At 43.9% G+C, this 144,179-nt stretch overlaps 2 protein-coding genes and 1 pseudogene across 5 annotated transcripts; 1 reads left to right on the top strand and 2 right to left on the bottom strand.

Annotated features, from left to right (window-relative positions):
* Positions 1 to 19,880: 19,880 nt before the first annotated feature.
* LOC132898640 (putative nuclease HARBI1) lies at positions 19,881 to 21,674 on the bottom strand (annotated as a pseudogene).
* An 18,580-nt stretch (positions 21,675 to 40,254) lies between these two features.
* LOC132897861 (zinc finger protein 271-like) lies at positions 40,255 to 141,443 on the bottom strand. 4 transcript variants are annotated; one of them, XM_060939105.1, is made up of 6 exons: positions 141,340 to 141,443; positions 89,767 to 89,938; positions 86,848 to 87,116; positions 51,032 to 51,099; positions 50,682 to 50,860; positions 40,255 to 42,281 (listed from the first exon to the last, which is right to left on the bottom strand). In XM_060939105.1, exons 2-6 carry the CDS (start codon positions 89,924 to 89,926, stop codon positions 40,342 to 40,344), a joined length of 2,616 nt encoding a protein of 871 aa, XP_060795088.1. In that variant the 5' UTR covers positions 89,927 to 89,938; positions 141,340 to 141,443; the 3' UTR covers positions 40,255 to 40,341. The 4 variants fall into 4 exon arrangements, with proteins under 4 accessions (XP_060795088.1, XP_060795089.1, XP_060795090.1 ...); XM_060939106.1 differs by having other exon boundaries at positions 40,255 to 42,278; XM_060939107.1 differs by lacking the exons at positions 86,848 to 87,116; positions 141,340 to 141,443 and having other exon boundaries at positions 89,767 to 89,932.
* On the top strand, positions 117,854 to 120,589 carry LOC132898639 (E3 SUMO-protein ligase ZBED1-like). Its single transcript, XM_060940361.1, has 3 exons — positions 117,854 to 118,700; positions 119,411 to 120,049; positions 120,195 to 120,589. The coding sequence occupies exons 1-3, from the start codon at positions 117,854 to 117,856 to the stop codon at positions 120,587 to 120,589; spliced, it is 1,881 nt and encodes a 626-aa protein (XP_060796344.1).
* Positions 141,444 to 144,179: the final 2,736 nt, after the last annotated feature.

Here is a 144,179-nt window from a genome sequence, read left to right as displayed (position 1 = left end):
ACCCTGGATTCCTTCGTGAATGCCTTCCCTTCGGGCCCGAAGGAGACAAGGAGACGAATCGCTCAGAAACAGACAGGAGAACACGTGTGGGTTGTTCACATGCCAGTTTATTCGCTCGCTTCGTCTGAATGAAAACATTTGTGGGAATGTCTTATAGTGTTGCTGTGTTTATGTTTTGTCTTCGTGTGTGTGTGTGTGTCTATGTGTGTGTGTCTATGTAGAAGTGTGTAATGATCTTGAATCAATCATAATAATATAATAACATTTTTGCTGACAATAAGGTACAGATAGATGTTATGTCTGATTCTTCGTGGAATAGTTTGGAATGTATAAACATAGATAATGTTTAATGTTTGCCTACGAAGAAGGTCAAAAAACACTAGTTTGCACAGAAAGGATCGTACTAATTCTTAATGATTAACATGAATAATTCTTAACACATGAATGTGTGGTCAGTCAGTAATAATCTTGATTATCTTGATTCCATCAACATAAGTAATTAACAAATAACAATCAGCTCTTAATAATGAATGTTATAAGAGAATAAACATAAAAAAAAGAACAACTTAACCACAAGTACAATGAGAATATGTCTGAAAGAGAGAGAACAATTAAACCACTAACAGGATTAAACTTATAACTAAATTAGGTTAATGCTCTTAAACTAAAAATCCTTAGAATCATGAGATCTTAATTATAATTATAATGTCATTATGAAACTAATCTAGAACTATGAAACTAACATTAATCACGGAATGTATTCATTAATTACGGGATCTATAAAACTAATATTAATCATTACCATAGTATATTTCAATATATTTCAGTGTATTTCATAGCCTTTATGAAGCCATGACCTAAGATTCAACTGAATGAATAAGCATAATCATGAACTTTAATTCTACTATTTCTGAGTGTGGTATGAGTCGATCTGACACTAAAACAGACCTTCAGACACGTCTCTGTTCAAAAATACACATTCATAAACAAAATGTTCCCAAACAATGTCCAGCCGGACCTAAGGTCATTTCAAACTAAATCTTAACACAGAATAAGCTAAGAATCACTATTTCACTAAACTTACATATACACCTACATATATCCTGATTTAACCTACTGATTCTGATTCATATTCTGATCATAATCTACATATAATAATTTTTGACCCAACAATCCCCCCCTTTAATACTAATCACAGTATTAACTTTAGATTTTTTAAGTAAATATGTAAGTAAGTAAGATTATGATTAAGATTAGTGTTACACGCTAGCAGGACGATAATATACATTATTCTCTCTATGCAGAGGTTTGCGGGTAAGACTATAAATCATCTTATGCATTCTGTCCATCAAGCATCTCAGAATGCAAGGTCCCAGAAAAATAAACAAAAGAACAATCACCACTACAGGAATACACATAGAAAAAATAGCAGACCAACTAGACAAATTACCAAACAGTCTAGAAAACCACACCCACCCTGCCGTATCCCCATGTTCATCATGTTCTAATTGTTGAGCAATCTGTCTCATTTGATGTACGGCTGCACCTATTTCACCATCCGGGTTATCATTAGTGGGAATAAAAGTGCAACAGCTGTCTCCAATCATAGCACAAACACCCCCCTTTTCTGCTAACAAAATATCAAGGGCCATACGATTTTGAGTAGTCATTAGACGCAGGGAGGTTAATTCAGTCTTAATACCATCGACAGCTTTAATGGTTTCATTAACAAAGCTGGCCAAGCGATAATGTGTTAATTCTACATTCTTCCATAGATCAGCTACACCAAAATGAGGAAACATTGATGTCCAAAACCTGTGCCACCGAGTAGTAAGATGATGTTCCAGGGGTGGAAAATTATGAATAACATCTCGTTTTGGGCGATGAGCAGAGAGAGGATGGATAGCAGTGATAGCGTTTTTGAGTTGTATGGGAGCGCAAATGCCTGACCACTTAGTGGGAAATGAAACAAGGAGATTACTATTACCGCAGTACCAATACCAGTTTAATGCCAATTTAACACCAGGATAATTATTAGGGTGTGGTGGAACGCAATTAGGATGAGCTTTACATGTATTTTGGATATATCCGATACTGTTGAGTGTACAATCAGTTAGCGGAGGTTTACATCGGCATGAATTTGGGATCCAGCGAGGACATGGAGAGGTGACGGAATTCTGATCATATATCTGCTTACATTGAGACTTAGGAATGTGTCCTAAATAAATATTACTTTTTTGAGAGTAATTCATTCTAAAACAATGAGGGAAAGTGAAATTAGAAGGCATATCTACTTTCAGAGTAGTGAGAATAGAATCTTGTAATATAATGTCGGGGGTATTTGTGCCATGTACTGAAGAAGTCTGGTTTAACTTTGCTACCACAGAAGGGTGAGGAGAGTAATTACAGAAAGGGCCCCAAAATTTAGAAGGTTGGCCTTTTGGCCCCCAAGCATAATATAAAGCTTCAGAGCATAATGGCAAAGGTGGGCGTGTAATAATAGTGGAGGATGGCATCAAATGACATACATAACAACTTTCATTTGTGTGAGCCCGTGCAGTCCAGTTAGCAAATTGCCAGAAGATGTTGTCCCGAGGTCCAGCTCCAGCGGGTAACCCTGCTCCGAGCAATAGGAAAATGGTCACGAAGGCTCGGGCGGGTAACCCTGCCCCGAGCAGAGATGCAGCAGCCACGAAGGCTCGGGCGGGTAACCCTGCCCCGAGCAGAGAGGAAGCGGACACGAATGCTCGGGCGGGTAACCCTGCCCCGAGCAAGGAAGTGATCCTGAAGGCTCGGGCGGGTAGCCCTGCCCCGAGCAGTGATGTCATGAGACCCGCGATGTGGACCATCATGGATTGTAGTGAGGTGGTTCGGTTCCACGGTTCCAAATCTGGACTGGGCGCAAGATCTCTTCCCCTCTTTGTTCACAACGTCTCACGGGCAGTAACGGATTCTCAGTCAGCCGGGCTGCACAACTCAGTCAGCGTTTGCACACAGGTCAATTCTATAGCACAGAGAAAGGGAGAGAGAAAGAGAGAGAGAGAGAAAGAGACTAGATAGGGACACAAAAAGCGTTAATAGCAACTGATTGTAACACAACTTTATTACGGAGCCTTCTTCAGTCGGGTGGCATGAATCCACTGTGGAAAAAGGTCAGTTAAAACAGCAGTACGAGTAATGGCGACTATTTCTGCAGGCTCACTATATCGAGGTTTTCCCAATTGTCCAAATCGTTTAAAAAATTGCACCAGCACCTTATCTCCCACTTGGAAGGGGTGTGTGTTTGCCGATGGTGGAAGTGATATTGTACTATTGACCTTATTACAAATTTCATGCAATTTATCGATAAGGGCTGCAGAATACTCATCCATATGTGTCTTCAAATCAGAGGTACCCAGAGCCGGAGTCCCTTTTCTCCAGGGGACAGGGAACGGTCGCCCAAAAATGATCTCGTAGGGGGAATAGCCGCCGAGACTAGGCTTCGATGTCATGCGAATTTCGGCCAGTGTGGCTGGCAATAGGTCTACCCAATTTCTGGAACCCGTGGTCTGCATAGCCTTAGTTAGTTTGTCTTTCAATGTTCGATTAGTACGCTCTACGATACCAGAAGATTGAGGATGGTATGGAATGTGAAAGCGCCAGTTTAGTGAAAGATACTTACACAGATCTTGTGTGACCTTTGAGGCGAAAGGGGTACCTTTGTCTGAGTCTATGGCAATAGGAACCCCATAACGAGGTATTATTTCTTTTGCCAACGTACGAGTCACTACCTTTGCATTCTCTCTAGAACACGGAAAGGCTTCTACCCATTTAGAAAATTTGTCCACAATCACCAAGAGATATTTAAACGGCCCACAGGGAGGCATGTGTGTGAAGTCAATTTGCCATTCTGAGAATGGAGATGTCGGTATGGGTAAACACTCGTGTTTCGCGACTGCTTTGGAGTGATTGTTCTGTGCGCAGATGAGGCATCTCTCGAGAATTGAATCCACCAAACTGTTTAGATTAGCTATACAGAAAAGTTTGTTCATGTCCCCCTTTACTCCCCTTCGTGCACGGTGTGTTACGCCATGAAATTCATGCACAAGGAAAGGAAGGCAGTGTGATGGAAGGCAAAGACGGCCATCTTGGCTGTACCATAGGCCATCAGAGGCGACATAAGCATCTTGTAGCTGCCAAAAGGCAGAATCATTTGGAGAAGCTGAAGCCTGTAAAGAGATAAGGTCTAAATCTGGGATCAAACTACTAGCAAGACAAGATGTATTACATGATGAAGAGTCTAGACCAGGAGACATGACACCAGAAGCAGCAGCAAATTTCGCCATACGATCAGCAAGAGAGTTACCCATGCGTTCAGGGGTGTTTCCCGAAGCATGCGCTTTAGTCTTGACTATAGCGAGTGACCTAGGGAGATGACAAGAATCAATAAGATTTTGTACTAAGGTTGAGTGTGAAATGGGCTTCCCATCTGCTGCGTGGAAGCCCCGTGACTGCCAAATCTTCCTAAAATCATGAGCCACCCCAAAGGCATAACGAGAGTCTGTGTAGATAGTGACGTCCTTGCCCTGAAACAAAATACAGGCACGCATTAGTGCATACAATTCGGCTGCCTGAGCGGAAGAGAACGGGAGAGCATAGGCCTCGTGTACAATGTCAGGCAGGGAACACACAGAATAGCCACAGAGGAAAACATTATCTGAAGGTTTAGAACAAGAGCCATCAACAAAGATTACTTCCCCAGTCTCCAGAGGGCTGGAGGAAAGATCAGGCCTGATACTGGTAGTATGCAAGATTTCAGATAGACAGTCATGATCAGTGTCCTCTAAGGTGTCGTCCTGAGAGTTAAGAAGGCGTGCGAGAGCGTGACCTACAGTATTAGAGGATGCGGTTCGAATTTCGAGATTATCAGTAGAAAGGAGAATGGTTTCATATCCGGAGCGTCGCTGTGCAGTCATATGTTGAGTCTGCAAATTTTGCAATACCTGTTTAACTTGATGTGACGAGTGCAAGATCAGTGGGTGAGACAAAACCAATTTCTCTGCATCTGAAACCATCATAGCACAGGCGGCGACAGCTCTTAGACACGCAGGCAAGCCTTGAGCAACAGTGTCTAATGTTTTAGATAAGAACGCACACGGACGAATCCCCCCTCCATGCTCCTGAGCCAAAACACCAGACGCCGTACCTTGTTGTTCACAGGAGTAGAGATGAAAGGGCTTGGAGTAGTCAGGTAAACCCAGAGCTGGGGCGGAGCAGAGAGCGCTTTTGAGGGAGTGATAAGCGTTAATCATAGTGTCAGTCCAGGTCAAAGGATGTCGCTGTGGGTCTTGAGGAGAGATTGCAGCACGGAGAATCTTGTCATAGGAGGAGCAGTCAGGGATCCATTGTCTGCAGTAATTGATAAGACCCAGAAAAGACATGAGGGCATGCTTAGTGGCAGGGCGTTTCGTGTCTAGAATCGCCTGCACCCGATCAGCTGACAGCTTACGACAACCTTGTGAAAGTTCAAAGCCCAGATACTTAACAGTGTCTTTGCAGAACTGGAGCTTGGTTCTGGAAACCTTGAAACCCTTTTTTGCCAGATGTTGGAGCAGGTGCAATGATGCGGCTTGGCAGATTTCTGGGGACTCAGCGGATATCAGAAGATCATCGGCGTAGGTCAGGATCACAGAGCCCTGGGGGAGGGAGAGGTCACAAAGTGCGTTACGAATTACAGCTGAAAACACAGCTGGAGAATCAATAAAACCTTGTGGTAGGCGTGTCCAAGTATACTGCTTCCGTCTGTGCGTGAACGCAAACAAAGGCTGTGTGTTTTCTCCAACCGGAACGCTGAAAAAAGCAGAGCAGAGATCAATGACGGAGAAACAGCAATGATCAGCAGGAACTTGTGATATTACAGAGGAAACGTCAGGTACAATAGGTGCTACAGGAACAATTAGTTCATTAATCTTACGCAAGTCCTGCGTAAAACGCCAGGTACCGTCTGGCTTGGGCACGGGGTTGACAGGTGTATTGTACGGGCTGATACACTCTCTCACCACGCCTTGTTCAAGGAGAGACCGGAGGATGACATCAATCCCTTTGACTTTATCCTCAGAGAGAGGATACTGGTTAACATAAACAGGGAGCAGATGTTTCAGCTTAGCTTCATAAGGAACACAATTAACCAGGCCTACCTCATCCTTCTGTTCAGCCCAAAGAGAGGAGGGAATTTCAGCCAAAGCCGTAGAAGGGTCAGCAGAGGGAATAACAGAGTTTACAGAAGTCATGCAAACAGCAGAGATATTTGGCACAGTCACATGTGAAGAAAGATAAGATAAAGCAGGAGGCAGCGAGTCAGGAGTGCAAATTGTCATCTTGGATCCCTGAAACGAAATGGATAAATGTAACAGGCTCATTAGATCCCGTCCCATTAAGTTAAAAGGACACTGTGACATCAACACAAAAGAGTGATGTTTACGAAGTGCTGGGTCAGCGGGACAGGTTACCAGTAACGGAGGAGTGCAAGGGGAAGGAAAAGGGACCCCATCAATTCCCACAGAGCGAACGGTTTTGTTAGACATCGGACCCTCATATGACTTTCCCACCGAGGACATTGTAGCACCAGTGTCAATTAAGAAAGGGAGCACCTTTCCATCCACAACCAATTCTACAACAGGCAAATCACTAGCTAGATAAGAGTCGAAAGAACAATGTAACATCATGGGGTCACAGCTCTGTAGGCAGCTCTATGCTCGATATGGGCCTACGCTTGCAGTAGGCAAAGCAGGAGAAGGAGGGGGAGGAGAAGGAAAAGACACACCACGCTGAAGATTAGAAGAAGAAGCAGAAGCAGCTCTTTGACGTGCCCTATCCTCATCTATCCATTTCTTTCTACACTCGCGCTTCCAATGTCCTTCTTTACCACAATAATAGCACAATCTATCACTGGGGAATCCCTTATTCCCCGCCCGTCCTTGTGGATCACCCCAATTCTGTTGTGAGTAACCACTAGCAACGGAAAGACAAGCCACCTGTTTAGTATCCAAAAGATCATCTCCCTCCAAAATTCTAATCTTTTCCCCTAGAGCTCTCACTATCATATTACTCCGGTCACTCAAATGATGTTTCAACACCTTCTGCACATCAGGACGACAATTATTCAGAAATGTCGAGATAAAGAGAGGATTGCTTTGCTGCTGGTTCAGTGGCATATTTCCCAAACAAGTCCATGTCTCGCTAAAGCGTGTCAAAAACTTGGAAGTGAGTTCAGCCTTCTCCTGTTTACAATTAGTAACCTGTGAAAGATCACGGCTAGCCTGTCTTCGTGAGAGCAGATAACGCGTCAATTGTTCCCTTAATTCTCTCATAGCTCTATCAATATCTTTCCAGTAAAACCTCATTACCTGTTTGGTCGTGGTCTGACCGTCTTCTTCTTCTTTAACCTCCGTAACAGCATAATCGTCATTCTCCGGTTTTAGACAAGGGACGGCTGCTAACAATGCATCTTCATCATATTTATCACCGAGAACAGCATGCATGAGAAGGCGATAATCTGCACCAACCATTTGTTTGTGCCTGCACATTCTTACGAGCATGTCTACGAAATTGACTGGGTTGTTTATCGAAGGCAATAGCTTGATAATGTCTTTTAATTCTGATGCTGAAGGCGGATAGATCTTAAATCCCTTTCCTCTTCACGCCCACACACAAGCTGTGTTTATTTCATCGTCAGAATCCGTATGAGATTCGTTTGTCTCGTTTCTTCTGCTCATTACAGTTTTCCTTCTAGCGCCTGTGTTATGAGATACGCTAGGAACGTTATCAGCGGGACATGAAGCGTTCGCCGGTGTATCTACAGGAATGTTTGGAATGTTTCTTGTTTCCTCGATCAGCGGAGGAGCAGAGGCTAGGGATCGAAATAAAGCAGGTTGCACCTCTGCATTGCGCTTGGGATGTGGTATTGAATTCTTTTGTTCTTTCGTCTCTTTAATTTTCTGAAAATGATCCCAAATTGGCTTCATTCTAATCCACTCTAAATAACCTTTGGTCATGTAATCATAATCCCATTCTGGGTTGCCAAATCCTTCATATATCTGTTTGTGTGCCGAAATTAGATACTCTGGTCTAAAAGTCCCTGCACGAGGATAAATTAACCGAGACTGAAATTGTTTCGTAGACCAATTGGCTAGAAGGTCCAGCCAAGGAGCAGTATAGAATCCCAAATCACATCGATTCATCCAATCCCGTGGAGTGTCTTCAGAATCGGGTCTGAGTACCTCTTTACTACCACAACTACCCCCCATGGCCGCACGAAGGAATCAAAGATTAAAAGCGCGCTCTTCTCGTGACAGTTCTCCCCCTTGAAGTGTCTTCACGAGGCTTACCGTCCCGTAAACAAATATTACGAGGTTTACCAGCCCAATCCCGTGGCTCTACTAGCCCCGTCTCGTCCCGTAAACAAGAGTCTAAAATAAATAAAGGTCTAATCTAATCTTCAATAGTCTACGAGGGTCCTTACGTCCCGTGCCTCCACACGAGGTTTACCTGAATTTACTGGGTCTCTATTTTTGAAATTACTACCAACCAGGCGGTCAACCAATCAATAACCAATCAAATTATAAATTAAAATTAAATTTACTCACCTGGTTGGCAGTATCCCACTTCTGACACCAAATTGTTGGGTTCACCCAGAAAGAGACCCTGGATTCCTTCGTGAATGCCTTCCCTTCGGGCCCGAAGGAGACAAGGAGACAAGGAGACGAATCGCTCAGAAACAGACAGGAGAACACGTGTGGGTTGTTCACATGCCAGTTTATTCGCTCGCTTCGTCTGAATGAAAACATTTGTGGGAATGTCTTATAGTGTTGCTGTGTTTATGTTTTGTCTTCGTGTGTGTGTGTGTGTCTATGTGTGTGTGTCTATGTAGAAGTGTGTAATGATCTTGAATCAATCATAATAATATAATAACATATTTTTGCTGACAATAAGGTACAGATAGATGTTATGTCTGATTCTTCGTGGAATAGTTTGGAATGTATAAACACAGATAATGTTTAATGTTTGCCTACGAAGAAGGTCAAAAAACACTAGTTTGCACAGAAAGGATCGTACTAATTCTTAATGATTAACATGAATAATTCTTAACACATGAATGTGTGGTCAGTCAGTAATAATCTTGATTATCTTGATTCCATCAACATAAGTAATTAACAAATAACAATCAGCTCTTAATAATGAATGTTATAAGAGAATAAACATAAAAAAAAGAACAACTTAACCACAAGTACAATGAGAATATGTCTGAAAGAGAGAGAACAATTAAACCACTAACAGGATTAAACTTATAACTAAATTAGGTTAATGCTCTTAAACTAAAAATCCTTAGAATCATGAGATCTTAATTATAATTATAATGTCATTATGAAACTAATCTAGAACTATGAAACTAACATTAATCACGGAATGTATTCATTAATTACGGGATCTATAAAACTAATATTAATCATTACCATAGTATATTTCAATATATTTCAGTGTATTTCATAGCCTTTATGAAGCCATGACCTAAGATTCAACTGAATGAATAAGCATAATCATGAACTTTAATTCTACTATTTCTGAGTGTGGTATGAGTCGATCTGACACTAAAACAGACCTTCAGACACGTCTCTGTTCAAAAATACACATTCATAAACAAAATGTTCCCAAACAATGTCCAGCCGGACCTAAGGTCATTTCAAACTAAATCTTAACACAGAATAAGCTAAGAATCACTATTTCACTAAACTTACATATACACCTACATATATCCTGATTTAACCTACTGATTCTGATTCATATTCTGATCATAATCTACATATAATAATTTTTGACCCAACAGAGGGGTAGTCCCAGGGAGCAAGTCGATGGCACAGTCGTAGGCACGGTGCGGAGGGAGAACAGCGGGCCTGCTCTTACTGAAAACTTCCTTGAGATCCCAGTACTCTGTGGGAACTTGAGATAACTCGGTGAGATCAGGAAGCTTGGCAGGAGACACAGGAGAGCTAGAGAGCAGACAAGATGCATGGCATGCAGGGCCCCATTCCACAACCTGGCTTGTTACCCAGTCTATGCGAGGGTTGTGGCGGGTAAGCCAAAGAAGACCTAGAATAACTGGGAACTCAGGTGAAGGAATCAGGTGCAGGGATATTTCTTCCTTGTGACCTTGAGACTGGAGGAAGACTGGAGAAGTAACTTGGGTGACTCTTCCATCACCTAACGCTTGGCCATCGAGGGCAGACACAGACAGTGGGACTTCAAGAGGCGCAGTCCTAATTGTCCTGGGAACGTCAGGAGACGCTCCTAGAGGGGGGGTCCTGTTAGGACTGGGACTGTTTTGGCCTCTAGAGGTCGCTGTTATTTCCTTTTCTGGTCATGTTTGTTTTGGCCTCTAGAGGTCACCACTGTGTTCTGTGTTTTGTTTTTGTCTTATTGCCTGTTTCCTGCCCCACCCTGTCCTTAATTAGTTTGTGTATTTATACCCCTGAGTTCAGTCCTCTTGTCACGGAGTCTTTGTGCTGTTATGTTTAGCTCCAGTTTCCTCTGTACCGTGTTCCTTGCCTTTGTCTTTTTGGTTTTGCACTTTGCTTTTCTTTTTGGACTTTTTGGACCTAGTATTTACTGTTTTTTGGATCTTCTGAGTGTTGGTATTTTTGCCTTTTCTTTTCTTTTCTTTTCTGTTTTTTTGGCTTTTGTTTTGACTTTTGTACTTTGGATATTTCTTATTTTTCCCTTCATCTTCTGAGCATTTTGGATTATTTCTTTTGGACTGTATATATTGTAAATAAACCTTTTGATACTTTTTCTACTTCCGCCTCACGCCTCTGCATTTGAGTCATCCCCCTGGTGGCCTAGTGGGGGTTTGCTGGATTATCACACCAGCGAATCAGGTTAGAATCCCAGCAAAACTCTAACACAATGACCCTAAACATACAGCCAGAGCTACAATGGAATGGTTTAGGTCAAAGAATATTCATGTGTTAGAATGGCCCAGTCAAAGTCCAGACCTAAATCCCATTGAGCATCTGTGGCAAGACTTGAAAATTGCTGTTCACAGACACTCTCCATCGAATCTGGCTGAGCTTGAGCTATTTTGCAAAGAAGAATGGGCAAAAATGTCAGTGTCTAGATGTGCAAAGCTGGTAGAGACATACCACAAAAGACTTGCAGCTGTAATTGCAGCAAAAGGTGGCTCTACAAAGTATTGACACGGGGGGCTGAATATTAATGCACACCACATTTTTTCAGATTTTTATTTGTTTAAAATCTTGAAGACCATTTATCATTTTCGTTTCACTTCACAATTATGTGCTACTCTGTGTGGTCTAGCACATAAAATCTCAATAAAAAACTTTTAAGTTCGTGGTTGTAAGGTGGAAAAATGTGGAAAAAGTTCAAGGGGTATGAATACTTTTTCAAGGCACTGTAAATAGCTATATATAATAGGGTGGTGGATGGTAGCTGGAACAATGATTTTTACTATTATTATTACTTTATATATATATATATATATATATAATCTCCCTCTCCCTTTTTTTGTTTAAATTTATTTATTTATTTCCCTCTCCTTTCCTCCCTTCTCTTTCTCTCTGCCTCTCTCTACTTCACTCATCCCTGTTCTGCCTGGGCCCCATGGGTGGCTCGGGTGGCCTGGTCCTGTCGGGTTGCCATGTGGGACCGGTGTTGGTCGGTGCTGTGGGGTATTCATGGCTTCTGGGCCCCGCCGCGCACTCGCCCTTTGCGCACACATATATACCTCTTCCCGGCAATATGCAACACGCCTTATTCTCTTTTAAATGCACTACACATTAGATTGCATACATCATGCATCTACCAATAACAAGAACAACAAATAGACTAGGGCAAGCGAGGCATGCATGCAGATGCCTCTGCAGGTGTTTCACTGCACGCCTCGCTTCTTTTAATGCTAACACAATTTAGAGGAGGCATATATCTATGAGTACACAGGGTTGTTGCAGCATGCAGGGGGAAATCTGGGCAGAGACTCACCCTGCACGCACACTTCTTTTAATGCAATACATTAGAGAAAGCCCACAATATAGCCATTTACATTCTTACATAGGACAAATATGGCATGTTGCATGATGGAATTCTGGATTCGAGGTGTGGTGGGTTGTGGGGGGGTGGGGTGCTGGGGGCCCTGGGCCCTGGGCTGGTTAGCACGCAGGGCCTTCCCTCTGCCATCTCATTGTGGTATATCTTGTGCGGGAGCGGGATGACACCATGGTCATACTTGGGTGCCCAGGCAATCTGTATAATCAGTCAGTTAATCAAATTATTCCTATTCTTATCCCTATTCTTATTTCTCTTATTATTATCCTACATAAAGATAATAATACTCATTTCCTTTGAAACCATCCTTCTCTGCGATCTAGCCTCCATCTCCCCAGTCCAACAGTAAGTCAGTACTACTCCTTATATATACTCACACACACGGACATCTCCATATACACGTTATTCCTCACTGTTAATTTTGGTTTTTCACTCAATTTTAAATTCGGTGTTGTGTTTGAATTCTGTTTTTTTGTGTAGTTGTATTGTGATTTGTCTCGTCTCGTCTCGTCTCGTCTTCTTCCGCTTTATCCGGGACCGGGTCACGGAGGCAGCAGTCTAAGCATGGAAGCCCAAACTTCCCTTTCCCCAGACACCTCGGCCAGCTCCTCGGGAAGAACACTGAGGCGTTCCCAGGCCAGCTGAGAGACATAGTCCCTCCAGTGTGTCCTGGGTCTTCCCCGGGGCCTCCTCCCGGGGGGACATGCCTGGAACACCTCCCCAGGGAGGCATCCAGGAGGCATCCGAAAAAGATGCCCGAGCCACCTCAGCTGATTCCTCTCGATGTGGAGGAGCAGCGGCTCTACTCCGAGCTCCTCCCGAGTGACTGTGCTTCTCACCCTATCTCTAAGGGAGCGCTCAGCCACCCTGCGAAGAAAACTCATTTCGGCCGCTTGTATCCATGATCTTGTTCTTTCGGTCATTACCCAAAGCTCATGGCCATAGGTAAGAGTCGGAATGTAGATCGACCAGTAAATTGAGAGCTTCGCCTTTTGGCTCAGCTCCTTCTTCACCACGAAGGACCGGTAAAGCGATCGCAACACTGCGGAGGTTGCACCAATCCGTCTGTCGATCTCACGCTCCATCCTTCCCTCACTCGTGAACAAGATTCCGAGATACTTAAACTCCTCCACTTGAGGCAGGACTTCTCCACCAACCTGAAGAGGGCAAGCCACCCTTTTCCGGTCGAGAACCATGGCCTCGGACTTGGAGGTGCTGATTCTCATCCCAGCCGCTTCACACTCGACTGCAAACCGCCCCAGTGCATGCTGGAGGTCCTGGTTTGAAGAAGCCAACAGGACAACATCATCCACAAAAAGCAGATATGAAATCCTGTGGTTCCCAAACAGGATTCCTTCCGGCCCCTGGCTGCGCCTAGAAATTCTGTCCATAAAAATTATGAACAGAACCGGTGACAAAGGGCAGCCCTGCCGGAGTCCAACATGCACCGGGAACAGGTCTGACTTACTGCCGGCAATGTGAACCAGACTCTTGCTCCGTTCATACAGGGACCGGACAGCCCTTAGCAAAGGGCCCTGAACCCCATACTCCCGAAGCACCCCCCACAGAATACCATGGGGGACACGGTCGAATGCCTTCTCCAGATCCACAAAGCACATGTGGACTGGTTGGGCAAACTCCCATGAACCCTCGAGCACCCTATGAAGGGTATAGAGCTGGTCCAGTGTTCCGCGACTAGGACGAAAACTGCATTGTTCCTCCTGGATCCGAGGTTCGACTATCGGTCGAATTCTCCTCTCCAGTACCCTGGAGTAAACCTTCCCTGGGAGGCTGAGAAGTGTGATTCCCCTATAATTGGAGCACACTCTCTGGTCCCCTTTCTTAAAAAGAGGGACCACCACCCCAGTCTGCCACTCCATAGGCACTGTCCCCAAATGCCACGCGATGTTGCAGAGGCGTGTCAACCAAGACAGCCCCACAACATCCAGAGACTTGAGATACTCAGGGTGGATCTCATCCACCCCCAGTGCCTTGCCACCGAGGAGCTTGCAAACAACCTCAGTGGCTTCGGCTTGGGTAATGGACAAGTCCACCTCTGAGTCATCAACCTCAGTCTCCTCAATGGAAGACATGATGGTGGGATTGAGGAGATCCTCAAAGTATTCCTTCCACCGCCCGACAATGTCTCCAGTCGAGGTCAACAGCTCCCCCCCCCGCACTGTAAACAGTGTTGGCAGAGTACTGCTTCCCCCTCCTGATGCACCGGACAGTTTGCCAGAATTTCTTCGAGGCTGACCGATAGTCCTTCTCCATGGCCTCCCCGAACTCCTCCCAGTTCTGAGTTTTTGCCTCCGCAACTGCCCGAGCTGCAGCACGCCTGGCCTGCCGATACCCGTCAGCTGCCTCAGGAGTCCTGGAGGTCAACATGGCCTGCTAGGACTCCTTCTTCAGCTTGACGGCATCCCTTACTTCTGGTGTCCACCACCGGGTTCGGGGATTGCCGCCACGACAGGCACCGGAGACCTTGCGGCCACAGCTCCAAACAGCCGCGTCCACAATGGAGGTAGAGAACATGGTCCACTCAGACTCAATGTCCCCCATCTCCCCTGGAAGCTGGGAAAAGCTCTCCCGGAGGTGGGAGTTAAAGACCTCCCCAACAGGGTGCTCGGCCAGACGTTCCCAGCAGACCCTCACCATACGTTTGGGCCTGCCAGGTCTGTCCAGCTTCCGCCTCCGCCAGCGGATCCAACTCACCACCAGGTGGTGATCAGTTGACAGATCAGCCCCTCTCTTCACCCGAGTGTCCAAGACATAGGGCCATAGATCAGATGAAATGACAACAAAGTCTATCATCGACCTCCGACCTAAGGTGTCCTGGTGCCACGTGCACTTATGGACACCCCTATGCTCAAACATGGTGTTTGTTATGGACAAACCATGACTAGCACAGAAGTCCAATAACAAAACACCACTCGGGTTCAGATCGGGGAGGCCATTCCTCCTAACCACGCCCCTCCAGGTGTCATTGTCGTCACCCACGTGAGCATTGAAGTCCCCCAGTAGCACAATGGAGTCCCCAGTCTGAGCACCCCTCAGTACCTCTCCCAGGGACTCCAAGAAGGCCGGATACTCTACACTGCTATTCGGCCCGTAGGCACAAACAACAGCAAGAGCCCTCTCCCCAATCCGAAGGCACAGAGAGGCGACCCTCTCGTTCCCTGGGGTAAACTCCAACACATGGCGGCTGAGCTGGGGAGCTATAAGCAAGCCCACACCAGCCCGCCGCTGCTCACCATGGGCAACTCCAGAGAAGTGGAGAGTCCAGCCCCTCTCAAGGAGCTGGGTTCCAGAGCCCAAGCTGTGCGTGGAGGTGAGCCCAACTATCTCTAGCCGGTACCTCTCAACCTCCCGCACAAGCTCAAGCTCTTTCCCCTCAGCGAAGTGACATTCCATGTCCCAACAGCTAGCTGCTGTGTCCGGGGATCAGGTTGTCGAGGCCCCTGCCTTCGACTGCCACCCAGCCCCTTACTGCTACCTCTGTGGGTGGTGAACCCACAGGAGGTTGGGCCCACGTCACCTCTTCGGGCTGAGCCCGGCCGGGCCCCATGGGCAAAGGCCCGGCCACCAAGCGCTCGCATGCGAGCCCCAACCCCGGGCTTGGCTCCAGGGTGGGGCCCCGGCTGCGCCATACCGGGCGACGTCTCGGTCATTGGTTGTTGCTGCATTCGGGGTTTTGGTGAACTGCTCTTGGTCTGGCCTGTCACCTAGGACCTGCCTGCCTTGGGAAACCCTTACAGGGGCATAATGCCCCCGACAACATAGCTCCTAGGATCATCCAAGCACACAAACCCCTCCACCACAATAACGGGGCAGTTCTAGGAGGAGTATATTGTGATTGTTTTGTATAATTGTATTGTCTACGAATTAAAAAAAAATAAATAAAAAATAAAATAAAAAAATAAAAGGAGCGAGAGAGCAGGAAAAGGGAGCTCTCCCCCAACCAGAACACTTGTGTGTGTGCGCACATGTTTGCCTGGGAGAGTGAATGTAAAAGCTGAAAAGCTACAATAAAAGAGGGTTTTGAGAACTCAAAAAAAAGAAATCAGAGAAATTTCTCAGTCCTTCAGCATCCTTTGACTGGATTTTGGGCCAGTTGGATAACTTTTCTCTGAAGGCCTTTTGGATGATAAACGGCTACCCATACCTCTGATTGAGCTTGTTCCAAGCATCACTGTATGCTTCACTGTCATTGTGATAGAAAGTCCCTTCTAAACACTTGAGAGCAGAGCCACCTACATATCATTTGAGGTAGTGCAGCTTATCAGCAGTGGAGATGTTCTTTCTATCTATGAGTGACATAAATGAAGCTTTCCACTCAACAAAGTCAATTGGATTGCCATTAAACACAGTGGGCTCCGGCATTGGAAGCCTATTAATAGCGATGCTGTCATGAACGGCTTGTGCTAGGCAAGTGATGTCGATGGGAGGAGATGGAGCGTTGGCTGTCTGAAGAGGTGTTGTGGCCGGACGAGGAATGTAGCTGTGTGGCACAGGGTCATGCAAGGACTGAAAAGACTGGTTATCAGACTCCTCTTTTACTTCTCTGTTGTAGGCTTCAAGTCTGGCCTGAGCAGCCTTTAGGTCTCTTTGAACTTGCATACATTTTAATTCAGCTTTGTATTTTTCCCATTCCCTCCTTTGTTCCTCCTCTAGGGCTCTTATCTTCTTCTGTTGTTTCTTTTTCTCCAGTAACGCCTTATACTCAACCTCCTTTTCAGCTACATCTGTGGCCGCTTCTGCTCACTTGGCTGCAACACTGGAGTGCTTGGAGTGACAACTAGAGTTCAATTTTGAAGCAGAACCATAAATGGACCGGGAGTAGTCAGGCTCCAGCAGCTCATGCAAGTGCCTTCCTTCATGTTCTGCATCATTTACATCAGTCAGTCTTTCATACAGAATTTTAACAATGTCACTCGTTACAGCAGTGCAAGCATCAACTTTGCACTTTAGCTGGTGTGCCTTGTGCTCTCAGTTCATCATAAACTTTCATAATGTCCGTTTTGCTTTTTTCCAGTTCGTCAGCAAGGAATGCCAGGTGCTTTTCTGTCAGCTCAGATTTTAGTTCTTGCCATGTTTTATGAGCTTGAGCTTTCCATTGTTCATAAAGGCTAACAAGTTTCTTTTCCCTTTTGCTCTGTTCTTCTCTACGATATGCTAGCATTTTTTCAGTGGGAATTCGCGTGTGCTCGGAGCACCTAGCTAAATTTGTAGCATCTTGTTCATCATTTAACAGTTCAGCAAGAAGTTTTTGCTTGGTTTGTAAAGTCTCTTTCAGATCATGTCTGACAGCACCTTGTTTTCTTTCCTTTTCAAGCATTTCCTTGCATTCTTCTATTACCTTTTGAAGGATGGCGATCTGCTCCTCCTTATCCTTGCTGGGCAGATTAGCATCGTTTCCCTCCATTTTTGTTATCCTTTGTCCTTTTGTCCTTTAATCCATGTCACTCCTTTTACCACCACACCATCTTCAACTGACCACTGTTCTTGTCCTTTTCATCCGGAGAAATAGTCCTTTCCTCCACTGAAGTGTTCGATGCAGCAGGTTAGCTGGAGAGGTGAAGCTCTTACTGTACGGATCCCATAAGTATGTGATGGCAATGATCTTGACTGCTGGTGAAGTTCATGGTTTATTTTCTTCTTAACACAGTACACTTTCAATAAACTTGGCGAACAATAACCACCATAAGAGCTTGTGCCTCCTTGGGTCTGTAAATTAGATTAGATAGAACTTTGTAAAACTGTTCAACTTTATGCATCTGTCTCTGATGAGTGCCATAACCTTACTGAGTATTCCATAGCAAGTAAAAGGAAAGTAAACAAAATGATGTTGACCCTTATCAAAATAAAAGCCTGCTTTTCACATTAATCCATAGGGTGGCTTAAGGCCTCTGTACTCTGAGAAATCTTAACTAATGAGCAATCCTTTATGCAAATATCAAAAAATAATCATCTCAGAAATATTGCACAGGTAATCAACTTGAAATAATAAATCTTTCAGGGGGTTATTTACACAGACTGTGGAAACTTCACACTGGCCTTCAAACACATTGGTGTCACAGTCTGGTCCAGTCCATCCATGCCTGAGTTTGTGGGACTTCCACGCCGGCTCCAGGCTGGATCTGGGACAGGAATTCAGTCCTGCCTTGCTGAAGGCCACTTTCCTGAAGCGGCACTCCCACACCTGCTACCACTCCTCTCCCATCAGCCAGAGCCTTTTTAAGAACTGTTTGGAGCTACTCCAGGGCCCTATACTACGAACGGAGGTTAACCTACCCAGAAGTAACCCAGGGTTCGCCCGCTAAACCGGGGTTGACAAAACCTGGGTATCTTGTTTGGGGTTAAACAGTACTACGACGCCAGTTATGAAGTTGATTTGTTGAACCTGTGTTAACCTAATCAGGGTTAATGCGCGTTCACATTAAAGGGAAGGTTATCAGCGCAAATCCCCACTGTTCACAATGGCACGGTCACCGTACTTCACGGAGGAAGAATGTGCCGTCATAATGGAAAGCTACGAGGAGTTCAAAACAACATTTAGAACCAAATCGAACACAGCGGCTGCCAATAAGGAGCGGCAAGCATGTTGGCAACGAATTGCCGATCGGGTAAATGCGTAAGTACATTCTCCCTTCTACATGTTCCAGAACAGAAGTATAGGATGAGAGAAAGCTTCATGATCAATCACAAGTCACAGAAAATGGTCCTTCGACGTGGCGCCAGTCATATATAGCTTGTTTAATGTCCGAAAAATCCTGAATAAAATTTGGTATGGTAAATTCATGGAGTAGCCTACTTAAGCTGATCTGTGCACATGAGTCACATGAATTAGGATGACTGACTGTTCAGTCCCTTTGACTAAGTTGGTGTATGTCCTGTGAACATTTCAGAGGCAACAGCAGTGCCAAACGCACCTGGCAACAGGTGAAAATGAAGTATAAAAACATCATTCGTAATGGTAAGTGTGTGTGTGTGTGTGTGTGTGTGTGTGTGTGTGTGTGTGTGTGTGTGTGAGGCATATATAATGAAAAGATGCTTGTCTTTCACAGCTAACAAGAAAAAGGTGGCCGCCAGGTGCACGGGAGGAGGGAGGGCACCAGAAGCCCTTACCGTGGCCGAGGAGTTGGCACTCGCCAACAATAGCGGTAGGCCAATCATGGAGGGGGTAGAAGGAGGCCTACAATCCACCCCTGGTGCTGTGGAAATGTCCACCCTCTACGTGCGGGGTAATATGGCATTCAAGTTCCATGTAAGAAGTGTGTTTTCTCGTTCATCAGTGGCATGTCTTATGTGTACAGTTGAATGAAGCAATCTGGAGACCATCCAGCCACCACAGCCCATACCCGGCTCCAGTGAGCCTCCGGCCGAGGTACCTGTAATAGCTAACATTGCATGCATTATGTCGTGTTCATAAATTATGTAGGTGCAGCCTATGATTTATGTATGTTCTCTCAGGAGGAAGATGAGGAGACCCTCACGGCCAAATCCGACACCCACATGCAGGTTGAAAGACTCTACCACTGCTACTATATGCTGTGTCAATATTCTAGGAGGGTGCCCCATTACTCTTCAGCAGTACTGCATTTGAAGTGTGACTTGTATCAATGATGCAATCAGTCTGTGTGCTTGTGTTCCTTTGTAGGAGGAGTTGGAGCTGCCCCTGTCCCCTCCTGAGGCTTCCCTGCCAGGGACGTCACAATGTCACAAAGTACAGTTTCTTCCTCTTCGGTCCATCATTGCCGACTGTTATGCATACTAGGCTAATATGTTCATTCTGGGGTGGGGGTTCTGTAGGCCAGAGTGGACAATGTGCGCAGCCTGTATAAGAAAATGTTACAGCTAGACTGCAAAAAAAAGAGGCTGCAAATTCGGAAGCTCAAACTAGAAATTGAAAAGTTGGAGCATGAGAAGAAGGTATTATTACATTGTGTGTGTGTGTGTGTGTGTGTGTGTGTGCAAGCATTCATTTGGCTTTTCTGTCTTTTCTTTTCAGGAACGGGAAAACTTAAATAAATAAATACAGTAGGAATGAGTGGTGATTTTGGTTTTTCTTTATTTTGTGTTACTGGCTGAAAAATTGGTTTGTGATGGCCTCTCTCACTGAACGGCCTGTGGGATGGTCCAGGGTCATGGGGTCAACAACATCGGGGGGTGAGGGAACATAATTGGGAACCCTTTCTTTTCTGATGGTGGCTATGTTATGCAGTACCACACATGCCGCTGTTATTCGACAGGCCTTCTCTGGCCTCACACGCAGGCCTTTTAGGCAGGCAAACCGAGCCTTCAATATGCCGAACGTTATCTCAATTCGTGCTCTTGTAACACTGTGGGCATGATTGAAGGCTCTCTGGGCCCTTGTTTGAGGGTCTGTGAATGGTGTCAGGAGGTGTTTCAAGCATGGGTATCCACGGTCCCCAAGCAGGATACCATCAAATCGCCCTTGTATGAAATGGAGAGAAATGTAGTTAGTGTCAAACAACTGTAAGATGCTCACTATTCTTTACTTAAGGAATACCATGAAGTTTGAGTAGGGACGTCTGTGGTATTTTAGCTCTTTTCTGTATTGTCCTGATATCTTTTTGATGCAGGATGATTTGTGTTTTAAGGATTAGATGTAGGATTATCTTACCTTCCTCGAATCCCGCAGCTAGTGAGGATTCTCTAAATATGCGGGAATCGTGGACAGACCCTGGCCATCTTGCATCCAGGCTGGTTATCATCGACTGGTGGTCACATGTCATCTAAGAACATCAAACATTTGTGCAAGGACAGGGGATATGACTGAGGTACAAGCACACTGTTACCCCTGCAAATGAGGAACAACACCAACCCATGTGGAGGACAAAACATCACCTAACGCAAAATGGGACCAGTACTGACAGGTTGATTTGAGGTATGGACATGACCTATTTGAATGTGGGCCTATATGAAGTAGACCTTTTACCTGTACATTGATGCTATGGAAGGATTTTCTATTCACATAATCCGCCTCATGCTCTCCCAGGGGTGCACTGATGCGGATGTGAGTGCAGTCAATGGCTCCTATTACTTTTGGGAAACCTGTATATTTTGTTAGTCATATCAATTGTCAGTCACAATTGTCTCTATGAGAGTAGGCAAACAGACACAATTTGATATTAGTAATTACCTGCGATTGCATAAAACCCTTCTTTGATCTGAAGTGCGGTTAAATGCCCAGGGAACATGACAAATGCATTCATCAGTTTGTTTAGGGCAAGTACCACTTTGCGAATCATACGACAGACTGTGTTCTTACTGAGGTTTTCAGCATCACTGACGGAATAAATATATTGTCCACTGGCAAAGTAACGCAATGACAAGCACATAATTTGCTCGATTGTGAGGGCCTGGCTTCGGCGGGTTACATTGCAGACTTCTGCCTCGATCAGCTGGCAAAGGTAACGAATTCCCTCAGCTGAAAATCTATATCGTTCATAAAGCACATCGTCCGGGTATGCCAGCGGATTCTGGCGGTCTCTAAATACCCTCGCCCTCCGGAGAGAGCCCCTCACAATCTGCGCTCCGATATCGCACGGGTTATCCAGGTACGCTGGCATTGTCTCTAGAGGAAATGTCAGTGGAGAGGTGGTGTTTAAAAAAGGTGTGGTTAATCGGAAACCTCGGGTTAACCAAGAACATAACCTGAGACGAGTAGGTTTGAGATGCAGCGTAAGTTGCCATGGCAGCATACCTCGGTTTGAACATAGCCAACTTTCGTAGTATGGGTTAATTGGGAAGTTACGCTGCACGTGATCAAGTTACTCTCGAAGTTACCCTGGTAAGCCAGAAAACCCGCTTCGTAGTACAGGGTCCAGTTGTCAGACTGTGTTTAGTAGACTTCAACTTGTTGGTATTGTGTCTCTTGAGGTCCCCTACCTGTATTGTTCCTTGGGTTTTTTTTTTGGTCTAGTTTTCCGTCCAGTTGTTTGCCCCTGTTTTACTTGCCTGTTCTTTTGGATTGTGTTTTGCTTCCTCTGCCTGGATTTCCCTTATCCCTGTGTTCATCAGTTTTGGTGAAGATTTTTCTGTCCTGTTTTTGTCCCTGACTGTGCCTACCTGCTCCTCTGTGTTTTTGATCTCCTGGCCTGTTCTTTGACTGCTGACTTTTGCCTGAGCCCTACTGTACCTCTGCCCTGGACTTCATTAAAGAAGGGTGTCTCTTCTCCCGTACACTGCCTGTCTTGAGTCTGCTTTTGGGTCCTCACTTCACTTCAGCTTGCCATTTCTGACACATTGGATTCTTTGCCTATTCTCTCTTTCTCCAGACTCTAGGGCCTTGATTTCCAAATGAAATAGAAAATTTACTTTCATCTGAAAAAAGGACTTAGGCGGCACGGTGGTGTAGTGGTTAGCGCTGTCGCCTCACAGCAAGAAGGTCCTGGGTTCGAGCCCCGGGGCCGGCGAGGGCCTTTCTGTGTGGAGTTTGCATGTTCTCCCCGTGTCCGCGTGGGTTTCCTCCGGGTGCTCCGGTTTCCCCCACAGTCCAAAGACATGCAGGTTAGGTTAACTGGTGACTCTAAAATTGACCGTAGTGTGAGTGTGAATGGTTGTCTGTGTCTATGTGTCAGCCCTGTGATGACCTGGCGACTTGTCCAGGGTGTACCCCGCCTTTCGCCCGTAGTCAGCTGAGATAGGCTCCAGCTTGCCTGCGACCCTGTAGAAGGATAAAGCGGCTAGAGATAATGAATGAATGAATGAATGAATGAAAAAAGGACTTTGGACCACTGAGCAACAGTCCAGTTCTTTCTCTCCTTAGCCCAGGTTACACACTTCTGACATCATCTCTGGTTCAGGAGTGGCTTGACATTAGGAATGTGACCATTGTAGCCTCTTTCCTGAAGACATCTGTGCATGATGGCTCTTGATGCACTGACACCAGCCTCAGTCCACTCCTTGTGAAGCTCTTCCAAGTTCTTGAATCAACTTTTCTTGACAATCCTCTCAAGGCTGTGGTCATCCCTCTTGCTTGTATAGCTTTTCCAGCCAGCCTTTTCAACAGTGACCTCCTGTGGATTACCCTCCTTGTAGAGGTAGGGGTGATTGTCTTCTGGAAAACTGTTAACTCGGCAGTCTTCTCCATGTTTGTGGTTGCATGTACTGAACGAGACTGAGAGATACAGTATTTATACTGTTTTACTCAAATGTGTACAGTATAAGAATTGTATGGTTTTGAGCTCAAAGCCTCTGATCCTTAGAGAGTGTGAACTGTATCTAACAACTAGCTTTGGCAGCAATGAAACCTATTACTTTAACTCAAGGCTAAAGGCCCAACTCACAATGCTCTGTATCCTGTTTTTGCGCTGGTTTTATTCTTAAAGTTGTGAGCAGAAATGATTTGGTGCCATTTTCACCCCCAGTGTGATAAGCGGGTGCGTGACCAGCGCCTTCATGGCTGCAGGAGCGGATGGCTGCTTGCTTGCGCTGGATTACCTCTACCTCCTCCCCCTCAAGTCCTGTGTTTTAAAGTGTACTTGTGTTATTGTGTGCTTATGTGCAGAGGTTTTTAAATGTTCCCACACTATACTCCTGACAGGAGCATTGTGTGTGTGTGTGGGGGGGGGGGTTTCTTTTTTTTCCCTCATCTCTCCTCATGTTATTATTGTGTTTCCTTTTCTTTTATCCCTGTCTTCCTGTCCTGTTCCCCTTCTGTAAAGACAGGTTGATAGTCAATTTCACTGGCAACAGTGATAATAAAGGGTTCATTCATTCATATTTGTATCTCCACTGCTTTGATGCTTCTTTCAGGATGTTGGGCTGCTTGCTGCTATTCTTCATCTGCCATTCTGTCTTCTCTTTACAAAATAAATGACACCTCCTAAGATGTGTAGATCCTCCACTGAGGGTCACCCTATATGTGTCATAACTGATCATGTTTTATCTTGGCTCATGTGGAAAAGGAAATATTGGAAAGTGTTGCTATTACCTCTGCCAAGGAGGTTGTGTTTTTGGTGCAGTTTTTTTGTTGTTTTTTTTCCAATAAATTGACTTGATTTGCATGATGCTTTTAACAATAGGCCTTGTCACAAATCAGCTTGACAGAAAAATACAGATTTTTAAATCAATTAATGAATAAATATATCCCTAATGAGCAAGCCTGAGGCAATGGTGGCAAGGAAAAACTCCCTGAAACAACAAAAAGAAACCCATCCTTATTTGGGTGATGACACTGCATGACTATAAATAACTCACTTCTATAAGTGTGTCCTATATGGTAAAAAATGCAATTGTATAACCAGGAAATTCATTAGCATTTTAACATGAAGTCTATTTTGTTGACATTATCAACTGTTCATTGACGGAGACTTGAGTGCAAAACTTTTCATGACAACTGCAGTCCTAAAGTGTATATTTAGATTGTCCATATGGGGCCATCCTCCACAGGAGAGAAGTGATGAGAACCTCAGCTAGAAATAGGGCATCAGGATGGATCAGGGGCTGTACATCTAGGGCCATCCTAACATGGGCGAAGTGATGAGAACTCCAGCTAGAAGTATGGCAGCAGGATGGATCAGGCAGGTCCAAAGAGCAGAAGAGGTCAGCATCACTGGTATATCAAGGAGTGACATGTAACTTGACAGAGAGAGAGAGAGAAATGGAGATTGTTACATTTGCCCATTGTCACCTATAGTTAAGAAAACGTTGTGTTCCAAGTGCAAGCAACGACTCCAGCAAGATTAACAATAACAGCATAACTGAAATGGAGAGCCAGAAAGTAACACAGACATGAGGGAGCCCTGGAACATAAAGCAGCAGCTATTCCAATGTCAACAAACCCAAGTGAGAGTGGGGGGGGATGACAGCATCCATACATCCCAGTTTACCAAAACACTGTATGCCTGAGGACCCTCCAGATGTACTCCTTTAACTAATAAAAACTATTAGCAAAAAGCTTGATGAAAAAGATATGTTTTCAGCATTAAACACTGAGACTGTCTGTCTGAGTCCTGAACACTACTTGGAAGGCTGTTCCATAACTGTGGGGATTTGTAAGAAAAGGCTCTGCCCCCTGATGTAGTCTTTATTATATGAGGTACCAACAGGTAGCCTGCACCTTTTGATCCAAGTTGGCATTGTGGGTCCAGAAGGACCAGAATTTCATTCATGTACTGTGGTGCGAGACCATTCAGTGCTTTAAAAGTCAATAGTAGTATTTTATAATCAAATGTGAAATTTGATTGGGAGCCAATACAATGTGGATAAGATAGGGGTGATGTGGTCATGTCTTCTAGTAAGGCCTCTTGCTGCTGCATTTTGAACTAACTGGAGCTTGTTTATGCACTTATTTATGCACTTATTGGGCGGCACAGTGGTGTACTGGTTAGCACAGTTGCCTCACAGCAAGAAAGTTCCAGGTTCAAACCCAGTGGCCGGCGAGGGCCTTTCTCTGTGGAGTTTGCATATTCTCCCTGTGTCTGCGTGGGTTTCCTCAGGGTGTTCCAGTTTCCCCCACAATCCAAAGACATGCAGTTAGGTTGACGTGGGGTGGCCTTGGGCTGACGTGGGGCGGCCTTGGGCTGAGGTGCCCTTGAACAAGGTACCTAACCCCTGACTGCTCTCTGGGTGCTCTGGTGTGGCTGCCCACTGCTCTGAGTGTGTGCGTGTGTTCACTGCTTCAGATGGATTAAATGCAGAGGATGAATTTCACTCTGCTTGAAGTGTGCATGTGACGAATAAAGGTTTCTTCTTATTATTGGATGTGGCAGCGGGGGTGTGGCCAAGCGTCGATCTATGAATGGAGGGTGGAGTCAGGGAAGGTAAGTGGCAGAATCACTGCACCTGATGTGAGTTAACCTGTGCTTGTGTGTCTTCCCCAGTGACCGCGCCATATAAAAGGAGAGAGAGAGAGCAGAGAAAGGGAGCTCTCTCCCGACCCGAATGCATGTGTGTGCGAGAGTGAATGAGCTGAAAAGCCACCTATAAAACGGAAAATAAAAAGTTTCTGAGAACTCAGTTCTGGCCTGCCGTGCTTCTGTGCTCCACCCACTTGGTCTGGTTCTACAGTGGTGCTGAAACCCGGGACGGAGCGCAGAAGGAGACAGCCCCATGGAGTCCTCCCCCTTCAAGGACCTGGTCTATGCCCTCGCCTCAGCCCAACAGAGCCAGCACCAGGCACTGGTCGCCCTCCAGAAGGAGCAAGAACAACAGTTCGAAGCCCTGGTGCAGGCACAGCAGGAAGATCACCAGGCATTCCGGCACCTGCTCACGTTGGCTGGGTCCACCACCACCGCGGACCCTCCCCACCTCACCCTCACCTCACCTCACCTCACGAAGATGGGTCTGCACAATGACCCTGACGCCTTCCTCGCTCTTTTTGAGCAGGCAGCAGAGGCATGGGGTTGGCCAGTGGAACAGCGCATGGCGCGCCTCCTCCCCCTGCTAACGGGCGAGGTGCAGCTGGCCGCACTACAGCTCCCCACCGACAGCCGGCTGGTCTACGCCGACCTCCACAGGGCCATCCTCCAATGTGTGGGGCGCACCTCGGAGCAGCAACGGCAGTGCTTCTGCACGCTGCGCCTGGAGGAGGTTGGCCAGCCGTTCACGTTTGGCCAGCAACTCCGGGACGCCTGTCGGCCAACAACCGCGACGCCGAGGGAATTACTGACCTGGTGGTGCTGGAACAATTCACCGCCCGACTTCCGGAAGGAAGAGCGGAGTGGGTCCAGTGCCATTGCCCGGCGTCACTGGATCAGGCCATCAAGCTGGCAGAGGACCATTTGGCGGCTGTTCCGACGGCAGGACAGCGTGTCTCCTCTTCTCCCCTCTCTTCTCTCTCTCTCTCTCCCCTTCTGTTTCTCGTCCTCACCCCATTCCCCCACTGCGGAGGTGGGGGCCGGCTCCACCCCAGCCGGCCCACAGCACCCGCGGTGCCCTACCAGTTCTTACTTCCATGTCTGTCTTCCCCCCCCTCAGGTGAGTGAGCTCCGAAACACCAGTGCAGAGGGACAGCCTGGGCAGTTATGCTTGCGCTGCGGGGAGCCGGGGGCACCTCCAGCATCAGTGCTCGGCGATGGAGGTGGGCGCGGTGGTCCGGATCCCTGACACGCCAGGGACCACCCTTGATCGGGCCAGAGCGTATCGCATACCGGTGAGTATCCAAGGGGATACGTATCAGGCTTTGGTGGACTCCGGCTGTAATCAGACCTCAATCCACCAAAGCCTGGAGCAAGACAAGGCATTGGGGAGAGCACAATTGGTGAAGGTGTTGTGTGTGCACAGGGATGTTCACAACTACCCTTTAGTGTCGGTCCACATTCTATTTCAAGGGGAGAAATTTAGAGTAAAGGTGGTGGTTAATCCTCACCTTACCCACTCGATAATTTTAGGGACTGATTGGCCAGGATTTAGGGAATTAATGGCACATTTAGTGAGGAGTGGGGCCTGCCATAATTTAGCAGTGGGAGGTCCCGGTGTGGCATTGGTGGAAGCAGCTGTCACAGAGCCGTCTACGTCATCACCACATCAGAGTGAGGAGCAGCAGGCTCCTCCTCCCTCTCTTGGGGAATCCCTCGTGGATTTCCCGTTAGCGCAGTCGTGAGACGAGAATCTGCGGCATGCGTTTGACCAAGTGAGAGTAATCGATGGTCAAACGCTCCAGCCAAACACCACCCCATCCTTCCCCTATTTTTCCATTATTAAGGATAGGTTATACTGAGTGATGCAGGACACTTAGACGAAGGAACTGATAACACAGCTTTTGATCCCAAAGAGCCACCGGGAATTTATATTCCAGGCAGCTCACTTTAATCCCATGGCCGGACACTTAGGGCAGGATAAGACACTAGCCCAAATAATGGCCCGGTTCTACTGGCCAGGGATTCGCGGTAATGTCCGTAGGTGGCGTGCCGCGTATGCCAGTTAGTAAATCCAGCGGCCATTTAAAAAGCGCCTTTGCGCCCTCTGCCATTAATTGAGACCCCGTTCGAAAGAATTGGGATGGATCTCGTCGGGCCATTAGATCGGTGTGGCAGCGGGGGCGTGGTCAAGCGCCGGTCTGTGACAGGAGGGCGGAGTCAGGGAAGGTAAGTGGCAGAATCACTTCACCTGAGAACAATTAACCTGTGTTTGTGTGTCTTCCCAGTGACTGCGCCCTATATGAGGAGGGAGAGCGAGAGCAGAAGGAGCTCTCCCTGGAACCGACACTCGTTGTGTGTGTATGTGTGTGTCTGAGTAAAGTTTTATACTGCAAAGTGTAAAAATAAATACTCAATTGGAACCTGATCTCTGTCCTGCCATCCTCTGTGCTCCACCCACCTGCTCTGAACTGCCACAGTGGTGCTGAAACCCAGGATCTGGAGCACAGCAGCCTCACAGCCCCATGGAGTCATCCCCGTTTGCTGAACTGGTCCATGCCCTTGCCACGGCCCAGCAAAGCCAGCACCAGGCGCTACTCACCCTCCGAAAGGAGCAAGAAGAGCGGTTCGAGGCCCTGGTTTTGGCCCAACAAGAAGATCGACAGGCGTTCCGGCACCTCCTCGCGTCGGCGGGGTCCACCAGCGCTCCTACCACGGGCCCGTCCCCCCTCACTGTCACCAAGATGGGCCCTCAGGATGACCCCGAGGCGTTCATCACGCTCTTTGAGCAAGTCGCCGAAGCCTCGGGGTGGCCGATGGAGCAGCACGCGGCGCGCCTCCTCCCCCTGCTCACGGGAGAAGCACAGCTGGCCGCGCTACAGCTCCCCGCCGACCGCCGGCTGGCCTACGCGGACCTCCGCCGGGCCGTCCGCCAGCGCATGGGGCGCACTCCAGAACAGCAGCGCCAGCGCTTCCGCGCGCTGCACTTGGAGGAAGTCGGCCGGCCGTTCGCGTTTGGCCAGCAGCTCCGGGATGCCTGCTGGCGGTGGCTGAGGGCCAACAACCGCGACGCCGAAGGAATCCTCGACCAGGTGGCGCTGGAACAGTTCGTCGCTCGCTTGCCAGCAGGAACTGCGGAGTGGGTCCAGTGCCACCGCCCGGCGTCGCTGGATCAGGCAGTCGAGCTGGCGGAGGACCATTTGGCGGCTGTCCCGGTGGCAGGACAGCAGATGGCATCTTCTCTTCTCTCCTCTTCTCTCTCTCTCCCTCCTCCTGTGTCCCGTCCTCGCCCCTTTCCCCCACCGCGGAGGCGAGGGCCGGCCCCACCCCAGCCGGCCCGCCGCACCCGCGGTGCCCTCCCGTTTCTCCCTTCTGTGTCTGTCTCTCCCCCACCTCAGGTGAGTGAACCCCAGATCACCGGTGCAGAGGGAAAGCCCGGGCCGGTTGGCTGGTGCTGCGGGGAGCCGGGCCACCTTCAACAGCAGTGCACGACAATGGAAGTGGGCGCGGTGGTTCGGATCCCCGACGCGCCAGAGGCCACCCTCGATCGGGCCGGAGCGTATCGCATACCGGTGAGTATCCAATGGGCTACATATCAGGCGTTGGTGGATTCTGGTTGTAATCAGACCTCAATTCGCCAAAGCCTGGTTCAAAACGAGGCATTGGGGGGAGCACAAGGGGTGAGGGTGTTGTGTGTGCACGGGGATGTTCACCGCTACCCTTTGGTGCCGGTCCACATTATTTTCAGAGGGGAAAAATTTATAGTGAAGGCGGCGGTTAATCCTCGCCTTACCCACTCTTTAATTTTGGGGACTGATTGGCCAGGATTTTGGGGTTTAATGACGTGCCTAGTAGTGAGTGGGTCCTGCCAGTTGACAGGGGGAGGTCCCGGTGTCGCTTTGGCAGGAGCAGCTGTCACAGAGCCGTCTACGTCATCTCCGCGTCAGAGTGAGGAGCCGCTGGCTCCTCCTCTCTCTATTGGGGAATCCCTCGCGGATTTCCCATTAGAGCAGTCGCGAGACGAGACTCTGCGGCATGCGTTTGACCAAGTGAGAATAATCGATGGTCAAACGCTCCCGCCGAACGCCACCCCGTCCTTCCCCTACTTCGCGATTATGAAGGATAGATTATACCGAGTGACGCAGGACACTCAAACTAAAGAGCGAGTCACGCAGCTTTTGATTCCAAAGAGCCGCCGGGAATTGGTATTCCAGGCGGCTCACTTTAATCCCATGGCTGGACACTTGGGGCAGGATAAAACACTAGCCCGAATAATGGCCCAATTCTATTGGCCGGGGATTCACGGCGATGTCCGTAGGTGGTGTACGGCATGCCGCGAATGCCAATTAGTAAATCCAGCGGCCATTCCAAAAGCGCCTTTGCGCCCTCTACCATTAATCGAGACCCCGTTTGAGAGAATTGGGATGGATCTCGTCGGGCCATTAGATCAGTCAGCACGAGGGTACCGCTTTATATTAGTTCTGGTGGACTATGCAACGCGATACCCGGAAGCAGTGCCCCTGCGCAATATCTCAGCACGCAGTATTGCAGAGGCACTCTTCCGCGTCATCTCCCGAGTTGGAATCCCGAAAGAGATTCTGACTGACCAAGGCACTACGTTTATGTCACAAACACTGCGCGAACTGTATGGGTTATTGGGGATTAAGCCGATCCGCACCAGCGTATATCACCCACAAACGGACGGTTTAGTGGAACGGTTCAACCGCACCCTCAAAAATATTATTAAGAAATCCGTAAGTGAGGACGCACGTAATTGGGATAAGTGGCTCGAACCCTTGCTGTTCTCAGTGCGAGAGGTCCCCCAAGCCTCCACGGGGTTCTCCCCGTTCGAATTATTATATGGGCGTAAGCCGCGCGGCATCCTGGATGTGCTGCGGGAAAATTGGGAGGAGGGGCCTTCACAAAGTAAGAACGAAATTCAGTACGTTATGGACCTGCGCGCAAAACTCCACACGCTCACCCACCTAACTCAGGAGAATTTGCGGCAGGCCCAGGAACGGCAAGCCCGCCTGTACAACAAGGGTACGCGCCTTAGAGAGTTCACACCGGGAGATAAAGTACTCGTACTGTTGCCCACGTCGAGCTCCAAATTGATCGCCAAGTGGCAAGGGCCCTTTGAGGTCACACGGTGAGTCGGGGACGTCGACTATGAGGTGAGACGAACAGACAGGGGTGGGGCGCTACAGATCTACCATCTCAATCTGCTGAAACTCTGGAATGAGGAGGTCCCTGTGGCGTTGGTGTCAGTAGTTCCGGAGAAGGCGGAGCTGGGGCCGGAGGTTCAAAAAGGGACATTGGCATCACGTACCTCTCCGGTCCCCTGTGGAGACCACCTCTCCCCGACCCAACTCATGGAGGTCGCCCAGTTGCAGGCCAAGTTTTCAGATGTGTTCTCACCCCTGCCCAGTCGCACTAACCTCATAGAACACCACATAGAGACGCCCCCAGGGGTGGTAGAGCGGAGCCGCCCTTACAGGCTACCCGAACACAAAAAAAAGGTGGTTCGGGAAGAACTTCAGGCCATGCTCGAAATGGGCATAGTCGAGGAGTCCCACAGTGACCGGAGCAGCCCGGTGGTCTTGGTTCCCAAGGCCGACGGCTCGGTCCGGTTCTGTGTGGACTATAGAAAAGTCAACGCGGTGTCTAAATTTGACGCGTACCCAATGCCTCATATTGATGAGCTGCTCGATCGACTAGGCACGGCTCGCTTTTACTCGACACTGGATTTGACGAAGGGATATTGGCAGATCCCCTTGACTCCATTATCCCGGGAGAAAATGGCCTTTTCCACACTGTTCGGCTTACACCAGTTCGTCACACTTCCTTTTGGGCTGTTTGGGGCGCCCGCTACATTTCAGCGGCTGATGGACAGGGTCCTCCGGCCCCACGCTACCTATGCAGCCGCGTATTTAGATGATATTATCATTTATAGTAATGACTGGCAGCGGCACCTGCAACACCTGAGGGCCGTCCTTAGGTCGCTGAGGTGGGCGGGACTCACTGCCAACCCAAAGAAGTGTGCGATTGGGTGGGTGGAAGTACGGTATCTGGGCTTCCACTTGGGCAACGGGCAGGTGCGTCCCCAAATTAATAAGACAACAGTGATTGCGGCCTGCCCTAGGCCCAAGACCAAAAAGGGGGTGAGACAGTTCCTGGGGCTGGCTGGCTACTATCATAGGTTTATACCTAATTATTCGGACGTCACCAGCCCGCTGACTGACCTCACTAAAAAGGGGGCGCCAGATCCGGTCCAGTGGACGGAGCAGTGTCAGCGGGCTTTCTCTGAGGTAAAGGCTGCACTGTGTGGGGGGCCACTTTTACACTCCCCTGACTTCTCTCTCCCTTTTATGTTACAGACGGATGCGTCAGACAGAGGGCTGGGGGCCGTTTTGTCCCAGCAGGTGGAGGGGGAGGACCACCCGGTCCTTTACATCAGTCGGAAGCTGTCAGTGCGTGAGGGGCACTACAGCACGATTGAAAAGGAGTGCCTGGCGATCAAGTGGGCGGTCCTCGCCCTCCGGTACTACCTGCTGGGGCGCCCTTTCACCCTCTGTTTGGACCACGTGCCCCTCCAGTGGCTCCACCGCATGAAGGATGCCAACGCGTGGATCACCCGTTGGTATCTGGCACTCCAACCCTTCAACTTCAAGGTGGTCCACAGGCCGGGGGCGCAGATGGTTGTGGCGGACTTCCTCTCCCGTCAAGGGGGGGGGGGAGTCGGCTGCAGGCCAGACGGGCTCCCGGCCTGAGTCGGGCGGTGGGGGTATGTGGCAGCGGGGGCGTGGTCAAGCGCCGGTCTGTGACAGGAGGGCGGAGTCAGGGAAGGTAAGTGGCAGAATCACTTCACCTGAGAGCAATTAACCTGTGTTTGTGTGTCTTCCCAGTGACTGCGCCCTATATGAGGAGGGAGAGCGAGAGCAGAAGGAGCTCTCCCTGGAACCGACACTCGTTGTGTGTGTATGTGTGTGTCTGAGTAAAGTTTTATACTGCAAAGTGTAAAAATAAATACTCAATTGGAACCTGATCTCTGTCCTGCCGTCCTCTGTGCTCCACCCACCTGCTCTGAACTGCCACAATCGATCAACACAAGGATATCGCTTTATTTTAGTTCTGGTGGACTATGCAACGTGATATCCGGAAGCATTGCCCCTTCGCAATATCTCAGCAGGCAGTATTGCGGAAGCACTCTGCCGCATCTTCTCCTGAGTCGGAATCCCCAAAGAGATTCTGACTGATCAAGGCACTACGTTTATGTCACGCACACTGCGCGAATTGTATGGGTTACTGGGAATTAAGCCTATCCGCACCAGCATTTATCACCCACAAACGGATGGCTTAGTCCAACAGTTCAACTGCACCCTCAAGAACATTATTCGAAAATTTGTAAGCGAGGACGCACGCAGCTGGGATAAATGGCTCGAGCCCCTGTTATTCACAGTGCGAGAGGTCCCACAAGCTTCCACGGGGTTCTCCCCGTTCGAATTATTATACGGGTGTAAGCCGCGTGACATTTTAGATGTGCTGTGTGAAAATTGGGAGGAGGGACCTTCAACAAGCAAAAATGAAATTCAATACATTATGGACCTGCGCACCAAACTCCACACCCTCACGCACCTAACCCAGGAGAATTTGCGGCAGGCCCAAGAACGTCAAGTCCGTCTGTACAACAGACTTACAATGCCTTAGGGAATTCACACCAGGAGATAAAGTACTCGTGTTGTTGCCCACGTCAAGCTCCAAATTGATCACCACGTGGCAAGGACCCTTTGAGGTCACATGGCGAGTTAGGGATGTCGATTATGAGGTGCGGTGAATGGACAGGGGTGGGGCGTTACAGATTTACCACCTCAATCTGTTAAAACTTTGGAACGAGGAGGTCCCCGTGGCGTTGGTGTCGGTGGTTCTATAGAAGGCGGAGCTGGGGCCGGAGGTTCAAAAAGTACAATTGACATCACCCACCACTCCGGTCCCCTGTGGAGACCACCTCTCTCCGACCCAACTCACGGAGGTCGCCCAGTTGCAGATGGAATTTTCTGACATATTCTCGCCCCTGCCTGGCCGCACCCACCTCATAGAACACCACATTGAGACGCCCCCGGGGGTGGTAGTGCACAGCCACCCTTACAGACTGCCCAAACACAAAAAAAGGTGGTTCGGGAAGAACTCGAGGCCATGCTCGAAATGGGCATCGTCAAGGAGTCCCACAGTGACTGGAGCAGCCAGTCATCGGTCCAGTTCTGTGTGGACTATAGAAAAGTCAACGTGGTGTCTAAATTCGATGCGTACCCAATGCCTTGTATTGACGAGTTGCTTGATCAACTAGGCACGGCTCGTTTTTATTCAACACTGGATTTGACAAAGGGATATTGGCAGATCCCCTTGACTCTGTTATCCCGAGAGAAAATGGCCTCCACACCATTTGGCTTACACCAGTTCATCACACTTCCTTTTGGGCTGTTTGGGGCACCTGCTACATTCCAGCGGCTTATGGATAGGGTCCTCCGTCCCCACGCCACCTATGCGGCCGCATACTTGGACGACATCATTATTTATAGTAATGACTGGCCGCGACACCTAGAACACCTAAGGGCCATCCTTAGGTCGCTGAGGCGAGTGGGTCTCACAGCCAACCCGAAGAAGTGTGCGATTGGGCGGGTGGAAGTACGGTATCTGGTCTTCCACTTGGGCAATGGGCAGGTGTGTCCCCAAATTAATAAGACAGCAGCGATTGCGGCCTGCCCGAGGCCCAAGACCAAAAAGGGGGTGAGACAGTTCCTGGGGCTGACTGGTTACTATCGTAGGTTTATACCTAATTATTCGGACGTCACCAGCCTGCTGACTGATCTCACTAAAAAGGGGGCACCAGATCCGGTCCAGTGGACGGAGCAATGCCAGCGGGCTTTCTCTGAGGTAAAGGCTGCACTGTGTGGGGGGCCACTGTTACACTCCCCTGACTTTTCTCTCCCCTTTGTTTTGCAGACGGATGCGTCAGACAGAGGGCTGGGGGCTGTTCTGTCCCAGGAGGTGGAGGATCATCCAGTGTTGTACATCAGCCGGAAGCTGTCGGTGCATGAGGGCCGGTACAGCACCATAGAAAAGGAGTGCCTCGCCAAGTGGGCGGTCCTCGCCCTCCGCTACTACCTACTGGGATTTCCTCTCCCGTCAAAGGGGGGGGTCAGCTGCAGGCCGGACGGCTCCCCGGCCTGAGTCGGGCGGTGGGGATATGTGGCAACAGGGGCGTGGTCAAGCAGCGGTCTGTGAATGGAGGGCGGAGTCAGGGAAGGTAAGTGGCAGAATCACTGCACCTGATGTGAGTTAACCTGTGTTTGTGTGTCTTCCCCAGTGACCACGCCCTATAAAAGGAGAGAGAGAGTAGAGAAAGCGTGCTCTCTCCCGACCCAAACGCATGTGTGTGCAAGAGTGAATGAGCTGAAAAGCCACCTATAAAACAGAAAATAAAAAGTTTCTGAAAACTTAGTTCTGGCCTGCCGTGCTTCTGTGCTCCACCCACTTGCTCTGGTTCTACATTGGAATATCCAGACAGTCAGGTATTACAATAATCCAACTTAGAGTTAACAAAAGCATGAACTAGTTTTTCTGCATCATGTAGTGACATTATATTTCTTAACTTAGCAATATTTAAGAAGAAGAAGCTATTATTTCTCACATGCACAATCAAGCACAGTGAAAATTCATCCTCTACATTTAATCCATCTGAAGCAGTGAACACACACACACAGATCAGTGGGCAGCCATACTACAGCACCTGGGGAGCAGCTAGGGGTTTGGTACCTTGCTCAAGGGCACTTTAGCCCAAGGCCACCCCATGTGAACCTAACTGCATGTCTTTGAACTGTGGGGGAAACTGGAGCACCCGGAAGAAACCCACACAGACATGGGGAGAACATGCAAACTCCACATAGAATGGCCCCCCGTCAGCCACTGGGCTTGAACCCAAAACCTTCTTGCTGTGAGGTGAGAGTGCTAACCACTACACCATTGTGCCACCCTATATTTCTGAGATGAAAGAAAGCTACCCCGGCTAATGTTATCAATATGAGTTTCAAACCAAAGATTGGAGTTAATGATCACCCCGAGGTCTTTTACTGCTCCTCATGAAGAAACTGAAAGGCCATCCACAGTTATTATGTAATCCTACTTCTAGCTGCATGTGGTCCTAATACAGGTACTTCTGTCTTGTCAGAGTTAAGTAAGATGCCCTGAGACCGAGATGCTGATCTCTTCTGCTGCTCAGACCTGCCTGATCCATCCTGATGCCCTATGTCTGGGTGGAGTCTCATCACATCGCTCCTGTGGAGGACAGCCCCATAAGGACAGTTGAAAGTCACACTTGGAAGATGTTCTGGACACTTACAGTAATGCTTTTATGGCTGAGGACTACAGTTGACTTGCTAACTTTAGGACTGCAGTTGTCATGAACAGGTTTGCACTCAAGTTTTCATCAGTGAAGTGTTTATAACATCAACGAAACTGACTTCATGTTAAATCTGTTAAAATGTTATAATCACATTGTCTGTTATCACCCAAATGAAGATGGGTTCCCTTTTGAGTCTGGTTCCTCTCAAGATTTCTTCCTCATGTCATCTGAGGGAGTTTTTCCTTGCCACTGTCACCACAGGCGTGCTCATTGGGGATAGATTAGGGATACAATTAGCTCATGTTTGAAGTCATTAAAATTCTGTAAAGCTGCTTTGCGACAATGTCTATTGTTAAAAGTGCTATAAAAATAAACTTGACACATTCCTCAGTTTTATTAAACTGGTGTCTCTCATCTGGCTTTGCAGAAACATACAACTGTGTGTCATCAGTATAACAGTGGAAACTAATACCATGCTTACAAATAATATTACCCAAAGGTAACATATAGAAAGAAAAAAGCAATGGGCCTAAGACGGAACCATGTGGAACACCAAACTTTACCTTAGTATGCAAAGGAAAATTGCCATTTACATCAACAAACTGACAGTGATCAAATAAATAAGAGCTGAGCCAGGAGAGGGCTGTTCCCTTAACTCCCACATTTTCTAGTCTATCCAGGAGAATGGAACGATCAATGGTGTCAAAGGCTGCACTAAGGTCAAGCAATACAAGCAGCAAGACACAGCCCTGATCAGATGCCAACAGTAGGCTGTTTACTACTTTAACCAGAGCTGTCTCTGTGCTATGATGCTGTCTAAATCCTGACTGATACATTTCATGGATGTTATTCCTATGTAAATATGAGCATAACTGCTGTGCGACAGCTTTTTCTAGGATCTCAGAGATAAAGCAGATGTTTAGTATTGGCCTATAATTGGACAGCTGACAGGGGTCGAGGTCAGTTTTTTTTTTAATCAAGGGTTTGATAACTGCTAGTTTAAAGGATTTGGGTACATTGCCACTGCTAAAAGAATAATTTTTTAAGGAGAGTTTTGATTGCTTCTAGTGTTCTGTTTGAAGAATCATGTAGGTAAGAGATCTAGTACACAAGTTGAAGATTTTGATGAGGAAATAAGTGAAATTATTTCAGACTCTCAAAGGGGAGTAAAAGATGAATCATTGCTCTGATGTGGTTATAGTGTTCTCTCCACGGATACTTATCAAATTGGCTGGCTTTAAATTGATATTTTTGCCTGATATTTTCAATTTTATTCTGGGGGGGGGGGAATCATGATCATTGCTACTACATATTGAAGGTGTGCATGTGTCTGTGGTGGTCTTATTCCTAGTTCATATTGCCAAAGTATAAGGATCTAGGATTATTTTTGTTATATTCTATTAGAGAGAAAAACACTGATCTACTGCATTAAGAGCTTGTCTATATAGTTCAAGAGGCTCTCCCTCCATGCTAATTGGAATACTATCAACTTTGTTTGACACCATTTTCTAACTTTGTTTTAAGCTGCATGTGTGATCATTATACCAGGGTGCGATTTTTTTTCTCTTGAATTATTTTCTTTTAAGCGGAGCGACATCATCTAAAGTATCGCAGAATATTGACTCAAAGCTGATAAAAGTTCTGTGGAGTTTGATGGTGATCCAAACAAGTTGATAACTAGGGGAAACTTCTGATAAATCTTCATGCAGTAGTTGGTGTAAATGTAATTTTGATGCGATGTTGTGGCAAGCTGCATACAGAATATTATTGCTCAGACATATTTTGAATCAGATGAGAGTCTGACGCTACTTCAGATGATGTGGAAGTCAGACTATATTTTCTATATTTAATACAAGTATTAGATCAAGAGTGTGACCACCATTATGGGTCAGTTCTATGATGTTCTGATTAAACCCTAATGAATCTAAAATGGACACGAACACTGTTTTCAGAGGGTCTTCAGGGTTATTGAAGTGAATATTAAAGTCGACAATAGTTAATTTTTTGTCCAAAGAAACAAGCAGTTTGAGATGAAATCCGCAAATTCAGAAAGAAATTCAGAACACAGACCACAGATCTGTAAATAATAATTAGCTGAATTGACTGGGTAGACTTATTTTTTTGCCATGTATGTTAATATAAAGAACTTCAATCATATTGAAATTTTGTTCAGGTTTTTGTATGATGTCTAGGTTATCATAACAAATAACTATGATGCCTTGTCCACTACCAGTTAGACGAAGCTGATACATATGGACCCTTTTCACGTGACGTCACGACAAACGCGGCCGCCATTTTGGACATGTACTACCAGTAGTTTACCACAGCCAACATTGAGGAACGGCAACAAAAAAAGTGTTTATTTTCAGCAAGACTTCCATCATGCCACTATATTGTTGTGCACCTGGATGTAGTAACCATCAACAAACAAGGCAAGGGTTATCATTTTATCAGATCCCGACGGAGAAGATGGATAGCGGCCATTAACAGATTGGCAGCCCTCGGCATACCAGCGCTTGTGTAGTGACCACTTTTTTGGAGGTAAGACGAATAAAATTAGCCAGAAAAGGCATTACATTGCTGTTAACATTCTGTGGCGGCGAGTGTGTAACCAAATAGGCTAAAATAACCCATTGTAACCGCTTTGTTCTTCTGTAGTAGCTATTAGCTAACGACATTAGCTAGCGTTGTGTTCCTTTGCTGTTGGTAGACTGTAGGACAGATCAGAGGCAGTGTCCTACAAACAGCGCTTCATTTGAGGGGGAGCAAGCCGGAGCGCGCTCCGGAACCTCGGGCGTTGGCTCCGGCAGCTATTTACACTGGATCCGGTGATCCGACACCTCTTTTGACTATGTAACAAAAAAAAAACAACCCAAATAATTAAATAAAAAAATGCAAGTTTATTTAGTGTTAATGTCTGATTTTGATATCTGCCTTGTTGGTGATTTCTCTCATGAAACGACATCCACAAAATATCTGCAGATGAACTTAATTTGCAGTGTTATTACAAAACATGCCTAGAAGCGCAGCGCAGCGCCCCGCCCCCTTTTTTTCCGCACCGGAGCCGCTCATCCTCTGCGCTCCGGGACCTCCCACTTTACAAATTAAGCACTGTCTACAAATAAGTGTTCAAAACAATAGGAGCATGTATTTGTCTCTTAAATCCAGGCCGTTCCCTGTAATCTGTAACACTGGGTTGGAGAAAGTAATGGCAAATAGCGAGTGCACAAACCATAGAAGGTAAACTGTACACAGCGCCAGGGCAGTGTGATGGTATGTCTACTTTTAGATTGTGTTAGCTTATCAATGAACACACTCGTCACTCGACGAGTTTCACGTCTTTACGACGGATACTTAAATGTGTGTTCGGTATTATTGTTGCAGTCTAAGCAGTCATTGTAGCAGCTAGATGAGCGAGAACCGAAAGGGTCTGTGCCATAAACCGTTATTTCTGTACGGCGTTGCTAATGTGTCGTTACTGTTGTTATTTCTCCCTCTGCTCGCCCTGTAAATGCCCTACGTCGCTGGATAGCGAAGGTGTTTTCTGCATCTCGCTCCTTTTTCTTGTATGTTCTCCGTTTGTCGCCTTCCTCGCATTCAAACCAATTCGAGCCGAAGTCCGCTACATGTCCAAAATGGTGGTCGCGTTTACGAAGGTCACGTGACTGAAAAGGGTCTATAGCTGAGGATGAAGCATATAGCCTCATTTAAATGTGACATATTCATTTGGTTTAACCCACATTTCCATTAAACATAGTACATTAAACTCCTGCTCCGTAATAATTCTATGAAGAATTAGTCTCATGCTACAGTACTACACTGATAATAGTGTTACAGTTGAATCATTATTTATATGGTGGTAATTAATGACTACTTAATAACTACATAAGATCAAAAGAAAACATTAATAGTCTTGTTTAAAAATCACTAAGATTGTTTTAAAATATGTAGTCCTTTAATATGAACAATTGGGATCAAAGTACAGGACATTTTCAGCAAAAGCATGAATAAAAAACAAATTTAATTTGACAACTTTAAATCATGCAGTGTCTCGGAGTTATTGCACTTGTGGGTTTTAAATGTAACTGAATAAGTAAAACTCTTCCCACACTGTGAGCAGTGATACGGCTTCTGTCCTGTGTGAATGCGCTGGTGTTGTTGGAGATTACTCTGCTGAGTAAAACTCTTTCCACACTGTGAGCAGTGATGCGGCTTCTCTCCTGTGTGAATACGCTGGTGTCGTCGGAGAGCACTCTGATGAGTAAAACTCTTCCCACACTGTGAGCAGTGATGCGGCTTCTCTCCTGTGTGAATGCTCTGGTGTGTTTGGAGAGTACTTCGATGAGTAAAACTCTTCCCACACTGTGAGCAGTGATACGGCTTCTCTCCTGTGTGAATGCGCTGGTGTTGTTGGAGATTACTCTGCTGAGTAAAACTCTTCCCACACTGTGAGCAGTGATACGGCTTCTCTCCTGTGTGAATGCTCTGGTGTTGTTGGAGATTACTCCGATAAGTAAAACTCTTCCCACACTGTGAGCAGCGATACGGCTTCTCTCCTGTGTGAATGCTCTGGTGTTGCTGGAGATTACTCCGATGAGTAAAACTCTTCCCACACTGTGAGCAGAGATACGGCTTCTCTCCTGTGTGAATGCGCTGGTGTGTTTGGAGATGACTCTGCTGAGTAAAACTCTTCCCACACTGTGAGCAGAGATATGGCTTCACTCCTGTGTGAATGCGCTGGTGTCGTTGGAGAGCACTCTGACGAGTAAAACTCTTTCCACACTGTGAGCAGTGATACGGCTTCTCCCCTGTGTGAATGCGCTGGTGTTGTTGGAGAGCACTCTGCTGAGTAAAACTCTTTCCACACTGTGAGCAGTGATACGGCTTCTCTCCTGTGTGAATGCTCTGGTGTGTTTGGAGATGACTCTGACAAGTAAAACTCTTTCCACACTGTGAGCAGTGATACGGCTTCTCTCCTGTGTGAATGTGCTGGTGTATTTGGAGAGCACTCTGACGAGTAAAACTCTTCCTACACTGTGAGCAGTGATACGGCTTCTCTCCTGTGTGAATGCGCTGGTGTTGTTGGAGATGACTCTGACGAGTAAAACTCTTCCCACACTGTGAGCAGTGATACGGCTTCTCTCCTGTGTGAATGCGCTGGTGTCGTTGGAGAGCACTCTGTTCAGTAAAACTCTTTCCACACTGTGAGCAGTGATACGGCTTCTCTCCTGTGTGAATGTGCTGGTGTATTTGGAGAGCACTCTGACGAGTAAAACTCTTCCTACACTGTGAGCAGTGATACGGCTTCTCTCCTGTGTGAATGCGCTGGTGTTGTTGGAGATGACTCTGACGAGTAAAACTCTTCCCACACTGTGAGCAGTGATACGGCTTCTCTCCTGTGTGAATGCGCTGGTGTCGTTGGAGAGCACTCTGTTCAGTAAAACTCTTCCCACACTGTGAGCAGTGATACGGCTTCTCTCCTGTGTGAATGCGCTGGTGTTGTTGGAGATGACTCTGACGAGTAAAACTCTTCCCACACTGTGAGCAGTGATACGGCTTCTCTCCTGTGTGAATGCGCTGGTGTCGTTGGAGAGCACTCTGTTCAGTAAAACTCTTCCCACACTGTGAGTAGTCATGTGGCTTTACTCCTTTGTGACTGCACTGGTTCCATTTGAGTGCATTCTGATGACCAAAACTTTTTCCACAGTCTGAGCTGTGGTGAATTTCCTTCTCTACATCATTATGAGAAGTGTCAGAACTGAAAGTATCAGTTGATGTTGGCTGACTACTGGAGCATTTGGAGGGGATCTGAAGTTCATATTTAATCTCTCTTGATTCCTGAAGTCTCACAGACTCTTCATCGTGGCATCTCTGGATGTGCTGGTCAAGGTCAATTTGAGATGCACAGGAACGAGGACATGTGGAGCAGGAAAAGACTTGCAGCAAAGTGTTCTTTACTTCTGGGGAAGTGAAAGGACAAAAGTATCAGAAATTTTACATGAAATGCAACAAGATTATAAAATCTAACCACAGTAACCTAATGTAAGGGAGCATTTTTACTGAACCTCAAACTTTCAAGATCCTACATGAAGACTGAGGAGGAAAAAAAAAGTATCTTTGAGGACAAAGATACAGCAGCCTCTAGCTAGGAATACTTGTAGATTCAATAAGGTGCTGGTACAACAGCTAGGCACAGCACTGGTCATAGCCCCGTGGGTCAGACTGACTAAGGGGGAGTAGTTGGTTTCTGTTTGATATAATGTTTAGTCTAGGTAATGGCAAGCCTAGCCTTATTTACATCTCGTCCAGGATTAATAAGGAGACTCAGCCCTAGCATTCAAGGTTCTGAAACATATACAACAACGGGCCTTATTTATCAATCTGGTTATGAATAGATTTATCTAGAAGCATTTACACAAGAAGGTCTTTATTTTTACATATGGATTGTCATATTTAAAATGCTTATTCATTTCAATTAAACACACAGTTAATGAAATTCAATTTTGTGGGATTTTGTGAAACCCACTTGATTCATATTAATGTAAATGGTGAAAGAAAGAAAGCCAGCATCCATAAATTAAGACATAAGAATGGCCATACAGAATTGCAGGCATATAAAAAAAGGGACACACTGCAACAGTTCAAATGGCATTCAATTCAGTCTGCAGCAGTATAGAGGTTTTGCACCATCACATGACCCCCATAGCAATGGTAACTACACCGCCATGACAGTAAGCATGCTTGTAGTGGTTCATTCAGATGAGTTAGTTGTTATTGATCAGTATGGGAAGGTTTTGCTGTGTTTTTGTATGTGCAAATTGTTCTGAATGAAACAGACATCAAATGTTTTAATTTACCAAAAGTAATTTTTCATCGGGGGAAACAAAATAGAGAGATTTCTACGTAGAGATGAAAGTGGAGCAAAGGAAAAACCCTGAGATGGGGGGGGCTACGTCCCCCGAAAATATTTTAATAACAACATGCAAAACCCTGCATTCTAGTGCATTTTAGTACTTATTTTCACTAAAACAAGTTATAACTTTTAAGCCTTTTTCTTTCATGTACATTGATTAACATGTCAAAAATATCAAATTTAATTCCCCTAGTTAATGAGTAATTTTCAGGAGTGCATTTAGAAAACGCGGTGATTTTCCTGCTACACAGTTCATTACTTTGAAAAAAAAAAAATCAGACAGTTGAAGGTAAACTCAGCAAAATCCCAAAACGCTACTGTTAAAAAGTAAAGGTCTGTTAGAGCAGCGGTCCGCAACCACCGGTCCGCGGACCGGTACCGGTCCACGAGACATTCCGAACCGGGTCGTGACATTGGGGGGAAATGCCAAAAAAAGGGGGGGATTTTTTATATATAAAAGAGAGAGAGAGGTGTAAATAAAACATGGGTTCATTTCACGTTAGATAAGTATGCGTGGACGCTGCATAGCCTATTGCATTCGGAGGCCGATAGCACATTTTATTTTTTTCAATCATGATGACTGTCTGACCCGCCCTCAACACGTAGGCTATTTTCCCACAGCGCTGCCTCAGATCAGCTCAGTTCTCACGGTCAGCGACAGTGTATATTAGCTACAATGAGCAAGAAGCAGCAAACGTCCTTAGAAAGTTTCTTTGGTTTGGGTAAGGGTGAAAAGAGGTCCAGCATCGATGACAATAATGATCCCGGAAGCAACCCAAAGAAAAAGAAGGGATCTTTCAATAGGAGATATGATGATTCCTACCTAAAATTCGTCTTTACACAGACCGGTGACTCGCATGCTCCTAATCCGTTGTGTGTGGTGTGCGGGGACAAGCTGTCGAATGAGTCTATGAAGCCATCAAAGCTCATTCGACACCTTGAAACTAAACACCCCACACTTAAAAATAAACCTCTTGAATTCTTTGAGCGCAAAAAGCAAGAGCAAGATTCACAAAAACTCATGCTAAAGACAACTACTTCTGTGAACGTGGCTTTGCTAAGAGCCTCGTACAGAGTGGCGTGTCAAATAGCTAAGTCAAAGAAACCATTCACTATTGGAGAAGAGCTAATTCTGCCTTCTGCCCAAGACATGTGCGACGAAGTGCTTGGGGAGGCAGCAGCCAAAAAGATAGGCTCGGTACCTCTTTCTGCCAGTACTGTGCAGAGGCGCATTAATGATATAGCGGAGGATATTGAGGCACAGTTGTTGCAGAGGCTAAAAGGGTCGCCGTGGTTTGCAATTCAGGTAGACGAGTCCACTGATGTGGAAAACAGGGCAATACTTCTCGTTTTCGTGCGGTACATTTTTGAGGAGGATCTGTTGTGTGTGCTCTCCCTTCCAACAAACACCACAGGTGCAGAGTTGTTTCGGGCGTTGGATGGTTACGTGTCAGGGAAATTAGACTGGTCCTTCTGCATCGGTGTATGTAGCCTACTGATGGGGCTGCGGCGATGACTGGGCGGCTGTCTGGTTTCACTGCGAGGCTGAGCGAGGTTGCACCTGACTGCGAACACACACACTGTGTCATTCACAGAGAAATGCTGGCCAGCCGTAAATTGTCACCGGAGTTGAATGCTGTATTGAACGATGTCGTTAAAATGGTCAACTTCATCAAAGCACACGCACTCAACACCCGGTTGTTTGAGCAGCTCTGCGAAGAAATGAATGCAGAGCACAAACGCCTTCTCTTGCACGCAGAGGTCAGGTGGCTGTCGAGGGGGAAGTCACTGGCCAGAGTGTTCGAGTTGAGAGAGCCTCTGCAGGCATTTCTGGCAGGAAAACAGTCTGATCTGGCTGCGCATTTCAGTGATGAACACTGGGTGTCAAAACTCGCCTACCTCTGTGACATTTTTGCTTTGCTTAATGAGCTCAACCTGACACTTCAGGGGAGAATGACGACTGTCTTTAAAGTAGCAGACAAAGTCGCTGCATTTAAAGCAAAGCTGGATCAGTGGGGGCGTCGCGTAGACAAGGGTGTATTTGACATGTTTCATTTATTAGTGGGGCTATTGGGGGAAACGGAGCCAGCGCCAGCTCTATCACAGTTGGTTCGTGACCATCTCGTTGGGCTGTCGAAAGAATTCGACCGCTACTTCCCAGCCTCCCGAGATCCGCGTGATAAGAATGAATGGATCCGCAATCCATTTGCAAGAATTCCTGACCACCTGTCCGTTCAGGAGGAAGCGCAGCTGATCGAGCTGGCAAATGACGGTCTTAAGACTAAATTTGACCAAACAAACTCTCTGCCTGCGTTCTGGGTAAACGCCAAACGGGAATATCCGGAAATAGCCGTAAAAGCGCTCAAAACGTTGCTGCCCTTCCCAACTACTTATCTTTGCGAGGCCGGGTTTTCCGCAATGACAGTGACCAAAACAAAACTGAGAAACCGATTGGATATTTCAAATACATTAAGAGTGTCACTGTCCAACATCACCCCCAGATGGGATATTCTAGCTGCAGGGAAACAAGCACAGGGCTTACATTAAAATTTAATTGGTTTATGCCATAATAAAATTAGGCCTTTAATTTGTTTCAGCACCTATTCCTATTATGTTGTGCATGTTGTTTTCATGTTCCTAGTTCAATTTTGTCGTTCAAGTTTATGTTCCTGATTCAGTTTTACTTACTGTTCATAGCTGAAGTTCGCTACTTTTAACGCATGCACAACACCAGATATGGAACCAAAACGATCACCAAAATTGTCCTCCAATTCAAATAATCAATTATTCTAATTTGTAAAAGCGTCAGCTAAATGCATTCTCCCAGTGTCTGCTAAACGTAGACACCCCGCCCCCCAGCTCGCGCGTGTGAGACCACGCCCCCCCCACACACACACACACCGGGCCGCAGCAAAACAATGCTGAACCAAACCGGTCCCTAGTGCTGAAAAGGTTGGGGAACCCTGTGTTAGAGTTTCTAAAGCTTTCAGGTTTCAATGTTGGGGACATTGAGCCTCGTTTATCAATTTTTTAGTAGAGTTGTTCATTTGCAGAAGCTAAAGTGAACTAAAAATTTCCAATTCATATTTATGTGAGTTGAAGCCAATTGTTTACATTAGTTCATATTGTCTGTAAATTTAAACACACCAATGAATACCAAATTTCTCATATAAATCGGGGCGTAGGGTGTGTGTGTGTGTGTCAGTCACACACTGACTGGCAGCCTGAGTACATTATGTAACAAAACAGTTACCATTGCTAGTTTTAGGCAGCTTAGAAACAGGTTCTTCCATTATTGGGCAATTCCATGTCAACCTCACCATGCAAAAATAAAGCAACATGTAATACATCAAAACCACTCCCAGAGATATCACCTAGGCCTGTATTTTACAGATGTGAATAAGTTGAACCAATTTGTAACCAACCTAATGTGTCACTGTCAGTCTTTCTTTCTTATAATGTAAAACCCAAGCTAAAATCAACTTTGATCATGTACAATTCTATATTATTGCCACAAGCCACAGAAATGTATGCTAAAATCCACAAAACAGCAAAACAATAGCCATCCTAAATATTATTTAAGAACTTTGATAGTTTTAGCTGATATTTAGAGAGTTTTTCAAAGGGTTATGGTGGTTAAATTGCTGATTTTCTAAACATATGCCATGTCTATTTCAGACGCGTCACATCCATAACGGAATTTCGTCACATCCATAACGCTGACTTTTCCTTCCGAAACTCTGCATGAAATATAAAATATTTTAAACAAAGATTTTTTAATATTCACCTTGGACCCCTCAATCAAACGGATATCTCCATTTCGACATTAGGTTTACAATTTCACAGAGTTTGATAAAAATGTACAGTCACCCAAGAAAAGTGATACTTTTTCTGTCACATCCATAACGCATCTTTTATTGGCATTTTCTGGCATGCCCGAGACGTACTATGGGAATTGTTCTTGTTCTATCACTTCTCCAGTATGGTACAGCCTTAAAATATGCAACACCTGTTTAAATACTGGGAGACAATAAAACATGCACTGGGTCATTTGTTGCCATTTTGAGTTCAAGTGTCACGTCCATAACGCTGGAATTGCTCTATTGCTGTTTCTTCCATGTTTTCTTGATGTTGCGTTCTAGAAACGGCACTAAAACTTGGCTTCCAAACCACAAAATGCAACTTTTGCTTGTTTTGACATGCCGATTTATTAACACAAGAGAAAATACTCGTAATTCGCAACTAAAAAGACTGCAGCTACACTGGCAGCTTGAACATGCTTTCTAGTGCGAGTGTGTTGCGCTTGCGCAGAACGGTGTCAGTCCTGAAGGTGCGCGCGCGCCTAACGAGCTCCGGCATGTGCGCCGTTAACAAAGAACACCTGTCTTTAATCAATGAACTATGTTTGGGCTATTTAAGGACTGCGCCCATGCAAGGACAATGCGAAGTATTACGCCGCGTCTAGGAACGCGAAAAATCAGAAAAATAAATTTCTCCATTCGGAAAACCGGAGATTTAAGAGTTTTGTCAAATATCTGGATTTCCGGGTCATTAGCAGAAAAAATCCGGCGGAAAATCTAAAAACCCGGAATTCCGGGAAATTCCGTAACACTTTCATGACCAGGGTTGTAAATGTAAAAGGGAAAAATGGTGCACAAACATTGGGCGGAACTCTGTCGAACGGAGAGGTCAAAAATACGATCATATGCTCACTTCATTTCCACAAAGGTAAGAATTCCAAAAATAAAAAAAATTAATTTCAAAACTGCAGCAAGGTGCTCATTCTTATACAGTGAAGTGAACATGAGCGTCAACACAGCAGCTTGTCATTGCCTAACTTTCACTGAGACTTTAAAAGTGCATTTACATTCAGGGGTCCTTCGGAGCACGTTGTGCGCACACTTGGGACCTTGTCATTATGGGAAATGCCCGATGCTGATTTGACTGCAATCAGCATGCGCATATAAGGATGCTGTTTTCACAGAGACTTTGCAAGTATGCGGTGGTAGACAGATCTAAGTGCAGGAATAGTGTTTATTAGCAAGCGTGATATTTGCAAAAATATAACACAAGCAAAACCAAAAGCTGAATCATAAACGTGGCTCGAATCATGACAGTGATTTAAAAAAAAAACATTCAAAAAGACTGTGTTCTTATATGGGTGTGCCGATTGTTCTCAAACCAGCATCAGGTGTTTCCCATAACGACTGGGGCCTGTGAGCAAGCGCGGCTGCTTGAGCGCGTGTAGGCGTGACAGTCAAGAGTTCGCCTGCTGTGTGACCACAACTTTTAGTTTGCCTGTATATCGCCAAGCATCATCACCAAAACACCTATTTTTCATTGATAACCCATCGCAAAGCATTGCGAGTTGTAGTGTAACTGTAGCTTTACGCCCATGTTCACTGTATAAGAATAAGCACCTTGCTAGACTTTGTCTCTTATGCTCAACTCTCTGTATAAGATTGAGCGCCTCACTGCACTTCATATGTTTACGAGCCATTTTTCCCTTCTACGTTTTCAAATCTTTCTTGTTTTTTCCCCCCAATAATGAATTACTTTTGGTAAATTAAAAAATCTGATGTCTTTTGTTTCATTCAGAATGATTTACACATCCCAAAACACAGCAAAATCTTCCCATACTGATCAATAACAACTAACTCGTCTGAATGAAGCACTACAAGCATGCCTCCTGTCATGGCGGTATAGTTACCATTGCTATGGGGGTCATGTGATGGTGCAAAGCCTCTACAGGAATTTCCTTACTGTATTATGCAAAGAATGCCACGGTGTGGTTTGTAGTAATAAAGCAACCGCTTACTTGTCCCTGAATATGTTGAAATTTTCGAGCTGAAAGAGTTTGAGTTAAAAATAAACATAATTAAAGATTCTTTCTGTATGGCATGACTCGTGGAATTATTGAATTTAATACTAAAAATAATGTTATTGCTTATTAAATTGGTTGATAATATAAATACTGTATCACGTGCTCCTGAAATAAAGCAAATGTGTTCTAATTGATTTGTATAATGCTTGATGGGTTTGATGGACAACTGCATTAGCCAATTAACAACTTTGCTTGGTTCAGGCATGCTGCATGTGCGTGTTCAACTAACTTCTATCCAGCCAGCTGGTTATATTGCACTGAAGCTATTATAAAATGTTTTTTTTTGTCCCTCCCTCCTGTGTGTTTCTGTAATATGGGGAGGTCTGAAAGCATTGTCCTATATTTTGTGTTTGTTGTGATAGGGCATGTGTTTATTTACCCTGATTTTCTCCGTAATTTAGCCATGGCCAATTCCCACCCATCAGGCTACTCTTCCGTATCACACAACAACCCCCAACCAGGGAGGGCTAAGGCTACCATGTGCTTCCTCCGAGGCAAGTAACACCAGTTGACCGCATCTTTTACTCATACAATGTCAGTGGGTGGCATAACACACTCAGAGGAAAGCCCAATCCACTCACTTCCATATGAATGTGCATGAGCTCACAGACACCCGTGACTCACTGGTGTAATTAACAGAGGAGAGAGAGAGAGCATGTCACCCCTCCCTCCCAGAGAGCCTAGCCAATTTTTCTCTCTTGAGCTCCCGACCACAGATGACTGTGGCATTATCAGGATTAGAATGTGGCAATCTCCCGAAAATAGGGAAGATGATGGGGAGGATATTTTTCTGCTGCGCCACTCAGAATCCACAGGGCATGCATTTTATGCTACTTCTGGTTAAATTGTGCATAATGAATAAAAATACAGCAGTATTTTGTGGTTTACTATATATTCAGTTTCAAACAAGTAACCCTAGAAATGGGTTATGATTTTCAAATAGTCATTAAAACATTTAAAAAAAAATCAATTAGTTTATACGACAATCCTTTTTTTCTTGCTTTGAAAAAAAGAAGTTTCCCCTGTGTTCGCTTGGTGCCCACTATCATGACCTTTTTGTTCCATTTGAGTTTTGCGAATTTTGGTTAAAGGCAGAACATGATCCTCATCAGGAAATGGCTCGAAACACAAATACAATCAACGGTATTTCAGAATAACTAGCACTGAGTTTATTCAGTATGTTGAATGGAAGATGTTTGATTATTTTTCTTCTGTCATCAGTATTAAGTTGCACTCATGAGAAATGTCGATTAATTAGCACTCTTATGGAGAAAAGCCAGACTTTACAAAGGATTCGCAATAGCAAGAGATGTAGTGGGCTGACTTCACGTGTCTCAGAGGAAGCCGACAGACTTCACCCTCTCTGGTTGGTCATTGTCATATGATAGAGAAGTCCTACCTGGTTGGTGGAACTGGCCAAAATGAGTTCTCTGGGGGAGTGCTCTGGTTATTGTAGACTCCATTGTACAACAGTATTCATCCCAGAAACAATATTAGGCTAAGAAATAGGTTACTAGATGATGCAGAAAATAACCTCTATAATCTCTTAGACTATATTAACACCTTTCTGTCTGGTTGTTCCTGTAGGTGCAGGACTGAGTTCTTTGGTGCCCTCCTCTTCATACCACACCAAGAGCTCCTGTCCTGGGTTAATGGGTCGACAGCAACGATACAGAATTCCCCCTCGATACTGAAATGCCACAAGATTCTGTTCTTTATTATTATGGGCACAATTCACATACCTAAAAGAATGAGGCAAGATTCCAGAAAAGGTAAAAATCAGATCAGCATTACAAACTTAGAGAAAGCATGGCAGAGATACCAGTGACAGCAAGAAGATAAAGTTCTTCCAACAAATTATGAGCTGTAAAATCAAATCACTAAAAAGATCCAACAACTGGTGTATTTCTCACCTCATCCAATTCACATGCATCTCTCTTTTGGTGTCGATGTATTTTTCACACTGCATGCTCCTGTATATCTGTAGAAAAATACCACATTTACATTTTCTTCACTAAATCAATCAATCAATATCTTTAAATGAGGGATACAGAAATGAGAACGATGGCTCGTGCCAATATTACATTAAGGCTTATGAAGGTTGAATGAAAGGTTCTTGACTGTATCTTTAGATTCACAAAACAGCTGACAAGCTCGGAGATGAATTTAGTAACTACAGGAAAATGCAGGCAAGGCTTTTCATCAGAATTTAGGCAAAGGAGAGGTTTCTCATAAAAGGCTTTACATCTGACATGGCAAAGCTGCGCTGTGAATCAGACCTCTCTGATAAATATCTGTCCATTGTGTTTTGGTCTCTAAACAGACAGCTTAAAAAAAACCAACAACAACAAAACCCGCACACAACTATAAAGTCAGTTCTGCCACTAAATTGGTTTTATAGAAAATATTTTGGATTTGTACAAGTAATTGTGGGCGGCACGGTGGTGTAGTGGTTAGCGCTGTCGCCTCACAGCAAGAAGGTCCTGGGTTCGAGCCCCGGGGTCGGCGAGGGCCTTTCTGTGTGGAGTTTGCATGTTCTCCCCGTGTCCACGTGGGTTTCCTCCGGGTGCTCCGGTTTCCCCCACAGTCCAAAGACATGCAGGTTAGGTTAACTGGTGACTCTAAATTGACCGTAGGTGTGAATGTGAGTGTGAATGGTTGTCTGTGTCTATGTGTCAGCTCTGTGATGACCTGGCGACTTGTCCAGGGTGAACCCCGCCTTTCGCCCGTAGTCAGCTGGGATAGGATCCAGCTCGCCTGCGACCCTGTAGAAGGATAAAGTGGCTACAGATAATGAGATGAGATGAGACAAGTAATTGTTATTTGCCATAAATGTTCAGTAGGTAATGTTGTTTTAGTTCAGTATTGCAGTGTTAATTTTGAATTTAAAGAATTTTAAATTGAGACTTCGTCTTGTACTGAAAATTGTAGTTTCATTTTAGTCTTTTTATTTTATTTATTAATTTTTTTGTTTCATTTTCATCAAGATTTAAGAAGTGGAACTCAATTTTCATTTTAGTCTAATTCTAGTCAAAGTTTTAGTCATAATTTTCTCACACAGTTGCATGGTACTTGTAAAATGTTTTAAGAGGGGCTGTTGCAGGAGGGGTATTGTGGGATGACCCCCCAGTATATGTGTTTGTTTTTTTTTTTTTGCTATGCAGGTTATGTGGAGTTAGCCACGACTGTAATAGTGATGACCGCCATTTTCATATGAAGATGTTACTTTGTTCAGACCAATGCCATGTGTATCTGTGTCCTGATGCATATATCTGTTAGAATCTAGGAGCATTATGAAAGCCATGCGAGTAGGTGAGTGAGCCTACCAAACCAGATTCGCTTCTTCCTAACTATGGTCAGGAACCTGAAAAAGAGGGAAGCCAACATACTGGAATGGATTTTGCTAAAGGATATTTCTCCAGGGTGGAAAATTCCCTCAAGAAATACGTTAGGATGTCTGTATGGACAGACCAGCTATTTTGGCTCATCTTTATTTGCCAGGGCATAATGACCAGAGATTTTGCTTTGCTGTCTTTTTACTGGCCCTCTCTGTGGGCTGGTCATTTCGGGTTCACATGACAGCATGCTGTGGGCATGTTCTCACTGGTCAAATCACAACCATGTTAGCTAATGCACATTAACATTCTAAACTAATGCAAAAGCAGTGCGCAGCAATGAAACAAAAGCCATGGACAAAAAAAGGTCAAAAATTAAAGGAGGGGCCAAACAAATTTAGGAAAAAAGCAGGTATTAGGAGGCATAGGCTTTCAAATGTAAATAAGAGTGCTCTGAGAGCACAATGTCCCCCACTGGCAACTATGTCATAACTCTGGTAAAATGTGATGGAATTGAATGAAATTGCAATATGCATATTACCGACATATACAAAGAATCCTGTCAAGTTCTGTGAAATTCCTCCAAAAATTGAGAGAGGAGTTGATTTCAGAAGGTGAGTATCCTTCCCAGATGGAAGGATGGACATTGCCATGACATAATCCCCCTTCAGGCATTTCGGACAGTGGGAGATTTATTTAAAAAAAAATAAAATAAATATATCAACATACTGTTAGGGCATCAGCATTTTCCTCCAGGTGCTCTGGTCCCCCCCCCCCCACAGTTCAAAGACATGCAGATTAGGTAAAATATCCAGCCACTGGGGTTGCACAAGCTAGTACATACTTAGTGCTGGTCCCAAGCCTGGCTAGTTTGGTGAGGGTTGTGTCAAGAAGGGCATCCGGTGTAAAACCTATGCCAAATCAAATATGCGGAACAGATCTGCTGTGGCCACCTCTAATGGGAGCGGCTGAAAGAAAAAAGTAGTTTGGGCACTAGCATCCTTAACTGACCGCAATGCTATTTTCGAGGAGCAGAATGAAGAGCTCAATATGGACATTAAAACATAGCTATAGGCTAGGCTGCATGTTCATTTAAAACTGCTGTAATTTGCCCAACCATAACTGACTCTCATATGTACCAGAGGTTTTCAAGCTTGTTGGGGCTGAGGCACACCAAATTAAGGTTGATTATTGATTATGAAGAATGTCACACACATTATGATAGGCTTTAAGGTCATTAGCAAGATTTGACCCACAGAGTACTACAGCAGACTGTCATAATTATTAAACAGACAGGCCATTGTATAATTTATTAAAAACATGAGGCAACGCTCATTACAGTGTTTCCCATTAGTTACAGTTGTGGTCAGAAGTTTACATACAGTGACAAATGTCATGATATGAATGATATGAGTGATATGAATGTCATAGCAATATTTGGGCTTTCAATGATTTCTCTGAACTGTTCTTATTCTGTGGCAGAATGATACAGCATACATCTTAAAGAAGAAAAAAAGGCAGAGAATTCAGTGCACAATTTTCTTTGGGTTTTCTGAAATCAACACAGGGTCAAAAGTATACATACAGGGTCAAAATTTTTACATACAGCACACCTAATATTTGTTTCTTTGCAAGATTGACTTTGACCAAACATTTTTTGTTTACCATGAACAAGCTTCTGGCATAATTCTGGTTGGATATTTCACGACTCTTCATGGTAGAATTGGTAGAGTTCAGTTCATTTTTTTTCCCCCCTTGGCATGGACTTGACTTTTAAGCACGGGCCATATATTTTCAATAGGGTTGAAGTCAGGGCTTGTTTTAAGCTTAATGTTAGCCTGCTTTATCCTCCACAACCAGCTCTGATGCATGTTTGGGTTCATTGTCCTGTTGTGACTCCCAATCATGTTCAAGTTTCCAATGGTTTGAGGTTATGCTGAAGAATTCTAAGGTAATCCTCCTTCATTATTCCATCCACTTTGTACAATGAACCAGTTCCACTGGCAGTAAAACAAAGTTTGTGTTGAAAGTTTGTGAACCCTTAGAATTTTCTACATTTCTGCATAAACATGACCGAAAACATCATATTCTCACACAAGTAGGGATGTCCCGATCAGGTTTTTTTGCCCTCCGATCCGATACCGATCATTTGATTTTGAGTATCTGCCGATACCGAGTCCCGATCCGATACTTCTTATAATCCATAAAAAATAATAAAGACGAGGAAAGAAACGGATCCAGGATGTTCCTCATTTTTTATTTAACACCTTATTTTAACATCCAACAACTCCGTTAGCAAACAGAGCACTTACGTGAGGCAGTTTGAACAATAAATAACAAATTTAAAAAAATAACCTTAAAATACCTGGCAGGAATGTAAACAAAAAAAATAAAGTGCCACAGTGCCGGTAATTTGCTTTTAAGAACGCATCTCTCAGTGGTGTACAGTAATTTCAACTAGACCGGACAATTCCCCGGGGGAAATTGTGAGAGGATGCAGTGCGCGAAGCAATTCGCTCACGCATGTTCGCTGGCCGTGAACGTGTGACCTGCAATGACGTTTCAATGCAATGATTGTGTGTGTGCTTGAGACAGCAGCCATCATGAAGAAGAGCTATTCAACAGTATGAACAAAGTGACTACAGGCGGAAATTAGCATGTACTGCTTTAACCTGGGACAGACATCTGTCCTTACCACAAGGATAATGTTTAATTTGTGCACTGTCCCTTTTAAAAATAAAATAAACTCTAAGAAGAGTGTTTGTAGTTTGTATGTACGAACAGAAGTGTTCCTAATAAAGTGGGCGGCTAAGGTGAGGCTGACACACAAGGGCTGGAGTTTTCTACTGTTTTTTTTATGAAGGACCAGGCCTCGAACAATGACAAATAACTCGACAACGGAAGCAGCTATTCACAAAATTCTTTCACAGTGAGCGCTAGAAGGGTCTCCTGAATAAAATGATGTATTTTTTTTGTTTGTATTGTTAAAAATGAGGACGCTACAGGGAGTTAAAAACGAGTGACTTTTCAGCAACGTTTATACTGGGAGTCAATGAGTCCGCTCACCTGTGCTCTCCTCACTTTGAGGCTTGTCATTCAAAAACCGTAAATCCTATCGTTTAGGTAGACACATTGTGTGAATCAGGACAAGTTTTCCTACTACTTTTGAGAAAATCAGGTCTGTAGAGTGAAATTTGTGGCTGAAAACACGGTTTAAGCGAGAAAGTTTGAGCTTTTTTTTGAAGCCGCCTACACTCTAAGCTTAAAGACCCTCACTGGTGTGTAACGCAATAGACACCCATTCAAAAGCCGGACTTTCTCCCAGAAACCACATGGCGTTTGAACCGGGACTGATCCGAAAGTGTAAAACCTAGCAGAAAAGTTGAATGCCAGATCCACAGAGGAGAAGTTTTCCTACGTTTTAGAGTTTGAATCATGTCTCTAGGTGAAAGCATGCCAGAGCAACGGATGTTTGAAAAACGTTGAAAAAGTGCTTTTTTTTCAATTAATTCCATAGAAATGAATGGGGTTTTTTGGGGCGATTTTTTCACGACTACGTCGCGAAAAAATCGTATTCTATAGAGAAAAGTAATGTACTGTTTGTTTGCATGTACTGCTATAACCTGGGACAGACATCTGTCCTTAACACAAGGATAATGTTTAATTTGTGCACTGTCCCTTTTAAAAATAAAATAAACTCTAAACTCTAAGAAGAGTGTTTGTAGTTTGTATGTACGAACAGAAGTGTTCCTAATAAAGTGGGCGGCTAAGGTGAGGCTGACACACAAGGGCTGGAGTTTTCTACTGTTTTTTTTATGAAGGACCAGGCCTCGAACAATGACAAATAACTCGACAACGGAAGCAGCTATTCACAAAATTCTTTCACATTGAGCGCTAGAAGGGTCTCCTGAATAAAATGATGTATTTTTTTTGTTTGTATTGTTAAAAATGAGGACGCTACAGGGAGTTAAAAACGAGTGACTTTTCAGCAACGTTTATACTGGGAGTCAATGAGGCCGCTCACCTGTGCTCTCCTCACTTTGAGGCTTGTCATTCAAAAACCGTAAATCCTATCATTTAGGTAGACACATTGAGTGAATCAGGACAAGTTTTCCTACTACTTTTGAGAAAATCATGTCTGTAGAGTGAAATTTGTGGCTGAAAACACGGTTTAAAAATAAAATAAACTCTAAACACTAAGAAGAGTGTTTGTAGTTTGTATGTACGAACAGAAGTGTTCCTAATAAAGTGGGCGGCTAAGGTGAGGCTGACACACAAGGGCTGGAGTTTTCTACTGTTTTTTTATGAAGGACCAGGCCTCGAACAATAACAAATAACTCGACAACGGAAGCAGCTATTCACAAAATTCTTTCACAGTGAGCGCTAGAAGGGTCTCCTGAATAAAATGATGTATTTTTTTGTTTGTATTGTTAAAAATGAGGACGCTACAGGGAGTTAAAAACGAGTGACTTTTCAGCAACGTTTATACTGGGAGTCAATGAGGCCGCTCACCTGTGCTCTCCTCACTTTGAGGCTTGTCATTCAAAAACCGTAAATCCTACCGTTTAGGTAGACACATTGTGTGAATCAGGACAAGTTTTCCTACTACTTTTGAGAAAATCATGTCTGTAGAGTGAAATTTGTGGATGAAAACACAGTTTAAGTGAGAAATTTTGAGCTTTTTTTTGAAGCCGCCTACACTCTGAGTTAATGAGGCGCACTGGTGTGTAACGCAATAGACACCCATTCAAAAGCCGGATTTTCTCCCAGAAACCACATGGCGTTTGAACCGGGCCTGATCCGAAAGTGTAAAACCTAGCAGAAAAGTTGAATGCCAGATCCACAGAGGAGAAGTTTTCCTACGTTTTAGAGTTTGAATCATGTCTCTAGGTGAAAGCATGCCAGAGCAGTGGATGTTTGAAAAACATTGAAAAAGTGCTTTTTTTTCAATTAATTCCATAGAAATGAATGGGGTTTTTTGGGGCGATTTTTTCGCGACTACGTCGCGAAAAAATCGTATTCTACAGAGAAAAGTAATAGCATAGCGAGTCCGATCGAGCCGCACGTTTTGATATATTGTTTGTCTGTGTGCGACGTATGGTTCTTGAGTTATTCGAAATCAAAATTTGCGTAGGAGGAAGAAGAAGAAGAAGAAGAAATACGTAGAAGAACAATAGTTGCAGTGCTTTGCACTGCAACCTATGGGCTCCCCTAGGGGAGCCCATAGGTTGCTGTGCTGCAGCACTGCATCCTAATTAAGGAAATGAACGTTTTTCTTGATGAAAACAAGCATTTCTACCCTTTCAGGTTTGAGCCCGTTTCTTTTGTCATCCAACAACAACAAAAAAAAGATCTCATGCTTTGCTTTCCGCTTCGAACTGCTTCCGTGTTCAACTTTGCCGGCAACAGGCAGCCAATAACCAATAGCGTCTCCACTACAAAGTGATGTCATGCCGCACGCGTTGATGTTGCTGTGTTGAGACAAGAGGTCTGGTCTCACTCTGTGCCAACGCATAGCTATTGATGTGTTAAAAATGAGAATATATTATATAGATATATATCCGATCCCTGATCGGGAGGCAATGCCCGATTCCGATCGAGTCTGAAACCATGTGATCGGGCCCGATTTCCGATCACGTGATCGGATCGGGACATCCCTAGACACAAGTCCTAAAAGTAGATAAAGAGAACCCAGTTAAACAAATGAGACAAAAATATTATACTTGGTCATTTATTTATTGAGGAAAATGATCCAATATTACACATCTGTGAGTGGCAAAAGTATGTGAACCTCTAGGATTAGCAGTTAATTTGAAGGTGAAATTAGAGTCAGGTGTTTTCAATAAATGGGGTGACAATCAGGTGTGAGTGGGCATGTGATAGGTTGATTTTGATCCAGCTAAAAGAATTCATTTCTTAAAAACATGAACAAAAGAGAATTCATTAATTCATTTAGTAAATAAATAAGTTATGATTCATAACTATATACACAGTTTTTATGTAAACATTCCGGTCCTGTAAAAGAGGTTAAAAGGATGAACAAAGATGAAAAGGATCAGTGATTCTGCAATCTACTAATTCAGTCCTGCCATCTGGACACAAGCTGGGGTCTGATCAGCCCCGGCTGGGTCATCTGGATGAGGGTGTATGATGTTGAAAGACCCGAAACACCCAATGATTCCAGGAACATCACTGACGATGTGTCCAGTTGCATCAGTAGATGTGTTTCCACAGCTGGTGTCGGAGATCGATTGGTCGAGTCTACAGGGGAAGAAGGGGGCTTTTGCGCGCACTTTGCTCCATTCTCAATGAAGCTAACAGAGAAGAAGCACTGTGTCCAGCATCTTTATTGAGATTCCCCCTTTTTCAGGTATAAAACGAGTATTTCTGCCCTTACATGACTGTATGTGTTGTTAAACTGTTTTGTGTCCAGTTTGAGTAACTTTGACCGAACTTTGAGTGATTTAGAGCATTATTTTGATTGGCACATTATTCACTGGTTCATTGCACAATACAACAGGTAGCTATTATGGCGTGGTGTGCATTCTGATTGTGTTTAGCACGTTAGCAGATACACGTAGCGGATAACGTTGTTAATGTGTGTTGTTGAGTTATATGCGTTTGAGGTAATTCTTTAAGTAGCTATTTATGATTGGGATCAAACGCTATCAGAGAGAAAGATAAAATGGTTAATTGTGTTTACAATGGTTTAATTTATTTCAAATGCACTTTATTTTAGTTTAAGGTTATGTTGAATTATTAAGATTTGTACACACCTCTATGTTTACCTGTAGCATTTTTCCTGTAAGAAAGGGAAAGAAAAAATGTGAATATACTTACCTGAGTACTCACCTGATTGAAATCAACCTATAAGACAATTTAATAAATAACAATATACTTACCTGATTAAATGTGACCTGTAGCAAAAAAGGAGAAACGTTATGATACTTACCAGTGTGTTTACCTGTGAAAAGAAAAAAAGGCTAATATTCAAATGAAACAAAATTGTGATGTAAATATTTTCATTCCGTATTCTCAGTGAAGCTAACAGAGAAGAAGCACTGTGTCCAGCATCTTTATTGAGATTCCCCTTTTTTCAGGGTGTAACAGGCACCCTGTTTTATTTAAAGAACAGGGATCTATCAAAGTCTGATCTTCACAACATGTTTGTGGAAGTGTATCATGGCACGAACAAAGGAAATTTCTGAGGACCTCAGAAAAAGCATTGTTGATGCTCATCAGGCTGGAAAAGGTTACAAAACCATCACTAAAGAGTTTGGACTCCATCAATCCACAGTCAGACAGATTGTGTACAAATGGAGGAAATTCAAGACCATTGTTACCCTCCCCAGGAGTGGTCGGCCAACAAAGATCACTCCAAGAGCAAAGCGTGTAATAATCGGCGAGGTCACAAAGGACCCCAGAGTAACTTCTAAGCAACTGAAGGCCTCTCTCACATTGGCTAATGTTCATGAGTCCACCATCAGGAGAACACTGAACAACAAATGGTGTGCATGGCAGGGTTGCAAGGAGAAAGCCACTGCTCTCCAAAAAGAACATTGCTGCTCATCTGCAGTTTGCTGAAGATCATGTGGACAAGCCAGAAGGCTATTGGGAAAAATTATTTGTGGATGGATGAGACCAAAATAGAACTTTCTGGTTTCAATGAGAATCGTTATGTTTGGAGAAAGGAAAACACTGCATTCCAGCATAAGAACCTGATCCCATCTGTGCAACATGGTGGTGGCAGTATCATGGTTTGGGCCTGTTTTGCTGCATCTGGACCAGGACGGCTTGCCATCGTTGATGGAACAATGAATGCTGAATTATACTAGTGAATTCTAAAGGAAAATGTCAGGACATCTGTCCATGAACTGAATCTCAAGAGAAGGTGGGTCATGCAGCAAGACAACGACCCTAAGCACACAAGTCATTCTACCAAAGAATGGTTAAAGAAGAATAAAGTTAATGTTTTGGAATGGCCAAGTCAAAGTCCTGACCTTAATCCAATCGAAATGTTGTGGAAGGACCTGAAGCAAGCAGTTCATGTGAGGAAACCCACCAACATCCCAGAGTTGAATCTGTTCTGTATGGAGGAATGGGCTAAAATTTCTCCAAGCTGGTGTGCAGGACTGATCAACAGTTACCGGAAACATTTAGTTGCAGTTATTGCTGCACAAAGGGGGTCACACCAGATACTGAAAGCAAAGGGTCACATACTTTTGCCACTCACAGATATGTAATATTGGATCATTTTCCTCAATAAATAAATGACAAGTATAATATTTTTCATCTCATTTCTTTAATTGGGTTCTCTTTATCTACTTTTAGGACTTGTGTGAAAATCTGATGTTGTTTTAGGTCATATTTATGCAGAAATATAGAAAATTCTCAAGGGTTCACAAACTTTCAAGCACTACTGTAATAGGCCTTGGCAAGATAAGAGACAGTACGGAAGTCTCAGCAGCTCCTAATTTATAACCTAAGTGAGTGTATGTAAATATTGGACCCTGTGTTGATTTCAGAAAACCCAAAAGAAATTAAAACTTCTGCACCAAATTAATGCTTTTTTTTTCCTATTAAAGAAATATGTTGTACAATCATTTCACCACAGAAAACAAAAGTTCAGAGAAATCACTGAAAGCCCAATATTGCCATGACATTCATATCCAAGATGACATTCATGTCACTGTATGTAAACTTCTGACCACAACTGTACCTAGACTGTGGTGGCTGAAACATTTTCAGAACACAACACCATGTGATTTGATACTGATAACATTAATTTTACAGTATCCACTACAGTCATGCATTAGTCCAAGCACAATTTTCTTCTTTTGGCTGCTCCCAATTAGGGGTCGCCACAGCGGATCTTTCTTCTCCATTGCTCGCTGTCTTCCACATCCTTCTCTACCACACCTGCCACTTTCATGTCCTCTCTACCACATCCATGTATCTCCTCTTTGGCCTTCCTCGTTTTCGTTTGCCTGGCAGCTCCATCCTCAACATTCTCCTTCCAACATGCTCTGCATCTCTTCTCAGGATGTGCCCATACCACCTCAGTCTCATCTCTCTTAGCTTAATTCCCAAGCTCTCCACATGTGCTGTCCCTCAGACGTGCTCGTTCCTTATCCTGTCCAACCTTGTGACTCCCATCGCAAACCTTAACGTCCTCAACTCCGCCACCTCCAACTTTGCCTCCTGTCTCTTCATTAAGGGTACTGTCTCCAATCCATACATCACAGCTGATCTCACTACTGTCTTATCAGGGCTCGAAATTCGTGGTGGTCCGGACGCCCGAGGTGACTTAATTTGTCATTTGGCGGGTAATTCCTGTCACTCGCCAGCCCGGCTGGCTAGTTGAAAATAAAAAATATATATGAAGTGAAGATTCAGACTAGGGCTATACGATATATCGAATATACTCGATATATCTCCGAAAATTTTATGTATCTCACACAGAATTATTATATTGTAACTATCGAGTATTTTATGGTCATCTGCCGACTTGCGTTTGTTTCGTGTTTGTTTAAAACCTTTTCCAGTGGTTTTCTCCTTGTCCCTCAGGCAGTAACGTGAGAGGCTGCCTAAGGGTAAAAAAAAAACAATAACGTCACACACTCGCCAACCAGTCCCGGGCGACATCTAGGTGCTGAAAGGAACTTGCGGGAAGATTTTCTAGTTTCGGTTTACAGCGCTGACTCAGTTCGTGCAATCGCTGGTGTTGCATAGGCTACCGTGTAAGGCTGCTGGGCCATAGAAGGTTCACGCTGCACGCTGCACGCTACACGTTCACGTGAAGAACCGGACCCTGGGCCATTAAACTTCATGCTTGGATGTTCACGTGTTGCGTCTGTTCTACTTTGACCGAGTAACCAACAATATGGACTCTTCGGATGACGACGATTGCCTCATTCTGCTTTTACTGAGACAGAGGAAGAGAAAAAGGAACAGAATTTGGAGCCGAGAACACTTCCTTCTGAGAGAAACCCGTGGTGAATTTCACCGAACATTCTATAATCTGCTTGACAATCCCGATGAAGAACTATTTTTCAATTATACCATTCAATTATATTTTTTCTGAAGTTTTCCCCTGAAAGCATAGAGTTATCTCCCTAGACCCGTTCTGATTGGCTGGCGCGGCGGTGACCGCATGCATTGACTGGAATTTCCATCTTCACGCCTAGAAAAAAGTGTGCATGTTCATTTCACGCTTCACGCGTGAAGTGTGCAGCATGCAGCGTGCAACGTGAACGCCGTTCTATGGCCCAGAGCAAGTCATGCTACGTTTGTCCACTTTTCTTTACACGCGTGTAGCGTGTAGTGTGCAGCATGCAGCGTGAACCTTCTGTGGCCCAGCAGCCTAAGCTCTGTCAATTTCAGCGACAAATTAAAAATGGAACTAGTAAGGGGTCAGTCATCTGGCATTTTTTTGGATATCGCGAGGAGGATGTGGAACAGCAAATGGCGATTTGTAAAGTGTGCAAAAAAAAAAAACCCTGTCATCATGAAAGGCAGCAGCACTACAAAACATGTTGGACATATTTTGGGTGCTATAGTCATGATAGTAAGTATATTTGTTTTCAATACTCATACACCAAGTTGCCAAGTTTTCCAATATATTATTATTTGTTGATATTATATTATGGTGCTCTATGTTGTTCTCATTTATATATTTAACAACAGTATCAAAATACTCGGGTCTTGAAATAAATGCACATTAGTCATGAACAATGGTAACTCCTCTTTTGCGTTATTTTTGACAGAAGTAAAATTCATACATGAACAAATTTTGGCTAGTTGATTTTCTGTTTGGCGAGTTACTTTGGAAGGTAACTAGTCCGGCTGGCTGGTGAAAAAATATATGAATTTCGAGCCCTGGTTATACATCTTACCCTTCACTTTTGCTGGGACTTTCCTATCACAAATGACTCCCAAAATCCTTCTCCAACTGCTCCACCCTGCCTGCACTCTCTTTCTCACCTCACTATCGCAGCCCACATTTTCCTGCACAGTTGACCCCAGGAAATTGAATTCACCAACTTTCTTTACATCTTCTCCTTGAATCTTCACTCCACTCTCATCCCCATTCTCATTGATGTACATATATTCTGTTTCATAGTCAAAACACAATTTTATGGTTTTCAATTTAAGACAGCAAACAGAAAACGTCAATGCAGAAGTTAACATTGATAATTAGCATTCATCAAACTTTAGCTTAGTTAGGGAATGTTAACATCAACGTATCTGAATCTCATGTCATTTTAAAACAACACACTTGAATTTCTAGAGTTTTAGTTTGTTTCTAAGTCAGAAAACTGCTAACATGTCCGGTAGCATATATTTGTCATTCAAAATACAAGTGCATGTGTGGCAGCAAGGGTGTGGTCGAATGTCGGCTGTGAAGGGTGAGGAGTCAGTTTGAACCAGCAGGTAACATGTCATGAGTGACACCTGTGTCTCATTACTGGCTATTTATTAACATTTGTCTGTGCGTCTTTCAGATGGCCAGTAACGAATATGAGAGAGAGAGAGAGAGAGAGAGAGTGCGCCATGTTCCCCAACGTGTGTGTGTTCACAGCTTAGTAGTCACTGAAAAGTGACAATAATAAAAGTGCACCTGGAATTGTAGTGCCTGTCTCCAGTTTCTCATTGTCCAGAAGTAAAGAGTTCTTACAGCATGCTCTAACCAAAGTTCAAAATAGGTATATTTTTGGCTAAAATTAAATTGTGTGTTCTCTAGTCAATATTTTATATTTTCTAAAAAATAAACATCAACTAGTGGAACGCAAGTAACCACTTCTGCTTCATTTCTTTGAGGGCTGAAATGCATGCTCCAGTTTTTTTTTGTTTTGTTTTTTGACTGTTTATGAACTGTTAAACTCCTTTATCATGCTTTGTGGGTGTGACCTTTCTAGTATGTGTTACGTGTGGCTCAAAGACGTAACACCAAGAAAAATACTCAAAAACCAAATTCAAAATACCATGGGTCTTTTACTAAAGCACTTGCAAGTTCACAATCACAGAAAACCAAACACACACAACAAGTGGCCAACGTGAAGCCTAATGCTCACGGGCGACTAACAACTGAGGGAAGTCCAATAAATAAGGGCGCAGATGAGCTCATCCCGCCAGGTGGCAATCAGGCAATCAGCACAGCCGTGCCCAGGAGCACTCGCAGTCGTCACCATAGACTGTATGGTCGTCACACGCCCCCCCTTTTTCAAAAAACACAGAGCCCTCTGGATCGTAGTTTTTTTTTTTTTTTTCCACAGTTTCCTAAGACAAAAAAAAAAACAATGGTCATCTTCTCCCCCCTCCAATCCCATGAGTAGAAGAGACAGAGAGAGAGACAGAGAGAGAGACAGCAAAAACAACAGTAGATCATGCATGGGATAACGCATCGGCCACAATGTTTTCAGACCCTTTGATATGCCTTATGTCCAAGCAGTATGACTGTAAAAACAGAGACCACCGCACTAAACGCTGATTTAGACACTTCAGTGAACTTAAAAAGATTAGAGGGTTATGATCTGAATAAACGGTCAAAGCTACTGCGGAATTGATGTAAACGGAAAAATGTTGCAAAGCCCATATTAGCGCCAGTGTCTCTTTCTCAACCACAGAATAGTGAAGCTGGTAGGAACAAAATTTTTTGGAAAAGAAACACACAGGATGGTAAATGCCATGCTCATCAACCTGCATCAAAACAGTGCCTGCTCCGACGTTGCTGGCATCAACCTGTAATGCAAAAGGCTTATCAAAACGTGGGGCAGACAGAATAGGAGCAGAACACAGAATTGACTCGACGTTTTCAAAAGCCATTTGACAACCAGAAGTCCACACACATTTTTCTCCATCCCTCAAAAGATTAGTCAATGGTGCTACCACGGTGGCAAAATTCTTACAAAAACATCTGTAAAACCCCACTAAGCCCAAAAATCTCTGCAAATCTTTTTTTGTAGTTGGGGGTGGGTACTGTTGAATAGCCATAATTTTAGCATCAATAGGGCGCACTTCACCCTTGCCAACAACTTTGCCGAGGTAAGTCACGGTCCCTCTAGCAAATTCACATTTGGATAGGTTCACCGTCAACTGCGCCTCGATCAAGCGATCAAACACCGATTTGAGCCTCTGCAGATGTGATTCCCAAGTGTCACTGACCAAAATTAAATCGTCCAAATAAACGGCACAGCCGTCTAACCCCGAAATTACCCGATTCATAAGCCGCTGAAACGTGGCGGGCGCATTTCTCAGACCGAAGCTCATAACGGTGTAAGAATATAATCCAAACGGGGTGATAAAGGATATTTCCCTGGCCCTTGGTGTTAACGGCACCTGCCAATATCCCTTCAAGAGATCAAGTTTCGTTACAAACCTGGCAGAGCCCACCGAATCCACACAATCTTCAATACGAGGCAAAGGAAAACTCTCCCCTTTGGTGACACTATTCGCTTTTCTAAAGTCTGTGCAGAATCTAACCGTTTTGTCAGGCTTCTCTACCAGGATGCACGGAGACGCCCACTCCGAAAAGGAAGGTACAGCAAGGTTATTATCAATCAGGTATTTAATTTCAGTTTCCAAGACTTTGCGTTTTTCTGGTGACACTCTGTAAAAGCGTTGTCTAATAGGGGCAGAATCAGTAACATCAATATCATGCTCTATCCAGGTGGTTCAAGACAGAGTGTCTCCAAACAGGTCGGGATATTTACGTATCAGATGGATTAACTTCCCCCGTTGGGGTTCAGGTATGCAAATATCCCCTCCAACTGTGACAAGCACTCAGAATTCTTCAAACGCCCACGAAGAATGCCATCTTTTGGATCGACAATTTCATCACCAGTTTCTCCAGCAAAAACAGGAGCAAAGGTTAAGACTGGCTTGGTGCACATAGACTCATAATAGGGCTTCATCAAATTTACATGATACAACATAGATTTTTTTCTACAAAATGGGGTGGACACCAAATAATTCTCGTCAGAAACCTTACGAATAACCGAATATGGACCATCAAATTTAGACTCAAATGGTGACCCCACTAACTGACGAAGCACCAGCACTTGATCCCCAGCTTCAAAAGAGCGACGCTCTACGGCTCGATCATACAAGCTTTTCATTTTCTTTTGTGTGCTCTCCAGATTTGTTCTTGCTATATCCCGAGCCCTGGACAACCTGTCCTTAAACCCAAGCACATAACCGTCAACATTGGTGGGTGGTACAACAGGTTTACCCACATCCCCCAAAACTGACAAAAGTCCCCGCACCTTTATGACCGAACACCAAATCATTCGGGCTGAACCCAGTACTCTCCTGCACAACTTCGCGAGCAGCCAGCATGAGCCACAGTAGTGACTCCTCCCAGTCTGCATCCAGCTGCACGCAGTAGGCACGGAGGAGAGATTTCATAGACTGATGGAATCTTTCAACGGAACCCTGCGACTGTGCATGATATGCCGTGGATGTCAGGTGTTCTATGTGCAGTTGTTTTAGGACATCAGCAAACACACGGGAGGTAAAATTAGACCCGCGGTCGCTTTGCACAAATCTTGGAATGCCAAAAACAGACAAACTGAATTAAAGCCCGTAGTACCGCTTTCGTGGAGATAGTGCGCAAAGGAAAAGCGAAAGGATAACGAGTGTTCAAGCACATTAGCGTAAAAATATAATTACTACCATTCTTTGACCTAGGCAGTGGGCCTACACAATCAATAACAATGTGCTCAAAAGGTTCCCCAACAGCTACAATTGGGCGCAAAGGCATGGGTTTGAGCGTTTGATTTGGCTTACTAGTGACCTGACAGGTATGGCATGTCTTTATATACGCGGACACATCCCTTTTTACACGCGGCCAAAAAAAAGTTCTAAGAACTCGATCATACGTCTTCTTCATGCCCCCATGACCGCACTGGTCATGCGCAACCTGCAATACAGAATTTCGGAATTGAGCAGGAACTACCACCTGGACATAGGCATCCCCCACAAACACCTCCCCTTGCGGTACCCACTTACGGAAGAGAACCCCATTATCCAGGAAGTACCCCCTCGCTGCTCCCAATGCATCTGTGGGGGACAAAACATTCTTAAACAAAATCAGCCAACCCTGGATCACCAGCCTGTGCATTGTGCAACTCCTCCCCTGACAACGGAAAGGGCAGGTTAGACAAATCAGGAACACCCAACACAGACCCCAAACTTTCCCTATGCACAGCAGTCAGCACCACATGATGATCAGTGCTGCTCATCGACCTTGTCACTGCACAGGCTGGGCTCTCCCCCTCATTACTGGGAGCACAACCAGGTGTAGCAGGGGAATCAAACACAATGGGTGAAGGAGTGTCACCCCAAACACGGTGCCCCGCAATTGCATTGCCTAAAATAATATGGACTCCATCTACAGGGAGGGCCGGACGAACCCTGAGGACAATTTCCCCCTGCACAAAATCAGACTGGATATTAATTCTGTGAAGGGGAACAGAAACCGTATTCAAACCAATTCCACGAATTAAAACATTATCACCAGTGTATGAATGCTCAGAGAAAGGTAGCACAGACTGTAAAATAAACGAATCTACAGCGCCTGTGTCCTGCAGAATTTTCACCGGAACACTGTTCTGACCTGGGAAAGAAACACAGCCATCAGTAATAAAGGGCAAATAGGACATTGAACAATCTTTTGCAAAATCGCTGTCACCCCCCAAGCTCTGTGCACACGACTCAATAGAATGCAAAGACCTGGCTAGTGCATTTGGTTTAACGTACTTATAAGTCGAGCGCGGTGGTCTATTTTTTAAGGCGGGGCAATCCACCTTCCAGTGCCCAATTTTGCGACAGTAATTGCATACTAAGTCCGTGGCCTGACTTGGCAATGACGTCAAGGGCCCCGGCAATGGTCTACTCGCTCCCTGGGCTGCATTTAACCCAGGTTTACCAACATCATGAGAACTACTTTTATGCATTAATGTAAATTCATCAGCCAGTTCCGCCGCCTTTTCAGGAGTTTTAGCTTTATGCTCAGAGATGAAGGTAGCTACATGTTCAGGCAGAGAAGATTTAAACTGTTCAACTATCATCAAATCAGACAAATCATCAAACGTTTTAATGTCACCGGCAGAGCACCATCGAGTGAAATGCTTGCGCAAATCTCTCGCAAACTCCAGATGCGTTTGTCCTACTTCTTTCCTTGCTTGCCGAAATCTCAGGCGATACGCCTCAGGCACAAGCTCGTATGCCCGCAAAACAGCAGCTTTAACCTTAGAGTAGTCTCTTGCATCCTCCGAGGACAAAGAGGAGTAAGCCTCCTGTGCTTTCCCCTGTAACACACACACTGTAGCAACAAACACCTGTGCTCATTGGACCACTTCCTGGTGTCCACAACACGTTCAAACAAAGTAAAGAATACATCAGGGTCCTTATCATTAAACTGAGGAACCAACCGCAAACTAGATGACACCTCCTTTGAACCCTCTACACCCAATTTACCATCCTTAATTAAATCAAGCTTTCAATATTCCAGGTCTAACTTCGCCTTTTCTAAAGCAATACGGTTAGTTTCTGAAGCTTGTCTCAATTTTTCCTGTTCTATCTCCAACAACAGCAATTCTTTCCTCTGCTCGAACGTCAATATTTCACCTCCAGGTGGCGTCCCCGGAGTGGACTTTGGGCCAGGTTCCTGAAGCAAAATTCCCTTGTCAAGCAAGGCCCCTTTCAGCGACAGCTTAATGCTATCTTTTAATTTACGGTCCGTGTCTGAAATAGGAATCTTGTAACGGGAGGCAATTTGCAACAGTGTTTCTTTAGTGCAACTGTCCAAATACGACTCATACGGAGTCTCAACAAATGTACTGACATCCATGTTGGAGAAAGTAAAAGCGTAAACAAGCACAAATAAAAGTGATCACCCCAACTAACTACAACCCAAAACCCTACTTACACTATACCTAGTCTTCATGCGGTTACAAGCGAGGGGTACTTATGCACTATTACCAGCAGAACGCCGGCCGCGACTGACAATCAGCAACAGCCTGCGATTCCACGGAAGTGCTCCCGAGCAATGCTCTACTCGCCTTCACCACAACACTATTATAAAAACAACCCGACGTGCCTCAAAATGAAACACGCTGCTAGACCTACCCAGGGTTAAATCACATTCATTTGAGCACTGCTTACTTACCTGATAAGACTGAATCTCCAATGGACTGTACTCACTATCCTCCACACTGACTAAACCAAATGCAAAACAACCAATTCAACCAATCGCAAATAGACGAGCCCCCATGTGTTACGTGCAGCTCAAAGACGTAACACCAAGAAAAATACTCAAAAACCGAATTCAAAATACCATGGGTCTTTTACTAAAGCACTTGCAAGTTCACAATCACAGAAAACCAAACACACACAACAAGTGGCCAACGTGAAGCCTAATGCTCATGGGCGACTAACAACTGAGGGAAGTCCAATAAATAAGGGCGCAGGTGAGCTCATCCCGCCAGGTGGCAATCAGACAATCAGCGCAGCCGCGCCCAGGAGCACTCACAGTCGTCACCATAGACCGTATGGTCGTCACAGTATGGCATCATTATTCATACCTATGCAATTAGGGTGTTTATGTTTAAATTACTCCTGCACAAAATTATTTCAAGCAAGTTCTTCATAAATCTAAACTTTTAATTTTGCCCTCAAAGTGCACCAGTTTGATACATGTAACTTATCACGGGTAAATTCAGGAGCAAGATCAATGTAATTCTCCTATTTTATATTAAACTTTGGTCAAATATCTGTAACATTCTGCATTCTCCGCAAATTTTTTACCTTGCACGATACCAGAAAAATTCAGTTGAAATCAAGCCATTTGAGGCGAATTCATCCGCCTCTGAAAAAACTTGGCACTTGCATTTCCTGGCAAACATTGATTTTCATGACGTCACGTGCAGGACGCCTCCTACATCAGTGCTGGTTTGTTTATGAGAAAACGACCTGGTGGTTTTCTGCAAATTTCTTCAATGTTATCACGTAATTATTAAAATGGTTAACAGATGTATCATAGGAGGGTGTAGCAACACCAATCTTGATGGGATTAGTACTCATCATTTTCCGAAAGACTGGAGAATGAGAGAGAAATGGGAGTGCTTCGTGCGAGGCACCCAGAAAAAGCCGAGGACCAAGCAGAGCCGAGAAAAAGACCAAGAAAATCGGCAATTCACATGTTGACTGTTGCCAGGGTAAGAAATAATTCTGACATCTCATTATATTCTTCATCCAAAGGTGAAGTAACGTTGCGCTCAGGTGGCGATTCCATATTTCAATGCAAAATCGCTAGCTACTAAACTTGGTCTACACAGGCTGTGCACTAAAACCGTGCAAGCTCTCGCAGCCTGCTGGCGCTTCTGCAGGTAACGTCACGAAACTGGCTCCAGACTCCCTTGGGATTTTTCCAGACGCGTTTTGTTATTTTATTTTTTTCTGCTGTAGACAGATGGTCTTGTGCAAAATTACCCTTCTGGATGGGTGTGTAAAGGGACATACATTCATAAAAAAAAAAAAAAAGAAATTGGTCCAGGATATGCACTTTAAAATGTACAAAATTTTCTTACAGGGGAGCCTGCCCCCAGACCCTGCAGAGTGAGGTTCACTGACCATAGTTTCACAAAATCCTGTGGGAAACACTATTATTCTGCCTGTGCAGTTTTTTATTTATTTATTAACTGCTACTGGAACATCTCCCTGTTCTTTTGCAGGTTAGGGTGGCTGTGGAAGAACTCACTCTCTCAACTCAAAACGTAAAAGTAGGTGACCGTGATTATGCAACATACCCGAGCAAGGATGGTGATGGGTAGTGATCTAATGTGGCGAGTGTGTTGCGAGACAAAGATCTCAGCTTCCCATGTAAGATTTTGTAGTCTGTACATCTCATGGATTGAAGTCCATGAAGTCATTTTATTTTACTACAAGATGCATGCCTATCAAAATTTTGGCCAGAAGTGATCAATTACGGCAGGATTCTCTGTCATGGTGGGTCATTGCTCTTTAGTCCCTAATGCTCTCCAGCCCCTAATCCTCTCCAAGCTTAAACATTAACAGTCCTGTGGTAAGATGATTGGCAGATGAGTCACTGACTACGTTTACATGCACGTCCAAATCGAGCTGCTGTTGGTAATCGAGCAAAGGGTCCCAGCAGGGGTGCCAGAGAAATCCAATCCTATATGCACAAGTGAAATCGGGCTATTGTGCAAGGTGCATTGTGCACCCGAGCCACACGTGGCGCTACACGCCCCATTGTGTTGGTACACTTCCGGTTGTCGTCATGAAGAAGAGCTATAGTGTTGCCAGATACTGCTGACATTTTCCAGCCCAAAACATGTTCAAATCCGCTAAAATGCACTTAAAACCCCCAATCTGGCAACACTAGCAGTTCCGTGTTCAAGCTGTTAGGCTTGCTCTAACAGACTATGGCTACAAACTGTCCGGCGCAGACCACTGTTTTGTAAGACAACTTATTTTGCACAATAATATTTTTCTAAAGTCCATTTTTTGCTTACAAAAATTTTTTTTTTTTTTTGCTTACAATTTAACTTGTGTCTTAATAAACACAAAAAGTTCAATTGTTTTGTTTTTATTGACATTCTTCAGATGTTAGACATATACACACACAAATACAATGACTTGTTTATGTACACAATTCACAGCTATGCAACAGCTGTACAGATGTATTTGGTGATACAGTAAGTGAGCTAAATTTTAACAGTGCAAACAATGCCACAAAAAGAAAAGATTCATGCCGTTGTCATGATTCGTTGTCATGCCGACCGAGGCTGTTGTGTTTCCCGCTTGTGGTCTCGTCACTCGTCACTTCCGGAAGTAGCTCGACAACTAGCTCGATAGGGTATACATGCACAAAGTAGCTCGGCAGAAATCGCATAAACTAGGTCGTGTAGCTCGATTCCGAGAAATCAAGTTCGGTTCAATTTCAGCCGAATTAAGGTGTATACATGGCATTTTGAACTTCGATTTCAGTCGAGCAACGGCAGAAATTTGATTCTCTCTATGTGCATGTAAACGTAGTGAATGAAAGAGGCAGAAACCGTTTTCCAATAAAAGTGCACCTTTTTTTAACTGTCTTTTTTAAATAATTTTTCTTGAAAAGGTGCAAATATAAACAGTGCAATAACAAAAAAATGTCAGGAAAAAAAGGCAAAATAAAAACAATACAAAACAAAAATAGCCATAAAGTTGCTAGGCTATGCTGCTAAAGAACCTTGCACAAACTTTTCACCACCTTACAGACATACCTTACTGAGGCTATGAGGCTTAATACAGCCTAAAGCTAGCTGTAACCCCTCCAAACTGGCTTACACCATTCACAATAATCAATGAACTCAATGTCAACAAAATTCTCACAAAATAATGACTCAAATAAGAAAACAAAATAAACAAGAAAATCATTTTCATTCATTCAAAACATTTCTGTACAGTTACAAAAATGGCTGTAATATGCTAAATATTGTAATGGCTGTAAATATGTAAAATATGGCTATTTTTTAGAAGGGGAAAATACCCCTTCTAAAAATGGACCCTTCCCTCAGTTCCCCACCAAACATGCCTATTTACAGTGAATGTTATGGTCCTTCGGTTTCCCCCCGGAACCAGGAAGTGGATGCTGGAATGAACATGAATGAACTGTGTAGAACTTTGTGCGGGTGGGTGGAGCACAGAAGTATGGCAGGCCAGAACTGAGTTTTCAAAAACTCTTTATTATACCACTTTTCAGCGTATTCACTCTCCCAGACGCTCAGACACACGCGCACACACATCAGCCGTCTGGTTGGGGAGAGAGCTCTCTTCCTCTGCTCTCCTTATATAGGGCATGGTCGTTGGGAAGACACACAAACACAGGTTAATTAACATCAGGTGTAGTGATTCTGCCACTTACCTTCCCTGACTCCGCCCTCCGGTCACAGACCGATGCTTGACCACGCCCCCGCTGCCACATACCCCCACCGCCCGACTCAGGCCGGGCAGCTGTCCGGCCTGCAGCCGACTACTCCCCCCCCTTGACGGGAGAGGAAGTCCGCCACGACCATCTGCGCCCCCAGCCTGTGGATCACCTTGAAGTTAAAGGGCTGGAGTACCAGATACCAATGGGTGATCCGCGCATTGGCATCCTTCATGCGGTGGAGCCACTGGAGGGGCGCGTGGTCCGAACAGAGGGTGAAAGGGTGTCCAAGCAGGTAGTAGCGGAGGGCAAGGACCGCCCACTTGATGGCTAGGCACTCCTTGATTGTGCTGTACCGACCCTCACGCACTGACAGCTTCCTGCTGATATACAGCACGGGGCAATCCTCCCCCTGCACCTCCTGGGACAAAACCGCCCCAGCCCTCTGTCCGACGCGTCCGTCTGCAACATAAAGGGAAGAGAAAAGTCAGGGGAGTGTAACAGTGGCCCCCCACACAGTGCAGCCTTCACCTCAGAGAAAGCCCGCTGGCATTGCTCCGTCCACTGGACCGGATCTGGTGCCCCCTTTTTAGTGAGATCAGTCAGCGGGCTGGTGACGTCCGAATAATTAGGTATAAACCTACGATAGTAGCCAGCCAGCCCCAGGAACTGTCTCACCCCCTTTTTGGTCTTGGGCCTCGGGCAGACCGCAATCACCGTGGTCTCATTAATTTGGGGACGCACCTGCCTATTGCCCAAGTGGAAGTCCAGATACAAGTACTTCCACCTGCCCAATCGCACACTTCTTCGGGTTGGCCGTGAGACCTGCTCGCTTCAGCGACCTAAGGACGGCCCTCAGATGTTGCAAATGCCGCTGCCAGTCATTACTATAGATTATAATGTCATCCAAGTATGCGGTTGCATAGGTGGCATGGGGGTGGAGGACCCTATCCATAAGCCGCTGGAACGTAGCGGGCAACCCAAACAGCCCAAAAGGAAGTGTGACAAATTGGTGTAAGCCAAATGGTGTGGAAAACGCCGTTTTTTCTCAGGATAATGGAGTCAAGGGGATCTGCCAATAACCCTCTGTCAGATCCAGTATCGAATAAAAGCGAGCCGTGCCTAGTTGATCCAGCCATGGGATTAAAGTGAGCCGCCTGGAATACCAATTCCCGGCGGCTCTTTGGAATCAAAAGCTGTGAGACCGTCTCCTTAGTTTGAGTGTCCTGCATCACTCGGTATAATCTCTCTCTCATAATGGAGAAATAGGGGAAGGACGGGGTGGCGTTTGGCTGGAGCGTTTGACCATCAATTACTCTCACTTGGTCAAACGCATGCCGCAGAGTCTCGTCTCGCGACTGTTCTAACGGGAAATCCATGAGGGATTCCCCGAGAGAGGGAGGAGGAGCCTGCTGCTCCTCGCTCTGATGCGGAGATGACGTAGACGGCTCTGTGACAGCTGCTCCCGCCAATGCCACACCGGGACCTCCCCTGCTGAACTACGGCAGGACCCACTCTTCACTAAATGAGTCATTAATTCCCGAAATCCCGACCAATCAGTCCCCAAAATTATCGAGTGGGTAAGGCGAGGATTAACCGCCGACTTTACACGAAATTTCTCCCCTCGAATATTGCTGGAGCGCAACTCTGCCTTTAGATCTGAAAACAACAATCTCTACAGCACTGCCAGGATGGTGCACTCTCAAGAGAGCAATCAGGAGGGCCAAGGCAGACTACAGGCAGAGGATAGAGGGATACTTCAGTGGTGGAGACCCACAGCAGACATGGAGAGGTTCTGAATGCCTTTCTAAGTACAAAGGCAGAGATGATATAACAACAAGCAGCAGTGATTCTCTTGAAGAGGAGCTGAATCATTTCTTTGCTCGATTTGAGGTGGGTGATGCAGAGACTAGGAAGAAGCTGATACCAACAGCGGTCAGCCGGACACTGAATGTCAACACTGATGATGTCAGGAGAGTGCTCCGTGGTGTGAACACCAGGAAAGCTGCTGGTCCCGACAGTATACTAGGGAGAGCACTCAGAGACTGCACAGACCAACTGGCAGAGGTATTATGTAAAATCTTTAATCTCTCCCTGTCTCTATGCACTGTCCCAAAATGTCTGAAGTCTCCCACTATTGTGCCCATACCTAATTAGACATATACTGTATTAGCAGCCTAAATGACTTCAGACCAGCTGCTCTTACCCCCACTGTTATGAAGTGTTTTGAGAAGCTGGTCTTGAGTTACATCAAAGCAGCTCTCCCACCCACCCTGGACAAGCACCAGTTCGCATATAGAGCAAACAGGTCAACAGAAGATGCCATTAGTACAGCATTACATACCAATCTGTTCCATCTGGAACACCCTAAAACATATGCGAGGATGCAGTTTCTGGACTTTAGCTCAGCATTTAACATGATCCTTTTTTCACTGTTATACAAGCGAGATGGCGGCACGCACAGACACTGCGGCTCTCAGCTCTCCATCAATGTGTAATGCACTAGTATTGTTTGTATGTGTAGTGTGCTTTAGAACATGGTGTCATGCCACACACGTCTACAGTCGCACAGAACTCCTGAACATTGGACTACGATGCCAGATTGCAGTCACGAGTGACTTCCAGCGGACCTACAATATTCTGCTGGACATAGCAAGAGCTCCAGCATCTCCGTGGATTGTTGTCGGCCCCTACAAGTGGCGCAAGCAGCGGAGGGAGCGCAAGCAGAAGCGGAGTTGCCGAGCAGGCCTGCTAACCAGGCTAAGGAAGTAGCCATTCAAACCCCCATTACCCAGCATCTTTTTGACCAATGCAAGATCCTTCATTTACAAGATCGACGAGCTGGAATTATATCTTGCAGTAAACCCCTCTGTTCATGATTGTTGTGTGCTGATCATCATGGAGACCTGGCTACATCAACTGATCCCGGATACTACAGTACAGCTAGCGGGCCGTACCGCTCATCGCTACAACAGAAACGGAGACTCCGGTAAGAGCAGAGGAGGGGGACTGTGTGTATATGTTCACAATGACTGGTGTACAAACAGTAAGATCACACACACACCCATTGCTCTCTTGACATAGAAGCAGTGAGAGTCATTTGCAGACCTTTTTATCTGCCCAGAGCGCTGACAGTGGTACTCATTACTGCTGTTTATATTCCACCAAATGCTAACGTTAGCATAGCTCTCGCCCACCTACATGACATTGTTAATAGACAGCAGCAAGTTCATCCTGAGGGAGTACAAATCATTTGCTGGGGAGTTTAATCAAGCATGCTTAAAGAAAGACTGTCCTTCCCAAATTTGTACAGTATGTACAGTGCTCCACCAGAGGGATTAACACACTGGACCATGTCTATTCTAATCTGAAGCATGCTTACAGAGCAGTCCCCCTCCCACATCTGGGTCTGTCTGACCATCTCTCACTGCTCCTCATCCCTGCATACAGTCCCCTCAGGAAGAAAACTAAGCCAGTCATAAAGACTGTAAAAACCTGGCCGGAGGGTGCACTCTCCAAGCTGGAAGACTGCTTCGCTGTCACAGAATGGGATACCCTTGAACAACAGGACTTACAGGGCTTTACTGACACTGTTCTGTCTTACATCAAGTTTTGTATGGATAATGTCACGGTGGACAAGCACATTCGTGTTTATCCAAACAGAAAACCCTGGATGACAAGCGAAGTTCAGTCACTCCTGAGGGCCCGTAACTCTGCCTTCAGGACAGGTGACAAGGCCCTGTACAGCACGGCGAGAGCAGATTTAAGGAAGAGCATTAAAAGTGCAAAGGAGGCCTACAAAAGGAAGGTGGAGGACCATCTGTCAAACAACAACCCATGTCAAGTGTGGCAGGGACTAAAACACCTTACAAACTATAAAGACAACACCTCTGTGACCATCAGTGCCAACGCCTCACTGGCAGAGGAATTAAACCATTTCTTTGCCCGCTTTGAGGCAATGAGGCCTCACACAGTCACACACCCCTCACAGGCCGCAAGCTCACACACACACTCCAGGAACATCAAGTGAGGCATGTGTTCAGATCTGTGAACACAAGGAAAGCTGATGGACCAGATGGAGTACCTGGTGAAGTACTCAAATTCTGTACTTACCAGCTCTCAGCAGTCTTCACTAAGATCTTTAATCTCTCCCTGACACACGCCACTGTCCCACCTTGTCTCAAGTCAGCTACTATAATCCCCATACCCAAAAACTCAACCACCAGCAATCTCAGTGATTACAGACCCATTGCCTTGACACCAGTAGTCGCTAAATGCTTTGACTGACTAAAGTCACATCACATTAAAGACTGCCTCCCTCCTTACTTTGATCCATATCAATTTCACATACACAGCAAACCAATCTACTGATGATGCCATTTCCACAGCCCTCCACACTGCTCTGAGCCACCTGGAACAGCCGGGGACCACCGTAAGGATGCTCTTCGTCGATTACAGCTCGGCTTTTAATACCATCATCCCTGACATCCTTGTAAACAAGCTGGCTGCCCTGGACTTTCCCCCAGCCACTTGTGCCTGGATCAAAGACTTTCTTACAAACCGCCCACAGACTGTCAAGATTGGTACCCACAGCTCCTCCACCCTCATGCTTAGCACTGACTCTCCACAAGGCTGTGTGCTGAGCCCTCTTCTGTATACCATCTACACCCATGACTGTTGTAGCAGTTCCTGATGTGGGTGGAGCACAGAAGCACGGCAGGCGAGAGTTGATGTTCACACACAAATACTTTATTGAGCTTTTCAGCTTTCACTCACTCAACACGCACACATGCGTTGTGGTTGGGAGGGAGCCCCTTTTCTCTGCTCTCTCTCTCCTTTTATACTCTATCCCTGTAACAAACACACACACACACACACACACATATTAATTGACAGCAGGTGGAATGACTTAGCCACTTACCTTCCCTGACCCCGCCCTCCATTCACAGACTGCTGCTTGGCCACGCCCCCGCTGCCACATACCCACACCGCCCAACTCAGGCCGGGAAACTGTCCGGCCTGAAGTTGACTCCCCCTCCGACGGGACAGGAAGTCCGCCACCACCATCTGTGCCCCCGGCCTGTGGATCACCTCAAACTTAAATGGCTGGAGGGCGAGATACCAATGGGTGATCCGCGCATTGGCTGCATGATTTGCTAATCGGCATTCACAGCACACCGCACACACCCGACGGACATCCCTGCGAATCCCTGGCCAATAGAACCGGGCCATTATTCGGGCTAGTGTTTTATCTTGCCCCAAGTGTCCAGCCATGGGATTAAAGTGAGCCACATGGAATAGGAGTTCCCTACGGCTCTTTGGGATTAACAACTGGGTCACTTGTTCACTAGTTTGAGTGTCCTGCGTCACTTGGTACAATCTATCTTAAATAACAGTAAAATAAGGGAAGGTCGATGCCGCACTTGGCTGAAGAGTTTGACCATCAATTACTCTCACTTGGTCAAATGCATGCCGCAGAGTCTTGTCTCGCGACTGCTCTAATGGGAAACCGAGAGAGGGAGGAGGAGCTGGCTGCTCCTCACTCTGATGCGGCGTTGACATAGACGGCTCTGTGACAGCTTCTCCAGTCAACGCCACACCGGGATCTTCCCATGACCTACTAGTGCAGGACCCACTACATGTTAAATATTCCATCAGTTTTTAAACCCTGGCTAATCAGTACCCAAAATCAACGAGTGGGTGAGATGAGGACTAACCGCTGCCTTTATGCATTTGGCCCCGGAATAGAATACGGACAGACACTAAGGGATAATTGTGAACATCCCCGTGCACACACAACACCTTCACCACTTGTACTATCCACCAGTGCCTCACCTTGCACCAGGCGTTGGTGAAATGAGGCCTGATTACAACCGGAATCCACCAAAGCGTGATATGTATCCCCTTGAATACTTACTCGTATGCAATACGTTCAGGCCCGATCGGGGGCGGTTTCTGGCGCGTCGGGGATCCGGATTACAGCTCCCACCTCCCTTGCAGAGCTCTGACTCTGGAGATGCTCCGATTCCCCGCCGTGCCAACACACCGGCCCAGGCTTTCCCTCTGCACTGGTGTTATGGGTGTCACTCACCTGAGGTGGAGACCACACAGACATGGATGAGGGAGACGGGAGGACACCACGGGTGCAATGGGCTGGCTGGGGAGGAGCCAGCCACAGCCTCCATGGCAGGGGAACAGGGTGGGGAGGGGGGACAAGAGGGAGAGAGAGAAGAGAAGCGAAGAGAGGCACCTTGTCTGCCTGTCATTGGAGCCGCCTCCAGATGGTCCTCCACCAGCTCGATGGCTCATTCCAGCAACGCCGGGCGATGACACTGGACCCATTCCGCTGTTCCTTCCGGAAGTTGAGAGATAAACTGTTCCAGTGCCACCAGATCGATGATCTCGTCAGCGTCGCGGTCTTCCGCCCTCAGCCACCACCAGCAGGCGTCCCGGAGTTGCTGGCCAAATGCAAACGGCCGGCTGACCACCAACGCCAGCGTCCGGAAGTGCTGGTGATGTTGTTCCGGGGAGCGGCCGACCCGCTGTAGGATGACTTTCCTCAGGTCAGCATACATCAGTCAGCTGTCAGCAGGGAGCTGCTTGTGCTGCGAGCTGCACCTCGCCAGTCAGGAGCGGGAGGAGGCGTGCCACGCACTGCTCCAGCGGTCACCCCCACGCCTTGGCTACTTGCTCGAAGAGGGCGAGGAACGCTTCTGGATCATCCTGCAGTCCCATCTTCGTGAGGGTGCCGGCAGCGGTGGTCGACGCCCCTGCTGACGCGAGCAGGTGCCGGAACGCCTGGCAATCTTCCTGCTGGGCCAGCATCAAGGCTTCGAAGCATTGCTCTTGTTCTTTTTGGAGGGTGATCAGCGCTTGATGCTGGTTCTGCTGGGCGGTAGCAAGGGCAAGGATGAGCGCTTCGAATGGGGAGGACTCCATGGGGTGGTTCCCTTCTGTGCTCCCGGGTTTCGGCACCACTGTAACAGTTCCTGATGTGGGTGCAGCACAAAAGCACGGCAGGTGAGAGTTGACATTCACACACAAACAAACACTTTATTGAGCTTTTAAGCTTTCACCTCACTCACTCAACATGCACACATGCATTGTGGTCAGGAGGGAGCCCCTTTTCTCTGCTCTCTCTCTCTCTCCTTTTATGCTCCATCCCTGTAACAAACACACACACACACTAATTGACAGCAGGTGGAATGACTTAGCCACTTACCTTCCCTGACCCCGCCCTCCATTCACAGATTGCTGCTTGGCCATGCCCCCGCTGCCACAACTGTACTCCCACCCACCCCACCAACACAATAATTAAATTTGCGAATGACACCACCTAGGTGGGGCTCATAATTGGAGGGGACGAGTCGGCCTACAGGGACGAGGTGCAACAGCTGGCAGAGTAGTGTGCCAAAAACAACCTGGTTCTCAACACCAAGAAAAGAAAGGAGGTGGTCATGGACTTCAGGAGGCACAAAGCTGACCCCACTCCCCTCTACATCAATGGAGACTGCATGGAGATGGTCCGCACCTTTAAATTGAGGACCTCTCCTGGTTGAGGACCTTGCCTGGTCAGCTAACACAACAGCCATGGTGAGGAAGGCCCAACAGCAAATCCACTTCCTGAGAGTCCTCAGAAGGAACAGACTGGAGGAGAGGCCATTGGTGACCTTCTACCACTCCACCATCGAGAGTGTGCTGGCTTTCTCCATCACGGTGTGGTATGCTGGCTGCACAGAGGCTGACAAGAAAAGGCTGCAGAGGGTGATAAGGTTAACTGAAAAGACAATTGGTTGTCTTCTGCCCTCCCTAGATGACATCGCTAACTCTTGATGCCTCTCCAGAACCAGGAAGATAATTCGCGACCACCTCCATCCCGGACACCACCTGCTCAGCCTGCTGCCCTCTGGAATGAGGTACAGGAGTATAAAGAGTAGAACAAACAGCCTGAAAAACAGCTTCTTTCCATGGGCTGTGAGGACACTTAATACACACATGGGTTGCTAAAATGCTCTTTGCTATTTTTATGAAGTGCAATAACTTGACTACCATGATCTTATTTGTTCCATTTTCATGACATGACCAATATTTTGTTTTTGTGTGTTCTTGTTTTTATGTTATGTATTTTTATATGTTCTCGCTTTTATGTATGTTATGTGTTTTTAATACAACTTCAGTTGTGGCAAGTCAATTTCATTGTATGGGTGATTGTGCAATGACAATAAAGGCTATCTTATCATACCCAGCAGAATGGAGAACAAACTGCTGGACCTGGGCATGGATCAGCACATGTGCAGCTGGATCAGAGACTTTTTAACCAACCGTTCTCAGGTTGTCAGGATGGGGACTTATCACTCCTCCTCTCTGACAATCAATACTGGGGCCTTGTAAGGGTGCATACTGAGTCCTCTCCTGTTTTCCCTTTATACACATGACTGCATACCAACCTATAGCACAAATACCATTATTAAATTTGCAGATGACACTACTGTAGTTGGTCTGATACACAATGGTGTTGAATCTGCATACAGGGACGAGGTCCGCAGACTAACAGAGTGGTGCTCCATGAACAACCTAGAATAGAATACAATAGAATATAGAATAGAATGCCCTTTATTGTCATTTTACAATCAATTGTATAACGAGATTAGAAGCTTCTCCCTTTCCAGTGCAAAAAAAAGCAACCTTAAATCCTCACACAAACATTACAAAAATTGAAATATGTATAAAAAGTGTCTTATATCCAAGTATGAATATGGAAGGCTATGTACAGAATAAATAATAAATTATTTGTATTGCACAGAATGTAAAAGCAACAGTGACAGATGTTTTGCATAATGTCGAAATTATATTTGTTTTCTCTTAGAGTTCAATATGGTGATGGCTCTCGGGAAGAAGCTGTTTTTCATTCTAGTAGTCCTTGTTTTAATACATCTGTAGCGCCTCCCAGAAGGAAACAGCTCAAAGCTGGGAGGCAGGATGTGAATTGTTCTTAATGATGCTCCGAGCTCTGCTGATGCACCGGGTGGTGTACATGTCTGTCAGGGAGGGGGAGAGGGCAGCCAACAATCCTCTGCACTGCTGCGACTGTCCTTTGAAGCCTCCCTCTGTCTGCAGCAGTGCAGCTTCCGTACCAGGTGGACAAGCAGTACGTCAGCAGGCTTTCAATGGAGGAACAGTAGAAGGCCAGCAGCAGCTTCTGGTCTAGACTGTTCTTCCTGAGGACTCTCAGGAAGTGTAGATGCTGCTGAGCCTTCTTTATAACAGCTGAGATATTGATTGTCCAGGAGAGGTCGTCAGAGATCTGGACTCCCAGGAATCTGAAATCATGAACCCTCTCCACACACTCGCCGTTGATGTAGAGGGGGAGGTGGTCACTTTTCTTCCTTCTGAAGTCCACAATGATCTCCTTTGTCGTTGTAGTGTTTAGAGCCAGGTTGTTTACTGAGCACCAGGTCGCAGGCCTCTGAACCTCCTCCCTGTAGGCTGTCTTGTCTCCATCTGAGATCAGCCCAACCACTGTGGTGTCAATCAGCAAATTTGACGATCATGTTGTCGCCGTGAACTGGACTACAGTCATAGGTGTAGAGACAGTACAGGAGGGGACTCAGCACGCAGCCCTGTGGTGAACCGGTGCTCAGTGTACGTGTGGAGGAAAGGTGGGGGCCCAAGTCTCACAGTCTGGGGCCTGTTGGTCAAGAAGTCCTTAATCCAGGTGCACATGAGAGGGGGGAGGCCTAAAATGTCCAGCTTTGTGATCAGAATGTCCGGGATGATCGTATTAAATGCCGAGCTGTAGTCTATGAAGAGCATTCTTGCATAGCTCTGCTGCTGTTCCAGATGGCTCAACCCAGCGTGCAGAGCTATGGTGATGGTGTCCTCCGTAGATCTGTTCGCCCGGTATGCAAACTGGTGGGGGTCGAGTGGGGGGGGGGAGACAGTCTTTGATGTGCTGAAGGACCAGTCTCTCAAAGCACTTCATAATTACCAGGGTGAAGGTAACAGGGTGGTCGTCATTGAGGCTGGTTATGGGTGATTCTTTTGGGATGGGAATTATTATGGCTGACTTCAGGCAGGTAGGGATGACTGCTTGAGCCAACGAGAGGTTGAAGATCCTGCAGAGAATGTAGGATAGCTGGTGGGCACATGCTATGAGCACCTTGCCAGGTACTCCGTCCGGACCGGCAGCCTTCCTGGGGTTCACTGCCTGGAGCACACGCCTCACCTCCTGCTCTTCTAGTGGAGGGGTGCTGGGATCTGATGGGGTGGGGGCAGGGCTAGAGCAAGTGAGTGTCACTGCGGAGATTCGAAGTGAGCAAAGCAGCAATTGAGCTCCTCTGCCAGCAACTTACTCAGGACTCCTGATGTCACATCACCGCCTCTGAAGTTGGTGATGTTCTGTATGCCCTGCCACACCACTCGTGGTCTGTTGCTGGCGAGGTGGGACTATCTTCCTTTTATAGTCCGCTTTGGCTTTTTTAATCCCTTTCTTCAGGTCAACTCGAGTCGTGCTGTAAAGGACTCTGTCGCCTGACCTGAAGGCAGTGTTGCGGGCCTTGAGGAGTGAGCGAACCTGGCTGGTCATCCAGGGTTTCTGATTTGGAAAAACCCAGATGGTTTTGTCCACAGATACAGTTCCCATACAGAACTTGATGTAGTCCAAAACTGTCTCTGTGAACGTTTCCAGGTCCTGATGTTCAAATAGGTCCCAGTCACTGTGTTGAAAGCAGTCCTGGAGTTCGCTGAGTGCATTCTCAGGCCAAGTTGTTACAGTCTTTGTGGTGGGCCTGAATCTGCATCTGGGGGGGGGTATGCAGGGATGAGCAGCAAGGAAAGATGGTCTGACTGTCCAAGGTGGGGGAGGGGCATGGCTCTGTAACCATGTTTGATGTTGGAATACACGTGATCGAGAGTCCTTTCCCCTCTTGTTGGACACTTCACGTGCTGGTGAAACTTCGGGAGTACAGTCTTAAGATTGGTCTTATTAAAGTCTCCAGCTATAATGTGGCACTCAACATCTCCAAAACCAAGGAGATGATCATTGATTTCAGGAGACAATGTGAAGGCCCTGTTCCCCTATACATTAGGGGTGATGCAGTTCAGTGTATTTCCTCATATAAATCTCTGGGCACATACATCACAAGACCTCACATGGTCTACAAATATGACTGCCCTGGTGAAGAAAGCACAGCAGCGTCTGTATTTCCTTCGGACATTGAAAACACTGGACATATCACATCAGCTGCTTCTTTCATTCTATCGCTGTTCTATTGAAAACATTCTCACCTATGGGATGCTGGTGTGGTTTGTGAGCTGCACAGCAGCTGACAAGAAGGTCCTGCAGAGAGTAATCACAGCAGCACAGAAAATCATTGGAACTTACAAACACTACAGGACATGGTGCTTCCGCCGCGCAACCAACATCATTAGAGACTTATCACACCCTGGTTACCATCTTTCCATTCTGTTGCCCTCCTCTGGGAGGTGCTTCACGTCCTTAAAAACTCACACCTCCAAACTTAAGAACAGTTTTTATCCAAGTGCTCTTAGAGAACTAAACTCTAAGAACTGATCTTTTGGGGTGTGCAATATGTCTTTGGATGTGCAATATGATCAGTCCTGTGAAATATGCACTTTATTTACTGTTCTTGTGATTGTCCCCCATTTATGGCTTTTACCTCACCTTTTATTGTCTTATGGTGTTTTATTACTATAACTACTACTACTAATAATAATAATCTTTTTTTATGTCTGTTTTTATGACCCATTTATGTTTTTATGTCTTTTTATATGGTCCACTAGATAAATAGAATTTCGTTGTACATTGTACAATGACAATAAAAAGGATATTAAATAAACTTGCTTTAGGGTCTTGCTCATTAAGTTGGGGTCTTGGTCTGTTAGCACCTCATTGGGTATACCAACTCTAGAGAAGAGCTGGAGCATGGCAGTGGCTAAATGTCTGGCTGTGATTTCTCTAAAAGGAAAGGCTTCAGGGTATCTTGTAGCATAGTTGCAAATGACCAAGACAAACCTATTTCTTGATCTACTCTCCAAAGGTCCAACTATGTCCACCCTAATTCTCTCAAATGGAGTGTATACGGGGTGTATAGGGGAATCAAACGGGCATGATTAAAACATTTACCACCTGACAGCTGACACTGAGGACAGGACTTACAGAAACTCTTCACATCTTCATAAAGCCCTGGCCAATAAAACCGCTTACTGATTCTTTGCAAAGACTTCATGTAAGTCAAGTGACCTGCCCATGGTACAGTGTGACCAAGCTCAAGCACTTCCTTCCTGCACTTCTGTGGGACCATAAGCTGCAAACCTCTTCACTCTGTCTGTACAGAAGGCTATTCTGCAGCAAGTACCCCTCCTTTCCCAGTGCAGGAGCAAAGACTGTACCCTCACATGTCTTCTTAAAACATGGGTCTAATGTGATGTCTGAACACTGTTCCTCAGCAAGGTCACTCAAAACATCAAATCAGCTTCAGTTAAAGGTCCAACATCAGACTCTGGCTGAATGTCTGTCTGTTTTACAATCTCCCCAATAGTCCTTCTGTGCCTCTCACACCTCTCATCCCTTGTCTGAGAGGGCTCAGCTGGAACATCTTCCCCACAATAAGGCACATAGTACACCAGGTATATACTGTACAAATCTAATCAATCCTCACTGAACTGATGTTCAAATTATATTTTGTTTGCATGTGTGAATTAATGTAAATGAAATCGATTGTGTAAAATGTCATACCAACTGCATACCCCAGCATCAAATCAACTCGCATTGTGGTAAATTTTGTGGTATCAAAAATCATTGGCCTGTTGGTGTGGTAACAAGTTTTATATTAACTTCAGCATTAATTATAGTTAACAGTATCTGTTCAAATCCTCTAGTGTCATGCTTCTCTGTTTATCCTCAATGTTTAGAAAAGAAAGTTGTTGTAAGGTGTGAATGGATAAGTTCTTTTTTTTGTGTGTGTGGGGTTGTGTGAAGCTACCATGTTGCCGTGGATGCAGCAGAGTCAAGGAAAACTTAGTACATTTTTTCTCAGCTATATTTGGGAAAACAGACCATTATGTAATGTTGATGGAAACTATGATGATGAATAATATCTTGTGTAATAGAGGAAGCTGACCATGCTTAGAAGTAGTTATGGGAGGACCTATGTTAATGACTACCTGGGCTTGTGATTTTATGTGATTCTTCATGAATAATTACTTTAAAATTATACAATAAATAAATATTTGCTTGAACATTATTTCAGATGTTACTAGTATTTCTATTACTAACAGGTGAATTTCCACCACACTGGCTAAAAGAATCGATGTAGGAACTTGTGATTTAAACCCCTACTCCACATATCTTTGGCAAGAAGAAATTGATATTAACTGGAGCTACCTTCACCTAGTTGTTACTTACAAATATACAGTCTTTATAATAAATTTGTGAGAAACTCACAACCCAGGAGTCTCCACTTTTCCTGGCTTCCTCTCGGTTTGCCAGCTCTCCCTGGTCGGGTCCAAAGTGTGCACCTACTGGAATCGTCTCCCCCTTATTAAACACTCCCGGGCCTGCGTCAGGAATACTGGACTTCTTGATTTCTAGCCCAGGAGGAAGAGTTTGTCTGGCTCGGTCAGAGACTCCCATGGGAACAGGAGTATCTGAGATGAAGAGGGGCAGTCCATGAACCTCACATTTGTTGAAGAAGGATTTGCAAACTTCACAGTCTGGGCATAGAGAAAACACAGTAGGAAGAAATGAGGCCCAAATGTATGTACAATGTGTGTGTGTGTATCTAAGACCATATACAGTACATTAGTATGGTACAAAGATTATCTGAAGAAAGCTTGCCAGTAAGGTTCATTGAGCATCTGGTTGAGACTAGAGGTGTCCATCAGGATTGAGATCTCACAGGACATGAGGTACAGGAGTATACATTTTTTACTTCCTTGTGGGAGTATACAAGTGGTCAGATATCAGTCTTGCAGGGCAAAATAAAACAATATTCATTAACATGAGTGTGGCACTGTGAGATATATTTACGGCATCCTTAGGACCTGCCTGGTCAGGGTTATGGTTGTTTTAAATTTGGCTACTTGTTTCCTTATCTTCTGGGAAAGAGAATTTCCCAAATTTGTCAAGAAATTACATGCAGGTACAAACAAAAATAACTATGCACAGAATTAAAAAGTAAAATGCCTCATGCACATCTTTATTTGAGCTTGCTGACAATTCTGCCATTTCTAGATCTAGGCATTTTTTCCAATGCCATACATTTGGATTCATATTTAATTACAAAAAAAATCATATCTAGTGTCAATTTAAGCATAACCAATTTGTTTAAGAAGAAACCAGTGGACCCAGAGGAAACCCATGCAGACAGGGGGAAAACTTGCAAAACTTCACACAGACAGCAACCCGAGCTCAGAATCGAATCCAGAACCTGTGATGCCCCTAAATCCATATACAGATATTTGGACACCTGTCCATCACATCCCTATGTGCTTATTGAACATCCCATTCCAGAGGAATACTAAAGGGGCGTTCTCTCTTTCCTGTATTAATCACAGCCAATTGGGGTCTTCTGCGAGCTTATGCATGTGGAGAAGAGAGCACATAGCACTTTCCTCTGGGTGTGTTTTGCTACCCTTTGATGGAGCATGAGCTGCATTTGTAAAAGAGGAGGTTGATGGCTTCACATGTCTGGGAGGAAGCATGTGTTAGCCTTCACTCACATGGTTAGAGAGACCTGGCTGGTGGGTGGGTACTAGCAGATGACAACATTAGGGAGAAAATGGGTGGGAAAAAAAAACCTATAATCTTCTAATGTGGTGAAGATATTAGGACAGGTTTATTTAACATTTACTGAAGGAGACCCAGATATCAGTCAGTAAGTTTCCCATGATAGGGGAGTCTTCAGGACAGAGGAGTTTGTGCTTTCTGGTTTCCTCAGTCACACAAGAACTTGCATTTTTTTTTTTTTGTCTCAGAACAAAACACAGGAGTGGCTGGAGAGAATGACACATTCTGTAATATTAAATGTAAATAGAAACAAATAAAACATGCAACGTGTCATTCATTAATAAATTAAAAATTTTAATTGTTGGCAAATCACTGTGGTATGAGGGGAATAATACACTTTGAGCTGTTCTGTTATATGAAAATAAAAATCACCCGCCATAGATTTTTATATAACAGCATGACCCATGGTGTGATATTCCACACTTTTTTGGTTCAGGTTAACGTCATCTCTTCATAATGACAAATGTATTTTAAGGAAATTAAAATAAATATTATATATATTAGGGCTGTCAAAGTTAATGCGTTATTAGTGCGTTAATGCAATTTAATTTGATCACGATTAAAAAAAATGACTGCGTTATCGCAGGGTATTTAAACAGTGAATTGGGCTCATCTTGGTAAGGAACAATGCAGATTTTCACGGGTGACTAGCATGCAAAATAAAGCTAGTTATAACATTAACTTTGTGGTAAAACGTAGCTCTACAACTTGTCAAATAAACCAGCAACATGGTCAGTTAAATTGTAGTCTGCATATGCGATGCGGTGCAAGTACCGTTTATTTTCACTTTACCGGGTGAAATGTGTTGATATCTGATGGGCTACGATCGGGAATGCGCACATTCCCTTATCTCCACCTGTAGATTGTAGGTAGCCTAGCGATTTCCAAATAGCCTACTGCTTCACTTGAATGAACTTGCAGGCGTCAAACTACTTCCTCTTTGCTCTTCGAAATATACCTTGCAGCTATTACAGTTGAGAAAAAAATATATAGTCTGTTATTTCTCCAAATCGTATTTTGCACATAGCCTATGCCCAACAGATGTCTGATAGGCTACATTGGAAAGAATATGCTGCATGCCTAGATCTAATATCAAAACCCGAATGCCAAATATTTGTGAATTAGGCCTATATATTGTCTGTCATAAAGATGAGCCTTATAATTGACATGGAGCATCAGAGCATATATTCAAATGTTTGCTCTGATGTAGAAATGTATTTGAGTACAATTTAAACAGATGTTTAAAGATTTTTTGTGATTAATTGCGATTAACTACATAATTTTATGAGATTAATCGCGATTAAAAATTTTAATCGTTTGACAGCCCTAATATAAAATAAAATTACTTAGTTTCTCTCACTCCTTGCTACCATATTACACTCTCTATAGACAAAGTTCACACTATCAATAAAAATATCAAATTCAATTTAATTTTGTCATAGTTTGTTGATTAAATAATCAGAGACTGAGGCTACATCCCAAATGTACTGTATTGGACTTTAAGTGCACTAGTTAGTGTGTAGGGTAGAATAAACAGTGAGTGTTACTGAGCACCAGAGAGGGCTGATGTCTTACAGAGGTAGCCTTTATTGTCATGATCTTCCATGTTAATGGAAAGACATTCAGGTGGGTTGTCGAGGTCGTCTCCATGGTTGGAGATATTCAGCTCCAGCGTCTCCTCTTTCTTCACACGGACTTCTGACGTCCCTCCATCTTTGGATGTCTCTGTGTTCATGTCTTCACACAGCTAAAGATCAAACAACAAATTTGTTAGGGCAGGACGGTATCCATCCCACTCGGGAAGGTTCTGCTCTCATTTCTCACAGCATAGCTCATAGTCTCAGAACAGGCCTAGTTAATCTGTGACAATCCAGAGCCAAGGACAGGGAGCAGACAAACAGACTAAACAGACTGTCTGCTAGCTGCACAGAGCCATCACTCAGGTTCCACTATGTTGAGACTGTGTCTATTCCCCGAGCTATACAAAAAAGGAGAAATACTCAAAGTTTGTTCTAGTAATCTAATTAATATAAAATTAGATCATACTGACTGTACAGCCACTGCCAGCACCTTTGATCTAAACGTAGAACGATTAAATATTAGATCTCTTATATCTGAAGCAATAATTGTTAATGAACGCATCACTGATCAGGAGTTTAATGTACTGTTTAACAGAAACATGGATGAAAACAAATGAGTATACAGCATTAAATGCAACTAGTCATCCTGGTTACAGTTATATACACACCAGCCTTGTCTAACTGGTAGAGGAGGAGGCGTCGCGGTTATTTATAATGATTATCTAGGTGCAACACAAAAACCTGGACATAAATTCAATACATTTGAAGTTCTTCATGCTAACAACATATGTATTACAGTTAAATTATGTTAATTACTGTTAAAAATTGCATTCGGTACACATCTGCATCATACCGAAAGTCCTGTACCGAAACAGTGCGGTACGAATACATGTACCATTACACCCCTACAAGATGGTAAACTGGAGCACAGCAGGAGACAGACATAAGAAGCTGTTGCCTCCAATCAGCCACACCTGGTCCTTTCCTAGCTAGGTATTTTTATCGTTCCCCTGGACACAATACACTCCAGGCCAGTAGAAGGTGCACACACACACTAACACAAAGGGTAAATACTGGCTCCAACACGCATCACTGCTCACAGTGTGGAAAAATGTTGACTTATTCAGTTACATTTCAGACCCACAAGTACACTAACTCAGAGACATTCCATGATTTAAAAGTTGTCAAATTAAATGTGCTTATTATGTATTTGCTGAAAATGACCTGTACTTTTATCCTTATTGTTCATATATGACCACATATATTAAAACAATCTTATAGTAATGTTTTCTTTTGATCTTATGTAGTTATTTCAGGGTTCTCCACTTTTCAAAAATAAAAGGTGGTGGCGGAGCCCCGGTGTGGGGCCAGGGAGGTAAAGCCCCCCTGGAGCTGACAGACTTTGGGCTTTTTTGACAGTGAAGCTGGCCAATAAATGTATAGGAAATGCTAAATCATTGTTAAAATCATTTTACAAAAAAAAATAACACTCTTACTGTACATATCATCTTTATTGTCAATGTGAGACTCATAACAGTGACATTTCAGTTGAGACTGATGCGCCTGTCTCCTGATGGGCTTCCATCACAAGTACTGACTGCCTTCTGTTTAGGTGGATTTGATGCAGCCTCTTCATTAACCCTTTTCTCCCCCTTTTTCACCAGCCATTGGCGCAAATCCATTTTCAGATCTCACTTGATTGAAATCCACCATTTTTTTTTAAGTTTAGACAACAATACTCCAGCCAGCTAGAGGTTGACAGATTTTTTTTTATGTGCGCCATCTAACCTCTAGCATCTTAACGCTAAAAATAAGGAGCAAATTTTCACGCATCACAATATCACTGAAAAGCTGCAAATATGCTGTCAGTTTCAAATATAAACATACATTCTTGATTATTTCTGGAGCAGTTGATAATTATTTATTGATCCTATGCCAAATCATGTTCTAAAATTGCATTATTTTAATGTAATAAACATTTTATTCTTGCAATGAACAGTGAACCTCCTACACACGCTGCAATCCAAAAGCTGTGGTAATTACAAAATGCAGAATCCGTAATGTATTGAGCGAAACGAGTATGACATAATATGGTGTTATTTTTGCCTCAATATTTGTAAATGCACAGAAAGTGATCTACAAATAGTCAGGGGTTTGTACATGTGTTTGTTATTTTTGCCTCATTAATATTTGTAAATGCACAGAAAGTGATCTACAAATAGTCAGGGGTTTGTACATGTGTTTTGATATCCACAAATGTAAATTTAATATTTGTAACTTGTATTTTGGTCTTTGCAAATAAATGTGTACTTGTAAATATACTGTTTTTCATTTGCAAATCAAAAATACATTTGTAAAACTGACAATTCTGTTTGTGAAATGTGAGTCGCATTTGTGGATCAGCAATGACACGCATTCACCGCTTTTCCTCTGTGGCGTATTTTTGAGACACTCTGCAAAATCCACAAATGCAGACAAAATCCACAAATAGCCTCACATGCACATTCACGTCCACTAGATGGCATTGTGGTAAGACAACGGATCTGACAAGTGCTAAGACAAAGGAAAACGTTGAAATTGCTGAAATTGAAGAGTGCTGAAATGGAAACGTCTGATGGATGGGTATGTTACATTGATGAATTGTCAATAAGGTGTTGTTACGAAATTATGTTAGCATACCTCATAGTCTCTTGCTAATGTAACGTCAGGTAATGTAAGGTAGGCTAAAGTTTACCCTTAACAACAGTCTCGTCAGCTTAATGCTACATTGGCATAAAATATCCAACATTTGCTTTTTTTACTGTTTGTCTGTGTAGTTTAAAGCTAGTTTTAGGCTAGAATTATAGATTTAGGCTACAGTGGCTCACAAAATTTAGTAGACCAACACCCCTGACATATTTTACAGACATTTCGCTATAACTTCATAGAACAACACTTTATAGCCTGTCAGTTCAATTGAATTGTTCTTTTTTTTTTGCTTGATGTTGAAGAGATCAACACTCATCAACCTCACTTTCAACCCTTTCTTAATGTTTTTCCTTTGTAGGAAACATTAAAACAGCACATCATGGGAAGACTGCATGACAGGGTCTCGCATGCAAGTGGGGCTTGCTGGAGAGCATGCGAGACCCTGTCATGCAGTCTTCCCATGATGTGCTGTTTTAATGTTTCCTACAAAGGAAAAACATTAAGAAAGGGTTGAAAGTGAGGTTGATGAGTGTTGATCTCTTCAACATCAAGCAAAAAAAAAGAACAATTCAATTGAACTGACAGGCTATAAAGTGTTGTTCTATGAAGTTATAGCGAAATGTCTGTAAAATATGTCAGGGGTGTTGGTCTACTAAATTTTGTGAGCCACTGTAGCCTAAATCTATAATTCTAGCCTAAAACTAGCTTTAAACTACACAGACAAACAGTAAAAAAAGCAAATGTTGGATATTTTATGCCAATGTAGCATTAAGCTGACGAGACTATTGTTAAGGGTAAACTTTAGCCTACCTTAAGGCCCGGTCCCACTGGCCGATGGACACAAAACGTATGCAAAAAGGACACAGTGGACGAGCAAAATTTCGGGGGTGGCTCTATCCGTTTTCATCTGCTCCAGAAATGGACAAAATTGCAGCTCAAAACTTTTTGCGCGGATGAAATCACAGTGGACGGATGCTCGATGGATAGAGCGTATGAAGCACGTATGCAATGAGTACACAACGGATGGCAAAGATTTTTTTACGTTTTACATCCTCTTTGCATCCGTAAGTGCAGTGGGACCGGGCCTTTACATTACCTGACGTTACATTAGCAAGAGACTATGAGGTATGCTAACATAATTTCGTAACAACACATAGTAACAACACCTTATTGACAATTCATCAATGTAACATACCCATCCATCAGACGTTTCCATTTCAGCACTCTTCAATTTCAGCAATTTCAACGTTTTCCTTTGTCTTAGCACTTGTCAGATCCGTTGTCTTACCACAATGCCATCTAGTGGACGTGAATGTGCATGTGAGGCTATTTGTGGATCTTGTCTGCATTTGTGGATTTTGTCTGCATTTGTGGATTTTGCAGAGTGTCTCAAAAATATGCCACAGAGGAAAAGCGGTGAATGCGTGTCATTGCTGATCCACAAATGCGACTCACATTTCACAAACAGAATTGTCAGTTTTACAAATGTATTTTTGATTTGAAAATGAAAAACAGTATATTTACAAGTACACATTTATTTGCAAAGACCAAAATACAAGTTACAAATATTAAATTTACATTTGTGGATATCAAAACACATGTACAAACCCCTGACTATTTGTAGATCACTTTCTGTGCATTTACAAATATTAATGAGGCAAAAATAACACCATAGACATAGCATATGTTTACACGTAAATTTTATTTTCTAAAATTATTTTTTCTGTGTGAAAAATAAATGAACTTCCATGCAAATACATACGACAGCGATAATCTCCATAAAAAAAAATTTCATGGACATGGCTTCGCTCAAAACTGTGTTTTGCTTTTTCAATTAACCAGAAGTAATGAAATTTGCATACACAATTTCATGAGAAATTTGACTGGATATTTTTGTCACTTTGAAATTTAATGATAATGTTATTGTTTTTCATAAACTGTTCCTGTCTATGAAATTCAACAATATTTGGTCACGTTAGTCTGAAATTATTGATTCAATAAAGAGCAAATTTACCTCTTCCAGCTACTGCAAGTTGTCTGCTTCCAAATACTTGTGCGAATTTCGATCGTTTTAACTGTAGAATGCCCTCGTATATCTGTATGCAGTCGGCTGGATGTTTTTCTATTGCAATCGTGTGGCCACTTCAGGTAGCCCCATATGCATTTGCTTAATGGTCTTCTGTGTGTTAAATAGTTACAAAATTATAATAAAGTGAATACTTTACGATTTATTTGGTGTATAATGATGAAGTTACTTTTTTTGTTTTGTTTTTTTTTTTGACCACGGGAAGGGTGGCGGGCCAGAATTATAACGTGGCGGTACACCACTTTAAAAGGGCCCATGGAGAACAATGTATTTAATTGTCCTTAATTACCACCATACATGTAATAATTTAACTATAACACTATTATCAGTGTAGGACTGCTGCATGAGTTCAATGTACTATGTTAAACGGAAATATGGATCAAACCAAACGAGTATGTCGCATTTAAATGAAGCTATATGCTTCATCCTCAGCTATACTGTATGCATTAGCCTCATCTAACTGTTAGAGAAGGCATCACAGTTATTTATAATGACAATCCAGACATCATACAAAAACTTAACCAACTTTTGAATATGTTTGAAGTTCTTTATACTAACATGTAGCCAAAAATAAATAAATCTACCCAGTCAATTCAGCTAATTAGAACCCCAGTTCCAAAAAAAATTGTGATGCTGTGTAAAACATAAATAAAAACAGAAACATGAAGATTTGCAAATCATGGAAACCCTGTATTTCACTGAAAATAGTACAAAGACAACATATCAAATGTTGAAACTGAGAAACTGTTTTTTGAAAAATATATGTTGGTTTTGAATTTGATGTTAGCAACCAGGCCTGGAATTTCGTCATTTTAGGGGCGAGGCCACTTGGCCTTTTGTGCTGTCAATTTTTTGAGGGCACGAAGGCCAAAAGCCAGGGCACCAAGGCCATGAAATAAAACAATGATTTTAAGTTCACGTCTATAATGAATTTAAGGACTAATGACTCTTCTGAGGAAGATTGGAGTCTCAGTCGAAACTATCAAGCAGGTAAAGAAACATCTCCTACACTTATGTCTGAAGATAAGAAAATATTGAACAAATCAAAGTCATCAATCCATCACTCACTTAAATTGTAAAACTTAAAACTATATCCTTCCATAATTTTTGTTCAATTGACACCGAATGTGCAAGAGCATCTTCAGACTACTACTACGCAGATTTTTGATTAATCAAAATTGAGCCTGGAGTACATCAAAATGTTTGACTGTAAATGGAACATATACTAGCATGCAGGCTACTGATTAACCCATAAGAGCCCAGACCGATTTCTCAATCAAGGAAAATTATTGAGGAAATAAAATGAACTAAATAGATGACAAAGAAAATATCTCTGACCTTTTATTTTTTAAAATAGCGCTTTCATGTCTCAAGATCTGAAATATTAAATTGCAAATTTGCAGAACACTGCAACACTATTACACTGTTAACCTGAAAGTTCAAAAGAAACATACAATACTAGTAACAAAACAATGCTAACTGCATAGATTAAAAAAGTGGCTATGAACAGACAACAGCACATATCACATAACGGCAGGAACAAGCAGTAGTAACATCCATGACCTTACGCTTAAAGCTCGACAAAGGAAAAACTTGACAGCAAGCTAATTAACATTTGTTACCGGCTATAGTCTGTACTCGGCACGTTAAAAGTGTGTCAACGTTGTAACGACATAACGTTACTGTACAAGCAATGCTTATTTAATGGTAACAAACTTAACCCCTATATGTTGAAATTGCTATCTTATTCGTTCATTAATTTATCACACAGTCTTACCTCAGTCAACTTCTTCCCTCCTTCTGTGAAAATTTAACGTCTCAGACACGGACACAAGTGGGCGGGGGATGCGTTTGATTAAGTCTGCTGGTTGGCTGGTGATAGATTGGTGTCATTATAGCACGTCGGAGCGGTTCATGCCAGGCTCGAGTCCGATCCACCACTGATGAGTTGCCCAATAAGAATCCAGACTGTCATCAAAAGACGTATTTTTTTCTCAATAGACGCAGGTGATGTTAAAGCCTATTGGCAGTCATGAGGCAGACTACAAAACCACAAAACCGCAGGGCATCAAGGCCACTGTGGCCTTACGGCAGATATTTTTTTCCAAGGGCACAAGGCCAAATTGAGAGGGCACGAGGGCCATGGCCCTCGTGAAATTCCTGCCCTGTCAGCAACACATTTCAGAAACGTTGGGACGGGGCAACAAAAGAATGAAAAAGTTGTGCAATGCTAAAAAAAATTAATTTTATAAAATAATTTGGTTAATTGGCAACAGGTTAGTAACATGATTGGGTATTAAAAGAGCATCCCAGAGAGGCGGAGTCTCTCAGAAGTAAAGATGGGGAGGGGTTCACCACTCTGTGAAAGACTGCGTGGGCAAACAGTGCAACAATTTAAGAATAACGTTCCTCAATGTAAAACTGCAAAGAATTTGGGGATCACATCATCTATGGTACATAATATCATTTAAAGATTCAGAGAATCTGGAGATCTCTGTATGCAAGAGACAAGGCTGAAAACTGACATTGGATGCCTGTAATCTTCAGGCGACACTGAATTAAAAGCAGAAATGTGTCTGTTGTGTAAATCACCGTATGAGCTCAGGAACACTTCAGAAAAAACATCGTCTGTGAAAACACTTCACTACTACATCCACAAATGCAAGTTAAAATAAAATAAACCCAGAGCATCAATGAAGCAGTTGCTCCAACAGCTGTACCATGAGAAACCAGACTCATTTATAACTAGCCAAGTTGCTCTTCATGAGAACAATCAGATCTTCCCAAACGTTTACAGAGTGTTGTTAAAAGTAGACATGATGCAACACAGTGGCGGTGTTCTCCCCAGAGCACTTTTGTGTTTCAGGGCTGATGCGCTTTAATTTCATGTCCACACACACTAAATTTGCCAACACGCTATTTTTTTTTTACTCCGACACTTGCTGAAAAATCATGTCAGATTTCTACCTTGTGATGTTTGGGCCAGATGTTGAAGGAAAATCAGTGTTTTGGACGGGTTTGCTGCCATGATTGATTGATTGATTGATTGAGGAACTTTACTAATCCCCAAGGGGGAAATTGAACGCCACCTGACCATACATACAACACATAACAGTAAGACAGGACAACCACATCATAAATAGAAGGAGAAATATAAATAGATAAAGATATAAAAAATAAAAACAGTTCATCATAAAACTCCCAAAGAATCACAGCAATTTTCTAAAACTGCCATTAAAAGCGCAGTTGAATACTTACTAGATTAAAAGTACTTAGCAGTTTTTGTTAAGAAGTCTTATCGCTGCAGGAATAAAAGACCTCCTAAACCGTTCAGTGGAGCAATTGGGTAGAAGGAGCCTTTGACTCCTTCCACTCCTCACAAATAGGCTGTACAGTGGGTGATCATCTTTCAACATGACACTGTTCACCTTCCTCATCACCCGCTCCTCTAGAATTTGCTCAACTGTACTCAAACATATGCCTGTGATGGACCCTGCTTTCTTAATAAGCTTATTTAATTTGTTCCTGTCCTCCAGTGTCATGTTTCCTCCCCAGCATACAACAGCATAAAATAAAACACTTGCCACAATTCCATGATAAAATGTGTTTAAGATTGGTCTCCCCAAATCAAAAGATCTCAACTTTCTAAGAAAAAATAGTCTGTACTGGGCCTTCTTAAAAATAATATTACTGTTCATCTTCCAATCCAGTTTGTTATCAAGGTGGATGCCAAGGTATTTGTATGATGTCACAACATCTACTGGGCGATCATTAATAAGTATTGTGACTGGCACATTTCTTTTTTTCCTGAAATCAATGATTAGCTCCTTGCACTTGTCAACGTTTAAAATAAGATGGGCAGCTTCACACCAGCTAACAAAGCTATCCACCTCTGCCTGGTATATTGCATAGTTGTCTTTATTAATATATCCCACCAAGGCGGAGTCATCTGAAAATTTCTGAAGATGACAAGAGGAGCTACTATGTCTGCAGTCAGAGGTGTATAAAGTACACGGATGTGAAATCTCCGCGTTTCCGCGGAAATCCGCGTTTTTCAAATTGCCTTTCCGCGTAAAAAAATCGTTTTCCGCGTTTTCTAAAATTTAAAATATATATATATATATATTCGGTAAAGTCTGGCGCGAAACTTTTCCGGATTTTACTAAGCGGAAGTGACGAAAGCTCCTTACAGCGATCTGATCATTATCGCCGTGTGGAGAGGAGTCGCTATTGTACATGCACTGCTATGAGCAGACCTGCCAACCTTTACGCATTTTGCGTAGCAGATACGCATTTAGACATCAAACTACGCTGCTACGATTTAACACTTCAAAATACGCAAAAAGCCATTGATGGCTTTGAGTTCAAAGTAGAGCCCTGCACTCCCGCGGGACCCAACGCAAAGCAGTGCGGCGCGGGGCAAATTTTGAAAGCTCATTTCGGGCGGGAGGGGGAGGTGATAAGCTGCAGTCCCGCTAACTAAAAACGTGTTTAAAATAAAATTTATAAATTATTAATTTATGTCTATCATATATAATTTGTGCTGGATATTTTATTTGGCATTAATAAAAACATTTTAAGATGCCTAAATTTGCGGATGTGGTCTAATCTCGCGTACGTTTCCGATTCCTTTCCGCTCTTCCGTGTTTGAGATCTCCGATCGTGGCAGAAGAGCAGAGCTCCTCTAGTGAAGCTCGCAGTGCTTCAGAAGTGCTGCTTTAAAAAGAAAGTGGGAGTGCGAGTGCGCAAAGTGAGAGCTGTCAATCAAAGTGAGAGCTGTCAATCATGAGCGCATGCAGCGCTCAACTTGGAATGTGTCAGCAGAATGTCAGAGTCTAAACAATAAACTTACAATAAACCTAACAATGCCACCTATAAATACACAACATGTAGATCTACATAACGTTATCTGTGCCATCTCACAGCAGTTTGCTTAGCTATTTTTAATCAGGGCAAATAGCCTTATAGCCAAAACTAGTATATGATGCTTTAATTTATGGAGATGCCTTTTGTTTACACGTGATTTCCAAATGAGGGGTATTGCAATTTTATATTAGTCTAAATGAACATCTACACCAAGTTGCAAGCATCAGGGGAAGATTATGGACGCACCAAATTTGGCTTAACGGTCATTTAATGGTGAAATGCCGTTCGCGCTGTCAGCCAACTTCGGGCTGTTTCTCTGAATTCCGACAATAAACGAGACCATCCGAACACATCTGAAAACATCGTGGTGTGAACTGTGTTGGTTCAAATCAACTTGGTTCAGACCACGTTGGTACTACAGCTTTGGGAAACAGTCGTTTTTTGGATGTTAGTTAGTTCAAACTTGCATCGTACCATATTGGTTTAATGCTAACTTGGTTGGTTGTTTGGGAAACGCAGCCCTGAACGTGAGCTGTAGATATTTATGCTCAAATCCACTCAAAGTAGGGGGCGGGGCACCATCACGCTGTGTCTTTAAATTATATTAATTTCTTATAGGCCTACTTGTATTTCCTAGAATGTAAATGTGAGGAGTGACCTATAAGCTATGTACAATATTCTTAATATCCACTGTAGATTTTGGTAGGTGTGTTGGGTATCTCTGTAAAGCCTCAGCTGCGCATGGCGCCTGGTAACGCGCACCCTCGCTCCGTGCGCTAGGTGAAGGATCGGTCAGTGGAGAGCTCAGCTAAGCTCAGCGTGTTTAATTCCCCAAGCCAATGACAAGAACTTTCGTGAGAAATAACGCGAACGTCTGCATCATGCGGGATTTGGGAGCGGGACAAAATATGGCAGGTGGGAGCGGGACTGAAAATCATAATTCTTTGCGGGAGCGGGACTGAAAATTCTGTCCAGCGCAGACCTCTAGAAAGATCTTTAATATTCCGGTTCAACTGTCTGTGCATTCGCGCACTAGGCAACTCGTCTATGGGTGTAACCGCATTGACCAGCAACCTGTAGAGAAAAGAAGACTTCGACCAATCACAGCGCTAGTTTTAAACTCTTCAAATAGGCCTAGGCTATGAGGCGAAGCGGAGAGCCGAGGAGCCGTCAAAACGAAAGTAACGAAATTGATTTTCATCCCTCTCGGTCGATCTTCATACTGTGACTGGTTTTACAAGGGAGGACGGTGCTAAACACCGTTTTGAAGGTAAATGGGCAGGGCAAGGGTATTGTGAATAAAGCAAGGACAACCCACAGTGTTCCGCCTTATCTGAAGGAAATATTTGTTCCAGCTTGTTTTGATATTTGACCCAGGCTTCTCAATCCAAAAAATATTGCATAGCCTAAAGTGAAAATGTAGTAGCCTACTGACGTTTCCATCCAGTCGACCGATAGACGCGTTAAAATCTTCTGAACTAGGCTACTCGTGCATGTGAGATTCAATGAGCAGCGCACGAAGTGTTTTCACGTAAGTGCGTGTAGTGGATGATGTGTGTTTTGTGTATGCGCGTGCCTTGCAGTTAATAATGCACATGACGTCAGATGAGGATACTGACAGAGAGAGGTTAGCAAATCTAAAAAGAAGCGAGTCTATGCCCCTCAGAAGTTCCTAACGAAGTATCAAGATCAATGGCCATGCCTCCGCCCCCTAAACTGCCTAATCATGCGTTTTGCACAGTGTGCAATTATGATTTTGACATTAGCCATCAAGGAAATACAGGTAATAATATTGCTAACATAGAAATGCTTGCATTTATATACATAGGCCATTATTTTTTTTCCAAATTAGGCCAGGTCAGTGAATATTATAAAGGCTATGTTATTGGATAGGCCAGAGTAGCCTATAATTTATTTTCAGTAAGTTTTTCTGTAAGTGTGGTTATCAGTTTGCATTTACTAAATATTAACATTGAAAAAAATATATTTATATAGGTACTCTGGAATATTCACTTTCGATGTTTAGTGTAGCGAGGAGCAACAGAATCTCTTTTATGGTCAAAACTAAATTTATGAAAAAAGGATTGTGTGTGTGTGTGTGTGTGTTTTGCAGACTGCCGGCGTCTGTTTTAAAAGACATAGGCTATAGCCCTTTGGTTTTTCTGTTATCTATACAATATAATGCTAAATGTCAAAAGGGACATAGCATGCTATTTGGGATTCTTTGTTGTTTATAATTCCCAATGTATTTAAGACACAATATGCCAAATGCAGTACATTTATCCCTTATCTTTAAGTTTAAGGTCTGTATAAAGGACATATTTTTGGGGCACAGTTGCCTTGTGCCAAATGTCTTGGTGAAAGCATTGGAAATATATTCATGCCTTTTCATTAAGAGTTCTTGTTTTCTTCATAGTCTGCTTGTATGTTGAATAACTAGATATGGTGGTGAGTGGGAACTCTGTGCTTAGTAATACATTGTTCACATGCTCCCTCATTACAATCAATACTGATCAGCAAATGTGCCTGACCTCACGCCGTGCTGCGCTGCACCGCCACGATAAGTTGCTACTCAAAATTTTTTTCCAAGGTTGGCAGGTATGTACGAGTATGAATGAAAATGGCGGCGTTGTCTGTGAAGTCCGATGTCACGAAAATAGATTCTGGCATTGAAAATAAGTGGCGTTGGGACTGGTTAGAGCGCAAAGCTCCCGATGGAAGTGTTTTTAGTTTGGTTTTTGAAAAACTCAACAAGAAAGGAATCGCACGTTGCAAATTGTGTTGCTGTGAACTGAACTACGGACGGCGTGGATTTGTGACTCTCAGTGGACACGTGAAAAGCGAAAAACACAGGAGTCGAGTTGAGATTCAGAAGACTAACTATGCATTGCCAGGTAGGCATCAATAATAATAATAATAATAATAATAATAATGTTTTATCCTACGTATTAAAAACATTACCTTCACTGTTACTTTTTGAATGAAATTTTTAGTTCTCTGAAAATAATGTGATAATTCCAATCTAATTTATCACTAGCACATTTAATATTTACAGATACATTTGAACAATGATTAGGTTTAATCTGAAATTATATTGCAAGTATAAACTTCACAGAAAGTGTGGAATTTTATTTAGCCATTAATTTTTCAGGTGTTAGGTCTGATTGAAGAGAGTAAGTACATGTGAACTGGTGGCAGGGTTTAAATTTTATTGCTAGTTATGTAAGGCCACATAAAATTATATTCTTGTTCCTCATAGTCATTACAGCCCGAACCAAAAAAAATTGACCCACCATAAACATTTTTTTTTTACACTGGTAATTTAGCGTCATGCCTCTGAAACCAGAGTCTGCTCCAACCATTCCAATTTTTCGTGTTTTATCCCCCACATAGCAGAAAAATAAAACAAAATAAAATAAAAATAAAATAAGCCCGTCCTACCCATTTTGAGGAAAAATAGTGATGAGAAACAAGAAATTATTTTCATATGGCCTAACATGACATTTGTAGTGGTGGTAGTTTGGTATCAATGGTAACATTTTTCAGACTTAAGGCCAGACACGGCACCCCAAACCTGAAACATGACACTTTTTTCTCATTTTCAAAATTTTTTTGTAAAGTTCTGAAACATGTATCACTAAAGCACCATGAAATTTGACAAAAACATTTTTTAAACTGAAATGTGCTAATTTAGAAATTTTACATTTTATGTGCTTAAAGTGTCACCATTTTAAGTCCTTTTTACAAAAATTTTCGTGGGGGAGACCCCCCAGATCCCCACCAATGGGAGGGCACACCCTCCCATACCCTCCCCATGACAACTTCGTTGTCGTGACGACCCCTTCGGGGTCGTCTGTTGAGCCTAAAAATTTTCCTCTTTTTTTAAAATTTGTCACTCACATCCCTGAAAGTAAATAAAAAAGGAGATAACACCGTTCCTTGTGGTGCCCCTATGTTTGTCTTAATAGTCTCAGAAGTGCTATTTTGTATTCTTACATATTGCGGTCTACATGTGAGGTAGTCAGTGATCCAACCTACAGTGGATTTGTGAAGACTAAAACCATAAAGCTTTTTGGCTAAAATGTGAGGTTGTAGGGTATTAAAAGCACTAGAAAAATCAAAAAACATTATTCTCACAGAAGCAGCAGAGGTCTCCAAATGGCTGTACACCCTGTGCAACAAATAAATAAGAGCATCATCCGTACCAACACCCTCCCGGTAAGCAAATTGCAGCGGGTCCTGAAAGGCACTGACCTGTGCCCTCAGGTGCCCCAGTATTGTCCTCTCAAAGCACTTCATGACATGGGAGATCAAGGCAATGGGTCTCAAGTCTTTAAGAGCCTTGGCATTGGGTTTCTTAGGCACTGGCACAATACAGGATGTTTTCCATATAGCAGGGACTTTTGAGACAGACAAGGACAAGGTAAACAAATAATGTAAAACATCACACAACTGATCAGCACATACTTTAAGGACACGTGGCATGATCCCATCTGGACCAGGGGCCTTATTTACATTGAGCTTTCTTAGCTGAGAGCGTACCTCCTCAACAGTAATGGTTACTGGAGGATAGAGAGATGGATGCCCCTCTTCCTCCTGTAATGGTGTAATGTAATGCACTGGTATGTGATGATCAGTTGAGTTCACAGTGCAATCAAATCTTGCATAAAAAAGGTTAGCCTCATCAGGTGTGAATGTTTCCCCATTCAGGTTGCTAGTGACAGGACCAAACCCTGTTATTGATTTAAGTCCATTCCATAAACCTTTGGTGTCACACTCCTGTAGTTTATTCTCAACTCTGTCCTTGTATTTATTCTTTCCTTGCCTAATGGCAACCTTTACATTCTTTTGTGCCACTCTGATCCTGTCCTTGTTCTTACTCATGAAGGCAGCTTTCTTTTCATTAATTGCATCCTTAATGTCCTTAGTAATCCATGGCTTATTGTTAGAATAAAGTTTTATAGTTTTACATGGGATAAGCAAATCCGTACAGAATTTAATATAATCAGTAACACAGTCAGTCACACAATCCACCTCTTTAGAGTCTTCATCATAGAAAACAGACCAATCGGTACACTCCAGACAGTCTTGCAAATCCTGACACGCCCCCTTTGACCATACACGCACTGTTTTTGTAGAAACAGGCTGTCTACGAGCCAAAGTGGTGTACTTCGAGGAAAGGAGCACTAGATTATGGTCCGACCTCCCAAGTGGAGGGAGGTCAGTAGATTTGTAGCTATCTTTAATATTTGCATAAAAAAGGTCAATAGTTTTTTCGCCCCTCGTTGGGCAGTTGACAAACTGCCTAAATGAGGGCAGCGACGCGGAGAGGGTACAGTGATTAAAATCACCATTAATCACAATGAGAGCGTCTGTTGTGTGACTCTGAAGTTCATGGACAACTCTTGATATCAAGTCAGTTGCCAATTTAGCATTGGCAGATGGTGGGATGTATGTTACGATTACAATGACATTCGTAAACTCCCGTGGAAGGAAATAGGGTCTGCAACTCACCGCCAGTAGTTCAATGTTTGGGTCACACACTCTGTGCTTTTCCGTAATGTGTCCAGGATGACACCACTGATTGTTAACGTACAGGCAGACACCACCGCCCAATTTCTTGCCTGCCTTCTCAGGATCCCTATCATGTCGGATCATTGTAAATCCATCCATTTCCATATAAGCCATAGTAATGCAATCCGTAAGCCAAGTTTCCGTAAAGCACAGAAGGCTGCACTGTCGGTATAGTCTGTTATACCTCACCAGCGACGCTAATTCATCAACTTTGTTGACTATGGAGCGCACGTTTCCCATAATCACAGACGGGAGAACAGGCTTGTGCTTCATGTGTCTGTTTCGAACCTTTACACCACTGCGTCGGCCTCTTTTCCTCCGTTTCATCTCCGGGGGTAAATCCCATTTTGGACAGTCATCGTTGATCATTCTATCCCGAATGCTGCACAACTCTCCCACAGTGTAGGAGACAACCGCAGCCGTATCAGCCACTCCGAGACATTGTATTCCAAAACGGATACATCCACTCCACAAAATAAACCACAGTAGCACACATATGTTCACCTTAAGTCCAAACATGTTGCTTGTGATTTTTGACGTTAAACAATGAATTGTGTTTGAGAAACAAGACTGACAAACAAACGATCACTCTACAGGTAGCAAGTCGCCGACAGGGCAGGTGCCATCTTCTTTTGTGGTAGTCCTATTATTGGATACTCAATATCCAATATCCAATGATACACTCAGGCAGACCAGAAATACCCCCGGGAAATCCCCAACCACAACAAAACGCCCTCAGGCAGTTTGCTGTTGCACTGGTACCATGACACTTCAGTGCGTGGGCAAGCACCCTTGCACTGACATCACATTTGCCTTAGCAACTGTAGCTAGGCTATGCCTGGGGGGATAAGCAAACTTTGCTTACATACTGTTCACATACTGAAGCCAAGCGAATATGTCCGGTGTCTATTGCCTGAAGAAAACTACAGCTAAAAAAAAAAAGCTGTACTACCGTATTACTTGGATAATCTTTGTCAGAAAGAAGCAAAGGATAGATATATGGAGAAATTAGAGTTTATTAGTGGTTATGATCCATACAAAATTCCTCGAAATGATTGGAGTGATGGTGCAGATTTGTGGCCTAGCGTCAGCTACATGTTGGAATATACCTTCTCCCCCCTCCCAAAGAGTCCTGACACGGAAGAACAGTTTAGAAAAAAAAACAACAACAACCACACAACAGAAATGTTGCGAGAGCCAAAGCATTTACTCTCAAAGGACTCCTACCTGAACTGTTGGCAAGATGGTATTCCCAGCCCTCCATGTCTCAACAACCCCAAGGACACTGCTATTTGCACGGCATCATTTATACAGCTTTTTATTGTTAAAACAATATCTGAAATGTTACTTTTTGTAAAATAAAATATCTTATTCTAGACTTTCAAACAATATTGTAAGATGTTAATTTCTTTTTTTTACATACATGATGCTGACATCAAACTCAAAATTAGCAGATATTTTTATAAACAAATAAAATCTCAATATCAGCATTTGATATGTTGTCTTTGTACCATTTTCAATTAAATATATGCTTTCCATAGTTGCTGGGATGCTGCAATTATCGATCGTGATCGAGCGTCGGCTGTGAAAGGTGAGGAGGCAGGTTGAACCAGCAGGTAACATGTGATGAGGTGCACCTGTGTCAAATTACTGGTTGTCTATTAACCTGTGTCTCGGTATGTCTTTCAGACAGTCAGGAATGAGAGAGTTGTGACATGCCGTTGCGTGTGTGTTTGTCACTGAAAAGTGTATGAAAATAAAAGAACTAACCTGTTCTGAACCCTGCTTCCCATTCCTCTGCTTTTACCAAAGTTAAAAAGTTGTTACACTGGTGCCAAAACCCAGGACTGAGGAATGTAAACTGTGGGTGCACAGAAGCAGTTGAATCTGTTAGAAAACGACTCCTTCGAGACAGCACCTTATGGGATAGAACGAATCTCCCCACGGACCAGATTTGCACCCTGCTTGACTTCTGCCTGACTACCACTTATTTCCAGTTTAATGAAAGTTTCTACAGACAGAAGCATGGATGCACCATGGGCTCATCCCCTATTGTGGCCAACCTTTACATGGAGGAAGTGGAACATAAAGCTTTGACCACTTTTTCAGGAGTTGCTCCCAGCCACTGGTTCAGATATGTGGATGACACCTGGGTTAAAATCAAAACCCATGAGGTGGAAGCCTTCTCTAAGCACATCAATGCAGTGGATATTAACATCAACTTCACTCAGGAGGACGTCAGTGGGAATAATCTAGCCTTCTTGGATTGTGATGTACACATTAGACAAGACAGAAGCCTGAGCATCGAGGTCTACCAGAAACCCACACACACAGACCAGTACCGACTCTTTGACTCTCACCACCCACTGGAACACAAATTGGGGGTCATTAGGACCTTGCAACACAGGGCTCAGAATATCCCTACAACGATAGAAGGAAAAGAGAAGGAGCAGAATCACATCAAGAAAGCACTTCAGAACTGCGGGTATCCCAACTGGTCTTTCCTCAAGAGCAGAAAAAGGAACAGAATGGACAAGGAGGATAACAGGAACAAACGCAAGAACATTGTCATTCCCTACATTTCTGGTCTATCTGAGAAACTCAGGAGGATCTTCTACAAACACAACATTCCGGTACATTTCAGACCCAATAACACTCTGAAGCAGAAACTGGTCCACCCTAAGGACAGAATACCCAGACACAAACAGGACAACGTACCATTCAGTGCAGTGGGGAATGCACGGACTCGTATATTGGGAAGACAAAACAACCGCTTCACAGGCGCATGGCTCAACACAGGAGAGCCAGTTCCTCAGGCCAGGACTCTGCTGTCTACCTTCATCTTAACAACAAAGGACACTCATTTCAGGATTGCAATGTACGCCTTTTAGCCAGAGAGGATCGTTGGTATGAACGAGAAGTTAAAGAAGCCATTTTTGTCAACCTGGAATGGCCATCACTGAACAGAGGTGGGGGTCTAAGACACCATTTATCAGCCACCTACAATGCGGTCCTTGGCACACTTCCCAGACAACTGAATGCACACCAAAACCCAGCTGTTTTTAGGCTACGTTTACACTAGACCGTATCTGTCTCGTTTTCTTCGCGGATGCACTGTCCGTTTACATTAACCCCCCTGAAAAAGCGGGGAAACGGGAATCCGCCAGCGTCCACGTATTCAATCTAGATCGTATCAGCTCCGGTGCTGTGTAAACATTGAGATTACGCGAATACGCTGTGCTGAGCTCTAGCTGGCGTCTCATTGGACAACGTCACTGTGACATCCACCTTCCTGATTCGCTGGCGTTGGTCATGTGACGCGACTGCTGAAAAACGGCGCAGACTTCCGCCTTGTATCACCTTTCATTAAAGAGTATAAAAGTATGAAAATACTGCAAATACTGATGAAAATACTGCCCATTGTGTAGTTATGATTGTCTTTAGGCTTGCCATCCTTCCACTTGCAAGTAATAAGTGATATGCGCTGGGATCTCACACACAGCGGCTCAGTCCCGAATCGTGGCTTGTTCACTTCACTCGCGCGCTCTGTGAGCTGCGCAGGGCCGGAGTGCGCACCCTCCAGAGGGCACTCGCTGTTCAGGGCGGAGTGATTTGGAGCGCAGGATGCCTGCGGAGCCGAGCGTATCCGCGTATTGGTGTTGCTGTGTGCACGGCTAACAGTTTTAGTGTAAACGCGAATCATTTTAAGAACATTAATCTGATGATCCGCTGATTCGACGTAATGTAAACGTAGCCTTAGTGACTCACAGGAGGACAGAGAGAATCAGCATTCCATTGATCATCCTAAAGGGCAATCCATTGATCATCCTAACGACTCTCTCGAGGCCGTTCACAACCAGCCCCCAGTGACCCACACCAACAGGAGGACTCAACGACACCTTAGATGAGCTTTTCATCCATGAGAGGATAAATACCTGATGCTCCCTACCAGTCAGACAGAACTGAAGAAGCCTTTCGGATGAGAGGTGAAACGTCTTCAAGAATCTTCAAGCAAGTCCAGTTGCTCTCTTTTACCACCCACAGTTGACCTGGATGACTGAGAATCTTCACAGACATGACTGAGGAATGTACATCACCATGGGATCCAAACCAGACATGCAATTAGGTTAACATGGGGCAGCCTTGGGCTGAAGTGCCCTTGTGCAAGCTACCTAACCCCTAACTGTGTCACAGTCTGGCCCAGTCCACCCATGCCTTAGATTGTGGGACTTTCATGCCGGCTCCAGGCCGGATCCAGGACAGAAATTCAGTCCTGCCTTGCTGAAGGCCATTTCCTGAAGCAGCACTCCCACACCTGCTACCACTCCTCTCCCATCAGCCAGGGCTTTTTAAGAACTGTTTAGAGCTACTCCATTTGCCAGACTGTCCCTAGTAGACTTTCCTCACCTCACTACAACTCATTGGTATTGGGTCTCTTGAGTCCCCCTGCCTGAATTTCTCCTTGTTTTTTGTCAAGTTTTTCTGTCCATTTTTTTGTCCCTGTTTTTTGCCTGCCTGTTATTTTGAATTGTGCCTTTTGCAACCTCTGCCTGGATTTCCCTTGTCCCTGTGTTCATCAGTTTTTGTGAAGATTTTTCTGTCCTGTTTTTTGTCCCTGATCATGTCTACCTGCTCCTCTGTGTTTTTGACCTCCTGGCCTGTTTTTTGACTACCAATTTTTGCTTAAGCCCTACTGTACCTTTTGCCTTTCTGCCATATACTTCATTAAAAGAAGTTCTCTCTTTACACTGCCTGTTTTCTGAGTCTGCTCTTGGGTCCTCACTTCACCTCAGCTCACCACTCCTGACAAACTGATCCCCTAGGTGCTGTAGTATGGCTGCCCACTGCTCTGGGTGTGTGCGCGTGGGCATGTTCACTGCTTCAGATGGGTTAAATGCAGAGGATGAATTTCACTGTTCTTGAGTGTGCATGCGACAAATAAAGGCTTCTTTTTCTTTAAAGAGCTCTTCCAAACGCTCGCCAAAAACCTCCAGCACCAGCAGCACGCCCTTGTTGCGCTGACAGTCGATCAGGGCTGGTGCTTCCAGGCTCTGCTTGAAGCCTAAGCAAGGACCCGCAGGTGATACGGAGCTGGATGCAGTCTGCGGGTGCTCCAGCGATCGTCCCTGCAGCCAGCGTGCCCGTCCAGCTGGTGAAGATGGGCCCCCAGGACAATCCCAACGCCTTCCTTGAACTGTCCGAGTGTGTCACGGAGGCGAGCTTGTGGTCAACCTCTCAGTGGGCGGCTCGCCTTCTGCCACTCCTGTTGGGGGAAGTCCAGCTTCTGGCTCGACAGATCCCGGCCACCAGCAGGCTGGAGTACCCCCACCTGAAGCAAGCCATCTTTCCCACAGTTGTGGGAGGGCATTGAGTAGCGCTTGTCCAAGGTGTTGATCATTTTCCTAAATCCCTTGTTTTGTACGGTGTTAATGGAGGCCATATCTTTGGCTAAGTGATGTGATCGCCTCTGTTATCTCCTTATGCCTATGGAAGCTTGATGGGTATGGTGATGCATTGTGCAAGGTTTCGGTCATCAGTGTCTGTGCTGTCGGGCAACAGACATTGTTTCACTTGCTGTTTTTTTGTCCTTTACAGCTTCGTCATATTGTACTCTGTGGTGACGTTTAAGGGGATTGTATAAATTGGTGTTGTTACCATGTGGTGCTGATGTACCATGGTGGTGTAGTGGTCATCACTGTCGCCTCATGGCAAGAAGGTTCCGGGTTCGAACCCCGCGACCAAGAGGGGCCTTTCTGTGTGGAGTTTGCATGTTCTCCCCGTGTCTGCGTGAGTTTCCTCCGGGTGCTCCGGTTTCCCCCACAGTTCAAAGACATGCAGATTGTACAATGGGGCCACTGTAATTGGCACAAGCTGTAGTGCTTTCCAAGCCATAATGTATGTACATACAGTGCTCAGCGTAAATGAGTAACATTTTAAACAATATCTCAATGAACACAATTTCCAAAATGTTGACAAGACAAAGTTTAATAACATCTGTTTAACTTTAGATGAAAGTAAGAAAGCACAACTTGATTCAACACACACTTGTGAAATTTCCTCTCTGCATTTAACCCATCTGAAGCAGTGAACACACACATGCACGTGAGCAATGAGCACACACCCATACCCAGAGCAGTGGGCAGCCATGCTAACAGCACCCAGGGAGCAGTTGGGAATTAGGTGCTTCGCTCAAGGGCACCTCAGCCCAAGGCTGTCCCATAAATCTAACCACATCTTTGGATTATGGGGGAAACCCATGCAGACACGGGGAGAACATGCAAACTCCACATAGAAAGGCCCTTGCCGGCCGCCGGGTTTGAACCCAGAACCTTCTTGCTGTGGGGCGACCGTGGTAACCACTACACCACTGTGCCGCTCATGGTTAATAATAAAACTTAGGTTACACATTTTTTCAGTTACTCAAATTAGGGTGGTGCAAAAATGAGTACACCCCACAACAAAAACTACTACATCTAGTACTTTGTATGGCCTCCATGATTTTTAATGACAGCACCAAGTCTTCTAGGCATGGAATGAACAAGTTGGCAACATTTTGCAACATCAATCTTTTTCCATTCTTTAACAATGACCTCTTTTAGTGACTGGATGCTGGACGGAGAGTGATGCTCAACTTGTCTCTTCAGAATTCCCCATAGGTGTTCGATTGGGTTCAGATCAGGAGACGTACTTGGCCACTGAATCACTTTCACCCTGTTCTTCTTCAGAAATCCAACAGTGTCCTTAGCTGTGTGTTTAGTCATGTTCGAAAAGTGCATGACGACCAAGGGCACGGAGTGATGGTAGCATCTTCTCTTTCAGTATAGAGCAATATATCTGTGAATTCATGATGCCATCAATGAAATGCAGCTCCCCGACACCAGCAGCACTCATGCAGCCCCACGTAAGGACACTGCCACCACCATGTTTCACTGTAGGCACCATGCATTTTTCTTTGTATTCCTCACCTTTACGACCCCATACAGTTTTGAAGCCATCAGTTCCAAAAACATTTATCTTGGTCTCATCACTCCAGAGTATAGAGTCCCAGTAGTCGTCTTCATCTTTGTCAGCATGGGCCCTGGCAAACTCTAGGCAGGCTTTTTTGTGCCTGGGCTTTAGGAGAGCTTCTTTCGTGGACAGCATCCATGCATGCCGTTCCTCTGCAGTGTACGCCGTATTGTGTCACGGGAAATGGTCACCCCAGTTTGGCTTTCTACTTCTTTAGATAACTGCAGTGAACTTGCATGCCGATTTTCTTCAACCCTTCTCATCAGAAGATGCTCCTGTCGAGGTGTTAACTTCGGTGGACGACCTGGATGTCTCTGTGAGATGGTTGCAGTTCCATCTTTCTTAAATTTTTGTAACACTTTTGCTACAGTATCCTGACTGGTAAGTAAAGCTTTGCTGATCTTCTTGTAGCTTTCACCTTTGTGGCGTAAAGAAATTATTTTCTTTGGGGAATTCTGAAGAGACAAGTTGAACATCACTCTCCATCCAGCATCCGGTCACTAAAAAGACATCATTGTTGAAGAATGGAAAAAGATTGATGTTGCAAAATGTCGCCAACTTGTTCACTCCATGCCGAGAAGACTTGGTGCTGTCATTAAAAATCATGGAGGCCATACAAAGTACTAGATGTAGTAGTTTTTGTTGTGGGGTGTACTCATTTTTGCACCACCCTAATTTGAGTAAAACTGAAAAAATGTGTAATCCAAGTTATATTATTAATCTTACTTTCACATTATAAGTTAAACAGATGTTATATTAAACTTTGTCTTGTCAACATTTTGGAAATTGTTTGTGTTCATTGAGATATTGTTTAAAATGTTACTTTTCAAAGGGGGTGTACTCATTTATGCTGAGCACTGTATATAGAGCTTGCTATGGTAAAAAGCTAATAAAAAAATTGATATGTCAAAACACTGCTTACAATGTATTTGAGATTGACTATCATCATCTTGCCTAAATCCAAAATATTTCCACACCACTGAATGGAACCTTTTTTTGGTATGAGCAGGGGCGCCGCTAGAAATCTTGGGCCCTATGAAAGATTACAATTTAGGGCCCCCTCGGTAAAATTTTCAAGCTCAAGCAACTTAATTTGAAGTCTGTTTTTGGCTGGCACTTCTACTTTACTATGCATGTGATCAGCTACCTAGCAAGTTTAGGTGATACAATTATTTGGTATATGAACATTTTAAATGCAGAACTGTCAGAATTGGACTGAATAGACTGTTGCCTTAAAATGAAAATTCCATGATATATATGGAATATATATATATATATATATATATTTTTTTTTTTTTTTCTTTTATGAGCAACTATTATTAGGCCACTCAGTAGCCTATGGAGTTCATTCAATCCAAATGTTTGTGTTGAGAGAAATTGCATGCATCACTGTATCAGTATGGATTTATAACATTCTGTATGCACATTATGGAGACTCCAGAGCCCTCCAGCAAACATCATCAATAATCAGGATTACAAAATGTATTCCTTTGTTTCCTCCATTTATTGACTTATTGTATGTGATCAAATGTATGCCTTGATGAATAACTACACTAGTTTTTTGATACAATTACAGAGTGCACTGCAAGAAATCCACCAAGTGTTTTTGGTTTCTTTTAGGCATCACACATTTATTAGAAAACACAGCAAATGTTCAAATATTCAAGTTAAATACTTAGCAACAGTATCAATAAATCCATACATGAACAATAGCAATGATATCTATGACCACAGCTAAATGTGCAAAATATTAAAGTTAAATACTTAACAATATCAACAAATCCACACATGAACAATGGCAAAACATCTAGACTTAATTATACAATAAAGATACCTATGAAAAAAGGTGATTTTTTTTTCACACACAGTGTGATATCCGGGCTTCATAATTTATCACACCTGCTCCTGCTTAGCAACTTCTAGAATGCACACCTCTGTTGCGCACGGAGAAAAACTGACAGCTGCTCTAAGCTGCGCTAATAGCGCTGTGCATACACAGAGCTACACATTTCACGTGTTCCACGCCCAGAATCAGACTGTACCATTAGTAAAAAGGGTGGAGGGGTGAAATGACAATATCATAAATAATTCAAGAAAAATGTTATAGCAAATCATAGCCATGTATAATTTACTTATTTTAACAGATGAAATATTTTATTTCAAAGACTTACACAAGGCAATACTATTAAAATAATATTAATATCCCTCACAGGCCCCCCTGTCAGTACCAGGCCCTTAGAATCGTCCTAACTTCCCCCCCCCAGCTGCGCCCCTGGGTATGAGCACAGTGGGATTGTTCACTTGGTTTGCACCACCAGGGCCGCTGACAGCTTTGGCTGGGCCCGGGACAAAATGCTCTGAATGGGCCCCCCCCCCGGGCCAACCCACACACACACCCACCTCTCTTATCCCCAGTGTTGGGCACGTTACTTTCAAAAAGTAATTAGTTATAGTTACTTTTCCCAAAAAGTAACTGAGTTAGTAACAGAGTTACTTTGTCATAAAAGTAACTAATTACCAGGGAAAGTAATTATTCCGTTACATTTTGTTCCCCCTCAAAAAAAATCAAATTCAATTAGTGTAATCATAATAAAAGTGAATGTTAAATGTGTTTAATGACTGAAATGGACACTTAACAGAACCAATTAGTAACGTTATCTACACTATATTAATATTTTTGTGGGACAATGTGAGATAAGACATCTATCAAATTTAATATATTTTTGTAGTTATTAAAATTATGTTACTAATTACTGGCCACTGACGAGGACAAACGCTTTGTTCCTCGACATAATGTGCATTGCACGTAGACATTTTTGCCTTTTATTTCAAGTAATGAAAAGCAATGGCTGTATTTCCAATGTGAAAGCGCAGTGCTGGGCTGACCGCTCGCCATCGCTGGGTCTTCTGATTGAAAGAGCGCGCAGTAGTGCAGTAGGCGTGACCTACCTACGTATGCTGTCCAAATCTACTCTGATTGGCTTACTGTGCCGTTGTCTCGCGTCTCCCCGCCCCACACGAAAGCAGAGGAAAGAAAGGCTGAATGAGCAGCGTGCCAGATGAGAACAGCTTTAATAAAGTAACGCATAGTATTTTATTGTAAGTAACGGGAACGGCGTTATAACGATGTAAAAAGTAATTAGTTAGATTACTCGTTACTAAAAAAAGTAACGCCGTTAGTAACGCCGTTTATTTCTAATGCCGTTATTCCCATCACTGCTTATCCCAGTCTCTACTCACTCCAACCCTTAAATGACAAGTATTCAAAAACCATTCAACCGGTCAACAACCATTTCATTTTAGCATTTCAACATTTTTACAGTTTTAACATTTCCTTAGTCTGCAACTATTCAGGTGCGAAATGCAATGCGCCGGACTTTTGTTGTGCGTGCGTGCGTACTGTCCAGTGTGAAAAGCAGAGAACAACACACGGCTCGAGAAACGGCGGGATATGATTGCGGGCTAATGTGAATATTCTTAGCTTCAATCAGATATATGAAACACAAATGTTATTAAGCCGTTGTGGTTATGAAATGATTCAATGCCCTGTGCGTTTGATATGGTGTTCAGTGTGACTTGCTCTCCCCTCGTTTGTAACATGAATTGTGTGCCGCGTGTGCCTTGGTTGGGGTTACTTTACGGGGCTGGAAAAAGTTAGCTGTGTCTTACCTGGCTCAGCTGCACTGCCTTTGCTAGTACCTGCTGCATCATCCGAATCTTTAAAATATTTATGCAGTGAGCCCCTGAGTCTCTTGGTTTCTTCCTCTCTTTTTCTCTTTTCTTTTCTGTGCTCCTGACTTGTGCATGTTGGCAAATGGCACGCACGCTGATTGTCGAAGCGCTATGATCGAACGATATCGTTTTTTCCCCTTAATCAAAGAGTCAGACCAAACCATTTTTGCATTAGGGGTGGTAGGGGGTTCTTGACGCCTTTTTCAAAGACGATAAAGGCAAAAGATCTAGAAATCATTTATTGAACGCAAATATAGCACATTTCTCCCCCAAATCAACACATTTTGAAATGAAATAAAATAATCGCAACTTCATGAGAGCCCAGTTCTGGGCCCTCCCCATTCCTGGGCCCGGGACAACATACCCGTTTGTCCCCCCCTGTCGGCAGGCCTGTGCACCATCATCAGTTGGGTTTTCTTCTGGATTCATTTCAGGTTTTTTTTTTTTTTTTTTATTTCCTCTTACCATAAACTTTTCTCTGCTGCTCTCTCACACTCATTCGCTCTGCTCCTCTACTACCACCTTTCTGCTACACTGCACCACATGGTGAAAAGCTGCATTGTCATTGGTTGAGGGAGAAAGCCAAGATGATGCAGAATTAGGGGGCGCTTGAGATTCCCTTTGGAAAAGAAGGAGCACTTGTTTTGATGCAGCTTATGTAATAAACTGCAGAAGAAATCATTGACATTTAGAAATGAGATTGCATAGAGGTGTGAATCGAGATCGCGATTTTATTATGATTAATTGTGCAGCCCTAGTCTGTACTGCCATTAACCCTCTCAAATGAACTCATCCATGCCCACCAGAACCGGGCAGGTATGTAAATGTGAAGGGAAAGTGGGGAATTAGCACTTCCGGAAGGAGGCGGGGCTACTGGTTCGTGTCCCCGATGCACTTCAGGCTTCCCCTGATCGAGCAGGGGTGTGCAGGATAGCTGTGAGTATTCAAGGGGGTACACATCAGGCTTTGGTGGATTCAGGTTATAATCAGACCTCCATACATCAAAGCCTGACTCCATGCGGGGCACTGGGCAATGAACGTTTGGTGAAGGTTAAGTGTGTGCACAGTGATGTACAAAAATATCCGCTGATGCCCACCACTATCCACTTGTGTGGAGAAAAGCATAGCATAGAGACCGCAGTTAGTTCGAGTCTCACTCACACACTGATCCTGGGGACCGACTGGCCAGGGTTTAAAACATTAATGAAACAAATAATCGTGGGCGAGTCCGGCAGTAGCACATCCCTGGAGGATCCTGCCACAACATTGGCTGGGGAGGCGGCCTCAGGCACTTCTGCGTCAGTTCCACGTCATGACAACACAGAGTGGGGAGAGCCCTCCTTCCTCTCTGGGGAATCCCTTAGGGAACTTCCCATTGGAGCAGGCTTGTGACGAGTCTCTGAGACACACCTTTGACCAAGTGAAAGTAATTGATGGTCAAATCCTCCAGCCTAATATTGCGCTTTCCTGCCTGCATTTTTGTATCAAGGATAGGCTGTATTGAGTGACGCAGGACACTCAAACTAAGGAAAAGATAACACAGATGTTGGTCCCAAAGAGCCACAGGGAACTTTTATTCCATGTGGCTCATCATAATCCTATGGCTGGGCATTTGGGGCAGAATAAAACACTAAATCAACTCATGGCCCGTTTCTGTTGGCCAGGGATTCGTGCCGATGACCGCAAGTGGTGTGCGGCTTGTCATGAATGTCAGCTGGTAAATCCAGCAGCCACACCAAAAGTGCCATTAAGTCCATTGCCACGGATGGAGATCCCCTTAGAAAGAACTGGCATGGATCTCATCAGGCCATTAGATTGATCTGCATGCGGGTATCGCTTTGTATTAGTCATTGTGGATTAGGGCTGAACGATCTATCATTTTCGACCGAAAATCGCGATCTCCGACAACACGATTTTGGGATCGTCAAAGCCGCGTTTTTTCTCAGTGCTCCTAAACTGACCCATGTTTTGTTTCGTCAATAATTTCACACATGTATGCTCTGTGTATTGCCCCAGCATGGTGTAAAAACACTCTGTGTCAGCCACCAATCAAGAAGCTGCATGCTGCGCATGGACAGGTCACGTGTTATCCACTCCAATCAGTGTAGCTGGTCATTCAATTTCAGACATGGCTGAAGCAAGAGCTGAAGCGGAGTCAGGGGATTTGATCCCAAAGAAAAACAGCACGTCGGCCATTTGGCAGTATTTTGGATTTGAAGCCTCAGATGAACATCAGAAACAGGTGCTGTGCAAAACATGTCATGCAAAAGTGGCTACATCCGGTGGAAACACTACTAATTTATACCGCCACTTGAAAGTTCACCACGTGAATTTGCATGAAGAGTGCATGGCGAAAAAGACCCACGAGACGTCTAGTAGTAGTGAAAGTACTTCGGCCAAACAGACAATTACAACTTCTTTTGCCAGTGTAACTCCGTATGACAGAAGTAGCCAAAGACACAAGGAGATAACTGCTGCAGTAACAAACTACATTACGAAGGACATGGTGCCTGTAAACACGGTCACCAAAGACTCGTTTAAAAGTTTACTCCGCACAATGGATAAGAGGTATGTTCTGCCCTCCTGCACATACTTTAATCAGGTTGCCATCCCACAGCTCTACGCAGAATGTAAGGCCAAGGTGGCGAAAGAGCTGGAAGATATTGAGTTTTATGCGTCAACTACTGATATGTGGTCAAGCAGAACGACCGAGCCATATATGAGTCTGACGGTGCATTTCGTCAATGCCAACTTCGAGTTGAGAAGTCGCTGCCTGCAGACCGCATACTTCCCCACTGACCACACCGGAGAGAATATTGCCATGGGGCTGAAAGAGTGTTTGTCAAGCTGGGGTCTAAAAGAAGAGGCCCAGACGTGCATAACAACAGACAACGCTACAAATATGATAAAAGCAGTGGAACTTAACCAATGGACCAGACTGCAGTGTTTCGGACACAGACTGCATCTTGCAATTGGTAAGTACAGGAACCTGTGTTTGTGCGAGTGTGTATTTTTGTAATTAAGAGTGTGTATTACCTTTGCAGAGTCCCTCTAGTCTCTGCTATATTACTCTGCCCTCTCTGTCCCTTAAAGTCAGTTTACCGGTAACAATCATAATTTGTTTGCCTGAAGTAGGTCTTGACTTTGTTTCGGAACACTGAAATACAGTTTGGGAGGGGAAAAAACGAAACACTGACAAGTTTGCCGTCAAGCTGTCGTTAGCTGACAAACTGTTAGCGCAAGGCTACTTTAACAATACAAACGCCATAGAAAGGCTGTCTATCGCCATTAGCAGCTTTATATTCAATATTTTGCATTAATTTCACACAAGTTTATTGCAAAATGCTTCAAGAACACAGGTTTTCAATATACATATGTGTAACTCGTGGATCATCTGCATTTTAAGACGGGTTGTGAGAAGACTAGAAAAATTAATCCTTTCATGGGTAAACTTTAAAGTCTCCCAATACTGCTTGTGTTTAACTGTGGAATGCCTAGGGGCAGAGAGATGCAGTGGCATTTTTTTTTCCTCTGAATGCTTTTTCTTACAAGATGACAACAGATGTAATCAATGGTATATATTATTAATGACTGTATACAGTCATTGTATATTATGGATACTGTGTTATGAGCTATCCTTATGGCTTTTCAGACTGTAATACTCATGTAATGTTTTTTTCCCCAGAAAATGCTGTCAAAGATGACCAAAGAGTCAAAAGGGCCACAGGACTTTGCAAGCAGCTGGTTGGGGTCTTCACTCACAGCTGGAAGAAGAAGGCGGCGCTAAAACAGGCACAGCAGGACTTACCTGAACACTCACTGATTACTGAATGTCCGACACGATGGGGCTCACGGCAGAAAATGATTGGGAGGGTGTTGGAGCAGAGCAAGGCACTGTGCCAGGTTCTGTCTGAAGACAGAAAGACACGGCACCTGGTCCCCACTTGGCAAGACACAGATGTCCTTGAATCCATAAACGTTGCCCTTGGTCCTCTTCAGGAGTTCACAGACGCCCTCTCAGGTGAGGACTACGTAAGCGTGTCATACCTGAAGCCAGTGCTTCATCTCCTAAGAACATCAACGCTTGCTGAAAGTGACCAGAACACGGATCTGACCAAGGAGATAAAATCAAGAGCTCTCCACTACATTGAAGACAAATACAATGACCCAGTGACACAGGAGCTCCTGGACATCACATCATTCCTTGATCCGAGATTCAAGACGGCCTACATCAGTGAAGAGAATGTCCCATACATCAAAGACAGAGTGAAGATGGAAATGGAACAGATGGCACAAAAGGTAAGCTGTCCTGTTTCTTTGTTTCGTAATACAAAATGTTACACAAATACAATTTATATTTTTACTATACTACTGGCATTTTTAAACTTTTACACACAAAATGCCTGGTGGTTGGTCTTAATCACAACTGACAGCAAAACATTGATGGCTCTTATTCCTGTGTGTTGCAGGAGCAGAGGGCTTGTGTCACAACCCATCCCATGCCCCCGAGTGCAGCAGAAGAACCACCATCCACCTCTACAGGAAAGCGAAAGCAAAAGCTAACCCTAACCCTGTCCCTGCTTCCTCCTCTACTGTGCAGTTGGAGGATACCATTAAAGCAGAACTGGACAACTACCTCATAACTCCTATTGATGGAGAGCAAGATCCACTGGCCTGGTGGAGAGTGCACCATGTCAACTTTCCATGGCTGAGCAAATTGGCTCGGAAGTACCTTTGCATACCAGCTACAAGCTCACCATCAGAGAGACTGTTCAGTGCCAGTGGCAATATTGTCACATGTCAGCGTGCAAGTCTAAAACCAGCAAAGGTCGACATGTTGGTTTTCTTGGCCAAAAATCTCTGAAGTGGTGTAGAGATGAAAGGGAAGAATTATTGATTTTTGTTGTTGTTCTGCACCCTACCCTGACATGGTGTCTTTGTTCATTTAAAAAAAGATGTTTCTCTTTTTGCTATTACTTATCTTTTGTTTACAGAATAGATGTAAAATAATTTAACCAATTTTAATGTTTGACATCTTTTGTAGATGGGGAAAATGCAGGGTCATTTGTACGTATGGGCGTAAAAATGCGTATAGACGGTATGGACGCGTCCATACCAATATTCAGCTGAGTTTAAAATGTCCATACCATTTTTGAATGGAGAAGCCGCGATGCGGGAAACGCTGAATAAAAACACCAAACGCGGTATCGCTTTCAGCTGATTTTCAGTTGTGAACAGACCTCTCAAAGATGGCTGACTATTGGTGGGGACAGGTAAAAAAGCTTTATGAAGCTTTGATTGGCCCACCTCCCGTTGCCTTGACGTTGCTATGGTTTTTTGTTGTCATTGGCTGTAAGCAGTAGCAAGCGGTAAAATCAGCATCCAGCTCGCTGCTACAGCAAAACAGCACACAGGCAGTGATGTTGGGCAATAAAAGAAAACGTAAGGAGGACATAAGACATTATTCTACCCAGTCAACGGTAAGCTATTCAAAACAAAATAGCCTTGTTAGAGAACCTCTTCAGACAGTGACATTTTCTTCTGCCAAGCGCTCGACTCCAATTGTTTAGCTTCTGCCTCAGAAGGCAAAAACACCTTAACATCTAGCAGTTGTATACACCGTAGTTAGGCCTATGTCACAATTTAATCGAACAACTTTCATAGTAAACACTTTTAACGCCGTGTAGTCCACAACAAAGCAACCCCGTAGAACAGTCTTCATTACAGGTAAATTGAAGCATATACTGTAGACTTATATGTAGACTAAATGTGCCCTTTACTGATTACATGTACATTGTGCAATGCATCATGTGCCATTTAAAGCCAAAACAGACATTATGTTATTTGAATAGGATGCAACAACAGAAAGCCTGCCAGGTTGTAGTTCAGGGAGAGGACAGTGTGAGTCTCAGGTGAGCTATCAGCATAAGCTTGACCTTCTACAATGCTATGTGGTCTTATGAATGTTTTCATTAAAAACATACACATTGCCTGTTTCATATTTTCAAGAAGAAACCATTGGTTAATTGAGTGTGGCCTTTTTCTTAGGAAACTGTTCCAGGCAGCATCAGAGAGTGTAGAAGTGAGGGAGACGGCAGTGGAGAACAGAGTAGCGTAGGAGACAGCCTGGATATCCAGTCCAAGCCAAATCAGCCTCATCCAAAAACCATTCCTGTTCAAAAACTGTCTGATAAGGTCCTACATTTTCAGGAACATTGGTACAGACAATACCCGTGGCTTCATTATAGCCAAACAGTAAAGGGAATTCTTTGCTTCCACTGTGTAAAAACATACACAATAAATAAGAGTGCACTGTCCAAAAAGGCAGACCCAGCCTTCTCCTCCAGAGGATTCTCTAATTGGAAAAATGCTCTCCTTAGGTTTTAATGTCATCAGAATAGCAAAGCTCACCATCATGCAATCACTGTGTGTAGTCAGGAAGGTACCCCAGTAGATGCACAACTTTCAAGTGCATTAGCAAGACAGCAAGAAAATGGCAGATACTGCCTACAAAGCATTGTAGGTTCCATAAAATTCCTTGCTAGACAGGGCTTGGCATTACGTGGACACAGTGATGATGAAGGTAATGTTTACCAACATTTGAAACACAAAGCCAAAGAGGATGCCCGCCTCTCTGACTGGCTAACCGGGTCTTGTGATTACACATCTCCACTAGTGCAAAATGAAATAATGCAGTTGTTGGGAAATAGCATTGTCAGAGATATTGCAAAATCGATACAAGCTTTCCCTGTCTTGCAGTACTCCATCATTATTGATGGTACTCAAGATATCTCTGGTGTAGAGCAGGATGCATCAGATACAGTGGTGCTTGAAAGTTTGTGAACCCTTTAGAATTTTCTATATTTCTGCATAAATAATATGACTGAAAACATCATCAGATTTTCACACAAGTCCTAAAAGTAGATAAAGAGAACCCAGTCAAACAAATGAGGCAAAAATATTATACTTGGTCATTTATTTATTGAGGAAAATGATCCAATATTATATATCTGTGAGTGGCAAAAGTATGTGAACCTTTGCTTTCAGTATCTGGTGTGACCCCCTTGTGCAGCAATAACTGCAACTAAACGTTTCCGGTAACTGTTGATCAGTCCTGCACACCGGCTTGGAGGAATTTTAGCCCATTCCTCCGTACAGAACAGCTTCAACTCTAGGATGTTGGTGGGTTTCCTCACATGAACTGCTCACTTCAGGTCCTGGAGCCACAACATTTCGATTGGATTAAGGTCAGGACTTTGACTTGGCCATTCCAAAACATTAACTTTATTCTTCTTTAACCATTCTTTGGTAGAACGACTTGTGTGCTTAGGGTCGTTGTCTTGCTGCATGACCCACCTTCTCTTGAGATGGACAGATGTCCTGACAATTTCCTTTAGAATTCACTGGTATAATTCAGAATTCATTGTTCCAGCAATGATGGCAAGCTGTCCTGGCCCAGATGCAGCAAAACAGGCCCAAACCATGATACTACCACCACCATGTTTCACAGATGGGATAAGGTTCTTATGCTGGAATGCAGTGTTTTTCCTTTCTCCAAACATAACGCTTCTCATTTAAACCAAAAAGTTCTATTTTGGTCTCATCTGTCCACAAAACATTTTCAATAGCCTTCTGGCTTGTCCACGTGATCTTTAGCAAACTACAGACGAGCAGCAATGTTCTTTTTGGAGAGCAGTGACTTTCTCCTTGCAACCCTGCCATGCACACCATTGTTGTTCAGTGTTCTCCTGATGGTGGACTCATGAACATTAACATTAGCCAATGTGAGAGAGGCCTTCAGTTGCTTAGAAGTTACCCTGGGGTCCTTTGTGACCTCGCCGGCTATTACACGCCTTGCTCTTGGAGTGATCTTTGTTGGTCGACCACTCCTGGGGAGGGTAACAATGGTCTTGAATTTCCTCCATTTGTTCATGGAGTCCAAACTCTTTAGAGATGGTTTTGTAACCTTTTCCAGCCTGATGAGCATCAACAACGCTTTTTCTGAGGTCCTCAGAAATCTCCTTTGTTCGTGGCATGATACACTTCCACAAACATGTGTTGTGAAGATCAGATGTTGATAGAGCCCTGTTCTTTAAATAAAACAGGGTGCCTACTCACACCTGTCATCCCACTGATTGAAAACACCTGACTCTAATTTCACCTTCAAATTAACTGCTAATCCTAGGGGTTCACATACTTTTGCCACTCACAGATATGTAATATTGGATCATTTTCCTCAATAAGTAATTGACCAAGTATAATATTTTTGTCTCATTTGTTTAAGTGGGTTCTCTTTATCTACTTTTAGGACTTGTGTGGAAATCTGATGATGTTTTCGGTCATATTTATGCAGAAATATAGAAAATTCTAAAGGGTTCACAAACTTTCAAGCACCACTGTACGTGGACCAAGACCTAGTACCACATGAAGCTTTTATAGGTTTATATGAGGTCTCAGGTACTGGTACTACAGGAGAGGCAATTGCTAGAGTGGCCAGGGATGTTCTGTTAAGGCTGAACATTCCCATTTCTGGTTTAAGGGGACAAACCTATGATGGCGCTGCCAATATGTCAGGTGTACACTCAGGAGTGCAAGCTGAAATGAAGAGGCAGCAGTCATTGGCACTCTACATGCACTATGCGGCACACTGCGTTAATTTAATCACACAGTCAACATGTCAGTCAAGCCCTTTAATTCAGGATGCTTTGCAGTGGGTCCATGAATTGGGCACATTAAGTAAGCTGTCAGGAAAATTTAAAGGTATGTTTTCTGCAGCAGTCGCATCCTCAGAGGGACCATCGGCATCACTGAGACCTCTCTGCCCAACCCAGCGGTCTCAAAAGTAGCCGGTCACTGGCGGCAAATCGCCGGCTATGGCTTGTTATGCCGCCGGCTATTGTCAGTCGAGTCACAAAATTTAATATTAAATATTTCTGACAGCAAAAAAAGTTGTGAACGTAAATTACATCCACTATGTCATGTATGTCCGTTGCCACGTCAACTGTGTTTACATCCTTGACACGAGTGCAGCCATTACTGCCACCTGTGTTGCCAGATTGGGAGGTTTCCCGCCCAATCTGGGCGGTTTTAAGTGCATTTTGGCGGGTTTTGAACATAAGTTGTTGTTGTTTTGAACGTAAGTTGTTGTTTTGAACGTAAGTTGTTGTTGTTTTTTTCCAGTTACAACTTCCACAATTATTATATTTTAAATAGGAAATGGATTAAAATGTCATATATACTTTTATAAGTATAATGGGATTAATTGTATTGGTTTTAGAAGTTTTGAGAGTGAATATAACATTAATGCTTGGAATTACATTGGAAATGAATGCGGGTCTAAATAGACCCGCATTCATTTCCAATGTAATTCCAAGCATTAATGTTATATTCACTCTCAAAACTTCTAAAACCAATACAATTAATCCCATTATACTTATAAAAGTAATTATTTAGGTACTCCTTAATGTAAGGAAAGTGATTTTTTATTTTTCTACATGGATTTGGAATTACTACACTAATTTCTAGACATGGGTCTAAAAAGACCCGCATTCATTTATAATGGAAATGTAAGTTGTTGTTGTTTTTTTCCAGTTACAACTTCCACAATTATTATATTTTAAATAGGAAATGGATTAAAATGTCATAAATTAGGTAGTTTTCTATGTACAACACTATTATTTATTTTATATATTATAAACAAGCACAGACAAATAATTGATCTATTATTGCAGACATGGATCTAAAGTGACTCACATTAGGAACTAAAATATATTTGCAACTGTTTCCAGTCAGGAACACAAATACTGCGGACCACTGTTGATCACTGTTGACCTGTTGATTGTGAAGAATCAGAACTTCAAAACTCCAAAATGACATGCCAGAGGTCATACAGTACTACAATAAAACCAAAGGAGGCGTGGATCTCATGGACCAAATGGTCCAAACATACACATCAAAGCGGCGAACAAGGAGGTGGCCTATGGTGCTCTGGCAAAATGTGGTCGATGTTGCTGCTCTGAATGCATTCACTGTTTTTACAGCACATCACCCTGATTATATGGGTGGTGTGCCAAATGCCCGGCGCCTCTTCATCAAGGAATTGGCTCAAGAGCTAATCATGCCTCACATGAGGAGGCGACTGGAGACCAGTCTCCATCTGCAGAAGCATGTCATTCAGGCAATGGAGATGTGTGGCTTACAGAGGCAGTTCATCCAGCCACAGGAGCCAAACCGTGTCTTGCAGAGTAAGAGAAAGAGGTGCAGCCTGTGTCCCTATGCGCGAGACAAAAAAAGTGTCTCACTCATGCTCCCGATGTGCACGGCCTGTGTGCAAAGAACACAAATTCACTCAGGTGATTTGTGAAATGTGCAAGAACTGAGAAAGCTGTAACAATGTAGGTCAATACTGACCTTTTCCCATGATTATATGCAGTTTTACTTAGTGTATTTACATACCAGGTCCGTTTTATAGTGGTTCACTGACATTATCAATTTACTGTTTAGTATTCATATTTTACAATCTCAGTCACAGTCATTTTACTGTTTTACATGTTTTATGTAAAACATTCAGAATTCATTCAGAATTCATTCAGAATTATAGAATCAGAATTAGATTCATTCAGAATTATTTCTGAATATGTCATTCAGAAAATAAGTTCTTGTTACAGTAAGTCTTTGAATAAACTCTTTTCATGCAATGCTCCGAATCAATGTATTGTTTTATACTTTTAAATAATTTAAATATCATAAGTCAGATATGAAATAATTGTAATTTTGAATGATTTAGAAGTCCCAGACAGGGGCCATTTGGCCTTTTTACCTAGAAAACCCACAAGAGGGCCAATTGGCCCCAAGTCCTCCCTGTAGACATTCATTTTGTTATGGAAATGTGGCTGTTAGTTACCTTACAGCTTAGAAATGAAATCTTACAATGCCTGTTGAATGTTGAATCTCTGCATCTTCGTTCCTTGGAGAGGAGCTTCTTTCACCACAAAATTCTTGAGGGAACTGAAGCGATAGTCCATGTGCACTGAGTTATTTATCCATCAAACAATTGTCTGGTTGCAGTCACATGAGTCGTTATGGTCACATGGGACATTCACATGTTCACATTTTAGAATAGAATGTGTTTTTATTCCTCATTCTCACATTCACACAGAAGTAGCCAACATGACTTCACCACTGAAGTGTGAAGTGTGTGAAATGTGACCCCCTCACCTCATACACTGCCACTAACAGCCTCATTACCATAACAAAATGAGTGATTAGTGTATTGGGGAAAAGCGGTCGGGCCAAATGGCCCCTATGTGGGTCTTCTAGGTAGACAGAAAAATGCTGGGACTGCTATACATTTTTGCCAAAGAAAATACTGCAAAGAACTGATCCTTGAACAGTATTACATAGAAAATGAAAGCGGGTCTTTTTAGATCCATGTGTCTAAATAATACATAATTATGTAAAATGTCTTCTACTTCAAAGAGTAACCATAAAGTATGAAAATTAAGTATTGGTGCTGGGAATAAATACTCCATAAATCATAAAAAGATGCATTATTGCATGAGGAATCAAGATCATTTTACAATATAGCTAAGAAAAACTAAGCCTTTGGTGAAATTGCATAGAAAATGAATACAGGTCTTTTTAGACCCATGTTATGCATTAAAGGGGTATTAACAAAAAAGGTATTTTTACATAAAATGCAATGATGCCAAAAATGAAATGAAGCTTTCTAAGGGACATAAACAAGTCAATTGAGGAATTAATGGAGTATTGAGCAAAAAAAATGTATTATGATAAAGATATAGAAAATTTTAAACTCTGCCGGGTCTATTTAGACCCATCTTATGCACTAAAGGGTTTTAATACAAGAAATTAATGGATGCCAACGTTTTTGCCAAAATGGTATTTTATTTTCCATTGTTTAGGCAGCTTCAGCATCATACTGTGAGATTCTGTTCAAATTGTTTTTTTTTCTTCTATGAAGCCTGAGACATTTATTTTATTAGTTTATAATTATTGTTTAATTTAGTCTTCAGGAGAGACTGCCTGCACACAGTACTAGTTAGGGATGTCCCGATCAGGTTTTTTTGCCCTCCGATCCGATACCGATCATTTGATTTTGAGTATCTGCCGATACCGAGTCCCGATCCGATACTTCTTATAATCCATAAAAAATAATAAAGACGAGGAAAGAAACGGATCCAGGATGTTCCTCATTTTTTATTTAACACCTTATTTTAACATCCAACAACTCCGTTAGCAAACAGAGCACTTACGTGAGGCAGTTTGAACAATAAATAACAAATTTAAAAAAATAACCTTAAAATACCTGGCAGGAATGTAAACAAAAAAAAATAAAGTGCCACAGTGCCGGTAATTTGCTTTTAAGAACGCATCTCTCAGTGGTGTACAGTAATTTCAATTAAGGAAATGAACGTTTTTCTTGATGAAAACAAGCATTTCTACCCTTTCAGGTTTGAGCCCGTTTCTTTTGTCATCCAACAACAACAAAAAAAAGATCTCATGCTTTGCTTTCCGCTTCGAACTGCTTCCGTGTTCAACTTTGCCGGCAACAGGCAGCCAATAACCAATAGCGTCTCCACTACAAAGTGATGTCATGCCGCACGCGTTGATGTTGCTGTGTTGAGACAAGAGGTCTGGTCTCACTCTGTGCCAACGCATAGCTATTGATGTGTTAAAAATGAGAATATATTATATAGATATATATCCGATCCCTGATCGGGAGGCAATGCCCGATTCCGATCGAGTCTGAAACCATGTGATCGGGCCCGATTTCCGATCACGTGATCGGATCGGGACATCCCTAGTACTAGTATTAATAGTTTTTTTTCTTACATGAAAGCTGAGGCATTTATATTATATTTTAAGGTAACTTCATGTTGTGCTGTGAGGTTCTCTGCACTTTAACTTTTGAACCAACAGGTGCATTTGGATAAGTAAAGCCTATTTTTCTGCATTTTTTGTAGTCCTGGTAATCTTTTATATTGGTGAAGTTGTTTATAGGATCATTTCTCAGTGTCTGTTTTTTTTAATCAATAGTTTTTCAGTAATAACTTAATATTTAACATATCACTCAATTTTAAACAACCCCCGAACCTCCCCCATGGGCTGCCCCCATAGTCTCCAAAATTTCTGTGGGAAACACTGGCGTGCGTAACAACGCTAATCAAGCTTAAGCTAGACGACCCGCCTCAAATACCCGTCCCGGGTAAATGTTATCCCAATTTTAGATGGCCTGTTCCAAACCATCCCACCCCATGAAAAATTCATACTTGCATATCTCTCTCTCTATCTATATCTATATATATATATCTATATATCTGCACGCTTTGCGTGCATTATGTCTGCCACTGGCAGACATTTTACCATTTTGCACCCTGCTGTAAATTATTTGTACCCTGCTATTCTCCCAAACTTTGAAGCCCCTGCCAACCAGGTGGACAGTGAGGGGGCCTGCAATCAGAGCTGTGCTCTCGCAGTACGAGAGTGTATTATCCAGTTTAGAGGAGATGGGTGCCAACAATTCCACAAGCTCAGGGGCAAAGGCCAATGGGCTGAGAGAGAGATTTGAAAAGGGGAAGACAGTGCTTGGCCTTCTTTTCTCAGTTGAGATTTTTGAGGTCCTGGAAGTTCTAAATAAGTCCCTACAAAAGCGAACTGAGACAGTTTCTGGCATGATGGATGCAGTTGGTCATGTGAGGTCCACTGTTAGAGTTTACAGGAGTGAGACAAGGTTTCAGGACATTTTTAATAAAGCAGTGGAAATGATTGACTCCCTTGAGATCAAACCAATTCAGGTACCCCACCAAAGGCAACCTCCAAAGCGCTATACTGGAGGGGCAAGCCACCATGTTGCAAAAACACCAGAGGAATGGTACAGGGCAGAATACTACAAAATGTTGGATTGTGTGGATACCCAATTTGAAGTAAGATTTAGCCAGCCTGATTTGAAAATCTTACAGGAACTTGAGAATGTTTTGATGACAGGGGAAGTGAGTTCTGTTGTAAGTGAGTATCCAGAGCTTAACAGTGTCACTCTTAAAGTGCAGCTGACAATGTTTCACACAAAGTACCAAATACAGTCCATCTCAGATGCAGCCGGTCTATTTAGAAGCATGGGACCTGAGGTCAGGGGCCTATTTGATCAGGTAGAAATCCTTTTAAGGCTGTTATTGGTCATGCCTGTGTCTTCATCAGAGTCCGAGCGAAGTTTCAGTGCTCTGAGGAGACTGAAAACGTGGCTCAGGTCAACTATGACACAGGCACGGTTGAACCATGCTGCTGTGTGTCATATCCACCAGAAGAGTTTGGATGATCTTAACATTAAAGACATATGCCAGTAGTTTAGCTGTAGAAATGATCGCCGCCGCCATGCATTTGGCTCTTTTGTCAAAGAGTTGGGTAGTAAATAGGCCACATTTTTGTCATATGATCCTGTAACAGCAAGGAGTTTCTGTTTGCAATCTCTCTCTCTCTCTATGTCTGTCTCTCTCTCTATGTCTGTCTCTCTCTCTCTCACACACACACACTAATAAATGCTTGTAGGTAATGCTAAATGTTTACTTATATTTACTTTTTTCTTGCTCATTGTTTGCATGGGGCAGCACGGTGGTGTAGTGGTTAGCGCTGTCGCCTCACAGCAAGAAGGTCCTGGGTTCGAGCCCTGGGGCCGGCGAGGGCCTTTCTGTGTGGAGTTTGCATGTTCTCCCCGTGTCCGCGTGGGTTTCCTCCGGGTGCTCCGGTTTCCCCCACAGTCCAAAGACATGCAGGTTAGGTTAACTGGTGACTCTAAATTGACCGTAGGTGTGAATGTGAGTGTGAATGGTTGTCTGTGTCTATGTGTCAGCCCTGTGATGACCTGGCGACTTGTCCAGGGTGTACCCCGCCTTTCGCCCATAGTCAGCTGGGATAGGCTCCAGCTTGCCTGCGACCCTGTAGAAGGATAAAGCGGCTAGAGATAATGAGATGAGATTGTTTGCATGTATATGCATATGTATATATGCATGTGTATATGCGTATGTATGTAACCTCTGCAATAAAATGTGAAAATGTAAAAATGTGAAACAATTGTCACTTAACCCTTTCAACTTAATGAATAAACATTTTTGCAAAATGCACTACAACTACCAAAACTCTTCACACTTCTACCACCCATACCTACATTACTTCCAGATTCTGAAATTGCAGTAACTCAAAAGGAAGCACATGATGTTTCAAATGTGTGAAAATAGTAAAAGTTGTGTGAAAATGAAGCAGCAGCACATAATTTTGATTGACTGTGTTGTTGTATTTTGGGTAGGTCATCCACTACAGCGAAATTCACAGCAACTTCAATGTCCACTTTCTCTGTGTGATAATGTATTGCCCGTATACATGCAGATATTAGCCTAAGTCTAAGGCCCAATCCCAATTCTAATTTCTACCCCTACCCCTCCGCCTTCCCCTTGGCCCTTCCCCTTGAAACTGAGCTACAAGGGATAGGGCTTGAAATTCAACCCTTACGTATTGGGATAGCCCTTCAACGATCGCATACGTCATCGCGTACCTCCGTCAGCGTTTACGTTAGCAAAACGCGACCAAATGCGTCATTGGCTGCGACCAGCCGCTACAGTCAGAGCCAGAGGCAGAACCAGAAATCTCTGCTGGCAGGGTGTGATTTGTTAACTAACACCACTGAATGGGATATCTTTGGCGCTTCGTGCACCACATCCGACAGAATGAGGTGTCAGAACACTCATGTAAACAATAAAAGCGAGAATAACAGAACAAAACGTACGCAGTAAAGCAACCAAAAACAATACTCACTCCCAAAGCTTTTTAGCAGCAGCTTGGATTTCAGAAATCGCTGCTCATTCTCAGCTCGAAAGCGAATCAAGCGGCGTGTTTCCTCTGGATAACAACTTAAAACATGTAAATAAGAGAAAATACATTTATGACAATCTTTCGCCGCGGGAACCGCCATCTTTCTGAAATCCGCATGAAATCTCGCTGAAATCCGCATGGCATTGTGGGAAATCACTCAAACCCCTTCGTTCGGAGTCAGCTCCAGGAAAATCTCCGTTTGGAGGGGTAAAGAAGCCCTCCCCCTTCCCCTACCCCTCCGCGTTAACTGGGATTGGGATACCCCTACCCCTTCACGTGAACGCGCAAAATGGAGGGGAAGGGCTAAGGGGTTGGTCCAAGGGGTGAAATGGGATTCGGCCTAAGTGTACCTGGTGCTAAAAATCAAAATAACACAAAGGAATGGACAACCAATCATTTGTACAGTGTAGGCCACATTTCGTGCGACAACCATGGCGCACTGGGGCACTTGGCCAAATTATGTCCCCACCAATATCAACACCATTTTTACGCCCTTGTTTGTACGTTTTTTATTATTATGTTTTATTTTTACTACCATTACATTTCATTTCCTCTTGCCACTTTGTGTGAAAAAGAAGCACAGGCTTCTGAGTACAGGGGTTGAATTTCTGTAACTGCTGCTGATGTTGTTAATATTCATAAGCTAGCTCCCTTGAGCCATTCTTGCACTACTTTTAAGGTAAGACTTTTTTGCTCTACTTTGTTGTTTATTATAATGCTTATGTACATTCTTTTACAAAAGTGCAATATTTTGATGCTGCTGAGCCATTGATCAACCTTTTTTTATGTCTGATATGTTGTAGATGGGAAAAGTAAAAGAAGCAAAAGTTTACTTAAGAAAGATGGCTCTCTTTTTATTTTATTATAACTTGTTCCTCAGGCACTCAATAAACAGGCCTACATTTGAAATCTGTTGACCTCAGTTTTCATTCTTGCATTAGCTTTATGGAATTCATTGTATTAATTAATTTGCACTGAAACTCGATTTAAAGAAAAAAAAATTGTGGTTGAAATCGAAATATCTGCCAGAAAAATTGCAATTCAATTTTTTCTTAAAATCGTTCAGCCCTATTGTGGATCATGCAACGTGATACCTGGAAGCAGCGCCTCTCCGCAATAGCTCAGCACACAGTGTTGTGGAGGTGCTCTTCCCATGAACTTTGCAAGATGGTGGCGCATAAGAATGCAGCAACTTCACTCTCCTCGATGCGGCTGTTCCTTTTGTCTGTCTTGTTTGTTTTTTTCATCGGCGGGAACCTTGACATACAAATGGCAAGACTTGTTAAGGACTGGGACACTGTGCGGTGACTCGGATTTCACCAAAAGTTTTTACATCGACTATCTGCCGCCAGAGATCGCATGACCAGCGGAGTGTTCGTGGATCACCATACCGGGTGGAAGACGCAAGAGGCAGCGCAGGGAACAATGCCAGAACCGCGACTGCAGAGCCGGCATTCAGGCCCGACTGAGGAAAGCCCCGCACAGGCCAGTGCTATCCAGCATCTTCCTGACCAACGCCAGATCGCTTAATAATAAGATGGATGAGCTAATGCTGATCATTAATGCACAAAAATCAGTACAAAGCTGCTTGCTGATGGCATAGGTCGCATTAACCGACAATTGTCCGTCATTGACGGATTTTTTTTAGCTATGACGGAAAAATCTGAAGGCCGTCGGTCATTTTGACGGATGTTTACCGTTACCATTACCAATAACAATAATAGCCTAATAATAACAATAATAAAACATAATGAAACACACAATTGAAATTATTGGCAAGTTGTGGCAGAGTTTTCTTACATACAGTATACATAGTCTTCACTGCCGTCACTTTCAATCTGAGCCGACGTTGCGGCAGTCTTGATGTTCAGTGCATAGGCTACTCATGTATACATTGTAGCCACTGCGCAAGGCTGTTCCCCCCATCGCGCTCCTGACCGCGCTCTGACTTTTCTAACCACTAGCACAGTGAGCTGTATTAATGTTTCCCTTCTCTGCAGAAGACATGTCATTTTTGCTATTAAAAAAAAAGAGATGCATTGGGTTGTTTGTGTCGTTTCCCTGCCTGTACAATAGCGCTCATTTAGGCTAGTTGTTTTCTTGTTTTTAAATGAAACAAATGTCGATTTATTGTATTCTTCCCCAGCAAACTTAGGAAGCTTAGGAACATCACTGCTCGAATATCTGCTAAACTATCATTTTAATGAGAGCACGGGTAGACAAACTAACATTTAAACATAACTTCGTTTTATTTAAGACCTTCTGTGTCAGCCCACTACGGGTCACCGCGGGGTGCAGCTGCACCACTGGTGCAGAAAGACCGCATGCTGCAGGATTTCCTCCCTATGAAGAGAGTACTAGCAGGGTCGGGAAATCCAACTTTCAGAGGCTCTTGCCGGCTTCTGATCACTTCCCTGGGAGAAATGTTTCCCGACTTCAGAACTTTGGCTGAAGTGGCGCTGGTTATTCCAGTCTCCAGTGTCGCAGCAGAGCGCGGGTTCAGCCTTCAGAATAAAATTAAAACGTCAATGAGAAGTCGTCTGTCCGAGGCAAAGACACAAAATTTAATGACAATTGCCTCGGCAGCAGTGTCCATTGACGACTTTGATTATGCACAAGCGAGCTCCCAATTTAAATCCATGCGGGCCAGAAGGAAGTTTTGAGCTCACGCAAACAGGTCAAATTAGATTGTCACTTAAATCGTTGTAGTGGACTGTTCATATTTTAACTGCAATTGTCTTGCTACGTTGTAAAATAACACTGTTCATATGCCCGTTAAGGCACAACAGCCGCAATGATTTTAGCGGAGGGAAAATGGGTTCACAAGTGACCGAACGTCAGAATCTCTGTTCATCTTTTTGCATCATAAATACATAAATAAATGATTAAATAATACAAGCTTGTTCTGTGAATTAATTTTTAAATGAAAATGAGTCCATGAAAACACAAGTTATTAAATATATAGCATTTATAGCCTATATACATTGTCATTTAAAAGTTAAAATAAAATGACAGATAATAATGGACAATGACAGAATTTTTACGACCCTGTCCGTCAAAATGACGGACAATAAAAAAGTCTAACGTAACCACTGGCTGATGGTGATAACAGAGACGTAGCTGCACTCGGGAGTCCCGGACAAGGCTATCATGCTAACGGGACGCACAGCACACCGGGCTGACAGAAACGGTGAGTCCGGTAAGAGCAGAGGCGGCGGGCTGTGCATCTACTCTAACAACAGGTGGTGTACAAATGCGACAGTGATTGAGAGACACTGCTCACCTGATCTGGAGTTTGTCACACTGAGATACCAGCCTTTCTGTCTGCCGCGTGAGTTTACCGTTGTTATTGTCATGGCTGTTTACATACCACCCAGCACTAATGCTAATGTAGCATTAAACATCTTGCTAACAGCCATTAGCATACTGCAGTCTTTGCATCCCGTTGGGATTTTTATTGCGGCTGGGGACTTTAATCATGTAAACCTACAGACTGTCCTCCCTAAATTCCACCAGCATGTTACATGTCCAATGAGAGGTCAAAACACACTGGACCACGTATACAGTAACATTAGGGAAGGCTATAAAGTCTCTGCCCATCCTCACTTAGGCCAGTCTGACCATTTATCCCTCTTTCTCACCCCAGCGTATAGACCTCTCACTAATGGCCCTTTTCCACTACCCTTTTTCAGCTCACTTCAGCTCGCTTCAGCTCACTTCAGCCCGACACGGCTCGCGTTTCGACTACCAAAAACCAGCACGACTCAGCTCGTTTCAGCCCTGCTTAGCCCCTAAAACTCGCACCGTTTTGGAGTGGGGCTGAAGCGAGCCAAGCCGTGCCAACTGAGGTTGGGGGCGTGAGCAGACACTCCCCTGTGCACTGATTGGTGAGGAGGCGTGTCCTCACATGCCCACACACGCCCCGCGAGCGCGCTGGGATCTGTAAACACCGCAAACCCGGAAGAAGAATAATTACGAATTACGAGAATTTCTGAAGCCTTATGCGCCTCGCCTCATCTATACGCTCTTGCCAGTATCTGTTGGTGTTGTCGGTGACAACAAGCCACAGCACCAAGACCAGCAACACTAACGACTCCATGTCATCCATGTTTATTGTTTACTATCCGGGTCGTGAGACTACCGCTTAAAAGATCACTGAATCAGTGACATACAGAGCATCGTGGACGAGTTCGCGGAGCGCAAGGCTCGTCGTATGCCCTTCAAATAATGCGCGCAGTAGGCTATTGATGTTTTATTATGAGCCATGTACAGTATGTCACCTAATGTTTTTTTGTTTCTGAGTTACATGTTCGTTTGAAGGACTTAATGTACAAAATAACGTTGAAATTGGTAAACACAGTGCATTCAGTGAGGTTTGCACCGCCCTCCTTTTATTTCTGACTCTTCCTGTCACCGTTGCAACCTCTGAGCGCTCATTCGTATGCCCTTCAAATAATGTGCGCAGTATAGGCTATTGATGTTTTATTATGAGCCATGTACAGTATCCTAATGTTTTTTGTTTCTGAGTTACATGTTCGTTTGAAGGACTTGATGTACTAAATAACATAGTTGCACCCGGTAGTGTTGAAATTGGTAAACACCGCAGTTGCGGACATTTTGTAGCCTAAAATGATGTTATGATAAGCTTTAATAAAGGGCCCGGTCATTTGCCCCGCCCCCGGCCCGGCTCTGACTTGTTCCGCCACTGTCACTGATGTCACTGTTTGCGCTGCTTAACGACATCACGTGACGTCCACCCACTTTCGCTAACTCCACCCAATGTGTCCACCCACTTCCAGCCAGCACGGTTCAGCGCGGTTGTAGTCGAAATGCAACTCCAACAGCCCCGCTCAGCTCGACTCAGCTCGACTCAGCACGGCACGGCTCAGCCGCGTTTGTAGTGGAAAAGCGGCATAAGAAAACTATGCCTAGAGTGAGAGACACAAGGATTTTGCCTGAGAACGCAATTCCACAACTGCAGGACTGCTTTGAGTGCACCAATTGGGACCCATTTGCACAACAGGATTTAGAGGACTATACATCCATGGTTTTGTTTTACATTCATACTTGTAGTGAAAAAGGTCACTGTTGAGAAATGAATATGATGTTATCAAAACAACAAACTGTGGATGACCAGGGATGTCCAGCAGCTGAGAGACCGTGACACAGCCTTTAGATCTGGCAACATGGAAGTGTACAGCGTTGCCAGACCCAACCTAAAAAGGGGCATCAAAGAGGCAAAAGCAGCCTACAGTAGGAAAATCGAGGGACACTTCTGTGAGGGGGACCCCCAGCGCATCTGGCAGGGAATCCAGCACCCCACAAACCTTAAGGGCTCCACAAATTCAAACACCAGTACCAGCAGGAACCTAGCTGAGGAGCTCAACCATTTCTTTGCACGTTTTGAGGTGACTGAGGCAGAGACTGGGTCCACACTGTTATCACCCATGAATGACCTGGCACTCACGGTGAGTATGGAGGTGATCAGGAGAATGCTCCATGGTGTGAACCCCAGGAAGGCTGCCAGTCCCAACGGTATCCCAGGAAGAGTACTGAAGGGCTGAGCGGACCAGCTGACTGAGGTATTCACTTCTATCTTCAACCTCTCTCTAGCCTCCTGTACTGTCCCCAAATGCTTCAGATCTGCCACCATTGTGCCCATCCCTAAGAAACCATCTGTCAGCAGCCTACGTGACTACAGACCTGTAGCTCTTACCTCAATGGTTATGAAGTTCTTTGAAAGGCTAATGCTAAAACACATCAAAGCCTCTCCCCCTCCCAGTTTGGATCAGCATCAATTTGCATACAGAGCCAACAGGTCAACAGGAGATGCCATCAACACAGCCCTCCACAGCGTGTTGACACATGTGGAATGACCCGGTGCATATGTAAGAATGTTGTTCGTGAACTTTAGTTCTGCTTTTAATATTATCACACCCAGCAGAATGATGTCCAAACTTTACAGTCTGGGTGTCAGCCATCACATCTGCAGATAGATCAAGGACTTAACAGACCGTCCACAGTCAGTTAGGCTGGGGTTCCACCACTCCTCAGTCCTGGCCCTCAGTACTGGTGCCCCCCCAGGGCTGTGTACCGAGTCCTTTACTATACACCCTATACACCCATGACTGTACACCTGTCCATGACAGCAACATCATTATTAAATTCGCAGACGACACTACTGTAGTAGGACTGATACATAATAACGACAAGACTGCCTAAAGGGATGAAGTTCAGAAACTCACTGCTTGGTGTTCTGACAACAACCTGGTACTCAATTCCTCTAAAACAAAGGAGTTGGTGATAGATTTTCAGATGAAGAGGCAGGAACCTGCCCCTCTTTACATCAAATGGGACATTGTGCAGAGGGTCAGCAACTTCAGATTCTTGAGAACACATATCTCTCAGGACCTCACATGGACTATTTAACACCACTGCTCTTATGAAAAAAAGCACAGCAGAGACTGTACTTTTTGAGGTCACTGAGAAAAGTCAACCTGTCCCAGAAACTGCTGTTGTCCTTTTACAAATGTTCTGTGGAAAGCATCATCACCCACGACATCTTGGTGTGGTTTAAGAGCTGCACCATGGCTGACAAAAAGGCTCTGGAGAGAGCCAGGAAGTTGGCACAGGACATTATACGGACACAGCTGCCCTCACTGACAGATATGTATAACACCAGATGCTTGCGCCATGCAGAAAACATCATTAAGGACTGTTCTCACCCAGGAAACAGCCTGTTTATGCTGCTGCCTTCTGGAAGGCACTGTAGCTTCATACAGGCCCCCACCTCCAGACTCATGAAGAGTTTTTATCCAAGTGCCATAAAACAACTCAACTCTTCATTGAAGTATGTGCAATATTCTCTGGACTGTCCAATACAAGTGTAATTACTCATCTATATATTAACTTGTTTTATGTCAATGTCTGCTGTATGTGATGTGTGCCGTTTTATATTACTTATTTTATATTAGCCTTTTTAAAATTTTAAATGTGTTTTAATATATTTTTTATATTACACTTATTTAACATTAGACTTTTATTTTTATACTGGATATACCACTTGAGGAGTTGCACTGAAATTTCGTTGTATATCTGTGCAATGACAATAAAGGCATTCGATTCAATTTTGCATTATCTCCTGAGTCGGGATTCCAAAAGACATTCTGACTGATCAAGGCACTAAATTTGTCACATACACTGCACAAATTACACAAATTATTGGGGATTAAATTGATTTGTATTAGTGTTCATCATCCGCAAATGGACAGGCTGATCGAATGATTTAACCAAACACTTAAAGGTCCCATGGCATGAAATTTTCACTTTCTGAGGTTTTTTAACGTTAAAATGAGTTCCTCTGACCTTCTTAAGTCACCCCAGTGGCTAGAAATTTCATAATGTGTAAACTAAACTATGTCCAACATTTGAGAATGGCGCATCAAAACGGCACGTTGATAAGCTCTTCCCTTTACTACGTCAGCAGGGGAGATGACACCCACGCCCCCCCCCTGGATTCCCACCCACTGTATGGATTGCCCCGCCCAGTTGTAGTGAGGAGACCATAGAGGACACAACAACATGGCATCACCTAAGCGAGCGAAACATGGAAATTGCGCTGTACATGGATGTGACAACACAGAAAAGAGTCTGTTTTTACTGCCGACGGGACAGCCCCTGAAGACGCAGTGGCTTAATTTTATTTACTTCAATAATACGCCGTCGAGTCTACCTAAGACGGTGTGTGTTTGTTGGAAGCATTTTCCTGAGGAATGTTTCCACAACTTGGGACAGTACAGGGCAGGTTTTGCACATCAACTGTCACTGAAGCCTGGGTCCGTACCAAGCATCCCTGCCGCATCAGCCACAAACACCGAACAAGTAAGTGTATAACTGGTCGTTTTGCCGTGTTTTAAAATCGGTGCGTTAGCCTAGCAATGGCTACATTAGCTGTGCAGCTAACCGCTTCCTGCAGTTAGCCAGGTAATCTGCGCTACAAAACTAAAGAGCATGCAGCATGCTATGTTAAACTGAGTTTAGTCTGGAAATTGACTGTAACTTATGAGCTTATGTTTGACTATTGCTCCGCAATGCATGTCTTCTGTTGGATAAGCGCTATGTTGCTGTAGTTGCTGCTTCTATCCTCTTTGGTTATAGAGTGCGTGTTCAAGCCTAGGGTATTATATGTTCGTAAACTACCACTCCGAACACTCTCTCACTCTGTTCTCTGTGTCACGTTGAGTTTACAAAAGGAGTCCGAGGGAGAACGGGGTTTTGTCTTAGCAGCATGGCTACAGGCGCTGATAGCAGCGAGTATGTGTGCACGCAGCTTGGTCAAGCCCCTCCCCCCATGGCCTGCCCCCACCCTCTACCCTTCCCCGCCTCCTGCTTCTCATTAGCAAAACGACGCACTGGGAAAAGCGCTGAAATGGGGCTTTCTCCCAGGAGGCTATATTTACGTGCCGAGGGTTCATTTCGAGAAAGGCTGCGGATACAACATCCGGAAGCCTCCACGAGCCCATTTAATTCAATGAACAGTTGATAACATCAAAAAAATAATCTTCCTGTTAAAACTCTAATGAGTTTCCTGGTTATACAATTGCATTTTTTTGACCATATCGGACACACTTATAGAAGGAAGTTATTTATAAATCATGCAATCGGTCATCATCCAAATAAAGATGGGTTCCCTTTCGAGGTCATCTCAAGGAGTTTTTCTCTTTCCACTGTCACCTCAGACTTGCTCATCAAGGATACATTTATTAAGTAATATATTTAAAATCTGTATTTTTCTGTCAAACTTGTTTGCAACAATGGCTATTGTTAAAAGCATTATACAAAAATCAAGTCAATTTATTGGACAAAAAACTGCACCGAAAACACAACCTCCTTGATAGAGGTAATAACAATGCTTTCCAATCTTCACATGAACTCAGCTAAATCATGATCAGTTATGACACAATTAGGATGACCCTCAGTGAACAATCTACACTTCTTCGAGGTGTAACTTTTTTTGTGAACAGAAGACAGTATGGCGGATGAAGAATAGCAGCGAGCACACCAACAGCCTGATAGAAGCATCAAGGCAGTGGAGATACAAATTACTTCTGGTCACAACTTTAAGAATAAAACCATTGCAAAAACAGGACGCAGAGCTTTGTGAGTTGGGCCTTTAGCCAAAGTAACAGATTTCATTGCTGCCAGAGCTAACTGTTAGAGTTCTCTCTCCAGGGATCAGAGGCTTAGAGCTCAACACCATACGATTCTTCCAGTAGCGAGATCTCCAGATTTGGGAAACCATGCCTAAAATAGTCCGCTATGATTTCATCTGTTTTCATGTTCAATGTGTAAAGCTTCCGGCTTAACATCCTGCAGAGGGGATGACGCTGCCTGATTGGCTTATATATAAAATAAAAAAAACGAGGGAAAAAAAAAGTCTGTAAGAAATCAAGCTGAGAAATAAAAGCTATAATTAAGAGGAAATCGCAATTTAGCAAAAATAATAATAATAATAATAATAATAATGTGATGGAAATTAACTTTAAGTGAAGATTATTTAAATACTTTCAATATACAACTAAGCAGGTTAGCCAAACTACAGCTCTCTCCTGAGTGGATAAGTAGTGCACTACCGAGAGTGCACACGGCATTATTTCAGACTGAACGGAGTTCACTAAAACAGTAAAGTGGGGATGTATTGGAACTCGACCACACACCTTCAGTTTAACTTACCTCAGGGTTTTAAATCCTCAGAGCCAGACACAATAACGTGCTTTTATTTTTATAACTCGAGGGGCTAAAGCTGTTCAGGCGAGCAGCGGTTTTTTCTTCTCCAGTGTTTTCTGTCGGTTGGAGAAGCAGCTACTGGACGCGTTACCGCCACCACCTGGACTGGAGTTTCAGGGTGGAGGACGCCTATCCCAACCCAACCCCAACACACTTCTACTAACAACAATTAAAATGTCGTTTTAAAAAGTGTAATAATATTACATGCCTGAACCCATTTGGTTGTCTGTGCTGTTTTTTGTTTTGTTTTTTTGTTTGTTTGTTTGTTTGTTTGTTTGTTTGTTTTTGCTGCTAGAAGCTAAAATTCTCTGTGGCTGGTTTGCTTCCAGTGGAACTGGTGCAAAGCACAAAGTGGGCAGAATAATAAAGACTTATGAAGGTAGGATAGTGCCATATATCCGAAGAAGAGCAGACTATGATTTGCACTTGTAAAACCCGTAATTCGCAACTTGTGAATGCGCATCTCAGAGTTTGTAAGTGTAACTTCAGATCCACACATCTGCAAAAAGCAAACTGCAAGCATATTTCACAACTTGTGAAAGCGCATCTTCGAATTTGCACTTGTAACTTCAGATCTGCAAAGCTGCACAACAGGATTTGCATGTGCAGGTTCCTATTTGCTCGCTCAGTTGCGTCATCCTTCTCACGTGATTTTTGGCACGATTCACTCGGATGGATTTGAAGGAAACGATTTGCGCGCAGAGACCAGGAATGCCTGTTCTACCACTTTTGTCCAGGAGGTGGCAGTGTGGTTATTGGCCATGCAAAGTCGTATATAGGGATAATATCTCAATAAACGGCTCTGTGGCCATGAATCTTGGTCTGCGACACGGCGCCACGAAAGCATGGAGGGAAGAGGTGTTCAACAACGTGTAAGTAACATTATGGTTTAAATGTCTTATAGTTGACTAACTCTGTAATATACACGGTTAGTGAAATTATCCTATTTGAGGTAATGTGCACGTAAAAGCAGCCTTGAAGAATGAGGTAATTAGGCTATCTTGACAGGCTAAGTTGGCTAACTATATTGTAATACACGTGTAGTAACATTTACAGTTAGCGAAATTATCCTAATAGAGCAAATGTGCGAGCGATACAGCTTGAAGAGTATAGGTAGTTATCTTGAGAAGCTACGTTAGCTAACTGTATATAGTAGGCTAACGTTTCACAGTAGTGGCGAGCTGACCATCAGGACCACTCCTGGTGGCCTGACAGTTAGCCTGATTTAAACAGTCAACTTCACCAGCAATAATATAGTAAGCAATTAAACACACCTATGACAATGGGCAACATTGGATTGTGGTATATTAAAACGCGCTGCCTGTCTTTGGGCTGCACAGAGTATCCACCTCCACTGAGAGAGGAGAGGAGCAGTATTATTTTTTCCTGAGTGCTGCAGTGACTATTGGCGGCTTTCCCTCCTGTTTTTCAGGAAAAAAACGATATTCAAACAGAGAACTTAATTGACATAAGGAGAGACCATTTTTAAATCTATTTTGTACATCATTTTCCCCTAGACATATAAACATGTTTATACGACTATGGTTTTTCGATATTTTCTCCGCTGTCCATGATTTGTCAGTCAATAGTTATTTGGCTACCGGTACTTTACTACTGTTATTGTTACCATTCATAAGTGCATTGATATGGAACGGTGATTACTTTTTTGGGGACTACTTCAAAGGTAGGCCATTTATACGACGTTAATGGCCACCCCATCAGCCAATCAAGGAAGAGAATCCCATTGTTAAGGGAGATAAAAGTGCAGTAACTGATGCAGAACCTATGTATGTTTGCTAAGTGCCTTTCATGTATAGTACAATAACAATGGAAAATTGTCTTTTATTTACAGGCACTGTTGCGTCATGTCCTTCAAAGACTGCTTACACGCCTGGAACATGTCCTGCAACAGCCACACCTGGACATGGACTTCATGCAGTTTGTATGTTGTCAGGAGAGAGTTTTTCTCAGTGCCATAGCAGGTCAAGTCACTATTCCAGCAGAGGTAATTGCAGGAATAGATGAACTGGACCATACGATCAACACTGAGATCGATCAAGAAAAAGTAACAGCATTGAGTATGGAGCAAGGTGCAAGAGGGCACCCAAAGACACTCATTTCTGACGAGCAAATAAGCAGCCTGTTGGAGTTGTCGTTCCCTGTACTGACAATTGCTGATTTACTTGGGGTGTCCATCAGAACAGTGCGTCGGCGGATGGAGGAGTTCAACCTTAGTGTTAGGGCCTCCTACAGCAACCTCTCAAATGAGCAGCTTGATGGGATTGTGTCTGAGATTAAAACCAGGATGCCACATGCAGGATACCGCATGATGAAAGGGGCATTGGAGGCAGAAGGACACAAAGTGCAGTGGGATCGTATCCGAGCATCACTGCATAGGGTGGACACCCTTGGTGTGTATTCCCGCATGATAAACCTTGGGTGTGTGGTGAGACGGAGCTACTTTGTTCCGAGCCCAAGGTTTCTCATGCACATTGACACCAATCACAAACTGATCAGGTTAGTTTTTTTTTTTGTTTAATCATGCCTGATGTTTAATTAAAAGTGGTGATATTCACAACCACCGAACTAAAGGAGTTTACATAACTGTGTGGAAGATAGTCAAAGGAGTTAAGTTGTAAGCAACTGGACTTCTTGTTGGAGCTTGAAGACCGTTCACCTTTTATCCCCAAGGCTTTTTCAGTTCTGGCCTGATGTTTGAAAACCAGGAATTATATCTCTGGATCACTGGAGGTGTGAACCACACCCCTCATTTCCATGACAAAGGG

Source organism: Neoarius graeffei, chromosome 14 (assembly GCF_027579695.1).
Source record: "Neoarius graeffei isolate fNeoGra1 chromosome 14, fNeoGra1.pri, whole genome shotgun sequence".
NCBI lineage: Eukaryota > Metazoa > Chordata > Actinopteri > Siluriformes > Ariidae > Neoarius > Neoarius graeffei.
This window is presented reverse-complemented; position numbering and strand designations above follow the sequence as displayed.

Bases quoted from the DNA above. Each gene is read 5' to 3' on its own strand.
- LOC132897861 (XM_060939105.1), bottom strand. From the start codon at position 89,926: ATGAACACAGAGACATCCAAAGATGGAGGGACGTCAGAAGTCCGTGTG. The intron at 50,861-51,031 runs GTGAGAAATACA...TCATTCTTTTAG, and splicing joins ATGCATGTGAATTGGATGAG to GTATGTGAATTGTGCCCATA. The intron at 42,282-50,681 runs GTGTTAATATAG...TCACTTCCCCAG, and splicing joins AGGAACAACCAGACAGAAAG to AAGTAAAGAACACTTTGCTG.
- LOC132898639 (XM_060940361.1), top strand. From the start codon at position 117,854: ATGGCTGAAGCAAGAGCTGAAGCGGAGTCAGGGGATTTGATCCCAAAG. The intron at 118,701-119,410 runs GTAAGTACAGGA...TTTTTTCCCCAG, and splicing joins CAGACTGCATCTTGCAATTG to AAAATGCTGTCAAAGATGAC. The intron at 120,050-120,194 runs GTAATACAAAAT...TGTGTGTTGCAG, and splicing joins CTGTCCTGTTTCTTTGTTTC to GAGCAGAGGGCTTGTGTCAC.